A 109,130-nucleotide genomic window follows, 5' to 3' on the forward strand; every position below is an offset into this window, starting at 1 on the left:
AAAAGAAATGTGTGCGTTCAGAAAAAGTACATAGAACTCATACACGAATATGAGGATCTTTAAAAAAGTAGCAGCCAGCTGGCAAGGGCTTATCAAATAGTGGTATCGAGTTAACTACTGGCAGAGTTACAGCGGGGCAGCCTGACTCTCATATGAAATATATGTGCTATTGTCAACTCCCACACTCGCTTCACATTTTTGTCCTGGATGCTATTCTTCCTTCTTTCTGACATATTATCACGATGGAAAAATGAAGAGCAGGGACTCCTGGGTGGCTAGGTCAGTTGAGTGTCCGAATTTGGCTCAGAGCATGATCTCGAGGTTTGTGAGTTCAAGCCCTACATCAGGCTGAATGCAGAGGCCGTTTGGGATCCTCTGTCCCCCTCCCGGACCCTCCCTTGATGGTGCTCTCTCAAAAATAAATAAACTTTTTTTTTAAAAGTGAAAAATGTAGAGGAAAGGGATCTCAGGGTATAGAGATTTGAAGGGACAAAGTTAAGGCTGATGTGATGAAGTACCTGATATAGTGACTCACTTTTTGTCTATCTCCGGAGTTGACTTTAAAACACTATAAGGTCCTGTTTCCAAAAAAGTCCTAGTTCATTTTCTAAGAAATATGGACTAGTTTAGGCAAATCATGTTACATTTCTGACTTTAAAAATTCAGATAATAAGCTTGAATTGTGCAAAACAATAGTGTAGTAAGGAATAAGGCCCATTAGTGTTCATTTTGGAAGGCAGCTATGCTCACCACTATACCATGACTCTTCATACCAGTGTCTGTTTGGGATAAATTAGGGATTTTCTTCTTATCCTTATAAATACTGAAAAAATTTTAAATTAAAAAACACAGTGTTAAAGATCTAATTTTTGAAACTTGATTGGGATGTTTAGAGGTAGTACTAGCCTCCAGAATAGTAAAATCCAGAGTAACTAAATATAACTTCATGCCATGCCTTGTTAAAAATCTTTTCTCTAAGAAACCATCTTTCAGCAGGATTTCAGCAGACAAAACTAGAAGACATGGACACACATACACACACAGAGACACACACACTCAGAAACACACAAACATACACACACACACATTATTTCTGAGGTTATTATCTTAGAAAGTACATGAGGGATGGGATGAAAAAGCAAGAATAAAAGTCCAAAAAAATAAAAGGAGACAGACTCATAGTCTTCATTTTATGTGGAAGCAGAAGTCAGCTGTAGACAATCTGGGCTCTGAACCAAATAGGAAAAGAATGTAATCAGAGAAAAACCTCAAAGATCGATATTTAATTAAAGAGAATAAAAGCATTGCAGTTGGGAAACATTTTTCATGTTAATTCGGTCTGATTGTTCCAGACTTAACTCAAAACAGTAAAAGTTCAAGATGAGTATATTCAATTCAAGTTTATAGGAAACTCAAATTACATTAAGCATTGATTAAGAATGGTTGACACTTACTGATTAGAGTCACTAATTGGTTTCAGGTATTGCCATTTCCTTGAGTGGTCCTCTAGATGGTCTATCTTACTTAAAAGTAATTTGTTAGTGCTTTTATTATAGTGAAAAGCTTTCTAATCTATATGTTAGGTAGTCACACGGAGGAGAAACCCAGCTATTTATTACAAGGCAGCGTAGGCAGCCTCATTCACCTTGGATTTCAACCACCTTTTGGGCCACTAAACCGGAGGCACTCCCGAAACCATTACTGACCTCATAAACACATCTAAGAGGAACACCACAATCAATGTATTCCAAGCCCACAAAGGAGAGGGTGAAAGCTACTTGCAGACCATTGTTGTCCTAATTTCCTAGTGACACTGTAACAAATCACCACAAACGCAGTGGCCTACAACCACACAAATTTATTGTATTACTCTTCTGAAGGTCAGGAGTCTAAAATGGGTAGGCAGAACTGTGTTCCTTGTGTAGGCTCTAGAGAAGAGTTCAGGTCCTTGCCTTTGTCAGCTTCTGGAAGCTGCCTGTCTTCCTTGGCTTGTGGTTCCTTCCACCCTCTTCAAAGCCAGCAGCATAACCTCTGGCTATGTGCATCTCCCTCATAGAGGACTCTTGTGAGTCCATGGTGATTCCATCTCTCCTGGATAACACAAGACAATGTCCCCATCTCAAAATCCTTAGCTTAATCCTATCTGTAGAGATCCCTTGCCCTATAAAGAAACATACTCATAGGTTCTGGAGATTAGGACATGGGCATCCTTGGAGGGGGAGTGGTGGGTAGCATTATATAACCTGCAACAACTGTCAGAATGCCAAGAGGATATAAACAAGCTTGGTCCTAATTCTCATTCACATAACATTATAAGAGGAAAAAGAAATGATTAGCCCAGTATACTTTAATTAGGCTAATGGAAAAAAGCCAATGTAGGTAAAGATTTCTAAAAGGTAACCTGAAAGGAAAAATAAAACAGTATTGAAACAATTAGCTCCAAGAATTCAAAGTCTCAGGTCAGTCATTACTATATGTTTAGAGAGATAAGGAAGAAAGATAAAGAACAAAAAATATTTGCCCTTTATTTGCCATTTAGTCTGTTACCTATCATCCTAACGTGAATATCTTCATCTATTTACTAAAAGAAGGGAAACTTCCCCTGACCTTTCAGTGGTTTGCTTTTTGTATTAGTCTTTAATATTTTTAAATTAAATATTTTCAAAGCGCTGTTGACCTTAGAATTACTTTGACATTAGAACTACTTTTTTAAATTTAAATTATATAGATTTTTTTTACATCCAAGTTAGTTAGCATATAGTGCAACAATGATTTCAGGAGTAGATACCTTAGTGCTCCTTACCAATCTAGCCCATTCTCCCTCCCATAACCCCTCCAGTAACCCTCTGTTTGTTCTCTATATTTAAGAATCTATTATTTTTTGTCCCCTTCCCTATTTTTATATTATTTTCACTTCTCTTCCTTTATGTTCGTCTGTTTTGTATCTTAAAGTCCTCATATTAGTGAAGTCATTTGTCTTTCTCTGACTAATTTCGTTTAGCATAATACCCTTCAATTCCATCCAGGTAGTTGCAAATGGCAAGATTTCTTTCTTTTTGATTGCTGAGTAATACTCCATTGTGTGTGTGTATATATGTATATATACATATATACAACATCTTCTTTATCCATTCAACCATCAATGGACATTTAGGCTCTTTCCATATTTTGGTTATTGTTGATAGCACTGCTGTAAACATTGGGGTTCATGTGCCCCTTCGAAACACCACACCTGTATCCCTTGGATAAATGCTTAGTAATATAATTGCTGTGTCTTGAGTAGGACCTTAGAACTACCTTTTAATGGAGAGCAGTGTTTGTGAAAATATTTGTTTTGGAGAATTGTTTGTTCACTTAAAGTTGTAAACAATGTTTGTCTTAGGAGGTTGAATTTACTCACTAGCCATGATAATTTCTGTCACTTAGTTGATCCTATTAGAAGCAACTCAGCCGATAGAAGAATAAAAGTTTAGGGGCGCCTGGGTGGCTCAGTCAGTTAAGCATCCAACTTTGGCTCAGGTCATGATCTCACAGTTTGTGGGTTCGAGCCCCGTGTCGAGCTCTGTGCTGATAGCTAACTCAGAGCCTGGAGCCTGTTTCAGATCCTGTGTCTCCCTCTCTCTCTGACCCTCCCCTGCTCGCGCTGTCTCTCTCTCTCTCTCTCTCTCAGAAATAAATAAAACATTTTTTAAAAATTTAAACAAAAAAAAGAAAAAGTACGTCATTTAAACAAGGAAAGTGTTCCATAGCCTTGTTATTTGTAAAACTTGATTTTGTAAATAAATACTTTGTTGATTTTAAAAACAGTTGTTTTTAGGGCCACCTGGGTAGCCCAGTTGGTTAAGTGTCAGACTTCAGCTCAGGTCATGATCTCCCGGTTCATGAAATTGAGCCTCTCATAGGGCTGTGTGCTGCAGTGAGGACCCTGCTTGGATTCTCTCCATTCTCTGTTCTCTCTGCCTCCCCCCCCACACCCCAAGCTTGCTCTCTCTCTCTCTCTCTCTATCTCTCAAAATAAATAAATATATATATACTTTTTAAATGTTTGTTTATTTTTGAGAGAGAGACAGAATGCAAGCAGGGGAGGGGCAGAGAGAGGGAGACACAATCCAAAGCAGGCTCCAGGCTCTGAGCTGTCAGCACAGAGCCTGATGCGGGCTCAATATCAGAAACTGTGAGATCATGACCTGAGCCAAAGTCGGACGCTTAACCAACTGAGCCACCCAGTCGGCCCAATAAATGAGTATTTTTTTAAAAAGTAATGTGGGGGCACCTGAGTGGCTTAGTCGGTTAAGGGTCCGACTTCGGCTCAGGTTATGATCTCATGGTTCGTGAGTTCTAGCCCCGCGTTGGGCTCTGTGCTGACAGCCAGCTCAGAGCCTGGAGACTGCTTCAGGTTCTGTGTCTCCCTCTCTCTCTGACTCTCCCCTGCTCACACTGCCTCTCTCTCAGAAACAAATAAAACATTAAAAAAAAATAAAAAGCACTGTTTTTAAGATCAGTAACACTGTATTGTTATGAGTCTTCTGACCCATTAACTCCTTCAATAGTGTGCAGTTGAATCTTAAATGTAGATGTCCAACTGTCCCAGCAGCTCTCTTCCTTTCTTATCCTTTGAAACTTTTTATATTTCAAAGTGGAAAAAAAAATTCTTACAACTATTCTAAAACATACACCTAAACTTTTATTTTATTATTTTTTTGTGTTAGAGAGGAGAAGAGCAGAAGGAGAAAGAGAGAGAATCCTTGAGACCCAATAGGTGGCTCAGTCAGTTAAGTGTCTAAGTCTTGATTTCTGCTCAGGTCATGATCTCACAGTTTGGGAAACTGAGCCCCTCACTAAGAATGCAGAGCCTGCTTGGAATTCTCTCTTCCCCTCTCTCTGCCCTTCCCCTGTTTGTGCACAGATGGGTGCAATCTCTCTCTCTCAAAATAACTAAGTAAACTTTAAAAAGTGGGGGAGGGGAGAGAGAGAGAGAAAATCCTTAGCAGGCTCAGTGTGGAGCCTGACATGGAACTTGATCCCATGACCCCGGGATTGTGACCGGAGCCAACATCAAGAGTCAGATGCCCAACTGACTGAGGAACCCAGGCACCCCCAAACTTGTAGAATTTTGAAGCTGCACCTAATGAGAGCTCACACGGAGCCTCTGGGCTTCAAGCCCCAAGCAGCCACACCTGGGACTATTTGACTTACTTCCACCTGGAGTATAATACCTCCATCTCCTCCTGGGCTGCTTGTCAATGAAGGATAGTGTCACCCTCTGTAGCCAGGTTACAGAACCCCTCTTGGACATCATCAAGGTATCAGAGAGGAGCGGTGAGTACCTATGTCATCCATTGGGCTTAATGTTTTGGAGACCATGACATGCCCTCAAACTCCTCTTACTTGAGGAGCTGCTAAGGTAACTGACTGAGGCTAGAGGCCACCAGACTGGGACCTCCCACAGCCCCAGAGCCTGCCTTGTCACCAAAGAGCTGCAGATGCCTCTGTTGGATTAGATAGCAGAGTCTTCTTTCTATTGGTGTGATTATTACTTAACTCTTAAATATTTTCTTGTTTTTATCGGGACACCTGACTCAGTTGGTAGAGCAAACAGCTCTTGGTCTTGATATTGTGAGTTTGAGCCCCACAATGGGTGTGGAGCCTACTTTAAAAAACATGTTTATAGGGGTGCCTGGGTGGCTTAGTCGGTTGAGCGTCCGACTTTCGCTTAGGTCATGATCTCGCGGTTCGTGGGTTCGTGGGTTCGGGCCCCGCGTCGGGCTCTGTGCTGACTGCCAGCTCAGAGCCTGGAGCCTGTTTCAGTCTGTGACTCCCTCTCTCTCTGACCCTCCCCTGCTCACACACTCTCTCTCTCTCTCTCTCTCTCTTTCCTAGAAATAAATTAAAAAAACATTTTAAAAAAAGTGTTTACATTATCAATATCATTGTCCTCTTGAAAGCTGGTGAAAACTTTTGAGATCCAATTGCTCTAGACTATTGAGTATTCCGAATATTTCCAGCATCTTTTTGGCTTTGATCTTATTAGAGACAGCATTAGCTGGCGGCTTTGTCTAAAGGCAAATAAATAAATTTGTCTAAAGGCAAATAAATACAAATCACACAGAAGGAAAGTCATAATAGTATTTTGAATTTACCATGGGTTATTGTGTGCCATGGGGCCCAAATCTGTAAACTGTGATTTGCTAGTTCCTTCTGAATCATTTGAATACCAACTGGTACATAAATAATTGAATAGTGACTTTTAATTAAGGCTCTGTGGTGAAAACTGCCTATGTAAAATTAAATGCTTTTTAATAGCTAATTTAGAAACCACTTTTAAATACTGGAAGTACCATACCAGGAAACTCAGCAAATTACTAATTTGATTTGGCAAAGTGTTCTCAGATGACACTTAGCATTCAATTTCTTTTTCTAAATGAGTGTTTCCTCTCATTCACAAAGCTCAGAATTTTATTTCAATTACCTATACTTCTCACAGAAGAGAGGATAGCAAGTGAGAAAACATAGACCACATGCTATATTATATAATATTTTATTATAATGCGAAAAAATAATATGGCCTATGAATGTTTGGGAACTAAATAAGGCCCTATCCTTCTCTAAGTTTTATAGATTTATAGGTAACTAGATGTTATGGATTGAATTGTGCCCCCCATTCATATGTTGGTGAATTTATGAATTCACTTTAGAATGTGAATTTATCCAGAAATAGGATCATCGCAGATGTAATTAGTTAAGATGAGGTCATTCTGGAGCAGAGTAGGCTCCCAACCCAATGACTGGTGCCCTCATGGCATGGGGAGAATTGGGCACAGAGCCACGCAGGGAGAACACTGTGTGAAGATGAGGGCAGAGATCAGAGCAAGCCAGCAGAAGCCCAGGAATGCCACAGCTTGCCAGCAAACCACCGGCAGCCAAGAGAGCAGCATGGGACAGGTTCTTCTGCATACCTCTGAGCAGGAACCAGCCCTACTGACATATTGATTTTAGACTACCAGCCTCCCACCTGGAGGACAGTAAATTTCTACTGTGTAAACCACCCAGTTTGTCGTACTTTGTCATGACAGCCCTAGAAATGTTATGGACTACAGGTTTGTGTCCCTCAAAATTCATACCTTGAAGTCTTAACTCCCAATGTGACGGTATTTGAAAGTGAGGCCTTTGGGGTGCCTGGTGGCTCAGTCGGTTGAGTGTCGGACTTTGGCTCAGGTCACAATCTCACGATTAGTGGGTTCGAGCCCCGTGTTGGGCTCTGTGCTCACAGCTAGCTCAGAGCCTGGAAGCTTGCTTCACATTCTGTGTCTCCCTCTCTATCTGACCCTCCCCTGCCTACGCTGTCTCTCTCAGAAATAAATAAAACATTAAAAATTTTTTTTTAAATAATGAAAGTGAGGCCTTTAAGAGATTAAATTACACTTCAACGAGATTGTGCTGGTGGGGTCCCCATAATTGGATTAGCATTCTTATAAAAAGAGACATCAGAGAGCTTGCACTGTGTATCTCTCTGCCCTGTGAAGACACAGTGGAAAGGGGGCCACCTGCAAACGAGGAAGAGGGCTCGCACCAGAATCCAAGCATGCTGGCCTGGCATCCTGATCTTGAACTTCCCAGCCTCAGATCTGTGAGAAATAAACGTATGTCAAGTAATCCACCCAGCGCATGGTAGTTTGTTAGCAGCCTGAGCTGACCAAGACACCAAATAATACACGAGGCGTTCCACACCGAACTCTGAGCACACGGCACCAGTAGGTCTGCTGGCTGTCTGAAGTCAAGTTTACATAAAATTTCTTTTCAAATATTAAATGTAATTACGATCAAGAGTCAAATTTCCAAGCATCCTAAAATCGATCAGAAATTGCGTTTAGAAGCAATAATATAGCCAATATTATTAAATATGCAGTATAATACCCTTTTCTAAAATTCTTCAACATCAGGATTTTTGTCACCCAGAGCTAATTTAAACATTTGCTAAATTAAAACATATGGCAATCTGATAAGGTTTCCTTAAATGTGACTAAGGCAAATAGAGTGTTCATTTCAATAATTATACTTCATTTCCTAAGGCCAAATAATTAAATTATCTTTTAATCTTCAAAGCAAAACTGTAGGGTAGAGCTAGTATTAATCTGACTGTACAGTTGATGAACCAGCCTAACAAAGCTAAGTTAGTCATCCAAATTTTTACAGAAAACAAGTCATGGAAATCTGACTTTACTTTCCTTGATTTAATTTTGCTTTTCCACACAGGTTCCCCCAAGCCTCTCTTTCTTAATGTTATTATAGTCCCCATTAAAAAGTTTATTAACTTCTCACAAGGTCACAGATGAATGAGATGAAAGTTATTTCATAGTACAGTATCTCATACATAAAGAGTATATATATGTCATATATAAAGTTATGCAAGTTATTTAGCCTCTCACAAACTTGTCACAATTAGGTGAAATAATACATATGATATGCTTAGCTCATTATCAGGCACACAGTAAGCACTGGCTATACATCATGTATTTTTTTTTTAATTTTTTTTTTAATGTTTTATTTATTTCTAGGAGAGAGAGAGAGAGACAGCGTGAGCAGGGGAGGGTCAGAGAGAGGGAGTCACAGACTGAAACAGGCTCCAGGCTCTGAGCTGGCAGTCAGCACAGAGCCCGACGCGGGGCTCGAACCCACGAACCGCGAGATCATGACCTAAGCGAAAGTCGGACGCTCAACCGACTAAGCCACCCAGGCGCCCCTATACATCATGTATTAATACCAACAACATTCTTTTAATAATGGATAGGGAGGTTTACGTTAACAATAATGGCTCATTATTACATAATATGTATACATATACACTGATAATAAAAGAATGGTAAAACAAAAAGGGAACTAAATCTTTTGCCTATGCTCAATAAATTTAAAAACTATGTAATTTTTCATTTTCTTTATACCTGTACACCTTTGTACTTTTACCTGTTTATCTGTAGGGATAACCCAGAAAGCTGAACAAAAAGACCCAGATTGCTCCTGGACTGCTGTTGTGCTTAGTGTCCACAGGGGTTTTATGACTTATCTCATTCCCCAGGGCTCCCCTGAGATGAGAAAACAGGCCCTCAAGTCGTGAATGACTTTATTAGTTGACTGCCCTGAGATTGTTTCCCATTGCTTGCTATTGGGAGGTACCCAATATACTGAAATTTTTAGCTCCTCATGCAGAGATGCCTGAGCTCATTATATACCAAATACCTAGAAGGATGAAGTTGATGTGTTACACTTTCTTTTTTTTTTAATTTTTAAAAAATGTTTTATTTCTGAGAGAGAGAGAGAGAAACAGCATGAGCAGGAGAGGGTCAGAGAGACAGGGAGGTTCAGAATCTGAAATAGGCTCCAGGCTCTGAGCTAGTCGTCAGCACGAAGCCCGACGTGGGGCTTGAAACCATGAACCCTGAGATCCTGACCTGAGCTGAAGTCGGACCCTTAACCAACTGAGCCACCCAGGCGCCCCATATTACACTTTCTTCTGCTGGGTAATGCTTTCAGAAGTTCCAATAGTTTCTTGGTCAGTTCCAGAGCCTGGTTAACGGTGTCGTTACCAAGTAGCTGAAGCCAGATGTATAAGTAATTATGACCGCAGTATCATCTTACATAGTTCTAGGTATTACAGTTGTTTTTTTTTTTTTTTGTTTTATCATTTATTATTTCTCCTAAAAAAGTAGATTGTTTGGGGCACCTGGGTGGCTCACGGGGCTAAGTGTCCCACTTCAGCTCAGGTCATGATCTCGCGGTCATTGAGTTTGAGCCCCGCGTCAGGCTCTGTGCTGACAGCTCGGAGCCTGGAGTCCATTTCAGAATCTGTGACTCCCTCTCTCTCTCTCTGCCCCCACCCCACTAATGCTCTTTCTCTGTCTCTCAAAAAATAAATAAACATTAAAAAAATTTTTTTAAAGTAGATTGTTTTTCCATTGGTGATTAGATTGTTAGATGGTTGACAAAAAAGAATACTCTTTAATTGTTTTAATCTCTTTGGGCCAGCACAAAACTGACATAAGCATTTTATATTTCTGTGAGTATCCTCTGAAATAGAAATGATTCAACTACTCTTATTGAATAGCTAGTTACATAGCTGATATCATAGTGGAGGAACTTTAGAATGTCCATGTGGTAAAAGGTAAGGATGATTCTAGACTGTATAGCTCAAGAAAAGATGTATTAATAATGTTGCTGGAGCAGGGGATGGAATCACTGAAGTATGTTAATGATTGGAAATCTCTTGTTCCCCTGGTGTCAGCGGGTGATTCAACTGCTATTCTTAGCTGTCATACCTCCCCCACAGCTCATGTTTTATGAGCTACATCACATCTTGCATGACAGATCTCTGCTTTAAAATAACAGTCAACAGTAATCCACCAGGACCCTTTGGGCAAACAGGCACATGCTTTTATCAAAGAAGATACTCTTTCAAAAAATAGCCTTGCATTAAAGGGCACAGATTACTAGGAAGCCTCAGTGCTACACTTACCCAATTAGGATCGGATTTAAAGTCCGATACAATCTTGATTTCCTCATCTTCAGCTCCTACCTGTGAGAGCCAACCTAGGAATCAGGAGTGCTTCTCAATCTTCCAGTCAAGAGAATCCCATGGATACTAATACCATGAAAAGAGGGGGCTCCAATTTTTAATCACTTGTTTAACAAATATTTAGTGTTTGAGGACTAGGAGACCCATACTGTGATCCTTTGTGGGCACTCAGCACTAATGAGAAAATACTAGTCTACGAGTTTGTGGAACACAAGTTTTCCTGGGAAAGAAAAATATATAAATACAAAAATCAATGCTTAATTGCAATTATTGGAAGTGCTTTGAAGGAAGGATATAAGGTGTTAGTGTATTTATTAAATGGACCTAATTTAGAATGAAGGTAATATTGAGAAGCCCAAGGTGCACAGAATTTGGTCAGGCTAGCATGACAGGGAAGTGGTATATGGAACAGGGATGTGGGACAGGGGAGAAAAGATGTGAGGATGGACGGTTCAGGTAAAATGAACGATGATCCTGTATGAAGGCCACACAGGAGACCAGGATTTGATGTGGCCTAGAAAGAGAAAAGAAAAAAGGTCAGTGAAGACACCGATGCAGGGTGACTTAGGGGAGGGGATAGGAAATAAGCCTCTAAAGGTGGACTGGGTCAAATAGGTCAAAATGAACAATTTGAATTTTATTCTTAGAGCAAAAGAAATCTCTATTTTCCCCAGTTTTATTGAGATATAATTGACATAATGTCGTATAGGTTTACAGTATGTAACATATTGACGTGACACATTTATGTATTGCAAAAGGATTACCGCCATAGCATTAGTCAACACATCCGTCCTATCACATAATTACCATTTCGTTTTTATGGCGAGAACAGTCAAGTTCTACTCTCTTAGCAACTTTTCAGTATATAATACAGTATTATTAGCTATAATCACGATGCTGCATAAAGATCTCCAGAACTTGCTAATGTTACAACTGCAAGTTTGTACCCTTAGACCAATACCTCCCTATTTCCTCCATCTTGACTCTGGTAACCTCAGTCTAACAAAGATCTTGAGTGATCTTCAGCAGGAGTGAGTCATAACCAAATGTATGTGGGGGATGAATCATAGGAAAACAAGAGTAGAAGAGAAGCTGGTTCAAAGACCATCCTAGCAACCCAGGTGCGTTTGAGGGGGGACTGGAACCCTCTAAACACAGGAAAGACGTGGAGAAGTAGGCGGATTTTCCAAAAGTAAAATCAATAGGACTTGATGACTGCATGTGGGGGTGTGAGGTACAGCAATCTGTCAGGTGGTTTTTCCCATCAGTCAGTGGTGATGATGCTTGTTTGAAGTGATGAAGATATCTTGGAAGAGAGGGCAGACACAAGAAGAATGAAGTTGAATTTGGGGGAGCTGTGTATAAAAACCAAGAGTTAAGTTTGGAGTAAAACAATACCTGTCATTACAGGTGTGTAACTGTGGTCATGTAGATCGTACTCATTATAAGAGGAGATGAGCAGATCACCTAGGGCAGACATACTCAATTCTGGATTTTCATTAAAATCTCCCAGAGAGGGGTGTGTGTGTGTGTGTGTGTGTGTGTGTGTGTGTGTGTGTTTAGTATGGATATCCAAGACCTAGTTTGAATCAAAACATGTTGAAGTGAAGCCAAGAAACCACTATGTTTAAAAGGTTCCTCGGGTGATTCTAGTAAGTCACCAAAATGAAGAATTACTGGCCAAGATGAAGGAAAAGCTAAAATTAAATTGTTTTCCACCTTATGTTCAAATTTTCTCATATTCTTGTGAGTCTTAGTGCTACTGTCACCTAACTGATGATAACCTCATTTCCTCACACGCCGTTTCTTTTGTCTCTACTATAACCCTGTACCTGGGTTCTTGCTCTTCCCTGTTGCCTGGATTAAATCTCCTGTGTTGGGGGCGCCTGGGTGGCTTAGTCGGTTGAGCATCCGACTTTCGCTTAGGTCATGATCTCGCGGTTCGTGGGTTCGAGCCCCGCATCAGGCTCTGCGCTGACTGCCAGCTCGGAGCCTGGAGCCTGTTTCAGTCTGTGACTCCCTCTCTCTCTGACCCTCCCCTGCTCATGCTGTCTCTCTCTCTCTCTCCTAGAAATAAATAAAACATTAAAAAAATAAAATAAAATAAATCTCCTGTGTTGGTCTAACAAGAACAACACGAGTTTACAACGGACAAAATCAAAAGCGGAGACATCGTCCATGGAACAATAGGAAGGTTGAAGGATCTTCTGAATAATGAATATTTGGAGGTCTCCTGAGAGAGTGAATGCCTGTGGATGACATTAGCAAACACAAAGAATCATGAGGAAAACAACAATGCTCTTGCCAAGCTGTGTAACATCTCTTTTCAAATGCAAACGTCTCAGATGCTGAGGCATCCTTGACTCATTCTCAAGAAAAGGTGGATACCCTCAGACTTTGGCAGGACTTCACCTCATCACCTCAGCTCTTCAGTCACTGTCAGTGCAGCTAAAAGAATAATTTCCTGCCTGGCAAGCTGCTGTGGCTTAAAAATTTAAGTATAAATAACAAGTGTCAGAAAGTCTTTAATCAGTGAATTAGCATTTCAAAGATCAAAGATAATAGACCTTGGAGTCTCTGTCTGCTCTATAGAGCTGTCCCTAGGCTAATAGTTTAGACACTCCTGTCTCCTTCTTCCTGTTTCTTTATAGCCCTTCTGTGGCCTAGAGTGTGGCACCCCCCTCCGGTTTCAGGAATGTGCTGATTACTCATTTTCCCTTTGTGGTTTTGCTATGAATTTCTTTTTCTATATTCTATGCTTGTCCAGCTGTTCTTCCTCCTATACCTCCTGTACACAAATACTTATTGAGTTTCCACTTGGTTTTAGGCTCTGTGCTAAATTCTGGATATTTAACAAAAAAATAAAACAAATATGATCCTTGCTCACATATGTATATATCATGCTTGCCTTTTCCCTTTCCTTCAGTATGTCTACTTCCTTCCTTTTTTTCTTTCTACTTTGTTAAAAAAGAAAACCAGAGACCCAAAATGGCATCATTTAGGTTAAAGACCCCAAAGCAGTAAACCAAGACTTAATACTTAACCTAACTGCAGTTTCACCCTCCTAGAAACAGAACCTTTAACAGAGGGCATGGGAATTTCCTGGTCAGCACTAGGAAATTAACTGATAGTCCTCTTCTTTTTTCCCTAGGAGGGTGACCTTGCCTAAAACAACGGATTCTTTGCTAATGATTTCCTTTTTTTCACTCCCTCTATCCGCTTAAAAACCTTTCCTTTTCTATAGTCCTTTGAAGCTCCCCTCTACTTATTAAATGGGATGCTGCCTGCCTGATTCACTTAGCAATTAATAAAGCCAGTTGGATATTTAAAATGTACTCAGTTGAACTTTTGTTATTTAACATCTTACGTCTCCATTAACTGGCTAGAATGTGGAATTAAATTTTTTAGAAATGTAATTTATGTGTATTGAATCTAATCTCCTTCTTTCACTGTGCCATGTTTTAATGCTTTTTTCCTTTAAAATGTAAAACAATCATCGAAGCTAACCGAGCAGAGTCTGGGATATTATCTGGTATTGAAGCACATTAGTAATTCTCAGTAAAATATACGTAAATTATTCACATCAAGTAGAATAAATAAAAGACTGTACTTCGTCTCATGTCATTTTAGGCCAAATTTTGCATAAAAAAAAACCGCACCAAACTTATAAAACTTGATAATTTTCACAGCCTTTTACATTTTAGAATAAGGATGAAGATTTTGGACATGTCTGCCCATAGTAGACATCCTTAGATATATGTGTTCAGTTGCATTTCATCCACTTTGTTGTCTTGGACGCTAAAATAAAATAAAAATACATGCATAATGCAAGGATAAATATAAATTAAAAATAAGAGGCTTGATTCTCTCTGTTGAAAATAAAAGATTTTCCTCCCTTTCTTTTTTCAGAAAAGTTGTAATTGGGAAGAAATACTTTCTCCTCTCTTTGAAATGTATATATATATATATATTCTTTTAAGGACTAGACTGGCAATTGGTCAATGGTATGACAGAGAATGTGTTTCTCAAGGACCTGAGAACCAGCCCTTTGAACATCAAGGGAGATAGGACCCTTGTTTACCTGTTTCTGGGGTGAGAGAGGGGGGATGATGGTGGCCTAATTTGGTGGGCACCTTGCTCCAAGCTGCAAAACTACTTTCTGTCATAAAGATATGAGAAGTTTGTTTTTCATCATGCTAAAGCCAATTAGCTAACATAGGTGGTCCCCCAATTACCAGGTAAAGTTAGGATGAACTATGTGTGACAAATGGTGCTGTCACATCTTACTTGAGGAGCAGTTATCATTTATCTTGCAGACATGTATATGATGGGTTGTATCTTCTTAGCTGTAAAGGGGTGTGAGTTCTTTCTGTTCCTGCAGTCACTTAGAGTGTTAACGGTGATGCATATGGCATCCTGGTTTAATGCTTAATTGGTAAAAAAAAAAAAAAAAAAAAGTGTTTCTAGAGGTTCCTGGTGGCTCAATCCTTTAAGTATCCAACCTTGGTTCAGGTCATGATCTCACAGTCTGTGGGTTTGATCCCCACACTGGGCTCTGTGCCTCAGCTCAGAGCCTGGGGCCTGCTTTGAATTCTGTGTCTACGGCTCTCTCTGCCCCTCCCCCACTGACTCTGTCTCTCTCTCTCTGTCTCTCTCTCTCTCTCTCAAAAATAAATAAACATTAAAAAAAATTTCAAGTGTTTCTCAACTACCTTTGCGGAGAGGATTTCTGGGTTGAAAGATTTTATTTTTAATTCTCTTTCCCCAACAATTCATACCATGATATAGTAATGATAATGTTCAGCTAATTTTAACTTCTTCTTACCAAAACTTTTGCTTGATAATGATAAATATCAGTTAATGTTAAATGAACTCCTTGCATAAAGCATGGGCAGTTGGTAAAAGTAGTATGTGTAGCTCTTAAATATTGCTGCATAAGTCCGAGACTGCTGGGACAGAGTCAGTAAGGGATGATATTTGAGTAAAACAAAAGAAAAGATAAGGATTTTTCTAAAGTCTGTAACAAGAGGTAAAGCGAGAAAAGGATCAGGGCTGGGCTAGTCTGAGAGATTATTTTATTTAATGAGTGGTTAATTTTAGGTGTCAGCCTGACTGAGCTATGGGATGCCCAGAGCTGGTAAAACACCATTTCTTGGTGTGTCCCTGAGGGGGTTTTCAGAAGAGATTAGCATTTGAATAGGTAGATGAGGTAAAGAAGATCTACCCTCACCCATGCCGGTGGGTGTCATTCAATTGTTTGAGGGGCTGAATAGAACAGAAAGGCAGAGGAAGGTCAAATTTGCTCCTTTTGCTTGAGGTCAGACATCCAGCTTCTCTGGCCCTTGAACATCAGTACTTCCAATTCTCCAGTTTTCAGACTCAGATCTAGACTGACACCATTGCCTCTCTCTGATGTGGGGGCTTTTGGACTCAGACTTACACCATCGGCTCCCCTGGTTCTCAGGCCTTCAGACTCAAACTGAATTACACAATTGCTTTTCCTGCTTTTCCAGCCTTCAAACAGTAAATCATGGGAATTTTTGGCCACCATTATTGGATAAGCCAATTTCTTTTAAAAAAATTTTTTTTAACGTTTATTTATTTTTGAGAGAGAGAGACAGAGCACGAGTTGGGGAGGGGCAGAGAGAGAGGAAGATACAGAATCCAAAGCAGGCTCCAGGCTCTGAGCTGTCAGCACATAGCCCGATGCAGGGCTATAACTCACAAACTGGGAGATCATGACCTGAGCCGAAGCCGGATGCTTAACTAACCGAGCCACCCAGGTGCCCCAAGGATAAGCCAATTCCTATAAATAAATCTTCTTCTCCCTCCCTGTCTCTCTCCTTTTCATTCTGTTTACTTTCAGACAATTCTGACCAATACAATGAGACTCATTACAGTGTTCCTGGAGAGTTATTAATTTGGACTCAATTAAGATCACAAACACACGCGCTCTCATGTAACTTTAATTTTACTCCAGGCCTTTGAGTGAAGTTTTGTTACTCACCTCACTGCATGTATTTGAACTTATTGTAAATGTTGTAGACCTACAGCTATTTTCAGAAGTTAGGTGTCGAATCTGTTATAATATCTTTGACTGTCCAGAAAATACCCGACTCCGTGGCCTTATGAAGACATGCTCGCTCCTCTGTCTGCGAGTTTAGAGGAAGTACAGGCCTTTGTCATTGACTAAATCCAGTGCCTAAGACTCCATTTCTTTCTTATCCTACTTTTTGTCACTTTGTGTTATCATCCTGTTCCATGCTTTACATCTGCCGATTATGTAAGGAAACTTGTTTTAAAATTTTTTAACGTATTTTATTTCTGAGAGAGAGAGACAGCGTGAGCAGGGGAGGGTCAGAGAGAGAGGGAGTCACAGACTGAAACAGGCTCCAGGCTCCGAGCTGGCAGTCAGCACAGAGCCCGACGCGGGGCTCGAACCCACGAACCGCGAGATCATGACCTAAGCGAAAGTCGGTCGCTTAACCGACTAAGCCACCCAGGCGCCCCTGTGTAAGGAAATTTTTGCCCAACTATTTTAAGCAAGACTACTGAGATTCTCCTTAATCTGACCACTTAATTCACACGTCTACATCTAGATCAGAGCTGGCCAAAGGAAGGCCATTAAACCACATTAGATCCGTCCTTGTAGATAAGTGAGATTATCTTCCTCTGTTACATGTACTGCCTGGGAAATTAGTGTGTACCTTTAGCAAGGGAGAAGGTAGTTGGAGTAAATGGTTACTGGGGAGATACCCAATACATCAGGTATAGTTTAGGCCAACACACGTCTGTTACATCAAATTGTACAATGTACCATCTACCAAGGAACACGTGAGTTTGTTTTATGAGGTTCTGGAGAAGACTCAGGTTATACCTGCTTTATGTATTTTCTCATGCCAATAATATCATACTAGCAATAAGTCATTACCCATGTCTGTGGATAAAATGGACAGTGCTGACTACATTTGGTTTTCTGGACAACACCATAGCCTCTTGCAGTAGTTACTTTAGAAAATGAGCTGTATGGAGTGGCTGAGGCCATTTTAGAACTGGCATAAGTTCCTTAGGCCAGTTTAAGCCTGTCATGCTCCCTCTTCCTGTGCTAGAAGCCTTAGAAGCCTCATATTGAGATATTCCATCACTAGGTGATAGAGCTTCCATTAACCTAAATCGGGTGACAATATTAGAACAAAAGGCTCTGCTCTCTCTGATGGGACAGCATAGGATAGAAATAAACTTTGCTTCTGTTCATCCATGAGATTTCCAGGTCATATTACCACAACATAACCTAGTCTATCATGATCAGGTATTATGTCATTATTATATCATATATGGGATTATCTGAGCATTATTACAACTTTCAAGTGTTTTAATCTCATGTTTATAAGGTAATATTTATATTGGCAGGTGTTTTTTCTTACAGGTTTTTTTTTAATTTATTTTTGAGACAGAGAGAGACAGAGCATGAGCGCGTGAGGGGCAGAGAGAGAGGGAGACACTCTGAAACAGGCTCCAGGCTCTGAGCTGCCAGCACAGAACCCGATGTGGGACTCAAACCCAAGAACCGCGAGATCATGACCTGAGCCAAAGTTGGATGCTTAACTGACTGAGACACCCAGGTGCCCCAATATATTGGCAGGTGTTAACTGTGGACTTATTGAAACATTTTCTTCTTACGGTCCATCTTTGTCTCTTTAGAGCTATAAATTAGTACATAAAACATGCTTTCCTTACTCAGCCTTCCCATTGCAGCTAGAGTTTAACAACAAAAGTATGTTACTTTTAAGAGTAAAATTTTTAAGCTTTTAAGTAGGAATTTCATTATTAAAGGTTCAAGTAACTACTCTACAAGAGTCCACTTAAGAGCACAAATGAGCTACATTGAAAATACTGCTTTGTTGCCACTAAGCTGAGAATATATAATAATGTTTTACGTTATAGTGCTTTCATATTTTCAGACTTTTTTTAGTGTGGTTTATCTCTTTTTCTCTTCACTTTGATTTAATGAGGTATTACAAGACGAGTATAATTGCAGGTGAGAGATGAGTAAACTCAAGGTCAGACTTAACCAAGGTCTAATCCATGGCTAAAACAAAATTTATAGACCTTCAAATCAGTGGTATTTATATTATGCCACATGTCAAAACCGCTTCTCTAAATAAATGTAATAGTCATGTTTTCTTTGATTTTCCAAAAAGATGAGGCAATAATGAGTCCTAGTTTTAGCGGTAGAAACTAATTTACTGTATTTTGCCTTAAGCTAATTGGTTAGAACTGAAAGTTTACTTTATGCTTGCCAACTAACACAAGAATGACTGAAAATTCTCTTATTTGTGCCATTTAGTAAGTAATCTCCAAATGTAAAACTATGTAACTCTGAAAATTAGCATGGGCACGTTTTATTATACAAGACCTAATTATAAAAAGCACTTATTTTCCAACTGGAAATCTAACTTTACAGTGAACATACTTTGGAACCTGGCAAGGCAGTTAGCCTAGTGGATTAGATGCTGTGCCAGGGGGTCCCCAAGTCCACCCTCAGGCTCTGTGAGTCACTAGAAGGACTCAGAAAGGCTGTTATATGCAGTGGAGTTCGTTACAGTATGAGGATACAGATTAAAATCAGCAAAGGAAAAAGGAGCAGAGGGAAAGGCCCAGGAGTCACCAGGTACAAGTTTTCAGGAGTTCCCTCCAAGTGGGGTCTCACAGGGACATGCTTATTTTCCCAGTAATGATGAGTGACGACACGCACAAAGTGTTGCGAACCATGGAGGCTCATTTAAGCCTTGATGTCCGGGGTCTTTATTGGGGGTCAGTCATGTGGATGTGCAGCCCAGTGACTGACCACAACTCAGACTCCTGTCCTTCCCTGTGCCCATCCCCTGCCTGAACAAAACAGACATTCACTATAAAAACAGCCATAGCCCAAGGCCTCAGGCATACAAACACCCTTAGGTAAGCTATTCCAAGGGCTCTGGCCATCTCCCAGGAACTGGTCCAGGGCAGTCCTAAAGACTGGCTTTTCTTTGGAATGGGCAGGATTTGAGCAACTCAGGCCTGCACAAAATAGTGAATGCTTATGTCCCTAGATAGAGAATGGGACCTGAAATTAGATCAAAGCAATTCTACCGTATGACCAATAACAAATCCTTTATGATCCTTAAGCCTCAACTTTGTGATCTTTAAAATGGAGTAAATAACATAAAAAATCATAATGATAGCATTGGAGTATAATAAAAAACAAGTAAAGGAATAGACATAAGTAAGTTTTATACTTATACTTTAGTCAGGTGACTATGGAGAGTAGGGGCTAGAAATCTTGTAAACACGTGATAGTATCAATATTTTGTGCATTTGTCTATTCATTCAGTGAACACGAATCGAATGCCTAGAATTTGCTGAGACTAGGAGAGAACAAAATATTAAACCATACTAACATGTTTCTTCTCTCACAAAATTTATCATATACTAATAAAGGGGAGAGAGAAAAGTGAAAAGACCTGGGAACATTGTGGTAAAGATGGAGACGGGTCTGGTAGGAGCCGTGATGGGGGCAGCTTAGATGAAAAGTGTGACAGTTTAGTGGTATTCACTAATTACTGCAGTAATTTGAATCATTCTAGTCAAGGGACAGTGAGCAGAAAGTGCCTGGATCCCCTTTGACCAGAGGCTTTAATAGCAGGTGTGTGTTCGCCAGGCTCTCGGATCACTGCATGGAGAGCAGCCTTTCTGATTTCGACTTCTGCATGCGTGAGGAATAAATGTATTGTTAGGATTATGAAATTTAATGGTCAGACTTTTATTGCAGCCTAGTCTACCTTACTTGACTAATAGGGTACCTAACCCAGACTTAGGAGTGAAGAAGAACCAGAGTGAAAGAATATCAGGGAATTAAAATCATTCAATGAGGCTAGATTAAAGAGTGCTTTAAGGGCAATGAGAAATATTAGGATGAAAGGTAGTTATGGGCCAAGCTTTGAAAAGCCTTGTAAACCATCTTAAGGAATTGGAAAAATGGCAAAGAGCCACTAAACATTTTATGCTAGGGGCGCCTAGATGGCTTAGTCATTTTGGCGGCCCTGATTTCTTGATTTAGGCTCAGGTCATGATCTCACAGTCATGAGATTGAACCCCCTGTTGGGCTCCATGCTGAGTGTGGAGCCTCTTTGGATTCATTCTGTCTCTCTCTCCCTCTCTCTCTCTCTGCCCCTCTTCCCTCAAAATAAAGAAATAAACATTTAAAAAGAAAAGTTTAAGCTAGCATGACAATCAGGTCACATTTGTGTTTTATTTAAAAACAAGTTTTTTTAATGTTTTTATTTATTTGTTAGAGAGAGAGAAAGAGAGAGCATAAGCAGGGGAGGGTCAGAGAGAGAGGGAGATACAGAATCTGAAGCTGGCTCAGGGCCCTGAGCTAGCTGTCAGCACAGACCTCGATGCAGGGCTTGAACCCACGAACTGTGAGATCATGACCTGAGCCGAAGTCGGACACTTAACTGACTGAGTCACCCAGGCCCCCCACATTTGTATTTTAGAATGATACCCTTGCTGCAGGATAAAGAATAGATTCAAGTAGGCCAAAGTCTGCAGTGAGAAGCCTCATTACAGAGGCTAGTGCAGTAAGCCCCAAGAAAGCTATCCTGAACTGAAGAGGAGACTGGGGGTGAAGTGTGGGGGGGGGGGGAGGAGAAGAATATAAATAAATCTTTCACAGGCTTTGGGGGGGATTCTAGCAATGTATTCGAATAATTCAGTGTTTTTGTAACATTTGCGAACATAAGAGATTTTAGTCCCAATCAGCTGACTCTCTCCACTTACACTTCTCCTCTGTTACTCTTCTCCCTCTTGTTGAATGGCTTTGTAGAAGCTGTGAACATATTAGGATTCAGTTAGGGGAAGTTAAGGTGGGGATACATTTAGTTTGGGTTTAGTGTGATCTAATTATGTAGCCTGCAGCCACTTCCATGTATAGTTAGTTATTCCCTATATATTTCATATATAGTTTAGCTAGTCCCATGTAGGAATGGCTTCCAGGAAAATTCATATTCCTGTGTCAGTTCACCCCGTGAAACACGAAGATGCAGCACCAGAGGTCATAATGTCTTATGGGTTTATCCTATGGAACCCTGTAGAAAAATTCTTTATGTATATAATTAAGGCCACAAAATCTTTGCCATACTTCCATCAAGTTTGGGTCTATTTTCCTTTCCCTTTGAATGTGGCCTGGCCTGTGATGGGTTTGCCCAGTAAGTTCTATGGAGATGATACTGTGCCAGTTCTGAGTCCCATCTTTGAGAAGATTATTAGGGTTTGCCTTGCTTTTATTTTTTTTTTTAATTTTTATGTTTTTTATTTATTTCTGAGAGAGAGAGACAGCATGAGCAGGGGAGGGTCAGAGAGAGAGGCAGACACAGAATCCAAAGCAGGTTCCAGGCTCTGAGCTGGCAGTCAGCACAGAGCCCGACGCGGGGCTCGAACCCTTGAACCGCGAGATCATGACCTGAGCTGAAGTCGGACGCTTAACCGACTGAGCCACCCAGGCGCCCCATGGGTCCGGCGCCCCATGGGTCCGCCTTGCTTTTAGAGACTGAGCCACGTATGTAGTAAATTCATGGATACTGCATGAAGAGGCCTTGAGATGACATGGAGAAGGGACGTCTCAGATGAACCCCAGCATGTGAGCATGGACCCTCCAGACCAGCGTGGCTGCTAACGGAGTATCACTAAACAGCCGTGTCAGTACTGTATGGAACAGAAGAATTGGCGAGCCAGCCTCTGCTCAAATTCTTGATCTATACGATTGTGAGATATAATAAAATGGTTATTGTTTTAGCTATTAAATTTAGGGGTAATATGGTATGTAGAAATAGAAAATGATTAGGGGTTTCCCCCAAATTTATATAGCATTACCAATAATGAACCAATAATGTAAGTTGTAAAGCAGAAGACGTTAATCTAAATTATTTATAATAAAAAATAATTTCATTCAACCATGCTAGACGAAAGACTTATGCTTCTATCCTTTATGTGGAAAATACCACAAAGTGGTTGTCATATAAAAAAGAAATCAAAGAGTGAGAAGACAAAAGAGTAGGAGAAATGTATTATAGAGTTAAGTAAGGAGGTTAATAAAGATAATATGAGTTTTTTGCATTTTGCAAGGTTTGTAGTGTTTATCATTTATTTAAAAATTATAATTTGTTGTGTTTTCTTTTTCCATTTTAGACAATTATTTTTTTGTACATAAGTGTATTATTTTTTTAAATTTTATTTTTGTCCTCCAGTATTCTTTTTCTTTAAAAAAAATTTTTTTTACATTTATTTATTTTTGAGAAACAGAGAGAGACAGAGCAAAAGTGGGGAAGGGGCAGAGAGAGAGAGAGGGAGACACAGAATCCAAAGCAGGCTCCAGGCTCTGAGCTGGCAGTCAGCACAGAGCCCGACGCGGGGCTCGAACCCATGAACTGCGAGATCAAGACCTAAGCGAAAGTCGGACGCTTAACCGACTAAGCCACCCAGGCTCCCCTAGTATTCTTTTTCTTAAAGAGCTCCTCCAAGTTTTCAGAACACTCCGGTCAAAGGGAAGATCTTACAAGCTTCCAAAGAGAGAAAAAAAATACAGATTCCCATAAGCAAAGTATCAGGAATCAGAAAGACTGGATTTTTTAAAAGCACTGCAAGATAAAATTTATTAGAAAAAGACCTTCAAACTTATAAAGAGAAACAAATTCCAACCTAGAATTCAATACACTAGGAGCCATTAATAAGATGAGAAAGAAGAATGAAAATACATGGTCTCAAAAAATTTACCATGCTCCCTATTTCAAGAAAATTTTAAATGTGCCAGTATATTTAAACTTGTGTAAACAGGGTATGACTTAACTCTGTCACACTTTTATTTCCAAAAACTAGGTCTCTTTTCCCTAAATAGTACCTGGTAGACTGTGCCAAAAATATCATGAAGACACAATTTGCACTTTATGGTGGCAACAGCTAATCTACAAAACCCTCTGATGTGAAATGACAAAGGTCACCTTATCAGCTACATTTCCTAAAAAAAAACAGCGTTCAAAAGAAAAATTTGTGCAAGAAACTAAGTTTGAAAATACACTGATGATTTCACTATGTTTTTCTAAAATAACAATAACATTGTTTGTATAATATAAAATCTCAGATTACTCGCACTGCAGGTTCTAAGTTTCTTCCCCTCCTTCACTCTTTCCCAGAGTGATCAGAAAGGGATCCTCTAGGGTCATGACTGACACCCTGAGTGTCCCGCTTCACCCTTTTCCAGGCAGTTTCCACACATATCTCCCCAACACATGACTATCCTGACCTTTATGTTTCTCCACTCCTTTTTTTTACTTATAGTACGACTCTTTAGCATTCATCTCTAAATACTACATTAAAATTGTTGTTCTTGGGGTGCCTGGGTGGTTCAGTTGATTAAGCATCCAACTTCGGCTCAGGTCATGATCTCACAGTTCGTGGGTTCAAGCCGCACATCGCTGTGCTGACAGCTCAGAGCCTGGAGCCTGTTTCAGATTCTGTGTCTCCCTCTCTCTCTGCCCCTTCCCACCTCAAGTTCTGTCGCTTTCTGTCTCAAAAATAAATCAACATTAAAAAAGAAGTTAAAAAAAATTGCTGTTCTTGAGTTCGATATAAATAGAAGCACGCACTATACATTCTTGTATTTCTGGTTTCTTTTAACTCAGCGTTTGTAACTTGCATCCATATTGTGGAGGTAGCTGTAGTTTGGGTTGGTTTCCATTCTGTGAGCATACCAGGATTTCAGTATCTATTTCCAGTACTGATGGATATCGGAGTTGTTTTCAGCTTGAATGATTTTAGTGTGCCAGGACCTGCATTATACTATATCAGTCTTATTTTAGAACTCATAAACTGTTTATAGGTAAGAGTCAGAAAGATACTTCGAACAAAATTTAAGAACATTTGGTCACCCTTATAAATGTCAGGTTTCCTTCCATTTTCTCAAACACAATGACAGCTTATTTAAATAAATTCAGTTGAGCCCTATAATTGCACTGTTTCCTATTCATTTTTTACCTATCGTTCTCTGATATATGTGTATTAACTGAGACAGTATTATTATTAGCTTTCACGTATAAAAATTATGTCTTTACTGAAGTAGCCACTGAACTAAATAAATACAATACATACTGATCTACACTACTCAAAATGGAAACAGATTCAAGCCTTAGAATCAATAGAGTAGATTTCCAGAAGGTTCTTTCGGGTGTGATGGAACCTTAAAAATATCATCAATTTACTTCAAATTGTATTCTCATTGGTACATCATTAATATAGCATATGCAAAAAAAATTGGAAAGGAGGTTGTGGAGAAAACAGAGGCAAGGGTAAGCAGATTATCCCATCCTTAAAGCTGATTGCCCCCTTCCCCCTTATTAAAGGTAGCTGATCAGTAGTCTGCTTGGATTTGTCTGGCCATGAAGTTAGATTTGTCTGTTAGGCCCTGGAATTGTATGCAATGCTGTAATAGCTGAATATGGTACTACAAATAGTCAGAGAAATTCAGACTGAGATTTTAGTGCCATAGCATATGACGAGATAGTCACATATATGCATACATTTTAATCCCATTGACATTACATAGAAGGAAAAAAGAAGTCAATAAAAGCAAGAAAAACTTTAAGTTTAATTTGTGGTTGGAAGAAAAACATTTTCTGAAAATGAATTATCATTTGAAGTCCTTTGGCATTAATATTGAAACATTCTGCATACCAAAAAGGAGACAATATTATTGTAGGATGGAAGAATATAATGCATTCAAGTGCTAAAATCTGGCAAAACAGCCGAAGAGATAGATTTGGGAGGAGAGAAGTAGCAATTGATCAGCTGCTTTGTCTTATTCTTGGCCAAGAAACTCCCTTCTTATGCATCAATGGATCCAAAAGATTGCAAATCATTTCAAAGGGAAGATTATCTACAGTTCTTTCTTTTATTTGTCCATGAGACAGAAGAATGTCAGAGGAATAATGGACCAAAAAAAATGTAATAAAAAATGTATTTGTCTTTAGAAATCATTTAGCTGGATAGATTTTATTTAAAACCATTGACAGACATTTTAAGAACCGGGATTTTTTTTTTTTTTTTTTTTTTTTTACAAATAGTTTATTGTCAAATTAGTTTCCACATAACACCCAGTGCTCTTCCCCACAAGTGTCCTCCTCCATGCCCATCCCCCCCACCCCCCCACATCCATCAGTCCTCAGTTTTTGTCAGCATTCAAGAGTCTCTCATGGTTTGCCTCTCTCCCTTTCCCCCACCATTTCCCCCTTTCTTCTCCCCCTTGTTCCTCAGTTAAGTTCCTCCTAATCCTCCTATACGTGCAAACATATGGTATTTGTCCTTCTCTGCCTGACTTATTTCACTCAGCATAACACCCTCAAGGTCCATCCATGTTGCTACACATGGCCAGATTTCATTGTTTCTCATTGCCATGTAGTATTCCATGGTATAGATAAACCACATCTTTTTGATCCATTCGTCCGATGATGGACACTTAGTCTCTTTCCATGTTTTAGCTATTGTGGAGAGTGCTGCTATGAACATTGGGGTACATGTGCTCCTATGCCTCAGCATTTCTGTATCCCTTGGGTAAATTCCTAGCAGTGCTATTGCTGGGTCATAGGGGAGTTCTAGTGTTAGTTTTCGTAGGAACCTCCACACTGTTTTCCAAAGGGGCTGTACCAGTTTACATTCCCACCAACAGTGCAGGAGGGTGCCCGTTTCTCCACATCCTCACCAGCATCTAGAGAAGAACCGGGATTTAATTTATTTAGTAGTATTTTATTGGATAAGGAAATATACTGGGGTTTAGCCATAGCAAGGTGTACTGTAGTTGAAGTAATTTAAAATCGCTATATCGCTGATATTTTATGTGACTATAAAATGTGCATGAACAATTTCATATTCATGTTTCTAAGAAACCTAAAAAGGTTTTTGGTAGAGTAGCTAACAATCTTGTACAAAAGCTTAGGAGTCATTCTGCTTAAGATTTATTGAAGACAATGAAATCCTTACATTGAATTATTGAAAAAAAAATGTTGAGGGGCGCCCGGGTGGCTCAGTTGGTTAAGCGTCCAACTTCTGCTCAGGTCATGGTCTCACAGTTTATGAATTCCAGCCCCGCATCAGGCTCTGTGCTGTCAGTTCAGAGCCTGGAGCCTGCTTCAGATTCTGTGTCCCCCACTCATTTCTGTCTCTCGCCCACAAACACTGTCTCTCTTTCTCTCTCAAAAGTAAATAAACATTTAAAAAAATTATTAAAAATGTTGACCTTAAGCTTGAATGGCAAAAAATAATACAAAATTAAGGGGCACCTGGGTGGCTCAGTTGCTCGAGCATCTGACTCTTAATTTCAGCTCAGGTCATGATTTTGGGGTCCTGGGATGGAGCCCCATAATCAGCCTCTGTGCCGAGCATGGAGCTTGCTTAAGATTTTCTGTTGATCTCTTCTTCTGCCCCTCTCCCCTGCTTGTGTACTCTCTCACTCAAAAATTTAAAAAAAAATTTTTTTTAGCATTTATTTATTTTTGAGAGACAGAGAGACAAAGTGTGAGCAGGGGAGGGCAGACAGAGAGGGAGACACAGAATCTGAAGCAGGCTCCAGGCTCTGAGCTGTGAGCCCAGAGTCCCAAGTGGGGCTCGAACTCACTAACCATGAGATCATGACCTGAGCCTAAGTCGACTGCTTAACCAACTGAGCCACCCAGGTGCCCCTCCAAAACATATATTAAAATAAACAAGTTAGGATAATATCAAGCTAAATCTAAACTATGAAGAATTTAAATTCATTTATTTTTGAAATATTTTTATTTTAAATTTTTATTTAAAAAAAATTTTAAAGAAATTATTCTCTTTAAATTTTTTAAATCTTTTCTTAAATGTTTATTTTTGAGATAGAGACACAGAGCATGAGCAGGGGAGGGGCACAGAGAGAGGGAGACACAGGATCAGAAGCAGGCTCCAGGCTCTGAGCTGTCAGTACAGAGTCCAATGTGGGGCTCAAACTCATGAACCGTGAGATCATGACCTGAGCCAAAGTCGGACACCTAACCAACTGAGCCACTCAGGTGCCCTCCACACCAATATTTTTCAAACAGACTCTTTTTAATTTTTAAGTGAACTATACACACAATATAGGGCTCAAAAGGACAATCCCAAGATCAAGAGTCACATGCTCTACTGACTGAGCCAGCCAGGAACCCCCACAAAGAGTTTTTAAATGCTTGTTAAAGCTTAAAATGGATTACCCAGGCGAGGTTAGAGAATTTCCTTCCCTGATAAAACTATGAGGACTGAAAAATTCAAAGACTGTTTGAACTATGACTAGGGAAGTATTTTTAGGGGAAAATGTACTTAGAATTATTTTTCAGGAACATGGCCCTCTCAGATCTATTGCGGAGAGCGTGCCTGAAGCCAGTCCCAATGTTGTACTCTCATATCCATCACTGCATTTATGCTGCTGTTTCCAGTCAGGGACTGAGTGTGGTAGGGATACTGAGGCACTTGCATTAAAGGTGAGTGTGCTAGACTCTTTGGACATGTGACTCAAAGACTCTTTGCTGGCCTTACTAAATCTTCTTAAAACTGCCCCAAAGTCTAACGCCTGCCTTTTTGCCTCCTTCTTTCTTCTTGCCTTTTGGCTCCCTCTCTTCCTCCTTCTCTCCCTTCTTTCCTTCCCTCTTTACTTTCACAGAGGCCAGACCTCTGTTATGTTCTTTCAGTGCCCACAGCCTCCTGTAGCTCCTGGGAGACCTACACAGATGTGTCTTCCACTAAATCTCTTGCCCATCTAATGCAGTCTTGGTGTCTGCTTCTCAGAGGATTGGGACTAATGCACAAGAATGCGGTTTCCTTGGCTCCAAAAGAGGAAGAAAAAAAGAGAAAGAAAGAAAGAAAGAAAGGAAGGAAGAAGGAAGGAAAAGGAAGGAAGGAAGGAAGGAAGGAAGGAAGAAAGGAAGGAAGGAAGGAAGGAAGGAAGGAAGGAAGGAAGGAAGAAAGGAAGGAAGGAAGGAAGGAAGAATTAAAACAAAGAAAGAGAGGAGTATAGCAATCTCCTAACTTGTTAAAAATTCATTTCATATTCAAGGGCCAAGAATTATATGTAAAACTGATTAAATTTAGTTCAGCTTTGTCCTTTCCATTTAAAAACTATTATGAGAAAGACAGATATCATATGTTTTTACTCATATGTGGAACTTGAGACCATGGGGGAAGGGAAGAGGAAAAAATAGTTATAAGCAGTGAGGGAGGGAAGCAAACTAGAAGAGACTCAAATACAGAGAACAAACTAAGGGTTCATGGGAAGAGGGTCAGGGGAGAGGGGGAAATGTGTGATGGGCATTGAGGAGGGCACTTATAGGGATGAGCACTTATTGGGTGTTGTATGTAAGTGATGAATCGTGTGAATCTACCCTGAGAACCAGAGCGTACTGTATAAAGTGTATGTTAGCCAACGTGACAATAAATTATATTTAAAAAAAGAAAATAAAATATGTAATAATAAAAAACCCAAACATAACAAAACCAAACAAAATTAAAATCAATTAAATTTGCATAACAAAAAATAACATAAAAACTGTTAAAAACAGTTTGTTTAGGAGACACAATTTAAAAAAATATATTTTTAATGTTTATTTATTTTTGAGAGAGGGTGAGAAAGAGACAGAGCACAAGTGGTGGAGGGGCAGAGAGAGAAATGGAGACACAGAATCCGAAGCTGGCTCCAGGTTCTGAGCTGTCAGTACAGAGTCAGATGCTGGGCTTGAACTAAACGACCGTGAGATCATGACCTGAGCCAAAGTCAAGTGCTTAACCAACTGAGCCACCCAGGCGCCCCAGGAGATTCAGTTTTTAAAAGAAAGTAAGTTTCTGTTATCCATTTTATTGCTTTTATGGCCAAAGACAAATTTATTGTATAAATATAAAACTTCCTCTTCCTCTTAATAAAATACAGTTTCTTAACATAGTCTCCATTGAAACTCTCGGAGAACTATAGTCCAATGTTCTGTTCTATTTCTCACATGAAAAAAGGCAATTTGTCAACAAAGGGGTGATATGGAGGCATAACATGGAAAAATGCATTGCTTTCGGCAGATTTTATTTTCCAAAGACACACTGCCGTGTTTCCCGTGTATGTGCTCCTCTGCAATGTAACCCTGCACCACCATAATAGGAGGAGGTCTATGTCCCCCTCACCTTGAATCCAGGCAGGCTCATGCTCCTTTGCTCAGTAGGGAATGGTAGAAGTGACCATTCTTGGATCTGTGAGTTGATATCTCTCACTAACTTTGGAAAATTCCTGACCATTATTCTCTTTATATATGCCTTTTGTCCCATTTTCTTTGTCTTCTCCTTCTGGAACTGCACACACTATTCTATTTTCTTCCATAGATATCAGACATTCTGATCCATTTTTTCACTCTTTTTATCTTTGTGTTTCAGTTAGAATAATTTCTATTGATCTTTCTTTCAGTTGAATTTTTTCTTCTGTTTTATCCAGTGTTTTTAAATCACATTAAATTTTTTTCTTTTTAACATTTTTTAAATGTTTTATTTAGTTTTGAGACAGAGAGAGAGAGAGCGTGAGTGAGGGAGGGGCAGAGAGATGGAGACACAGAATCTGAAGCAAGCTCCAGTCCTGAGCTGTCAGCACAGAGCCTGACATGGGGCTTGAATTCAATAACTGCTAGATCATGACCTGAGCCAAAGTTGGATGCTTAACCAACTGAGCCACCCAGGTACCCCTAAAATTTTTTTTTCTGATTGTAATTCTCATTGTATTTGCATTTTTCCCCAATAATCTTGATCTCTCTGCTTAAATTCCCCATATGTTCCTATATGTTTTCCACTGAATCCTTTAACATATTTATCACATTGAGTTTTCAGGACCTGTCTGATAATTCGAACATCAGGATCATCTCTGGGTCTGATTCTAGTGATCATTTCTTCTTCTGACCAAAAGCCAAATTTTTTTGATTATCCACACCTTTCATAATTTTTGATTGTGTGTCAAAGAGTATATATAAAAGAACTATTGAGAATGAGTTAAATATTTACCCCCAGAAAATGATGCATGCTTTATTCTATCAGGCTGCTATGCTGGGTGCCTAATTCGGTCTAAATTACAGTTGAACCCGGTCAGGATTTGTTACAGGTTAAGTTAGATTCAATCAGCATTGGCTTCAAATATTTTGAGGGCATGATCAAGACTTTTTTTCTAAAGGAAGGAGGTCTGTATAGAGAGCTCTTTGTACTTTATGATCAGTCACCAGCTTTCCAAGCCTTGGAAGGTCTCTGTGTTTTATTACCTGGCTGTTACCATTTTGTCTGCTGGGGAGTGGTGTTTGTTTTCCAGTCATGTTCTTAGCTTTGGATCATGTCTTTGTGAGATCTCTCCTTAACCTGCTGTCCTATCTTGGATGTGGAGGATTCTAATGGTATATCATAGGGGGAATCTTTCTCTTCTATTCCCTTAGCCTTGAGCAGCCAATGCCTTGGATTAGGTAAAGAGTCAGATTGCTATGTAGGGCTCTTTCCCATCTTTCTCATCCTGATCCTAGCCATTAACCACTTTTTTGTATTTGGGGAAGATCCGTGAATTTTGAGATAGTTGGGGATGGAGCACTCTCCTCTGACCACAGATTTTGAAACTTGTAACCCTTGTACTAAGTGAAGGATCGTGGGTTAAATCTGGCAAGTAATTGTAGACTCACTCCATGGCTGGGGCCCCCGGATTATACACTGTCACACTAGTTCACACGTGGGCATTAAGATATGGTTAAAAGATCACCTAGGTTCTCTTAGTCCCTCTTTATGCAGTCTTCTTTCTACAGCCAATCCATACAAGATAATAGCAACTGTGAACTTTTATTTCTAAGAATGTCTTATTACTTCCTGGATTTTAGTTCTTTTAGATGTCTTTTAGGTCTTCAATTCTCTGACAGGTCTTTTGTTTTTTTTTTTTTTTGTTTTAACTATGAATTTGTAACATATCTGGCTCATTCTTGTTAGGATGGACATAAATGGTCTTTTATAAATTCTAAGGAGAAATTAATTATGATCCTTTCCTCAAACACACACACCCCCATTTGCAGTAGTTACTTGGTTTTCTCTGTTAAACCCCATAAATCCTATGAGGCAAGGCTTCTAGCAATACAGCTGTTGCCTGGCTTCTGTAACTGTTCCTAAATTGCCCTTAAGATTTTAGGAAAATCATAACTACCTGTTCTTGCTAGATCTGAGCTGCTCCACTATTTCTTGGCTTCCTTTGACTTTGTCCACACTTTATTTTTTATTTTTATTTTTTATTTTTTATTTTTTATTTCTACGAGAGAGAGAGAGACAGCATGAGCAGGGGAGGGTCAGAGAGAGAGGGAGTCACAGACTGAAACAGGCTCCAGGCTCCGAGCTGGCAGTCAGCACAGAGCCCGACGCGGGGCTCGAACCCACGAACCGCGAGATCGTGACCTAAGCGAAAGTCGGACGCTTAACCGACTAAGCCACCCAGGCGCCCCTGTCCACACTTTAAAAAATAGACTCTTTATTAAACTCTTTTCAATTATTCTATTTAAATGAACCATATCCTTCCTGCTGAACCCCTAACCAATAGGTGGCATTTCTTTGAGATAAAGAAAGAGATTCAGCCCACAAGGAAATAGTAGAAGATACTATGACGAAGAAGACAAGGAAAGTGTTGCCATGATTGGGAGAGCAATGAGGTGGTAGCAATACTGGTGGCCTCCAGGAATGAGAAGAGGAAGAACAGATCTCCCTGCTAGGACCTCTGTAGAAGCCTCTGGCTTTTAAAATGGAAAGCTGAGCAGCACTGTATTGTTTGGGTTGGACAGTCATTTTCCAGAGTGATTTTTTGAATACTTCTGGGTATACAGAAAAGATTAATGTGGAATACAAAAGCTGAAGAATCAATGGAGCCTTCTTGGTGTGGTGGGATTTGGGGAGGTAAGGAGAGGTTAGAAGGCACAGCAGAAATTTCTGAGAACAGGGGCGCCTGGGTGGCTTAGTCAGTTAAACGTCCGACTTTCGCTTAGCTCATGATCTCGTGGTTCGTGGGTTCGAGCCCCGCGTCGGGCTCTGTGCTGACTGCCAGCTCAGAGCCTGGAGCCTATTTCGGAGTCTGTGTCTCCCTCTCTCTCTGACCGTCCCCTGCTCACGCTGTCTCTCTCTCTCTCTCTCCTAGAAATAAATAAAAATATTAAAAAAAAAATGCGATCTAACTAAATGTGGATAATAGAACTAAAATTTTTACTTAATAGTATTTTATACACAGAAAGATCCTACTCCTATGCCATTATACAGATTTTTAAAAAAATATTTTTATTTATTTCTAGGGGAGAGAGAGAGAGAGAGACAGCGTGAGCANTTAAAGGATTGACTAGTATCAAATATGGCTACAATTCCATCTCTTTCAAATGTTTCCCAACATAGCAAAATAAATATTGCATATATGGGGCGCCTGGGTGGCTTAGTCGGTTAAGCGTCCGACTTCGCTTAGGTCATGATCTCGCGGTCCATGGGTTTGAGCCCCGCATCGGGCTCTGTGCTGACTGCCAGCTCAGAGCCTGGAGCCTATTTCAGAGTCTGTATCTCCCTCTCTCTCTGACCTTCCCCTGCTCACGCTGTCTCTCTCTCTCCTAGAAATAAATAAAAATATTTTTTAAAAAATTAAAAAAAAAAAAGAAAATTCCTAGAACACTATTTCAACCAGCTGCAATGTTCTACTTAACAGATATTTGAGGGGCACCTGGGTGGCTGAGTAGTTTAAGCATGGGACTCTTGATTTTGGCTCAGGTCATGATCCCACCCTTCGGCTTATGAGTGCTGACAGCATGGGGCCTGCTTTTGATTCTCTCTCTCTGTTCTCCTCTAATAAATAAATAAACATTAAAAAATCCATATATTTAGCATTTGCTATCACATAATTTACTCAACATGAACCTTTAGGTTTCATTTAATACCTGAACATTTCTTTATAAAAACCTTTTTTGGTAGAAAGTACTATGAAACAACCAAGCCTTTATAGGCTTAGTTTAGGTGCCTGGAACACGGTAGGTATTAAAAAAAAACTATTAGAACTAGGGCACCTGAGTGGCTCAGTCAGTTAAGCATCCGACTTCAAATCAGGTTATGATCTCACGATTTGTGGGTTTGAGCTCCACATCAGGCTCTGTGCTGGCGGCTCCAGGTCTGTGGTGACAGCTCCAAGCCTGGAGGTTGCTTTGGATTCTGTGTCTCCCGCTTTCTCTGCCCCTCCTCTGCTTATATTTTTCTCTCTCAAAAATAAATATTTAAAAAATTAAAAAAAAACCTTATTAGCTCAATAATACCAGCTGACACTTATCGAGCACTTACTGTGTGCCAGGCACTGTGCAAAAAGTGCTTAACATAATATCCTGTTTTATAGGTGAGAAATCGGAGGCTACAATATGTATTTCCACCCTAGACCCTCCATAAAGTGATAATGGACTGACTTGAGTTGAAGGCTGTATCATTTAAATATTTTTCACAATTCTTAATTGTGAAAAAACAAAAGGTTATTGATATTTGGGATTGAAAGACAAAAAAAATCTCTCCTGATTTTCTCTCACATGCACGTATTCATCGTTTATTAGAATTTTGCAAATTCCTGTTGGATAAATTTTACTTGACAGGAGTCTCATCACACATAACACATAAATGTTTTATGGGCCACGTACTTTACCTATTTTCCAAGAGAAGCCGAGATTTCATGCTCTCCTTTCATTGTTACATTTTCCCCCCTTCCTTTTATTTCCTCTCACTTCATTCTCTCTTTTAAATCATTCACATTCATTAATTTATTTCTCCATTTATTCCTGCCTGCCTGCCTTCAAATAAGGCCAGGTGCTTAATTTTAAAATCTCATTCAAAATGGTGCCACGTCATCCACCAGGGCCAAGAACCGAGAGGTGCTGTCATATTTCTCCCTGCCAGCGTGGATCTCCGTCGAGCCCTGCCCTTTCCTCCTCACCTGCTCCCCAGGAAACGCCAGCGAGGCCGCTGTCACACAGTCTGGCCTCCAGCTAGGTCCCTTACGGCCTCCGCCCCCTCCCCCGCGTCCCCGGGCCGCCTAGCCTCTCCCCGCGGCCGGCAGGCGGAGCGCATTTATTTGCATATTTCTACCTTTGTTCCTTGCCTGCGGCCAATCAGCGCGCGGGGCTCGGCGGGGGGGCTGGGCGGGGCTCGGGCTCCGGCTCCAGCTGCGGCGGCCGCAGGTTCCAGAGCGGGTTCGAGCCGCGGCGGGCGCGCAGCGCACTGCAGCCGCAGCGCAGGGCCCCCCACCCCGGCCTCGGCCAGGCCTCAAAGGCAAGGACAAAGAGGCTGTCCCCGAGGCTCCACCCGAGCCAGCTTTACCTGCGGTTTCGGCAACCACAGGCTCCAACATGGTGTGCGGGGGCTTCGCGTGTTCCAAGAACTGCCTGTGCGCTCTCAACCTGCTGTACACAGTGAGTATCCTGAACCCGTTGCTCCCCGCCTGCGGGCTTCGCACCTGCTCGGTTGCCCCCCGGTTCCCCTACCTGACCAGCGACACTGACTTCAATCCGCACCCCTTCCCGTCTTCCCACGCTCTGCGCGCCCCTGGCCTCGCCATCAGTCCCCGACGGAGACCAGGAGCCGGCTCTTGTCGCAGTCTCTTCCTTTCCTTCATTGTGAAGCCGCCGTCTTTCTGGCTCACTGGCCGCGTCTCTGCCACATTGCTCTACCCCGCCCCCTCACCCACCGCCTTGTTTTTCAGTCGTTTGACCAGACCTTCCTACTTTCTCATCCCTATCCCTTCTGATACTGGCTCCTTGCATCCAAACCCATCTGGGGCGGGTTTGGAGGCGGGAGGGCCGCCTCAGGTTTGAGGACAGTTTTGCAAAAATAGCGTGATCTGAAACTGACAAGGCGGCATATGGATGGTGTGCATCTTGGTTAGCTCTACGTGCTCTCGTGATTTGAATTGAGGTCACCGAGTAGGTTCACAGGATATCCGCAGCTTCCGAAGTTTGTTTCGTGCTTACATAAAGGGATGCTTTTTTTTTTTTTTTGTCAGTTTGTTCATATTGGATGCTTTTTCCATGTGGTCTTCTGATTTATTAATATTCTAACTCCATTTTAAGAGAAATCCTCCAGTAAATAAGCAAGCCTCCACCCAAGTCGTTCCTTTCTCTGCTAATAAGCTTGGGCCTTTTAGTTTTAACGGTGCAGTGTACCTCTGATTTTTGAGGCGCAATTCTGGGTGAACAGGAGAATGGGAGAGCAAGTTGCCGCTTACTGACTGCTTACCACAGCCCATGTTTTGCATTCATGATTTCGTTCTTCATTCTACAGCCATCTGAGGCAAAGAGCATTGTCTAAATCTAAACATTTATGGTAACAGACCAACAAGGGTTTTAATAAGTTTATATGGTTGGTAGTTGGCGAGTCAGGAATAGGACTTAGGTTGTGAGATCCAGATCTTTCCACAGGCTTCTCTCCCAGGTGGAAGAAACTTCCTCTTCTGTCATCATCCCTCCATCATAGTCTATCTCCCTTCTATAAATACACCTGGTGGTTTGCAGCACCCACCCTGAAAACAAACCCAGTTCCCCTGCTTTCGCAGAGAGCTAGGCCATCTGTGCAAGCTTGGGTTACATCCTTGGAACGGAGAGGCTGCCTTGTGGTCACCAACAGGAGAGAGAGGCTGGATCGTTTTACCATTAATGTTCCTTTGTATGTGAACATGCTTGCAAAGCTCTGAAGGCAAGACAGTGGAATAAAGTATGCTTTTCTGGTTAGTTAGTAGGAATCTAATCAACATGGTCACAGTAGACTCAGAAGAAAAATTGTAAAACACCTGGTGATTCAGCTCCTTGTAATTGGAGGACCATGTCAAGTTTCAGATCAGAATTCACCTTTGTCTTGCTTGAAGCATGCTTATCTTATTGACCGTGTATTAAGTAAGTGCTGACCAATTCTCCAGGTATTTTCTTTTATTAGCATGAATGGCCTGCTTAGAACTTCAAATTCACCGTTTTGGGCCCTGACTTTTGCCCCCTCCCCATGATTTAGTCACCTGTTCACCAGACACTTAGCCTTATAATATTTGCTTACACACAGTAGAAAGTCTGTGTGGGGTCTGTATGAATTAATGTGCAATATACATATATATATAGTATAATATATATTAAAAGGCAAGTTATTTTTAAGTCTGCTTGTTTTCAAGATGCGTCATTTCTAGTTGTATTAGTGTGTATCAGGAAACCAAGGAGAAAGGTGATTCTCAAGGAACATTTTAAGATTTTTATATCTGTTCCAACTTATTGACCTTCAAGATGTATTCTAGTGATTTCAGTAGTTATATAGTAAACCTTAATTAGAAATCACAAGGCTATATAATGGTTAGCGCCCTGTTAAATACTAGACTTTTTAGCTAAAAAGGATACTTAAAGATGAATTAATGTGTACTCCTTATACACCGTGATTAAGCTTAAGTAAGTTCAGCAGTTTAAATTGGAGGTGAGTGAAAGATACAAGCTGGACCAGGTCTTAAATAGATGCTATTATTTAGATTCCATATCTTCCTTGGTGTCTCCCTCAACATTTTAAGATCAGAAATATGAAGTAGTTGGCAGGATTGAGGGTGAAGACTTAGGAGACATTTCCTTCTAAGGTGAAATAGGTGGACCTTTCATAGGTTCCAACCCCATCAGGGTAACCACCTCTAAAATAGGTGCAAAGTTGCAGAAGGTCTGAGGTCATTTCTAAAAGTGTTATTAAGGTCAGGATTGCATATAGGAGTGGCAGGCATAAAGGCCATGGCCTGCTTTTGTGTTGAAGCATTTTCTTGAGGAACTTAGGACTCTATAAGCCTAACTGTCCACATGCTCAAGTGGCCTGCTGATGAGTCTAAGTTGAGAGCAGAATTCATGATCAGACCAGAAAGCCTGCCATTAAAATAGCTTGGAAGGAACTTCCCCTGAACCTGTCTTAGACTTCTGGTCACTAGCCAACGGTACAACAGTTGATTCTTGTTACTAATGGTTGGGTCATTTTAAATCAATAGGATCCCTAGCATTGAATAACTTTGAGTTAGCGTAGTGAATATAAACTATTTATAGATATGGTAGGAAGAGGAAAAGCTGAGTTCTCTTCCTTGCGTTTTCATGGTGTTATAAGAAAAAGAAAGGCTTGGTTCAGAACTTTGTACATTTAAAGAAACTGAACAGTTCTTTACTCAGTAAATATTTATTTATTTATAACAGGCACTGTTCTCAGTCTGGTAAGACAGCAGTGAACCAAACTGGGCTTTAACATCCATGTGCTTTATGAAGCCTCTTTTTTAAAAATTTACTTTTCTCCATAAGACCTCAGGAGGTTTATTCAGTCAGTATATTTGCTCTATGTGTATATCCTGCTGAGAACAGTGAGAGGTAATAAACACATACAAAGGCAAATACCAATTCTGTGAAAACAGGATCTCGTTGGGATTCATGAAGTGGGAAAATTAAATGTGATATAAGGGAGGGACTGATGTTAGCTTAGGACTAGGGGACATCTTTATGGATTAGAGAAGTGGGGGAGGGAAGAAGGTGTAATGGCGTCAGGGGAAACATAGAGTGTGAATCTTTTTCATACTGCTTAGGATATAAAAGCAAATGAGAACTACTTTGGGAAAATGGTCTATTCTATTTTTCAGTTTATTAGAAAATAATTTTGATTGGAATTGTTGTGACAAATCATGAAAACCAAACTTTAAAATTATAAGGGGCATCTGGGTGACTCGGTTGGTTGAGTGTCCAAGCAGCTCAAGTCATGATCTTGGGGTTCTTGAGTTTGAACCCCACATGGGGCTGGGCTTGCTGCTGTCAGTGCAGAGCCCACTTCTGATCCTCTTTTCCCCTCTCTACCCCTCTCCCACTTGCTCTCTTTAAAATAAAAAATTAAAAAATATATAAAATTGTACTTCTGATTTATGGGGAATTTTAGGAATATGAAATAAATATTATATGAAAATATGTTACCATATAGAAGATTTATAATTTATCTCTTTGTGCTTCCTAAACAGAGAAGAAGAAACTTGAAGAGTTTAGTTGTACTGCTGATTTTTAATATATATAATATATATAATATACACATTCATATATAGGAATATATATATTCCTTGAGAAGGAATTGAGAAGGTAAAGAACATAAATAACTTTAAACTGAAAGTGTCATTTCAGAGGTTTGTTTCTTTTGCCATATTCAGTCTTTAAATTCTTTCCAAGTTTGTTTTATTGATTTCTTTTACTTTTTACAATTATTTTTTCCTACTCTTTTGGTTACTTTGGGAAAAGTCTCCATATAGCATCAAAAATTGTACTGATTTACATCCTTTCTATGACCCTGAATTACAACGTTTTACATCTTATTCTCTCTGAAATCGGATTGTCTTAAAATAGAATATACTGTATTTATAGATAAAAATATATATGTGTCTGTACAGTCCATAGGGGGAAAAAGAATTGGATTCAGGAAGAAAACAGAAGCCTGAATACCAACCCTACAGCTCCCTTGGAATTTATCCTTGGGCAAACAGCTTACTTTATTTGAGCTTCAGTTTTTCCATTTATAAACTGGTGATGATATTTTTCATTCTTCCCAATGAGTTTTAAGGATAAAATGGAAAAACATAGACAAATGCTTTGGATGTACTACAGGAAGCAAAAAAATTAAGTTGTTACAGCTTCAAAGGGAGAAAGTTTATTTGAAATTTCTGAATTACAAACCTGCGTGTGATGATGAAAATATTTTTAAGCTGTTGGGATTTCTAACCCTTAAGGCTAGTTAGCGTTGACTCAAGCACGACCCGTGGAGGCGGGAGTTCATGGCCTGAAAATAGTAATGTTAATCTTTCAGTTGTAGGGAAAAAATGATGGAAGTGCAGTAAGTATAAATATGGAATGATTAACCTGTGTATTTTTTTTAGTCATTCTGGTCATTAGGGTGCTGGAAAACTATAATTTTGTTCAGTCTTCACTCTAAAATAAATGAAAAACACTAGTACTTCAGCCAAAGGAAAATCTGTGTATTGCTATTAGTTTCAAATGATGCCATTGGTCATTTTTCAAAATTCTGAGCATCATTTTTCAAATGATTCTTGTTTCAGATTTTAATATGTGGTTAGGTTTATGTGATTTCTTTCTGTGTTCTTGTTCAAGCTACTGAATGAATTTAAAATAGTTAAGTGGAGGGGGCGCCTGGGTGGCTTAGTCGGTTAAGCGTCCGACTTTCGCTTAGGTCATGATCTCGCGGTTCGTGGGTTTGAGCCCCGCGTCGGGCTCTGTGCTGACTGCCAGCTCAGAGCCTGGAGCCTGTTTCAGGATCTGTATCTCCCTCTCTCTCTGACCCTCCCCTGCTCACGCTGTCTCTCTCTCTCTCTCCTAGAAATAAAAATATTTAAAAAAAAAATAATAAAATAGTTAAGTGGTTGCTGGATATTTTCTTGCACTTTGAATTTAAAAATGATCCACTGTTTACAAAACCTGAGATTTTCACGTGATGCTGTTGTGCTGAAATTTATAGTCTGCCTTTATGCCAAATGTGTTTGTAAAATTTCCCAACTTTTGATTTAAAAATGGTAACAAAATGTGCTCTTTATGCCATTTCTCACTTGAAGTGAGGTTATTGACTTTCATAAAGTTTAACAATGAGAGTCAAGAGGCATAGAAAAGAAAGAAACAATTCATTTTGGGAAAAATTACTTTTCAGCCCATATTCGAAAAGTGAGGTTTGAATAGATCAGTGGCTTGATTTACACACAGTTTTAAGTGGTTTGGAAATGGGCTGTTACCACTTCAAACACATTTGAATTACATGTGAAGGCAGTTAGGTTTACATCCTCTTCCTTCGTGTCACAGTTCACTTGAATCTGTCCTTATTATTTCACTGCTGTACAATGAATGATCAACCCATTTGTGACAATAGAGGAAAAATCTTAGAGAAATCAACCCAAATTCTTTAACATGCCATTCAAGATCTTTCCCCATCCACCCCTTCCCTCCTCATCCCTTTACATATTTCAGCCACACAGAATTCCCCACACAAAATGCCCTTTGTTGCCTCCCCGTCTTTGCTGACCCTCTGCCCTCAATCTATAATACCTTGCTCTGTCTTTGTTAAGTTACTGCAGTAAAGCCTCTTACTTCTTTTCAAAGGTATTGTTTCCTTAAATTTTTCCCTGGGTGTCTGAATACTTGAGTGCCACTCCAGACTAATTCAGTCAGATCCAGGAGAGACGGAAGGCATGCGATTTTTTTTTAAAAACCTTCCTACCTGATTCTAAATTACACTGAGGGCTGAGAACCAGTGTTCTAAGAGTTTGCTTTACTCTGTCTTTGCCCTTGACTATACCTAGTCTCCCTATTGTAGATTGCTTTGTGTTTGCTTTTTATCCCAGCTAGACCATTAACCATTTGTTGTTGTTATTCGTTGGCAGAAATCATAGCTTTCCCTTTGTGGGATCCTTCAGTGTGTAGCATTTTCTTTTTTTAAAACACAGAGGCTATACTCTTCAAATACTCCTTGAATGGAATTTAGAGAATTGGCTGCTCCCTTTTCGCTAGGAGTAAAAACATACCTAATGAAAGCTTCATAAAAATGATAATTTGATCAAAATTAAATCTAGAAGACAGCCAACTATTTTAAAACATGAAAGTTAGCATTGGGTTAGGAAAATAATAATAAGTAGGCATTACTTTTATATACCCCATGTAGAATCTAATAGGTTTTGGGGCGCCTGGGTGGCTCAGTCGGTTAAGGGTCCGACTTTGGCTTAGGTCATGATCTCACGGTTCATGAGTTTGAGCCCTGCATCAGGCTCTGGGCTGACAGCTAGCTCAGAGCCTGGAGCCTGTTTCAGATTCTGTGACTCCCTCTCTCTGTGACCTTCCCCTGCTCACGCTGTCTCTCTCTCTCTCAGAAGTAAATAAAAAGCATTAAAAAAAAAAAAAAAGAATCTTGGGGCGCCTGGGTGGCTTAGTCGGTTAAGCGTCTGACTTTCGCTTGGGTCATGATCTCGCGGTTCGTGGGTTCGAGCCCCGCGTCGGGCTCTGTGCTGACTGCCAGCTCAGAGCCTGGAGCCTGTTTCAGTCTGTGTCTCCCTCTCTCTCTGACCCTCCCCTGCTCACGCTGTCTCTCTCTCTCTCTCCTAGAAATAAATAAAACATTAAAAAAAAAAAGAATTAAAAAAAAAAGTAAAGTTTAAAAAAAAAAAAGAATCTAATGTTTTTTGAAATACTCTTTTTTCCTCTATTGTTGGCCAACCTTTCATATACTATTCAGGTTTTCCTGTAACGTTTCCCAAGAACAAATCCATTTCCTATAAAATTATACTGTAAATCATAGTTGGCTAGTTTTCACATTACTAGTCTAATATATTACTAGTCTAATATAAATACAAGATGAACCCAACTAAATTTCTTTCTTTTATTCATTCCAATAATAAGTATTAATTGAACATCAAGAGCAATGAACAAAACAATCCAAAATGTGCTGCCTTCATGGGTCTTATATTTATGGGACAAAGGTAGATGATAAATAAGTAAATCTATTATATATCTTGTGAGAAGCTAAGAAAGTGCTATGGAGAAAAATGGAGTAAGAAGAATGAAGAATGGTGAGGCAGAGGGTAGGTAGGGGAAGGTAAGTACGTATTTAACATATGGCCAGGATTAGTCTGGTTGGGAAGATAGCACTGGAGTAAAAATTTGAAAGTGATGGGAGAAATACCTGGGAAAAGTGTTTCAGGTAGATGGAACTTTGCAGAAGACCCACTAAGGGGAGTATTCCTGGTTTATGTAAGGGACAGAGACGGGTCCATTGTGGCTGGGACAGAATGAGCCAGAGGTGGAGTGGTAGAGGATGTGAGTCAGAGAAGATCTGAGATGCAGGTTGTGAAGGGCCTTGAGAGCGCTGTAAGGATGAGAGCCTTTATGCAGAGTGAAATGGGCAGCCATCGGTAGCTTTGAGCCTGATTTTCATTTAAAAGATTGTCTAGGGGCCCCTGGGTGTCTCAGTCAATTAAGCGTCCAACTTTGGCTCAGGTCATGATCTCACGGTTTTTGGTTTCGAGCCCCGCATCTGGCTCTGTGCTGACAGCCAGCTCAGAGCCTGGAGCCTGTTTCAGATTCTGTATCTCCCTCTCTCTCTGACCCTCCCCTGCTCATGCTCGCTGTCTCTCTCTCTCTCTCTCTCTCTCAGAAATAAATAAAAAACATTAAAAAAAGATTGTCTAGCTAATGAGTTGAGAACAGATGAGAGAGGGCAACAGTGGAAGCAGTGAGATCACGTCTAATGTTACTGCAGTAATTCAGTCAAGAGGTGTGGACGTTTGCATCAGTATCATATCAATGGAAGTAAGGGAAATAGTCAGATTTTGGGTGTATTTTGAAGGTGGAACCAACATAATTTTCTGATTGTTTGGAATGGAGTGAGAGAAAGAGAGGAGTCCTGGATTACTCATGATTTATGCTTAAGCCACTGTCAAGATGGATCTTCTATTAATAGGAATGGGGAGACTGTTGGTGGAAAAAGCTTTGGGAGGAAAATAAGGGGTTCAGTATTAGATATGATGCCAATCAGATACCCAATTAGAGATGTCAAGTAGCAGTTAGACTAATAACAGTGCAGTTCAGGGGAGAAAAGTAGCTGGAAGTTTAAATCCTGAGAGCCATCAACATGGAGAACGGCATTTAGAAATTATATTGGTTGAAATCCCCAAGTTAGTGAGGTTAGATGGAGAAAAGCTGTCATCTGTAGATTAATCCAAGGGCGCTCTTAGTAAGAGTTTCAGGAGCCAGGAAAGAAGCCTGAGAAGGTAAGAGGAAAACCTGGTAGAGATTGGCGTCCTAGAATCCAAGTGCAAATCATTTTAAGGAGATGGAATTGAACATCTGTGTCAAATGCTGCTGAGATGAGGACTAAGACTTGATTCTTGAATTGATCAATGGAATCATTGGAAAGAGCATTTACTCTCTTGCTTTACATATGATCAACTCTGCACCCTTAAATAAGATGGACAAGGTCCTAATCACTTTTCCTTTCCTGGGTGCCTAACACAGCCTTGGCCTGTAGTTGACATTTAGGTAATTGAGTGAGGGAGTCAGTGCAGGGCTCATGCTTCCATAACTCCCACGTCTTGTCTCCCAGAGCTGCTCCACAGAAGAAGCGGATAGGATGCAGTTGGAAGTTGGTTGGCAGCTGTGAGCGCCACCTCAAACTGTTATCCTTGGAAGATAGGTCAGGATCCCTTACTTTTGATACCTTTTATATTATTTCTTAGCAGATATTATATAACAAGTATATGTTATTTTGTGCCTGGTAAGTATAAAATCTGCTTGGCACCATGGAGAACGTAAGGAGGAAAAAATATGTGACAAAGGCACTTCAGGCTTCTTTGTGTCATTTGAAGAATGAAAACGAAACAAAGAACTGAGGTCTTGGCTTCCACGCTAAACGTCTGGTTGTTTAGCAGTATCTAGATTATTTATAGAATTTTCAAATTTCTATCCAGATGTTTGGCATCCTAGAAACACATACTTGGTCATCCGTAGCTGAGTTGTTCTTCACTTTTCCACGTTAGGCAGAAGTTCAGAGGGAGAATTGAGCGTTCAAGTAGTTGCTCATTATAAATGTTGAAGCATGTAGAGGGGAGACAGCCTGGGACCTTTGCTTTCTTTATGTGTCTGGATGCCAGGGGTGGGGGGTACATTTTGCTGGTATAGTCCCTTTGAATCTTATTACTGTTTTAAATTTCTTCCCCTCTGCTACCACCGCACCTTCTCTTCTGTTTTAGTGTTGACAAAATATTTTTGAATAATTTCGCTACAAAATTGAAACCAGTTTGTTTCAAATGTTCTATATTCCTCTTTCATCCTCAAAGTAGTTCACTTATGTAGAATTCAGATACTAAAAAAAATGCAGAAGTAACTAGAAATATTTTAGAAATAATTCACATTTGTCTTTGCATCTTGTTTGAAATGTGGTGGATATCTGATGAAAGAATGAAAATCTTTTTAAAGGTTACATAGAGAAAGGATAATCTGGAACATCATTAGGCTAAATTTCTTTCCCCCAAATACTGTATTGGTTAGGGACTAAGTGTTTGCTTGTCCTTAAAGCATCATGAACAATATCATGAGCTCCTTCTCGGTCAGCAGCGTATTTTGAGTACCTCTTCTGTACCAGGCACTCAGTCAGGTGCTAGGAATATCAGAAAACCATGTGCCTTGCTTGTGTGGCCCTTAAAGTATAGGGGGCTCATGAGAAGAATTTGAAGTATGGGTAGAGGTGGGGAATGGTGGCTAATGAATTACCTCCAGCGGTAATCCAGGCTCTGCACATCCTTGGCTTTGATAGCCTCCAATTTGGACTTTCTTCTAAGATTAGAGACAAAAGATAGCTGGCCTGGGAATGGCCTGATCTTACCGCCTTTAAAGAAAGGACCAAAGACCACCATATTAGGAATAGGTAAGAGAAACCCAGCTACTGCTGCTTAAAATAGTAAGCTTTATTATTTCCATGTAGCAAGATGTCCAGAAAAGTAGGTAGTCCAGAGCAGGGACACATTTCAAGGATCTCATCAGAGCATCAATCTTGATTGTTTTCCTGCCTTACCATCCTTGATATGTAACTTTCTTCCTTTTCACCAAGTTACATCAGCAACCCCAGGCATTATGAGTTGTTCCGTTCCAGAAGAAGAAGAATACTGTAAAATGCTTTTCCTTGAAAAGGTATATCCTTTTTTTTTAAACAATTTGATTGAGGTATTATTTGCATATCATGAGCTGGACATATTTACACGTATAGAGTTGGTAAGTTTTGACATATACATAAACCTGTGAACCCATTGCCACATTCGTGACCTTGAACATAGCTATTACCTCTCACAGTTTGCTTATTCTCCTGGGTAATCCCTCTCTCCTGCTGCACAACCCCTGCTCCCCATGTGCAAGTAACCACTGACGTGCTCAGTAGTAAAATTTAGGCTGGAGTTAAATTTGGTAAGTCTAGAGAGCATGTTTGCAGAAAGAAGATGCTGTAGGACATTTTTCTGGATCATTGATTTCCCTTCTTGTTTTGTCCTTAGAGTAAAAAGTTTCTGGGAGGAAGGTGTTTTCAGGTAAAAGGAAGGGCTCATTTTTTTTTAACCTACATTCAAGGTGAATGATTTCGTCTAGGTAGGAAAAGTGGTCTCAGTTGTGAAGGTAGACAAAGTCTGCAAGTCTGAAGGCATGAAAAAATGTATGATAAACACTTGCAAGATGAAGCTTGTATTAGCCAGAATTCTTTATGGGTTAGAGAGGACCTTTATTTTTTTTTTATTTTTTTATTTTTTACAAATAGTTAATTGTCAAATTAGTTTCCACATAACACTCAGTGCTCATCCCCAAAGTGCCCTCCTCCATGCCCCTCCCCCCCCCACATCCATCAGTCCTCAGTTTTTGTCAGCATTCAAGAGTCTCTCATGGTTTGCCTCTCTCCCTTTCCCCCACCATTTCCGCCCTTCTTCTCCCCCTTGTTCCTCCGTCAAGTTCCTCCTAATCCTCCTATACGTGCAAACATATGATATTTGTCCTTCTCTGCCTGACTTATTTCGCTCAGCATAACACCCTCAAGGTCCATCCATGTTGCTACACATGGCCAGATTTCATTGTTTCTCATTGCCATGTAGTATTCCATGGTATAGATAAACCACATGTTCTTGATCCATTCATCTGTTGATGGACACTTAGGCTCTTTCCATGTTTTAGCTATTGTGGAGAGTGCTGCTATGAACTATAGAGGACCTTTAAAGACTATGCTGATGAGAGATCACAAATTCTTGAAAGAATACATAGAACTGGGACATCCAGTGGTTAGATTGTCAAGTATGGCTTGACCAAGGGGCTCGGGAAAGGTCAGAACTCTCTTGCTCCTTTTGTCTACTTCCCAGCTCAGCTTGACGCTGCCTACATTCTTTCTGAAGATAGATCTTACCATGGGCCCAGATGGCCACCGGCAGAATCAGTTTTAATTGTACGTGTAACTTTCCATGCCAGAGAAACTCATTTTTATTATTTCAGTATCCCTCTTGGTTTATGGACCCATCCCACGGACCAGTCACTGCGGATAGGAGGATGAACATCCACGGTTGATAGGCCTATGTTGTGTGTCTCTGCTGCTGGTGGTGGTCAGATGGGGCCAGGGAAACACTGTGATTGAGAGATTTACAAGGGATGGTGCGCCCGGGTGGCTCAGTCGGTTAAGTTGCTGACTTCGGTTCAGGTCATGATCTCACCCGTTTGTGAGTTCTTATCCCACGTCGGGCTCTTTGCTGCCAGCTCAGAGTCTGGAGCCTGCTTCAGATTTGTGTCTCCCTCTCTCTGTCCCTTCCCCGACTCACACTCTGTCTCTTTCAAAAATAAACATTAAAAATAACTTTTAAAAAAAAAGAGGTTTACAGGGAATGAGTGTGCTACGTTATCAAGGCAATATATGTCTGTTACAGAGGTCGTTCCTCTCTGGCAATAATTTGGTTCTTTTATTCTTAATTCTAGAATATTCTAGCAACTCCCTCATTTGAAAAGCTTAGTGTAGTGTTTTAATACTTCAACCCAAACTTAAGCCAGATTATAAAGAACATTATACACAACACATTTTTCCGTGTTCTGTAATGGCACTGCATGTATCCAAAAGTGTACAAGGACATGTTTATTAGTTTTAAACAATTTTATGTGCTCCAGTGATGTTAAAGATAAAGTCTTTTCGCTCTTGCCGCTCTACTCTGGGCAGTGCACTGTGTGATTTTGTGTGAAGGTAGGCCTGTGTGACAAGACTCCTGGGTTGGGCAGAAGGAAAATAAAAAGCACAAAATGAGCAAGCTACCATTTGGTGGTTAACTAATAGAAAAATCCTGGGAGTAGATGACTTCACTGTTCTTTTATACCTGGCTCTGCAGTCAGGTCTCATAAAGAGTAAGCTAAAGAGATGCTGTGCAAACCTGTAACAATCTGGCTACAAAGCAAGAAGTACATCTTACGCATGATAATATTGTCTTTACTGCTATATATCAATGTTTGAAATTATTTAAATATAATGCTAGGCACCATGATATCATTCTCCAGGGAGAAAAAACAGTGCACCAAGCAGAAAGTTTGCCACGTTTCTGCCTCTGTGTCACTGGGCGTGTGATTTAGCCACTCTGACTTATCACCCGTAAGGAAGGGGATATATCACTGGCCAGGTAGCTTTGTGCCTCGGTGTTCTGTGAATTTGTCCCGTCTTGTGAGCCCTGGCTGAGAATTGCTTTCTTCCTTCCACTAGCTCCCTCCTGTTTCTTCCTGCCTTTCAGACCATCCCCGTGTAAACTCTTGGTTCTACTAGCGCCACCTCCTTTTAGGACTTGGTTGGGGAAGTAATGCCAGTTGTAGATACTTTTGTAATTTTGCCTTGGTGTGGCTTTTCCATCATAGCTTGTCTAATCTCTTGTCTAGAAGCTCTTTTTTTTCGCTGCCCTTTTCTTTGCTTTAAAGAGAAAACAGGAAAGGTTGGTGCTTCCTGCTCATAAAAACATTGCTATCACTGAGTTAACAGATCCATCATCTGTTTTTATCAGTACTTTGTCTCCCATGCGAAGGAAACTATTTATCTTAGTTCTAAATTTACTTTCTATTATAATCGGTCTCATAAGGAAACTGTTGTTATTACTAAACAAAGGATTCTTGCAGTTTCTTTGTCTACCAAGTTCTGGTGACAAACTTGGGCTTTTTAATTATACAGTTAGAAGTAATTTTAATGGAATCAATAATTTTTAGGGCACTAGTTTGGAAGACTTCATACAATCCCATTCTCTTTAAAATTACAAACCAACCATAACGTATAATTACCACTACTCAGAAATAAATTGTTGCATTACTATCTTTAAAGTGCTTCTTTTCAGTAAGTCAAAGCAACTCTAATCAAATTTAATTAAAGGCATATCATAAACCTTTGGGTGCTAGTTCTAATTTAAAAAAATTATGAATACTTGAGGGCTTTATGGTACCATGTGTTAGAAACACCAACCACACAGAACAAAACATTTGTTGTTTTCAATTATTTTATTTAAAGAAAACAGCAACAGCATATTTTTGGGGTTTATCAGAAAATTGACTAGCTCAAATAAGTTTATGTTTAGGCAGTTTTACTGTTATAGTCACAACTGCAAAGTTTGTTTTGTATTGGACAGTTACATCTGTGGTCTCTTCCACCTTTCAGATGAGAATGCATATTTGCATGTGTGTCAACAAGTCTGTGCTTGAGAGCTGGATACAGGAAGGAGAGGGTGGTGTCATTTTCACACGAGATCATCCAAGCGTGATAGATCTAGAGCTTTGCTTTCTTTTATTAACAAGGGGAGATTCAACAGATTATTGGCTACTGCTTTCAAGTATATAGCACTTTTGTTTGAAAGCCTTCCTTTTTCCTAAACGGAAGCAAATTGCAAGACAGAATGTGGACAGCACTTGAAGGTGCACAAATGAAAATTAATGTGAAATATTTGAGAGATGAATGAGAATATCTTGATTTATGTGGCTGTTTTTGAGGAATAGTGAGAACAAAGTGTCAATGAGGAAAGTTTGAACGATTTACAGAGGAAAGTAAACCAGGAGAATTGAGAATTGGTGCCCTGGTAAGAAAGGGGCCATTAGATTGTCAAGGCTTGTTTAAATGAGGAAATCTTTCATATGCACCGAAAATATTATGGCAGACTCTTGTGAACCCAAAAGACTGATTTCACAGATGCCAGTGTTTTGCCACATCTCCCTCTTTTTTTTAGAAGTTAAATGTTACAAGGGCACCGGGGTGGCTCAGTCGGTTAAGCATCCGACTTAGGCTCAGGTCATGATCTTACAGTTCGTGGGTTCTCATCGAGCTCTGTGCTGACAGCTCAGAGCCTGGAGCCTGCTTTGGATTCTGTGTCTTCCTCTCTCTCTCTGCCCCTTCCCCACTTGCACTCTGTCTCTCTCTCTCAAAAAATAAATATCAAAAAATTTTTAAAAAGTTTATTGTTATAATACAGCTAAAGGGCCACTCCATCCTCCTTCCCATTTTCCCCCTCTTTAGGATAGAGTCACTATCCTAAATTCAACATCTGTCATTTCCATGTATGTTTATATACTTAGGAAAATTTGATTAACCACAAAGAATATAAGGTATGTCTTATCAGCATTATGTAATATGTTTCTTTTCTTTTATGTTTGAAACATTTGATTTAATAGAAATAGATTAAAATTATTTTATTCTACTGTGTGGTCACATCAGAGTTTAGGAATGTCAATACTTATGGCCTCTGAGATTGTTTTCAGTTTTTCTCTGTGACAGACAAGGGCCTCAGGCAAATCCTGATGGACGATGTCTAGTTGGGGACAGGTATTTCTCTTGGGTATTAATCTAGAAGCAGAATTGCTGGTTTAGGAAGGGAGACCTGTCGTTAATGTTCCTAGTTGCTGCCACATTGTTCTGTAAAGTGGCTACCAAAATTTACGCTTCTACTTAAATGAGTCTAGACTCTCCACATCATTGCTGTCATCAGGGTTGATTTTCGCATGTGAGATGGTATCCCGTTGTTCTGATTTTTGTTTTCCTGACATAAAATGTGATTTAACATCTTCTGGGTGTTAGTTGCCTTTTGGATTCTTCAGTGGATTGCCTCTTATCACCTTTGGCCGCTTCACAGTGTGCTTTTTGTCCTTTAAATGTCCTCTAGTTCTAGGCTTATTCCACATTTGTCTGGTGTTTTTTATAGTGTAGAATTTTTTTAATAGTTTATTTACTTTTGAGACAGAGAGAGACAGACCACGAGTGGGGGAGGGCCAGAGAGAGAGAGAGAGACACAGAATCTGAAGTAGGCTCCAGGCTTTGAGCAGACAACACAGAGCCTGATGTGGGGCTTGAACCCATGAACCACGAAATCATGACCTGAGCCAAAGTCGGACGCTTAACCGACTGAGCCACCCAGGCGCACCTAGTGTAGAATTTAAAATTTTAATGTGGAGTATAGTGTGATAGTTAAGAACACACAATCCACAGCCATACAGCCTGGCTTCATATCCCAGTTCTGTCCCCTCCTTGCTGTGTAATCTTGGGCAAGTTACTTAACATCTCTGTGCATGACTTTCCCCATCTGGAAAATGGAGTCAACAGTACTACTTACCTCTTGGAGTACTAAGTGCCTTATGTAAAGTGCTTAGAATACTTCCTTGCACATAGTAAACACTACATTAGTACAATGCTTGATTTGTGTGGGGTCATGTTTAAGAAGTTTTTCTTTAACCACAAAGTCAAAACAATATTCTCTATTTTTTCCTTTTTTTAAAAGAATTTTTTTATAGTTTATTTTTGAGACAGAGACAGACAGAGCACGAGCAGGGGAAGGGCAGAGACAGAGGGAGAAACAGAATCTGAAACAGGCTCCAGGCTGTGTCTGAGCTGCCAGCACAGAACCTGATGCAGGGCTCGAACCCATGAACCGTGAGATCTTGACTTGAGCTGGAGTGGCCAAAGTCAAACCTGGTTTTCATTTCCAAACCGTTACAATAATTGTGATATTTGTTTGGATTTTTAACTTATTTGGTTTTATTTATATGTTTAATCTTACTAATTAAAAAAAGTAAAACATGTCCAAAAGATGTAGAGTCAGGCCCAGAGTTTGCAGAGCATAGTGAAAGCAACAATAAGGAGTCTGGGATTGGTCATTGTACGCACTGACAGAGGTCGATTTGCCACTAAGAGCATTTCTTGTGCATACTGTGGGTGACAGTGTGGCTGGGCTGAGAAAGAGTACAGCAGCTATAGACCTTCTGCTTAATCTTTTTTTTTTATGTTTTTTTTTTTTTTTTATTTCTAGGAGAGAGAGAGAGACAGTGTGAGCAGGGGAGGGTCAGAGAGAGAGGGAGTCACAGACTGAAACAGTCTCCAGGCTCTGAGCTGGCAGTCAGCACAGAGCCCGATGCGGGGCTCGAACCCACGAACCGCGAGATCATGACCTAAGCGAAAGTCGGACGCTTAACTGACTAAGCCACCCAGGCACCCCGACTTTCTGCTTAATCTTAAAAATGTTCCTAGGCCTTTAGTGACTTTATTCTTCCATGCGAATTAATGGATCATTGTATAAAGTTCCATCCAAAAAGACTTTATTGAGGCTTTGACTAGAAATGCATTGAATTTGTAGGCTAGATTGAATTTGTAGGCTAAATTGGAGCTGAACTGATGCTTTATTATAATCAGTGTTCCCACCCATGGACCTGTTATATTTCTTCTTTTTAGTTTTTGATGTTCTTCAATTAATTTTATAATTTTCCCCATAAAGATCTTTTAATACTTTTGGTAGATTTATTTCTGTGCACCTGATATTTGCAGGGCTATTACAGATCACTTCCTAAAAAATACATTACAAATTTTAGGGGAGGTGCATCAGCATGCTGTTGATGTTTGCATATCGATCCTATTTATAGCAACTTTTCTCATTTACCAATTTTAATGTGTGCAGTCTCTTGGATTTCCCATGTGGATACTCCTATTAATATGAATAAGAAAGCTGGGTTTCATCCACATCTTTGTTCAGTGCTCAGGCTTGCTCAGTTGCCTAAGGTCTCCACTACCATGCTGAATAGAAGGGGTGATAGCATCTTGGTTTTATTCCTGATTTTTGAAGGAAAGTTTCTCAGGTTTTATCATGGAGTATGATTTTTGCTTTGGGTTTTTGATAGCCATTCTTTATCAGTTAAGGAAATTTGGGAGAATTTACTCTTGTTCTTTTTCTAAAAAAAATATGTTTGCTGAATGCCTGTCACCTTTTTTTCTCTTTTGATAAAACGTTATCCTTCTTATAATATGCTTCTCTTCTTTCTACGTTCTTTGGCTTTGCTCTGTTTGGCTCTCTTTCCAATCTCTCTTTTTAAATATGATTTTGCTTTGTCCATATTGTTTCTATTTCTTTTATCTTTTTAGTCAGTTCGAACATAATAATTTTGGCCTCATTTGGTTAGTTCGATTACCTCAACTTCTTAGGAGCTCTAATTATTCTTTTGCTGTGTCTGTTGTATCTTTTTAGTGGTAGATTGTTTTCTTCTTAGGTGTTTTGGGATTTTTGATGGACAGTAAAGTTTTTACTTTTTTCCCTGGGAATGGTGCAAGGGCTACGATTTGGAGATGTTCCTCCTGAATCATTTTGGTTTTGCTTCTGTGAGTTTTCCTCCCCTAAATCCCATCACTGCCTGTGATCACCTTTTATCTGGATTGCTTGGCTTGAAGCTTCCCACATTCCTGCGTAGTGACATTTAGACTCCAGACATTTCGACTGCAGACTCTAGGCTTGGAGTTTCTCTTTTTGACAAAAAACTTTTTAAAGGGACTCACAAACGTTTGCTGTCTTCCTGGGTATGAGGTATCATTTTTCTGTAACTGCTTACACTGAAAATACAGCTCTCTGGAGGACCTCATTATGTCAGTGTCTTTAGTTTCACTTCTCAGGTCTGTCTGGTTTGAAACCCAAGTCCTTCCTCTTCAGGGGCTACTCTGATGTAGAAACTCTTTCCTACCCTTCCTATCCAGGATCTCCTGCCCCACCCCCCACCAGCTGTATGTTTACAGTTCTGAGTTTGCTTTTTCCCGCCTTTTCTGGCCTGTAGGACTTTCCCATAGTTTCTTAGTGCTCAGCTATACATTGAAATAAAATATTACAGTCTTTTCCAGTACTTTAAAGTATTTGTGGCAGTAAAGATTCTATGGTAGCTCAGTTGCCCATGATCCCAGAGCCTTTTAAGGGAGACTGAGTATTATCCCTCTGCCCCCAAATGTGAACATCCCAATCTGTGTGTATGGATTGCTGTGTTACCTTACATAGCAAAAGGAACTTTGAAATGTGATTAAATTAAGCATCTTGAGATGGGGCGATTATTATGGATTATCTGGAAAAGTCCTGTTTTATCACAAAGGTCTTTGTAAGAGGGATGCAAGAGGGCTATCCTCAAAGAAAGACATATGCTTAGGGAAACCAGTTGTAGTCTGAGACATTTGAATATATGCTGCACTGCTCGCTTTGAAGGTGGTGGAAGTAGCTACAGGCAATGGAAGGCAGGTGTCTTCTAGAAGGTGGAAGAGGTGAAGAAATGAATTCACCCCAAGAGCTTCCAGAAGGAGTGCAGCTCTATTGACAATGTGATTTAGCTTAGTAAGACCAGTATTGGGCTTCTGAGCTCCAGAATTGCAGCAGATTCAATTTGTGTTGTTTTAAGCCACTAGACTGGTGGTAATTTGTGAAAGTGACAATAGGGAACTGATACACTTTCTTCAATGTTCTTTTTTTTTTTTTTAAATATAGTTTATTGTCAAGTTGGTTTCCAAATAACACCCAGTGCTCATCCCCACAAGTGCCCTCCTCCATGCCCATCAGCCCCCTCCCCCCCCAACACCCATCAGTCCTCAGTTTGTTCTCAGTATTTAAGAGTCTCTTGTGGTTTGCCTCCCTCCCTCTCCTTAACTATTTTTTCCCCTTCCCTTCCTCTATGGTCCTCTGTTAAGTTTCTCCTAATCCACATGTGAGTGAAAACATATGGTATCTGTCTTTCTCTTACTGAATTATTTCACTTAGCATAATACCCTCCAGTTCCATCCATGATGCTGCACGTGGCCAGATTTCATTCTTTCTCATTGCCATGTATTATTCCATTGTATAGATAAACCACATCTTCTTGATCCATTCATCAGTTGATGGACACTTAGGTTCTTCCCATGTTTTGGCTGTTGTTGAGAGTGCTGCTAGGAACATTGGGGTCCATGTGCCCCTGTTCATCAGCACTCCTGTATCCCTTGGGTAAGTTCCTAGCAGTGCTATTGCTGGGTCATGGGGGAGTTCTAGTGTTAATTGTTTGAGGAACCTCCACATTGTTTTCCAGAGGGGCTGCACCACTTTACATTCCCACCAACAGTGTAAGAGGGTGCTCGTTTCTCCACATCCTCGCCAGCATCTAGAGTCTCCTGATTTGTTCATTTTAGCCACTCTGACCGGCGTGAGGTAGTATCTCAGTGTGGTTTTGATTTATATTTCCCTGATGATGAGTGACATTGAGCATCGTTTCATGTGTCTGTTGGCCAGCTGAGCACATTGGAGAAGTGTCTGTTCATGGACATGTGTCTGTTCTTCTGCCCATTTCTTCACTGGATTATTTGTTTTTCGGGTGTGGAGTTTGACGAGTTCCTCATAGATTTTGGATACTAGCCCTTTATCTGATATGTCATTTGCAACGATCTTTTCCCATTCCATCGGTTGCCTATTCGTTTTGTTGATTGTTTCCTTTGCCGTGCAGAAGCTTTTTATTTTGATGAGGTCCTGTAAATAGTCTGCGAGTGGGCTGCTCACCTGGGTCTCCATCAGAGACACAGAAGGAATCAAGGAAAGACCATGGTCCAAGGCCTAAGGCACAGCTAAGAACCTCATGCCTCTCTTCAATGTTCTTAAAGGAGGAGTGCTTGGTATTGTTATAAGGATAGACGGACAACTATGTTAGAGACACACCAGAGTAAACTTTAGGAGGAATACTCTTGACAGAGAGTTATATAGAAAGGAGTAGCCTGTTTCTTCCTTTCCTTCAGGGGGGGGGGGGAAATCAAAGCAGATATACCTGCTAGAATGATCTAGATGATGTTTTCAATAATAGCATAATGACTAGTCCAAGACCTGGAATTTCTTATAGATGTGATAAAGTATCATTCTCTTTTAGTTGTGGACGTTATTTTCCAGAAGGGAAAAGATTCTAATTATTAACGAACCTATAAGTTGGTAGCTGAGAGAACAGAAGACCATTTTCTCATTTTGCTGCGACGTTGCTGCTGTACATAAAGGATTTGGGTCTGCTAGGAGGGTGCTGACAAGGATACCTGAATACTTCACTCCAGCTGAATTGTAGGGTTCCATTAGTGGTAAAATACTAGGCAGCTTTCTGGAATTGTTAGGTTAGCTGTTCTGACTTGTCCAGTGCCAGGTGTGTGAATTGTTCTGTATTCATTTCCTAGGGCTTCTTTGATGAATTACTTCAAATATGGTGGCTTAAAAATGTTAGACCTTTATTCCCACAGTTCAGGAGACCGGACATCCAAAGTCAAAGTGTCATCTGGGTTGCACTCTCCCTGAGAGCCCTGGGGAAGCATCTCTTCCTTGCCTCTTCCCGCTTCAGGTGGCTCATGGCATTCCTTGGCTTGGAACCACACTGCTCTCTGCCTCTTTCATTACGTGGCCAACTCCTCTCTGTGTGTCTCCCTCTGCCTATCTCTTACAAAGATATTTATGATGACATTTAGGGTCTACCTGATCATTCTGGATAAGCTCCTCCTTTTAAGATTTTTAATTTAGTCACATTTTTTGCCGTCTAAAATAACATTCATTCTTTGGTTCTACAAAGTAATATTCACAGTAAGGTCATTTTTTTTCAGCTTACTAACTGCTCCTTTCCTATTTCTTTGCACTGTTTGGTCTCTTCTATTTATCTGGATTTTTTGGATTATTGTTATGCCCTCTGACCTATCCTGTAAAAATCTCTGATAAAGCAATTACTTGTCCAATTGTAATTTTTTATTGTCTCCTACACTGACTTCTAGAGCAAGGGCCAGCAAACCACGGCCCATGGGCCACATCCATTCCTGTTATTGTATAGACAACTAAGAATGGTTTTATATTCTCAAATGAATAAAAAAATCAAAAGAAGAGTAATATTTTGGCACATACAAAAATTACATGAATTTAAATTTCAGTACCTGTAAACGAAGTGTTATTGGAACACAGCCCTGCTCATTCGTATGCTCCTGATTTTGTGTTACAGTAGCAGAGGTGAGTAGTTGTGGCAGAGAGTGTGTGATCCACACAAGGCCAGTTGGTCACTATCTGGCCCTTTATAGAGAAGATTCACCCACCTTTGTTCTAGTAGGGCTTGTCTCTGGCTTTTAATTTTTATTAATTTTTGTTAATGTTTTATTTATTTCTCAGAGAGAAAGAGAGACAGTGTGAGAAGGGGAGAGTCAGAGAGAGAGGGAGATACAGAATCTGAAACAGGCTCCAGGCCTGAGCTGGCTGTCAGCACAGAGCCCGACCCGGGGCTCCAACCCATGAACCACAAGATCATGACCTGAGCTGAAGTCGGACGCTTAAGTGACTGAGCCACCCAGGAACCCCGGTCCCTGGCTTTTAGTGTATAGTGAGCAGTAGTCATTTGTTGCTGAATATTTGACTTGTAAGAATTTCATCAATATAGTAAGGATTTGGTATGATTCCCTAAAGGATTATTTTAAAACTATGGGGTTAGGAGAAGTGTAACTATTCTATTATTCATGCTCCCAATCTTTTTGGCTCTAAGACTCAAATAAACAGAGAGTGATAATCCTGCTTTCAAATTTAATTGAATTAGGAAATAGGCGTCAAGCCTAGGAATTGAAGTTGACAAGTGTGATGGTTATTTTATGTGTCACGTTGTCCAGACTGAGGCCCCCAGATGTATGATTGAATGCTAGTGTAGCTCTTGATTTGAAGGCACTTTTTAGATTTAACATTTACACTCAATTGACTCTAAGTAAAGCCGATTACTCCCATTGTGGTATGCCTCATCCAATCAGTTAAAAGCTTTAAGAATAAAAACTTAGGTTTGTTTGTTTCTTCCTCCCTCCTTCCCTCCCTCCTTCTCTTCCTCCCTCTCTCTCTCTCTTTCTTTCTTTCTTTCACGTGTATTTATTTGAGAGAGAGAGATAGCATGAATGGGGTAGGGGGAGAGAGAGAATCCCAAGCAAGCTTTGTACTACCAACACGAGTCTGACTCAGGGCTCGAACTTAGAAACTCCGTGAGATCATAACCTGAGCCGAAACCAAGAGTTGGACACTTAACCTACTGGGCTACCCAAGTGCCCCAAGACTGCGGTTTCTTACGGAAGACAGATTTCTGCCTCAGGACTGTATCATAGGAAGCCTGCTTGGATTATCACCCTGCTATCCTTGTCCTACATATTTTGGGCATGCTGTCCCCACAACTACATGAGCCAATTCCTGAAAATAAATCCTATTTCTAAATATATATCCTTTCGGCTGTCTTGCTCGGGAGAACCTGACTGACACAGCAGGCTACTGTGATGGGCTGCGGATGCGAAGCGTTTGAAGTGTTTGGTCCCATGATGCGGTGAGGATGCGGAGTGTAGCCGAGGCAGGGGCCTGGCCCCGCATCAACTCACCCTCTTACACACCTCGTGGGAGGAAGGATGTTATATTTGCATACCACAGAGTCAAAAATAAGCTCCCTGGTGATGGAGCGGAAGGCTTTTTCCCAGTCCAAGATAGCCTGAGGTCGTGAGAAGATGGTAAGTGAGGTGGTAAAAACAAGACAGAAGCAGACGGACTTGCTCACAGGGGCACCTGAGAAAACGAGAGGGGGACCAAGCAACTTGTGCGTGGCAGAGTTTCTGAGAACGTCTTCCCTCTTCTTCAGCCTCTGAAAACAAAAGCTTTCTGTGTATACTGACTGCAGTAGAGAGCGCCAAGTCCATGTATCTCCCTAGCTTGGTTCTATCGCACTGCACACGGTTCCTTTCCTTCTCTAGTTCTGCTTTGTAAGAAGAGGATAAAAATACCAATAGGGGTCCTATTTGTCAATATTTGGCGATTTTGCTTGTATCTCTACACATGTAAGAAATTTTAGATACCGAGGTCTTTAAAAAAATTTTTTAATGTTTTTATTTATTCCTAAGAGAGTGAGAGAGACAGCGTGAGCAGGGGAGGGTCAGAGAGAGAGGGAGACACAGAATCTGAAACAGGCTCCAGGCTCTGAGCTGGCTGTCAGCACAGAGCCCGATGTGGGGCTCGAACCCATGAACCATGAGATCATGACCTGAGCCGAAGTCAGACGCTTAACCGACGGAGCCATCCAGGCACCCCCAGATACTGAGATATTTAAAGTTTGTGTTAATAAATTGTAATTACACATATGAAAAGTTAAATATTTAAAGAAAACTCCCTTTGAGTGACTGTTGATGTATATTTCAAAACAAATTTTATTGAATCTCCAAATGGTGCTGGAAAGTATATTTTATGATTTTATGTATTTTGATTTCCTCTCAACCTTGCTCCAAGAAATGGTTGACTCTCAATTGAAGATACTACTGTGTCTCCTTCCTGTCCCACAACAGCGACGCCATCCCTCCCACATACCTGTTTCAGCTTTATTGACTATCAGTTCATCATAATCTTTATAATGTATGCTCTTTATTTGCTCTTCTAAAGAAGCAATTGTAACTTTGAGTTTTACAGGTACAGACTGATTTGGGGCATGTGTTCTACCTCTTCACTTGGTTTTGTTTTATGAGTAAATAAATGATTAGAATGCAAAATAGTTTCTTCTTGCTCAGAATGCCATTTTATTCAAAATAGTACAAGTCTCCTACACTGTTTTTACCCTCAGAGTTTTAACAACCTTTCACTGCCTGAATTCTAATAGCATATATAATGTAATCGAAAGCAGTTATTTTCAACAGTTCCTTGAGAAATTTTCGACTGTTCATAAGGCCTGGGTTCTGAGGTAGGTTTTGGGGATATAGACAGGTAATAAGATGCCCTACTCTCAAGGCGTTGCCAGTCTCCCAGGAGAGACAGCCTTGGTGACAGTATGTGAGCGTGTTCAAAGAAACCGTGGAGCCATATTTGAAGAACCGAGTTTATTGGGGATGGGTAAGGCATCACAGAGAAGGTTACAGTGCAGCTGGGCTTTGAAGGAAATGTACGTGATTTCCATCCGAAGAAATCCACATGTTCGACTGAGATGTATTGGCATCTAGAAGTTCTTCATATGCCATTATTTCAAAAGGTGAGGGAGAAATCACGTAGAGCTTAGTAAAACAGATGACCTGTGAGTTTCCGTAATAATTTCATAGATTATTCTTAGCGTTTTTTAAAGCATGACAGATGATTGATTTCTTGAAACAACACTATCGACTAAGATCTTGTGTGTATTCTAAAATTGAGTATGAGCAGTCATTTGTGAGGTACTGAAAAATGTGTTGTTATTATATAAATTGATGTTTTTCTCCCCTCCTTTTCTCCCCCCTTTCCCCTACCCCTTTTGGTTGTTTTTGCAGTTGGTTAGTCTGTTGCTCATTGGAATCGCCGCATGGGGAATTGGTTTCGGGCTGATTTCCAGCCTCCGGGTGGTCGGCGTGGTCATCGCAGTGGGCATTTTCCTCTTTCTGATTGCGTTGGTAGGGTTGATTGGAGCCGTAAAACACCATCAGGTGTTGCTTTTTTTTGTATCCTTTTTGAAAAGCAGAATTTTTACCCCAACTGAATTTGTTCTTACTTTTATTGATTATTCCTTTGATAACTTACAGCTGATTTGGAATTATCATTAGGAAATTAATTGCCAGCCAGCAACTCCTAGCACGCCCTGTGTGTCTTTGTTCAATCAACATTAGGAATGTTTCTTAACAGTGAAATTACTGTAAGTTCATATATTCCCACTGTCTCTTTTTCACATTGTGAAGAGTGTCTTCTGCAACTTCAGTATAGTCCTTTTTATGTATTGCAAATTCAGAGTTACATTGAACTGACTCAGTGACCTGTTGACTCGAGAAGGTTAATATTTGGTTGAGAATTTCAGTGATTGTTTTTTAGATTTAATATCGAGAAATCTTAATATGTTTATCTATACTTATTTCTTGTTTTATACATGTAAAAATATTTATTATAATCTAAATGGATTTCTAGTTGATCAGCTTTTAAATATAAGTATTATTTATTATGAACTTATACCTGCAGTGTATTAATGAAAATAATAATTGTGTGTCTTCTTTTTGACCTTTCTGTAGGTGCCCTTTGTTCTGTTTTCTGATTGAATTCCTTCTAGTACATTCTGATGTCAGTACCTCTATTCTATATTATTTCAAGAGTATCGAGAAATGCCTTAACTTTAATTCTCAGTACATGATTATTCTCTTACTCGTGTTTGTTGTTCAGTTTTCTGTGTCATGTGCTTGCTTAGCCCTGAACCAGGAGCAACAGGTAAGCAAAGGCTTTTTTCTCCAACTTTGTTACACCACATAGTATGTGTAAGAAAAAAGGGGAGAATAGATTGGAATATAAAATAACTTCTTTTTGCTCAGAATGGCATTTCACTCTATACACCTAAAATCTTTGGTTCCCAGTTGCATTAGTGGAGCTGATTGGCACCCTGAGACACCATCAGGTGTTGCTGTTTTCTGCATCCTGGAAGTAGAATTTTGCCTTCCCAGGGTAAAAAGTGCTACTACTAAATGATGTTCACCCAGGCTTTTCCCACCATTATGTGATGAAACATTTGTGATTCCATTCTAACAACTACACTTTCCAAACTCTAATTTGTACAAGAACAAGGGTCTCTGACTGAGGCAATGGAAAATTTGTCTTGTTGCAGTCTGAGAATGTTTTGAACTAACTGCTTTCTTAAAAAAAAATCCATGTAAAAATTGAGACTTTTCATGCTCGAGATAGACACAGTGCTTTAATTTTGTTGCAGATTCAGTTCTTGCCCTTTGAAAACCTCTAATGGTCTTAAAAGAGTATTTATTTTAGGTACAATCCATATTAAAAGTTGCACTCTCTAGCTTTACATGTTTTGTGCATGGATAATACATTTTAATGTATATCTTTTTTTTTTAACTTTTTTTATGTTTTATTTATTTCTAGGAGAGAGAGAGAGAGAGAGAGAGAGAGCAGGGGAGGGTCAGAGAGAGAGGGAGTCACAGACTGAAACAGGCTCCAGGCTCTGAGCAAGCAGTCAGCACAGAGCCCGACGCGGGGCTCGAACCCAAGAACCGCGAGATCATGACCTAAGCGAAAGTCGGACGCTTAACCGACTAAGCCACTCAGGTGCCCCTTTAATGTATATCTTAATGCATTTTCTAGGGTCAGCTTCTTGAAGTTGGTTGGAACAATACAGCAAGTGCTCGAAATGACATCCAGAGAAATTTAAACTGCTGTGGGTTTCGAACTTTTAACCCAAATGACACCTGTCTGGCTGTAAGTAAAAAGTATTAAGCATTTTTTGGAGATGTATTGCGTACAGATGAATAATGATTACCATGAAAGAAGTGGACTTTCCGATGGTGAATTATATTAAGTGCTCTCCATATACCTATTTTATTTCCATGGACATTATTGTATCATTTGTTCTCAAGCCTCTCCTCCTGAGAGTACTAACTATCCCAGGGCCCTGCCAGAGACAGATGCTTTTGGTTCTTTGCCCCTAATTCCTTCCCATTCAACTCATCCTAGAAGAAGTTGTGAAAAGAAAGTAAGAGCAGACCAGCCTTTGACGTACAGAGGAGCTGTATAAATCTCTTGGTTTTGAAGCATATCAGGGTAGTGGGAGGAAAGTGGTCTCTCCTCAATTGAGCTTTTTAGCCATTTAAACATGTCCAGGGGGAAGGATGTGTGGAACCACTCTCTTTCCTCCCTCCCTCCTTCCCCATTACAACTTCGTGCTCTTTCTGTGTGGGAGCTGAGCTAGGAGTGGACAAATTAGAGCTGTACTGTTGTCCCAGACCAGACCCCTACATGAGGCTGAACTTGGAGCTTAGCTCTTCTAGGAAGTTTACATGTGTCAAAATTTGGGGGAAACTCCTATAACCATCTCTCTGAGCCCTGAGCTGGCTTCCTCTCAATGAGGCTTCTTTTATGGGAATATTAATTTTCTGTTGCTTCGGAACGCACGCACAACACCCACGTGTTGTCTCACTTTCCGTGGATCAGGAGTGTGAGTGTGGCTTAGTTGGGTCTTCCACTAAGTGTTGGCGAAGGGTAAAGTCAAGGTGTTGGCAAGGCTGCAATCTCACCAGAGGCCCAATGGATTGTTGGCAGAATTCAGCATCTGGTGGTTGTGGGACTTAAGTCTCATTTTCTTGCTCTTATAATATGGCAGCATCAAAGTCAGCTTGATAATTTCCATTCTGTTAAGATGATGTCCTTTTTTAAAATAATTTTGCTTAATGTTTGTTCATTTTTGAGAGACAGAAAAAGACAGAGCATGAGTGGGGGTGGGGCAGAGAGAGAGAGAGAGAGAGAGAGAGAGAGAATCTGAAGCAGGCTCCAGGCTCTGAGCTGTCAGCACAGAGCCCAACGTGTGGCTCAAACCTGTGAACCATGAGATCATGACCTGAGCTGAAGTCAGTTGCTTAACCAACTGAACCACCCAGGAACCCCTGTTAAGATGATGTCTTATTTAACACACTGTAAACATAGGAATGACTGTCTATCATATTCACAAGTCCCATCCACAGTCAAGGGGGGGTAATTACTCAAGGTGTGTACACTGGGAGTGGGGATCGTTTGAGCCATCTAAGAATTTAGGACAGTACTAAATACTGAAGACCCAGATTGGATATAATACTACAGCCACTCATTTTTATGTGCGTTCAGTTTTTATCTGCTTTTTATGACTACTTTGAAATAAAAATACTTTTTTTTATAAATCGATACAGAGCTGTGTCAAAAGCAGCCACCCATGTTCACCGTGTGCTCCAATAATAGGAAAATATGCTGGAGAGGTTTTGAGATTTGTTGGTGGCATTGGCCTTTTCTTCAGTTTCACAGAGGTATGTGCAAATAACTCAGTCTTTCCACTTTTGACATAGGGATCTGTTTTATATGGCAAGAGGGCATTGAATTTTACCTTAGCATGGCCCTTAACTTTTGGAATGTATTGATGAATATTCTCACTGAGGTTTCGTATTACAATTGGAGGAAATCTGGCTTGAATTCAGAAGACCTCACAGACCTAGCATTAACTTTATACAGGGTGAGAGGCTGCATCATTGAATCGTTTAAAATTTAATGAACAAATAAAATGAGTTTAGACTGGGTTATTTCCAGAGTCTCTTCTATTTATAGACTTGTATGATAAATTATAATTTTAAATTTTGGAATAGGTAGGACATTTGTACTGTTTAACGTATATAGTATATAACACACACACACACACACACGTTTAATATATATAGTATCTAACACACACATATATACATACAGAGATAGGCTTTGAAAAACTGCCTTCCAAGCCCAGCCTCCATTGTTCCTAGCCTTCCAAAACCTATAGGTAAACACTATTATTAATTTCTTAGTTATATAATTTATATTAATATATTTTTCATATGAATACAGCTAGAGATAATATATGTGTCTATAACTAAAACCACACATATTTTTTTTTTATAATTTTAGAGGAATGCTAATTCCTTTTGCGTTGTCTTTATTAAATTCTCAATCTCTGGACATTTCTTGATAAAGCCAAGTTGACAATATGCATCCAAATTTTTTAATACATTATTAAAATGTAATAATTATTTTGAGAGAGGGAGAGAGAGAGAGAGAGAGAGAGAGAATCCCCAACAGGCTCTGCACCATCAATGCAGAGCCTGATGTGTAGTTCAAACTCATGAACCATGAGATATGACCTGAGCCAAAATCAAGAGTCAAGCACTTACCTGACTGAACCACCCAGGCACCCCTATAGCACATCATATATCTACTGTATATTATATATATATTTATATATATTATATATTTATATGTTATGTGTGTGTATCTATGTTATATATTTTATTGTATTCAGCTTCCTTTTCTGGTGAGAAGAAAAAATTCACACATGGCTGTTATTTACAAAGTGGAGATAAAGAAAAACGTTAATATTCATTTTATAATTATAAAAGAAGTCTCCCCTGACATCTCTTCTTATTCTGAGCATTTTTTTATTTAACTTTTTCTTAAGAAAGAGCTGTCTTGTGGGTTGGTGGTGACATCGATTCAAGAAAATTGATGTGATGTTCAAAAACAATCCTGTACATTATTTTTTCTTTTCCTTTAAACAGTATGATTTTTCCTCATGAAGCAACTTAAAAATACAGGTAGAAAAAAATTGGGATGAGCAATCTCCATCTCTGTTAGCCAGATTCAACAATTATCAGGATTTTGCCACTTGGTTTTCTTTTTATTTTGGAATTTATTTTGAGAATTTCATTCTTTATTTATTTTTTTATTTTTTAAAATGTTTACTTAAAAACAAACCATAAGATCATGACCTGAGCTGAAATCAAGAGTTGGATGCTTAACTGAGCCACACAGGTGCCCCGAATTTAATTCTTTTGAGCAGCTCTATTTTCTTCTCATCAGGTTACACTACTTTGTTATGCCTGTTTTCTTAAGCAGACTTTATTATTATTATTTCTTAAACATTTATTTATTATTGAGAAACAGAGACAGAGCATGAGCATGGGAGGGATAGAGAGAGTGGGAGACACAGAATCTGAAGCAGGCTCCAGGCTCTGAGCTGTCCCCACAGAGCCTGATGTGGGGCTTGAACCCATGAGCTATGAGATCATGACCTGAGCTGAAGTTGGACATTCAACCGACTGAGCCACCCAGGCGCCCCTATTTACTTTTTTAGCTAAGTTTTTGGTTGATAGCAAAACTGAGAGAAAGGTACAGAGATTTCCCATATATCCCTGCCCTTAGGCAGGCATATATAGTCTCCCCCATTGTCACCATTACTCACCACAGTGGGACATTTGTTACAATTGATGAACCCGCATTGACACATCATAATCACTCAACATTCATAGTTTACATTAAGGTTTACTTTTGTACATTTTGTGGTTTGGACAAATATATAATGACATGTATTATAATGACATCATTATTAAATCATATAGAGTATTTTTGCTTCCCTGTAAGTCTTTTCTGTTCTGCCCATTCATCCCTCCCGCTACTGTTTTGTTTTTTTTTAATATCAATTCTGTTAAGAATACAAACTCTTGAGTCTTAGCTATCTAAGAGCTAAGACTTTGTGTTCTTTCATGGCCTTCTGCTCTATATTTTATATACCATGTCCTTTGAAATCTGGTTAGAGATTTTAATAATAGTTTATCCAACCTGATATTTTCTGGATAGTGAATATTTTATAGGTACTGTCACTTTTCACTTTTTTGTTTTATTCAGTATTTCATCGAATCATAGGGATGAGGCTAACTAACCAATGATTTTCTCATAGGTGAAACAGAATGATTTGACTTGAATTATATATCATACCAGAAAATAAACCTAAACCATCAAAAAGCTTTGACTTAGAATTTCAAAAAAAGGTTAGAGTCAGCACATGCTTTTTGTAGAAACTTTAGAAAGTACAGAAAATTATGGAGATGAAAAATTACTTGTATTTACTAACTAAAATTACAAACTAAGTAAATTCTTTTTCTCCCCGCCATATATATTTCAACCCAAACTTTCCACTTCCTCAAATTAGACTTATTTTTCCTTGATTCATCTCACAAAACATAGTTCCATCAACTCTTACATGTTGTGACTATAATCAGTGCTAGTCATGAATTTTATAACAACACTGGGGTCATTATTGTGATAATGGAGAAAATTGTGGCGTGATCATCATTCTCTAGAAGTAGTTTAGAGGGCTAATGAGTAGATATGAAGTCAAATAAACAGAATTTAGATGAAAAGTTTGTACAGATCTAAAGTGGAAAATCTAATTTGAAATTCATTTTATTCCATTAAAATTTTATATCTTTTTCAGTCTAAGAATTTTTTATTATTTTAAGTAAATCAACTTTGAGAGGGCAGAAACAGAATGAACACATTTCTTTTTTTTTTTTTTTTTAACATTTATTTATTATTGAGAGAGAGAGACAGAGTGTGAGCAGGGGAGGGGCAGAAAGAAGGGGAGACACAGAATCCGAAGCGGGCTCCGGGCTTTGAGCTGTCAGCCCAGAGCCACACACGGGGCTTGAACTCACAAAGCACGAGACCATGACCTGAGCCAAAGTCGACACTTAAGTGACCGAGCCACCCAGGTGCCCCCACATTTCTTAATTAAAAAAATAAATTATCTTGATTAACATTTTGGTGAACTTGGTGTGAGAAATGGCACAATAACAACTTAGTACTTCCCTAAAACTATAGATCCCTGTGCCCTTGGGAAGTAGGAATTGTAACATTTTTTTTTAATGATCTTTGTTAGCAAAATGTGTTATTGTGGGGTTTTTGTTACTGTTGAATTTTCCCTCAACCCAGCTTATTTCTGAATTATGGAAATATGTTACATTTTAGCTATCCAGACAATTCAGTGTTTGTAATAGGTTCCTATTGCTGCTCTAACAAATAATCACAACTAGAATTGATTCATGTAAAATGGATTTATGATTTTATGTTGCTAGAGGTCAGAAGTGTCAAATGCAGGCTCTTTCTGGAGGCTCTGTGGGAGAGCCTGTTTCCTTGCCTTTGGCAGCCTCTCGAGCTTCCTGTACTGTGTAGCTCGAGGCCTTGGCCTCCATCCTTACAGGTGGCACGTGGCCTTGGCCTCCACCTCCAAAGGCAGCAGTACAGCATCCGTCCTCTGACTCTGTCTCCCTCTGCATCTGTCATCGCATCACCCTTTCTCTGTGACTCTGATTTAGTTTGTCCGGCTTCCCTTTTTTGAGGACCCTTGTAAGAGGACCCTTGTGATTACATCCGTCAGCCCACCCATGTAATCTCCCTGTCTCAAGATCTTTAACTCAATCACGTCTGCATAGTCCCTGTTACCATGTAAGGTAACTTATTCTAGCAGGTTCTGGGGATTATGATGCAAACATCTCTGGAAGGCCATTATTTAGCTTACCACAGTAGTCATAGTAATTGTTCTTAGGGCCCCTGATTTGGGCTAGTCAGTACACTTTAAAAGGAAAAAGAAATCTCTTCCTCTTTGAACAAATAATGCAAGGCACTTCTGAGGGTCCAGAATTATGTATTGATACACTGAAGAAATATATACATATAACTGTTACTTTCTCTTTCTTTTTTTTTTGTTTTTTTATTCCATTCTAGATCCTGGGTGTTTGGCTGACCTACAGATACAGGAACCAGAAAGATCCTCGGGCTAATCCTAGTGCATTCCTTTGATGCAAAAACAAGGAACGTCTTTCATATTCTGATCTTCTTCACTTTCTCTAACTTAAAGTTCAGCTAATTTGCCTGTTTAAAGAAGCAGTATCTGAAAAGTTACATTATTGACAGTGGAATTATATATTTTTACTCTTAGGTTTCTCTAAATGTTTTCCTGTTTCCATTGCTGAAAACAATTAGATACTTGTGGCCTCCTCTGAACCTCAGTGGTACCTGTCATCTACCACATCCACGGTGTCTGGCAGTGTCCGCTATGGCCTTTCTTAGCATTTTTACCTACAGAGAACCTTTGTATGGCGCTGCTGTGTGGATCGTATTGTAAATCTAAATATGCATCTCATGGAAATAATTAACTGTACATAGCACAGTGCTGTGTAGATAGTTCCTTCTGGAAAGAAGAGTTGAAGTTTATTAAGGCCAGAAAGTATGAGATTCTATCACGTTGAATTCAGTAAGGGAAATCCAAATTCCCCAACTTGTTTTTGTCTTTTTAGGAACACTGTATTGTGAAAATTGTTAACATAAAAGTGATAATTTAGTTGCAGTAGTCTGTTATGATTACGCTAATGTAGCCTAGAAATAGCTGTGTCTTTAGGAAAGTGTGGTTTCATTTTTGATTTTTATAGGTAAGTACAAAGGAGAAACAGTCTCATTCATGAATGTTCTGATGTGTAACGTTTGCCCTCAGGTTTCGAGATGGAATGAGTTTGAGAAATTTGGAAAGCAGAGCTATGTCCTCTTCATATTCTTTGCTAATAATTTGAAGTCCAAAAGACTGCATTTTTAAACAAGTTCCTATTAATGCATTGGCCCATGGAGCAAAAAGATATTTGATTATTTTACAAATTGTTAAATACCTTTTTCATGAATTTTCTCAGTATCATGACAGCAATTCGTCAAATCCAGGCATATTTGAATGTGAGCTCCCATATTGAATTTGAAAAGGTATTGTGGTTCTGTAGATTATGTTAAAAATATTAAAGAATGGAAACCTTTCTTTGTGAATGAATGTTTTTTTTTTTTTTTTTTTTTTTTATTTATTTCTAGGAGAGGGAGAGAGAGAGACAGCGTGAGCAGGGGAGGGTCAGAGAGAGAGGGAGTGACAGACTCTGAAACAGGCTCCAGGCTCTGAGCTGGCAGTCAGCACAGAGCCCGACGCGGGCTCGAACCCATGAACCGTGAGATCATGACCCAAGCGAAAGTCGGACGCTTAACCGACTAAGCCACCCAGGCGCCCCTGTGAATGAATGTTTTAATTGAAAGAAAGTAATGGAAGAATTGCTAAATGAATTAAGTGAAATGGAATTCTTTTCTTTATTGCTTTGTTCGCTCTGACTATTGGAGTGTATAATCTAGCCATGGAAATGAACTCCCAGAACTGAGGTCTGCTGGTAGAGTCCTCCCCACATTCTCTCTTGAAATGTTTCAGTGTTTAATATTTTCCCCATAGTGAGAATTCTCCGTAGTGTTTTAAAAGAGAAGTCATTCGTATTTATTTGCAGAAAATATGTAAGTTCCTTTATGTTATCGACAGTTAATAAGCTCTTGTCTTGCATTCTATGTGCTCTATAGTATTTTAATGGTAATTGTCATGGCGATGGTTTTAGGCGCATGGTCGATCTATAGAATTTTAGAACATTTGGCAGTGGTGTCCCCTTCATGACGCTGGAAGACTGGCTGATCTTAAAAGAAAAGTGACTTGTGCAGTTCCCATGATACTGTAAGGAAGGAAAAATAATTTTCCCTTTATTCTGAGTTCCTGTCTTAGACCCTGTGTAATGAAGGTCAGATTAACAAGGGAAACACGGGCTTATTAACATGAATATCTTCTGTATACCTAGGAAATACCCTCCAAAACTGAGTAACTCCCCATGATAGCCCATGATATCATCTTAAACACTGTCTTTAGCTAAAGACTAAAGAAAGGTGTGTGTGTTGAGAGGTGGGAATTGGAGAGAAGGGCAGTGACAAAGGTTAACAGGAAAAGCACTGTAAACAAAGGCAAGTCTTGTAAAACAGATTTTGGTCAGTGACTTCTACATTGCTAAGTTTCTTCTGATTTAGAGTCATCTTTCTCTTCCTGGTGCAGAGAAGGAGACACCCTTACATATAGAAATTTCCTTTATAAATGTAAATTTTCCTTAAAGAAGGGTTAACTCCTACTTTCTTTGCAGAACTGCTCTGTGTCCTCTTTTTTTTTTTTTTCCCAAGAATAATCAGGTCAAAGGGCACCTGGGTGGCTCAGTTGGTTGAGTGTCCAACTTCATCTCAGGTCATGATCTCATGGTTTGTGGGTTTGAACCCCCATCGGGCTATCTGCTGTTAGCACAGAGCCTGCTTTGGATCCTCTCTTTCCCTTTCTCTCTCTCTCTCTCTCTCTGCCCCTCCTCTGCTCATATTCTCTCTCAAAAATAAACATTAAAAAAATAATCAGCTCAAAATACTCTTTATGTCAAGGAGTATATCCTTCATTGTGATATTGAGCCCTGGGCAATGCTCACATTGTTCCTACTTACCCCGTAAGATGAGGTTGGAAGTGACACATGAAGCAAGTGAGACTTTTGAACACTGTCTTTACTTTGAGGCAATTTGTGTTTTCCTTGTTTGCTTTAAGTTTTGAAGTTCCCTTGAGATTCTGGTGTCTCTTAATGTAATACTTTTCTTGGTACAAAATGATTATATGTGGAAAGGGCTCTTCCATAGCCCTGTTTGCGCTCTAATTACAGTGGCTTTATTTGGGTCAACCCAATTATGAACCAGGGCCTGGGAAGCATGAATATCTTAAGGGCTACTAAACTATAGCATTCTAAGAGTAGTTGGTAGTTAATGATTAACCACCCAAGAAATACTTCATTTTCAAGTACCAAGAGCAGGCTTGTTAGATTAATCTGGGCTTTCTGTTCCCTTAGGCAGATCTGGAGGTGATAGATTGTCCAGCCTGTTCTGGGAGGTCACCTGTGATCTTTGTGTTCTGCAGGCAGAGATAAAGCTCCCGTTGCACGCTTTGTTATAAACCCCCCCTCCCCCCTGAAAGGCCTCTGAGTGGGACTATCCTGAATCCCAGATGCCTGCTAATGAGGCTAAAGAAGTCAGTCTGATCCCAGGATTACAGGGGGCCCACTTCCTAGGTGCATAGAAATGTGGCCACAAACACAAGACATCAGAGGAGGGTGAATTTCAGATTGGGGTTAGTCCTTGAGTCAGACTAACTGTAATGCACACTCAAAACTCTCGAACTCCTCTCTTCTAAACCTCACATTTATTTATAAAAAAACAAAGCTACACTTGTTTTTTAAATTTCTCTTATTTTTGATTTGCATATTCCATCAAGAGGAGTGTTTCTTAGAACATTTGCCCAGTCAACCTTTATATGAAGGGTGACCTTTTAGTTAATATAATGTGAATACAAAGGAAATATGTTAGGCTACAGTTCCTAAAATCAGAGTTCATGCGGCATACATTCATCTCAGAAACTCTGTGATCCAAACGAGTTTGCTATGAAAACCAGCTCTGCTTGTTCAACTGACGTAATATGCTACTGAGGACAATCTTGCAACGAGAAGAAAAGAATCCAGAAGAGTGGCTTTAAGTTCCTAGTTCGCTTAAGCCAAAAACCTCCTCCTGCCTTTTTTTCCAAATATTTGTTTAGCCTTGTTTCAGTTCATTCATCCTTTTGAAAATGCACTGAGTCAATGTATGAAACGATTTCACTTCATAGCTGGTACTGCGCAAATTAGAATCACATTTTTACACAGTATTTTGTAAGAGAAAAACACTTTCAGGCATTGTGATTGTACAAATAGGATCATTCACATGCCAGTTGTATTATTAGAGTTGACAATAAAGTTAAGTACCGAGTTTTTCAGGTTTCTGGAAATGAGGGAATTTGTATCGAGTTGCTATGTACTTCCTATGCTTGTGGCTAGCAGTTAGTTTTCCACCTGACTATGCCAAATGTAATTATAAGATGTGTTGTTGGTCAATGTTTTCTAAACAATTTTAAGAGAGCAACCCGGTAATGACCTTTTCCCCACGCCTCCACTCAGCCCCAGGGAGAGAGAAAGAGAAGAGAACAGAGGTCTTCTTGTTTGTCATGATCACAACCGGGAAATTGTAGTCACCGAAATACCTCTGGAGATAGTGGGCAAGGGGGCAAATCAGACTCTTCTACCCTGTGCCGGGCTACTTCTCATCCATCTCAGGAAACTCAGCTTCTGGAATTCAGTTTCTACTGAGGGCCAGAGGGCGTTGCCCGGAGTCAGAATATATGGCAAACAGTGGACTGTGATATCACTCGGAGAGTGAAACCACCTTGCTTACTTTCAGGTTCCTGTGTTTTACAGTTTGGGAGGTCACAACTTGACAAGTGGCTTTTTAGAAGGTTAGACTCATTTTACTTGGACTTTGAAGTCCGACTCTGTGGTGAGTGACTGAAGAAAGTTATGTTCCTGACCTAGAACTCTTTAAAATTCTCCCCCAGCTCCTGTGCTCACCAGTGATTGCTAAATATAAAGACCTTAGAAGCTACTGAGGATTACTGAATGCATGAAACACACAAACAAAACAAAACAAAGCTAAGCAGTCATGGATGATCATTTGAAGACTGCAGTTCTCAAGCAGGTGAAAATAGTTTAACCAGGCATGTTGAACATCCGTGTAAATGACTCACAGATGATTTATGATACCCAATTTTTTTTCTAAATTACTTTTTCTTTTACCATGTAAGCTCTGGGGCCTCCGATAAAACTGATTAAACATTTTTTTCAGTGTGGTAAAATACACACAGCATAAAATGTATCATTTTAACCATTTTTAAGTGTATAATTCAGTGTCAGTACGTATGTTCACATTGTTATACAACCGTCACCACCATGAGCTTTTTCTTCCTTTTTTTATTTTTAAAATTTTTATTTTTTTATTAATGTTTTTTATTTATTTCTGAGAGAGAGACAGCGTGAGCCGGGGAGGGTCAGAGAGAGAGGGAGATACAGAATCTGAAAGAGGCCCCAGGCTTTGATCTAACAGCCAGCTCAGAGCCCACACGGGGCTCAAACCCACGAACCATGAGATCACAACCTGAGCTGAAGTTAGATCCTTAACCGGCTGAGCCACCCAGGTGCCCCTTTTTCTTCCTTTAAAAAAAAAAAAAATTTAAAATCTAATTAGTTAACATACAGTGCAGTATTAGTTTCAGAAGAATTCAGTGATTCATCCCTTACATTCAATAGCCACTGCTCATCACAAGTGCCCTCCTTATTACCCATCACCCAACTAGCCCATCCCCTATCTGTCTGCCTCCATCAACCCTCAGTTTGTTCTTCATTGCTTAAGAGTTCATTCTTTTGAATGAACTTCATTGCTTTTGATTGTGGTTTGCTTCCCTCTCTTTCCCCCACTTCCAATATGTTCATCTGCTTTGTTTCTTAAATTGCATGTCTGAGTGAAATCATATGGTATTTGTCTTTCTCTGGTTGACTTATTTCATTTAACAACATATTCTAGCTCCATCCACATCATTGCAAATGGAAGACTTCATTCTTTTTTGATGGCTGAGTAATATTCCATTGTGTGTGTGTACGTACACCTCATCTTCTTTATACATTTATCAGTTATGGGCATTTGGGTTCTGTAGTTTGGCTGTTGATAATGCTGCTATAAACATTGGGGTGCATGTACCCCTTCAAATCTGTATTTTTGTATCCTTTGGGTAAATACCTAATAGTGCAATTATTGTATGATAGGGTAGTCTACTTTTAGTTTTTTGAGGAACCTCATATCGTTCTCCAGAGTGGCTGCACCAGTTTGCATTCCCACCAACAGTGCAAGAGGGTTCCTTTTTCTCTGCATCCTTGTCAACACCTATTGTTTCTTGTGTTGTTAATTTTAGCCATTCTGACAGGTGTGAGGTTGAGTCTCATCATGGTTTTGATTTGTGTTTCCCCGAGGATGAGCCATGTTGAGCGTCTTTTCGTGTGTCTCTTAGCCATCTAGATGTCTTCTTTGGAAAAAGTCTGTATTCACCATGAGCTTTTTCATCTTCCCAAGCTGACAATGCACACCTGGTAAACAGTAACACCTGCCTTGCCCCATTCCCCTCAGCCTTCAGTCCCTGGCAACTACCATGCTCCTTGTTCAGTTGGTGAATCTGACTATTCCAGACACCTCATGTAAGTGGAAACAAAGAATTTGTCCTTATGTGCCTGGATTATTCACTTAGCATAATGTTTTCAAGATTCATCCATGTTGTAGCATGTGTCAGAATTTCCTTCCTTTCTATGGCTGCATAGCATTCCATTGTGTATACTGCCTTTGTTTATCCATCCATCCACAGATGGACATTTGGGTGGCTTCCACTCCTGACTATTGTGAATAATGCTGCTATGAACATCAGTGCACAAATAGCTTTTCCCTGCTTTCAGGTGTTTGGGGAACACACTCAGAAGTGGACTTACTGGATTGTATGGTAACTCTGGGTTTAATTTTTTAAAGAGCAACCATATTTTTTTTTACAGTGGCTACACTGTTTTATATTGCCACTGTGTTGCCAACCTTTTGATTCAGCAGATTGAAATAACACTCTCTAGAACTACAGCATTCTTCCAATTCTCAGTAGTTAGAGAGGTAGTCAACATACGCTTTCACTTAAATTTATTGGAATACAGGGAAAGATGCAGAGATGGCAAGAAAGGGTTTGTTAGGAAGAACAGCCTTTGCTGATGTTTCATGTGTAAAGCAACAGTGTGTGTGTTTGCATCTTCTCTTTCTAACCTGTGTGCCCACACGCTTCCTGTAATTGCCAGTACAGCTCAGAGATTCTTAAATTCTTTTCACTTATCGTCATATTTTTATAGATGACAACATAGTGCCCTTTGAGTTCATAAACTATGTAACCATTATATTTTGAGGTTGCCTTTTTTTAAAAAGTATGTTAAAATAATGTTGCCATTGGCATCTTCACAGAACTCTGTTTCTCTTGAATGATTTTGAGAGACCAGATGTATCCTAAGGCTAGTTCTTAGGATTTCTTCGGGGTATGTTCACAGGTGCAGATGATCTTTGAATGACCTTTTCACTAAATTAGTGCTCTGATCGAGAAAGCTGTCTGCCAGAGGCTTTCTCTAAGAGGGTTAAATTGTGCAGTCTCTAACTAAAATTGAATTCTTAAAGTGTATATAAGGAGTTCCCCACCAGGGTGGGGTGGGGTTGTCTTCAGTTAGGTACCCGATCTTCTTGGGATGCCTTTCTACATATTCTTTTACACTAACACATATTCTGTTTTGATGCTTCTGCTGACTATGCTTATAATACTTTGAGGCACCCAGTGAGAAACTACATAGTGAGGTGAGGTGGTAACTGATATCTTTGGTCTTTATTGCTCCAGTGAAGTTTGTCTTACCTCCTCTTTGAACATTTTGTGTGTACGAAAGTCCTGTGTGGTGAATGAATTAAATAGCTTTTCTCTGAAGGACTAAATTGGGGGAAGAAATAAGAGTTTTAACACCCCCAAAAGGATTTATTTTTTTTAAAAATCATGGCTTACTATGGTAGTAGGCAAGATTGTTTTCATACATATATACTTGAAACCAAATTTAAAAAAAAATAGCTGTTGTAACAATAACCATGATCTAATCAGCATGTCCATCCGTCTTTCTGCATTCTCCAAGGTCTTCTAATATCTTCTTAAGTCTGAAGGCCTGACACAGAAGGAAAACCTTGCAGATGTTGTATTTTTCTCTACAATTCAGTCTTCAGCAACTTGAGCGCTTTCTTCATGTTGTCGATCACTAATGGCGGAAAAGGTTGCCACAGTCAAGATGCCACCAGAAATTATATTGATAGATCTAGTAAACTCCTAAGCTTGGGTATTTTATTCATTGTTTAAATGGGATACTATTTCATGAGAGGGTGAAGACTTGGTGATTTTATTACAAAATTTTTCCCAAAGCTATGTGAAGGCTTTTATTTACAATCCAGTTCTCTTCCAATATCTATTACATGCCTTTTCTACAAAGCAGTGTGATATTACCTGTGCAGGATATGCGCCTTTAAGGAGTCCAAAGTCTTACTAAGATATATGCTATTCTCTCGGGAATGTCCAGTACTTGGAATGTCCTTCCCTGGTCCTCCTGGGACCCACCAGAGGCATCAGTTATAATAGACCGTGATAATCTCTGCTGCTGCCCAGATGCAGCCTCGCTGTCTTTCCTGGTGTAATGTTCTAGGTCAGTGCCACTCAACAGACATTTCTGTGATGATGAAAAATATCCAGTGGCGGTGCACTGAGTACTTAAACTGTGGCTAGTGTGCCGGAGGAATTGAATTTTGAATTTTAATTAATTGAATGTTGAAGAACTACATGTAGCTAATGGCTCACATAATGGATGCTATAGTTCTATGCAGCCACTAGTCATTGAGCAGAATTGGTTCTTAGGATGAAACCCAATTTTCTTCCCAGAAGCACTGATTAGATGTGACAACTAGGTACAGTCTCCCATTGAGGTGCTTCATCTGTGCTAAGTGTCTTAACTTTTTTTTCTTTCCATTTTATGCCAAATCCATGGAAAGTGAGGATCTTTCCAAGTACTGGGAACCATCTTTCCTTCTGATCTTTAAAATTGAGTGTAAACTCAATGTCAACAAACTAGACTACATTATTTCATTTTCTGTATTTGGAAAAAAATATATATATATATATAAGGCATGCAGACTACCACTATTACTCTTGTAATAGTTCAATTACCGCTGCCCTGATCCTTTGGTAGAAGAAGTTATATGATAGACTGCCTAAGGGAAAGTTGAAAAGCAGGTAATGTGGTCACAGAATCCTCCTTGGGAAAAAGATACCTGATCTAAATAATCTTTCATTGAGATTTAAAATAAATGAGGTCAAGTGAATATGATTTGCACAGGCTAGTTAGGGTCAAACTGATTCTCCTCGCCAGGGCTCGACTCCTAGAGCAACAGCTATAGCTATGTTCACAGGAAGTAATACTTACATAGAGGTATATCTGAAGGTTCATAAGCATAGAGACGATTCGAGTATCTTCCAGTGATGTCAGCTCTAACTGTCAGGGATGGGTCTACAAAGAAAAACCAAACAGGAATGAAGTCTGTGTTTCCAAGTAAGCTCTGTTGCATGAGGAAGCCCATGTATTTATTCACAGTCAATGAAAGGAGCACAGTGTGTGATCGGTTTCATGGAATTCTGTTCCATCCACTCTGCATCCCAGCCAGTGGCTGCAGGTACCCCAACCAGGGCCCAGAATATTTGACAGCTGCAGAGTGCTATTTGTGGGAAAGGTTATGAACCCTGCTGTCCTATCTATAGCAACTCGAAAAGAGAATAATACACACTGTCGAGGTAGTGTTTGGTGCTTTGGGGAAAACATTGGCATTCTCTACTAAAGAATTATTTTAAACTTTTGAAATGCTTATGTGGTAATTGCAGTGTGTTACCAAGAGCAACCTAGATAATTAGAACCCCACGTCCAATGCTAGTTTTCAAAACCCAAAGTTGTTTTTAATGAAGAATGCAAGCCTGGAAGAGAAGGAAAGTTCAAGTAAGTATGTAGTGCCCCTCTTTGTTTTTTTGTTTGTTTACTTTATTGTCATCTTGATGCATTTAAAAAATAAGGATTTAAGAGCCTTCCCTCATGCATACATATGTCCCTATAGGTGTAAATCCATTTTTTTCATGTTTTGTATTTAACTTGACGCTATAAGTTCATGAGAAAAAAAGATATTTTCATAATGAGGTGTATCCAAAAGCAAGATACTAGGATCTACACAGGTCTAGACACCTTGCCTGTGTGAGAAGACTGAAGGAGCTTATATCCTGAAAATCAGATGAGGAGGGCCTGTGAGAACCAGAGGCTCATATGCAGTCTGCTGCTGGCACTTAAGCGGGTCATCTCTGTCATTTCAGAATGTTGGAATGGAGCCAGCTGACATTAATTACAGACAGCAGACATTTATTTGTTCAACAAAGGCTTAAAACCTATTCTACTTCTGCTACGTGCAGAGGATACAAACACACAGTCTACACTTTGCAATAAATTAACATAAGAAAAGCTTTTTAACCACCATTGGCTCACAAGCCAAGGCCTGAACCTCTGGAGCCATGTAGAGAGCTTTAAGAACTACCTCCTGCTTCCCACCCCCCATGATTCTGATTTAATTGGCTTGAGATGCAGCTGGGCAGCTTGCTTTTTAAAATCTTCTAGGTAATTCTAATTTGCAGCCAGTGTGGAAACTGCTGAGCAGGAAGAGCAAGCTGCCTGAGTTCGGTTTGTTGGAAGGCATTGAATGTGGGTTAAAGTGCCCTCAGACAGGGATACCATGAAAACACCCTTGCACAGAATGTAACTGAATGGCCTATAAAGTCCCAGTTTAAGGGCTCCCAATTTTCTAAATCTTAACACAACGGAATCTGTACAATTAGCTCTAGTTCAGCTTTCTTCCTTTATATCCTTTGCTTGTTCTTCTCCCCTGGGTTGCATCTTTAGTGAGTTAGATAGAGCTCAGTGAGTGTGAGCTCTTGCTGTGGGGTGGATTTATTTATGCTGTGTCCTTAAATCAGTGTGACGTAGCTCAGAGACACTCCCAATTCATTCGTTTAATCATTTAACAAATGTTTATTGCCAGCCTACCACAGGGTCATGCTGAAAAGAGGAAGGTGAGAAGAAAGAGACAGAGTCCCTGCCCCCAAGAGCTGTGGTCCTATGGGGGAAAATACATGCTAAACAATCACCCACTAATGCAAACCACCAATGAGCAAAGTGGGACTCTTGAGAAGAACAGGATGTCACAAGAGCACATAATGGGGATTGCACCAGGTCAGTGAATGACAGGGATGCCTGGGGAGTTAACTAGGTGATGAGGAGGTGCATGGGGGAAGCAGGAAGAACTTTCCAGCAGAGGGAACAGCACCTGAAAAGTACCGGTGGCTGGAAGGAGCATGACTTCTCTGATTTCTTTTTTTCCAGTGCCTCTTCCTAAGTTTCCCCAAAATAATTATCAAAAATGTCAGAATGAAAAATCCATCATACAAATTGGAAGTTTGCCAGATGAAAAATATTTATAGGCCTGATGTATTCAGGAAAATGGCCGATGCATTTAAACAGTTAATGGGATGCTTCCTTTTCAGATGTATTTGTGACAGGACATGATAAATTAATGTTAGCAGATGAAAAACGTGGAAATAGATAGAAGCTTGACTTTTCTAGTGAAAATATGTTGAGAAATGTAAAAGGATGTTATACGCCTTGTTAGGGCATGGCAATGGCACTGGCCGTGACTGAATGGCAGATGAGGGAGGAGGCTTCAGAGGAAGAGATACAGCAGCACTTGGGAAATGATCAGTGTGCTTAATCTCATTGTCACTTTTACTTACCAACAAACATGATCCTGGGGACATACTGGCCGTCCGGAGAAAGGTGTTTATCAGTCGTTTCATACTAAGATTAGAAGGAAAGACAGTTTTCAGTTTGTCTGTTCTTTAGTTGTTTTCATACTTGTTAATCCAGAAATGTGTCCGTTACTGAGTGATGCATCTTGAGCTACTGTAAGGCACATCTCTTCCACAGAGGGTTTATAATACAGATGGGGAGGCAGGTTATACACGTGAAATAATAAATAAGATAGAAAAGACTGTAATTCAGAACCTGAGGTTGAAGGCTGAATGAATATGATAAAGAAGAAGAACATTCAAGAAGGGAGAATAATATGGAGGGAGTTAGAATGTTTGGGAACACATCTTAGATGAGATAGGAGGATAGAGAATTAGGAAAGAAACTGAAGCCACTTGGAGAGAAATTACAGAAACAAACGGGCTTATCGTATAGCACTTCTCTGTAAGGAATGCACTGTCCATTGAGAGATACAGGTAGGAAAATGAATATTGAGGGTCCAGTTGGTGAAGTGTTAAGATGGAGAGTGTTCAGGTGCAGTGGTGACCAGAGCATGACATTTAGCCCTGTGTGCAAGTTTTCCTAAGACTTTCTGAAGCGAGTAGGGAGGAATCTTAAAAAATGAATAGAAGTCAGTTACATGGAAAATGAGGTCACTCCAGACAGGGGAATGACTGCACAAAAATAGAAAAAAGGCACAGCACTTTCTGGTCTGACTATGTGTTTTAGGAGCATCGAAATATAGGGGATGCGTGAGACATTGGCAAGAGAAGATGTGCTAGAGAGCTGCTCCCGGGGCTGGCTCCTGAGCCATCTTGCACACCATGCCAGTGTTTGCGTGTGTTCATGAGGAGACAAGGACGACTGGAGGGATTTAGAAGACGTACCATGATCCCCGTTTGGTTTTTGGAGTCATTACCCTGACGGCCATGGCTGGGATATATTTTGTGGGCACAGAGCCAGTTGGTAATGCTGTAGTAAACTAGGCAGAGAAAAATTCTTACACTAGATAGTGGCCCTCACTCTGCAGGGAAATGACCAGTAGCAAGAACACGTAGCATTTAGACCACAGGGTTTCTTGACTGCTGGAGGTGCATAGGAGAGTGCCATCTAGAATCGCACTTTCAGTGAAACAGGGAGTAATGAAAGAAGAGCTGTGTGAAAATCTTGAACCAAGCTGATAAATTCGGCATTGGACATGTTGAATTTAAGCTTAACTAATGCAATATCTATATCACGATTGCACATACAAGTTGTGTGAGATGGAATTAACAACTTGAATTTAAGCTTAACTAATGCAATATCTGTATCACGACTGCACATACCAAATGTTTGGGTGAGATGTGGGAATTAACAGTGTGTGGCCATTGATTAAAGATGTAAATGAAGTTGTCCATAGAGAATATAAAATATGCAAAAGAGAAGAACATAGAGATTCACCACGTCACTAATAGAGAAAGTGAGAAAGAGGAAGGCTAGCCTGTGGAAGGGAGGTGAGGAACTACTGATGTGAATGCTCTGTGGAGAAGTCAGCCTATGTCAACTTGGAAATCGGGGAGGAAGAGAGAGAGAGAGAACTTGGCAGTAGAAAGAACTTGCAGACAGAACGGTTGACCAGCCGGAGAGTTGTTGATGGTGAAGAAAAGTGGGGAATGAGGGGAGGCTATGATGCATACGCAGTGATTCAACTTAGACCACGAGGAAACTTTCTCCCAGGGAGAGAGGAGACCAAGACTAAGGAGGATGCAGGTGAAGGGTCACGGGAAGAGACTTGGAAAGACAAAAGCCTTCCAAGTATTATAGCCACAGAGAAAATCCTGACCACAAGAGTGCATTTTTCAGACAACCTAAAATTATTTATTAATCACCAAATAAAAGCATAGGCATGCAAGATAGATTATTAATGAACTATATATATTTTTCTCTCTCTAATCTGTGAGGAGATATTTGGAACAGACCCCAGTGCCCTGTGACTAGAATGCATAGGAAAAGACGGATTGTCAGTTTCAAATAATGAGTCATGGAGGAATGTCGGCAACGATAAAGAGTGAACTTACAACTAGATTGAGGAGGACGAACTGCTCTGCCAGTTTCTGGATTTCTCTATTTTCAGCAAACACTTTCTTTAAAGCTAGAAAGGAAAAAAGAATCATCAAGTATCCATCTCACCACTGGTTGAAATCATTGCTCTCTATTATATTTTAAGCTGAAATGTATTTTAATTTTTTTTAATTTAAAGTGTTTATTTATTTGAGAGACAGAGAGAGACAGAGAGAAGGGGTATTTATTTGAGAGAGACGGGGGGGAGAGAGAGAGAGAGAGAGAGAGAGAGAGAATCCCAAGTAAGCTTTGTTCTGTCAGTGCAGAGCCTGATGGAAAGCTCAGACTCACAAACTGTGAGATTGTGACCTGAACTGAAATCAAGAATCAGATGCTAAACTGACTGAGCCACCCAGGCACCCCTGAAGTTACATTAAAATAGGTTCTTACTACGTAAAATACTCTGTTATATTCAATTATGCTAGGTGCCAAGGATATAAAGATGAAAGACCTGAACCTTGGCCCTAAAGCTAAAAGCCTATAAGAGGAAATTATATTTAGAAGAATATATTACCTTGACTGTGTGGGCATTCATCCAAGTGATGAATAATCATTAAGGGTTTGTTGCTGTAAGAGACAAAGAGCGATTGGGTCATTTTTAATGAAGAAGATCTCATGTACAGTTACATATCACTAGATGGCGCCCTTGCGAGCTTTATGAGACCTCTGTAACCCTCCTCTTTACCTTGTCTTGGATTTGTATAAAGCTTCTTCATATGTCTGAGTCCAGATGAGTTGATCACCCCAACCTAGAACAAAATGAACCAGTAGATTTAAGGCTATTATAATTTAGGACTAAAAATGTTGAAAAGCAATGGCAAATACTGGGATGAATATACACTGGATACCAAACAAGTACAAAACCCTCTAGAGAAAGTAGAAATGATGATAAACGTTGATGAATTTAGAAGACACACATGCAAAAATATGCTCGGCACGCAAGTCTCAGCTTCTCAATTAAGTGGCATTGGAGGCCGCCCGGAAGCTCACTCCTACCTCTGGAAAGGGTCTGGGGCAGTTTGGGTGCAGAGTCCTTTGTGTCCTTCTTCGCTCCCGGTTTGACTGTGATATCTTTGGCCAGAGTGTAAGAAAGTGCGACAATGAGCAAGAACGCTGACACTGAGATCTTCTCCATGGTAAATCTGATACGAAAAAAAGCATAATGTCAGTTAAACAAAAGGGGCTGAGCAGTCTTTAACACCTTCAGACTGCATCACAGCCATGGGATACAAAAGAATTGAGGCTTAGCTGAGACTGAAAACATGCAGCTGGTATGAAAAACTACCTTCCACAGAATTCTCCTAAGAACATATAGTGTGAATATCTGTCGACTTTTCTATCAACAGGTATAGAGCCATATAGACATAAATGTCCTGATGTAGATCTCCATAGAAACCTACAGTATAGAAAGAGGTGTATAGATATTTTTAAAGAAAACAGATAGATGTATATACTCTTATAGATAAGGGAATTTACATTTAAACTTTATATCTCGAAATTTTGAGTACTAGAAGGCACTTTAGGGGGGTCACTCCTCCATTCCCACGCTCATGCTTCATGTTATAGAGGAAGAGTCTGAAATTCAGAGAGATGAAAGCTTAGGAGGTGGGTACAGAACTGGGTCTCCTGGATCTTGCCATTCTGCAGGGCTGGCTCCCATTTTCCCATCCTGAAGCGATTGGCCTAAACATACACACTCCAGCTTTCTGATAAAATGGGGACAGGGGCATTAAAGAATAAAAACAAATCTTCGTTTAAATTAAAACCGCCAACTTTGTCACTTAACTGAAAACTTGTACCCACATGACTCTCTCCCTAGTGAAACATTTACTCAAATTCCACTTATTAGTTCTGAATTGACTAAAATGTGTCCATGCAAGTTCATTCTCCTGAGACAATTCTTTGACTCTCTCTGTGGGCCTCTATCGCCAGGTGATTGTGAGCATGTCCACTGTGCAAAAGATTCTATGGGACTCATAATACAGAGAAACCAACCCCATGGGTGTCTTTTTGTTATTTTTTTCCCTTCTTGTATTTCACAGTTAATTTTTTGGGAAAGCTACACTGCTACAAAGCAGATGCCTCTAAGTAGGAAAGTGAACATTAAGATGGGATCCACGAGTAAGGGAGGGAGAGAGCTGGCTAGTAAAGAGAGTTGCACTAACAAATTGCTCTGGTTATCCATCACATGTGGGATTGGAGATGGGATTCCAGGAAAGACAAAGACTGAAACCACTTAACAAATATCTCACTAATATTGTTGTAGGTCTTGATAAATCCTGCAAAGGAAACAGGGTGACCTATCAATGGTTAGTATTTTTAAGAGGGAGAAAGTTTCTCATGTTCTGTTAGCTTGAGTGGAAATCTATGTTGAGCATTAGCTGTATTCCAAAAAGAAAAGCATTGCTAAGTTACCAAACTCAGATGATGCCTTAAAGTGACTGGTTACGATCCAAACCGTAATAGGTAGCCACAATGTCTGACTCAAAAAAGAAGCAAAAAGCAAGGATACATGTTCTTCGTTTTCTAGACACATAAAGCTGTATACTACAAGCCAACAATTCCCAGGATTCTTAGTACAAAGACATCTTTTTAACACTAGAAAAAAAAAACACCCTCGGAACTTTGATATGAGAATAATTGTACTTTCAAAATATTAGTAGGTTCAAAAACATACCATGGCAAATAACTACTTTGAATTTATCAACACACATTTGATTTTGTACTTGGCTTACAGCAACAGAACCTCTTTATATTGGAAAAAATAATCATGAACTGGTGGTGAGATATTTTATATATTTCGTTCATTGACTGTTCTTGCTGCCTGACTGTCAGGACCCCTTGTAATAACTCCCCAGCTTACTGGCTGGAATTATTTACATAATACATGTATTTAATGGCAGGATGACTCACTGAAGCCTAATGTCACTACTCCTGCTGTATAAATATACTGCTGTGGGCTCACTCCTGAGATTCATTCTACTGAGTTTTTATACAAGGAGTGGACTCCATCTGCAAATTTCCTGCACAAACCACCACAAAACAGAATGCTAGGGCACCTGGGTGGATCAGTTGGTTAAGCCCCTGACTCTTGATTTCGGCTCAGGTCATTATCTTAGCACTGTGATATTGACCCTCATTGCCCAGCACAGACTTCTTAACATTCTCTCTCTCTCTATTTCTCTACCACCGTTCATGTTCCCTCCTCTCTCCCTCCCTCTCTCTCTCTCTCTCTCTCTCTCTCTCTCAAACAAAAGAAGCCAAAACAAAAAAATGGAATGCTATCCATAGGAGATGGTGAGAATTTGAGTATAAACACACACTCTCTGAATCCAGCACTTTTTACTATTCGCTGTATGTCTGTCTTCTCACCTTTAGCAGGGAATGAACTTGTAGGACGTTTCAGTGTCCCTGTTCATAAATGCTTCAGGAAAGCCCCCCCCCCCCATCTCTTTCCTTATAGCCTATCCCATGCATTTCAAGCTTGAAGATGCAACAAGAATATCTTTACAACAGACAGAGAAAAAGAACTATTTTTCTGATTTGCAGTGATATTCTCAAGCGCCGTTCCTAGCGGGCAGTCTGAGCTGAGATTTCAGTCCTGGGGGCCTGTGCTCTTGCCAGTGGGAGAGAAGCACAGCATTAGCTGATGAGCAGTGCATAGTGACAGAAGACCCTCAGCCCTGTCCCAGGCTTGAAAACTCTTAGAGCTTCCCCGCTCTTAAACCCCTTGTTTCTAAAGGCAGAAAGCATTACCTTGAAATAGCTCAGGAATGCAGCCCTCCACCAGCTCTGGCCACAGTAAGGCCCTGATAAGCCTTGGATGGAAATTCCCTCTCCACAACCCATTCCATTGCCCTGGGAACTACTTTGCACTTCCCTCCCTATTGATTCCTGTAACTTTACACTGTAATCAGAGCCCCACACTCTAGCGAGTGCCCTGCCAATGCTATTGTCAGGAGCCTTACCTGGATTTCCCCACCCACCTGTGTGTGTGAGCCAGCTGGCCTCAGTGCGGTCCAAACCTCCTAGTGAGCCAGCTCAGCCTGAGCCTCTATTTATGCTCAGAGCACACCTCAATCCCACCCACTAATCCCGTATGGACAGGTTGCAAACTCAGAAAGGAACTTTCCTTTTCCCTAGCAATTAGCGTCCCTGGGCTCAAGAGTCCCTTGGTTTTAAAAACAACATCACAAGGGGGTATGCTTTTCAGTGTGCCTGGTTTTAACTGTTTGTGACAGTATATTGTAAAGAGATTTGGAAAGTGGGCACCGTGCCAAATCCAAGTAAGCTTTGAAAGAAGACATTTGATTTGCTTGAAGGCTGATTTGTCTTTACATGATTGGATGGAGTGTGTGGTGTGTAGAATTTTTTTCTCCCCCTTGGGCAGATTGCCTTTATTGAGATGAGAACACAGGGATGATTCACAATTCGAACTCCTCCAGCCATTGGACCTGTTACTCTCTGTGGTAAGACCCATTATTTTCCACCATACACTTCCTCTTCCTGGCAAATAAAATGTACATTCACCATGGCTACGACAGATTTGCGAATCAAGCATTCACAAAGTATTTCAAAGCTGAGGAAGTCACTGAAAAAAGACACCTAACACTATGAGCTTTTATTAATTGCATTGTAGTTGAACAGATGCAGCAATTCTTTCCTCCAAAAAAGTTCAGCAGTGATCCACAGATACGCTGTCACTTAATGGCAGACTTTCCTGCGAGGCATGTGGAAAGCCATTTACCTCAATTTTCAAACTTAGAGCCTAAGGTCTGCAACTTCTTTTTTTCCACTGAAGATAATGTAAGTATTCATGAAAGATTTTCAGACTGAACTCAGATTTTATATAAAAAATTTCCATCCTGTGTTTTGTTCATGAAGCTATATGCAATCTTTAAAAGCTCAGAATGGTTAAATCTTTAGCAACAGAAAATTAACTAATGGGATATAAGCCCTAGAAAAATAACTTTTTAAGGTGAGTTAAGCTCATAATGTTTCCAAACATTTTCATGTATATATATCTTTTTGATAAAACCAAAATTCCCATGGGAAAAATAGTAATTCCCAAAATGCTGAATTTTCTTTCACTTCTAAATGAGTTCACAGAGATAACTTCTTTAGAAGCTTGACTGAAGACAGTGATTTGAGCTAGACTTTAAAACTGGAAAGGCTTTTCCATAAACCCTTAGTCTATTCAGCTCTTAGAGGATTCAACTCAGCCCCCTCACTTTGCAGATCAGAAAGGAAAGATGATAAAAAGTGAATGACTCTGAAGGTCCCACAACTAGTTTAGGGCATTGCCCAGACTGAAGCTCAGGTGTTGTCTCATGCATCACCTGCTCAGAGTGGAAAGTGGACAGGATTTGGGGCCGCAAGATTTCCGTCAACGTCCTGCATCCCGGTGTGTGCTCACTGGACATCCAGAGATGCCATTTAACTCCTCTGAAACTTCAGTTCCCTCTTTTATACAATGAGGCTACTGTTTTGATATATGACTGTTTTGAGTATTAGATGGGATTTTAATGAATGAAGAAAGGAGAAAGTACCTGGTATATTAGTTTGCTAGATCTGCTGTAACGAAGTACCCCAGGCTGGGTGACTGAGAAAACAGAAATTCATTTTCTCACAGTTTTGGAAATTGGAAGCCTGAGATCAAGGTATCAGCAGATTTGATTTCTTCTGATGCCTCTCCTTGGCTTCTTGATGCCATCTGCTCCCATCTTCACACAGCTTTCCCTCTGTACCTGTGTCCTAATTTCATCTTAAGAGGACACCAGTCATCTTTAACTTAATTACCTTTTTAAGGACCCTATCTCCAAATATGGTCATACTCTGAGGTACTGATGGTTATGATTTCAACATGTGAATCTTGAGTGCATAATTCAACCCATACACTTGGTAATTAAAAGTGTCTCTGGTTTGTTATAATTAATTGTAATGATATCATAATTATTTTACTATACTCCTGTGCCTGCTATTTTGTCAATAAATACTCAGTATTTGTCATAGTGACTAAGGTGTAGCAGGAAGGAAGTAATTATTAGAACATAACCTACACACATCATGATGACTGTGGTATCTTTGGCACACATCTGTCTTAGTGTAAGGCAATGAGGGTTTTGTAGATGGTACCAGTTTTTCTTAAATATTATTAAATCTCATAGTGATGTCCTATAATCAGTCTTTCAGATTTGCCTGGTACTGTAAAAATCTGTTGTGTATAACATTTTATTAAGTTTTTATTTATTTTGAAAGTGCGTGCACACATGTGAGCGGGGGAGGGGCAGAGAGAGAGGGAGAAAGAGAGAATCCCAAGCAGGCTCCACCACTGTCAGTGCAGAGTCTGATGTGGAACTCCAACTCACGACTGTGAGGTAATGACCTGAGCCGAAAGTCAGATGCTTAACTGACCGAGCCACCATGTGCCCCCATAAATAGACATTTTTAAAAGTTTATTTATTTATTTATTTTTAGAGAGAGCATGAGTGGGTAGGGGCAGAGAGAGAGGGGGACAGAGAATTCCAAAGAGACTCCCCACTGTCAGCACAGAGCCCGATGTGGGGCTCAAACTCACAAACCCTGAGATCATGACTTGCGTAGAGATCAAGAGTCAGGCATTTAACCTACTGAGTGACCCAGGCACCCCTAAGTAAACATTTGTGATTCACTTTTTCCCCAAATAGGATTTGATAATGTGATGATATATAAGATAATGTTTGGTAAGTGAAACTAAATGTAATTCCCATGACCCTATCAATACATTATTTAAGTGCATGCTATACCTTTGTGTTTTGTACCTTTGCATAATCATAATTTTAGAAGCTTTCATTTAAGCAGATTTTAAAGTAGATTCTTTCCTATTTTTCAGCAGAATTGGGGAACTTATAATAATAACTATGAATTATTGAATATCCAGCAGGCACTGGGTACTTGACTATATTATTTCATCTGCTCATTCATTCTTTTGTTTCTTACTGGAGTAGTCATTGCTATTATGTACCAAATACTATGCCAGGCATTAAATATATAAAGGTGAAAAAGAAGTGTTCAGTTCTATAGGCAGCCTGTATATAGACAATTGCCATTGAGGGCATTAAGCCATGCCAAGGGAAAACCCAAAGAAGTTGAAGACATTGTCCCTATCCTAAGCTTACTTATGATCTGATTGCAAAATTGTGATCTGACTGAAAAAAAATATGACCTGATTGAGAAAAGATAGAAATTCACTAAAAATTAACATTCACGTGAGAATATCATGTAATAAAGGGACAAGTAGTTGATATAGACATCAGCTGTCATTATTTTTCAGAGAGGTAGAGATTGTATCCACTAGAATGTTTAAATTGATAGTAGAAAGCAGGATTTCAAGATGGAGAAAAGGATAAAGAATTTGCAAAGTATGTTTGTTGGAAATTTTTGTTTACTTATTTGTTGGATATTCAGTGGGGCTAGTCTGCTAGAGAGTGATCTAGATAAGTCATAGACAATAGGTTTGGAAAGGTATTTGTAGGCTACGTGCCAGTATCCTTGAATGTTGTTGTAAGGAGTTTAAAATTCACCGTTGTTTTTTCTTTTTTTTTTACTGCTTTATTTATTTCTGAGAGAGTGAGAGAGACAGCATGAGCAGGGGAGGGTCAGAGAAAGAGGCAGGTACAGAATCTGAAGCAGGCTCCAGGCTCTGAGCTAGCTGTCAGCACAGAGCTCAATGAGGGGCTTGAACCCACAAACCGTGAGATCATGACCTGAGCCGAAGTCGGATGCTTAACCGACTGAGCCACCCAGGTGCCCCTGTTTTGTTTTGTTTTGTTTTTTAAAGAAAGAGAGAGAGCACGAGCTGGGAGCTGGGGAGAGGCAGAGAGATTGAGGGAGAGAGAGAATCCCAAGCAGGCTCCATGTGGTAAGTGCAGAGCCCAATGCAGGGCTCATTGTTAAGAACCACAAGATCATCACTGGAACTGAAATCAAGAGTCGGTGGCTTAACAAACTTAGCCACCCAGGTTGCCCTAGAATTTATCCTTAAGAGGAACTGTCCTATAGTGGTTAAGAGGGCCAGTTGTAGATTCAGATTAGTTTGAGTTCCAATCTACCTTTATGATTATTATATTTGCTACTAACCCCTTCAAATTACTTCAACTTTCTGTACCTCATTCATCTCATTTATAAAGTGGGGATAGACAGCAAGTCCTGCTTCTAATCTGTAGAAGATTATATAAAGTAATTGAAGCAAACTGCTTAGAATGGTAAGTAGCACATAAGAAGTGTTCCAAAATATTAGTTATTGTACAGAACGTATCACTTGCTTCTCTGTATTATAATCATTTAGGTCTTAGTCCATTAACTTCATTACATAATATTAAGTCTGTGAACTGCGTGACAGCAGAATCTTTGATTGCTCTTTGATTAAATTTCATAACGTAGTAGTACTTAAATTTCAAAACATATTGTTGGAAAAATGAATTTGTCATCATAACAACCTCACCAGATGTGATTCCTTTAAAAATAAAAAAAATAAATTCATATGTGTAGGGGTAACTGACCCAATGGCACAAAACTGATCAGTAGAGAGATGACTCAAAGCCCTCATCATTGCTGCTAATTAATCGAGCATTCCTTTCAGTCTACCAAGCTGCCTTCTCATGTTAGGAAGTGAAGAGAGGAAACTGTAATCAAATGCTTACCTCCCCAAATGGAATGATGATGAGCTTTATGTAGAGGAAGATGAAAATACCTTCATGTCCTCAAAGACTCTGCCTCTGATGGAGGCTATTCAAAAATATTCATCTAACTGCAAACCAGGTTGCTAAATAAATAAGCTTTCTCTGAACTCAAGCTTAGTGAAATAGACGCATAGTATTAGTGTTTTGACATACAGGATGAGTTTATCACCAGTGTAGTTTAATCTTGATGGGGGCTTTTGTGTATAGAATTAATTGCTTCCTACTTCTTGGGGTTTAATTGCTATTCAGTTTATTAAAGGTGAAAATTTAAAGCCCAGCTTTTCCTAAATGTGTAGGTTTAAGAATCAATTTCAGTAGATTAAATGTAACCTATGGACTTCAGTAGATTAAATTAAAAGATCACAAATTGGGGCCCCTGGGTGATGCAGTCAGTTAAGCATCTAACTTCAGGTCAGGTCATGATCTCAAGGTTCCTGAGTTCAAACCCTGCATCCAGCTCTGTGCTGACAGCTCAGAACCTGGATCCTGCTTTGGATTCTGTGTCTCCCTCTCTCTCTCTGCCCCTCTCCTGCTCTTGCTCTGTCTCTCTCTGTCTTAAAAATAAATAAACATTAAAAGAAGTTAAAAAAATCACAAATTGATATTTTTGTTCCAATAGATTAAATTCAATTGATTAATAATTTATTTTACAAACTTTAAATGAAATTCTCTCAAATGCTTTTAACTACAATTCATAAGTTTAATACCTGTACAACTACTTCTCTTAAACTTTACTTGTTTTTGTTTATTTGTTTATTTTGAAAGAGAGAGACAGAGACAGAAAGAGAAAGAGAGAATCCCATGCAGATTCTGCACTCTCAGTGCAGAGCCAGATATAGGGCTTGATCCCATGAACCTGTGAGATTACAACCTGAGCCAAAATCAAGAATCAAATGCTCCACTGACTAAGCTACCCAGGCACCCCAGTTCTCTTAGACTTTTAAAATGCCCTACAGGGCAGATTTGCAGATGTAATTAGCAACTTTCTAAGCACTTTAGCAATTCTTGTAAATATTGTAAATAGAAATTACTGGATAGTAATTTGAGTACTATAAATCATTTAAATATTGCTCACGAACAGTCAAATATTGTTTTCAAATTGATATTCTAATTTTAGTTTATTTTAATCAGCCACAGACTAATATTCAGACTCTTTAAAATATTAGCTTTTCTTCCATCTTAGAAACACTTAAATAACAAACACAGAAAGATATTCCAATACTTTCAAAACTTATTCTTCAACTATACATAGAAGTCTTGACAGTATGAATATGAGTGAGGAACTTCATCAGTTTTATTCTTATTTCCATTCCTTCTAGGGGTTAGCAAAGAAAGAGATTTACCTCTCACGTGGACAAACGTTTCTGAGACTAAAGTTTGGGTCTATGGTAGGCATCAAAGGCTGCAGCACAGTCATTAACATGTTATATTGAGATTTGTACAATTAGGTGTGTTTCTCAAGGGCAAGTGTAGAGCAGAAGCCTCAGCACTGAGCCTTGGTTGTACTCTTCCATTTAGGAAGGTGAGAAAGAAGTGCTTGTAAAGTGCACAAAGAAGCAGACAGAAAAGTACGGGGACATCCGAGACAGGGCCACGCCCCAAATCCAAGTGTAGCAGGACCCCCGACCCGAGTCAACGGCCAACGTCAAACGCAGGTGACACTGTCCAGGGCTGGAGCAGGGTGTCCATGGGCTTATAAGCATTCAAGTGGTTTCCAGGGCTGTCTCTGGAAAAATGCTCACACACAGTTATTTGAGAAGGCTCATTTGTGCACTGAAACTAATTTTCAGGATCCCTTTGCAGGATCCATTCACCTCAGGTTAAAAATTCTTGCTCAAGTGTTCGTGTGTCTATTAGTCATCTCAAGGAGCCCAAAGCTTTAGGATTTTGCATTTGTACTTGTTTTATAGTTCAGTCTAACATTTCTTCCTGGCTATCAGAAGTGTTATACCTGGTACTAAACTGGAAGAAATCCTAATCTCATAGGCATTAAAGTCTTCTGTTTTCCCTGAATGAAGGTCCACATTTGGAAATTCATTTAGATCATGGTAGAGGTGTACCTTATTATAGGGAAGAAGAAATAAAAAGCAATTTAAAAAGTATCCAGTGTGGGTAAGTGCTTTCCCTATGAACTCTAAAATCTTTTTGAAGATGGCTATTTATAAAGGAAACATTACCATCATCTTGTTACATAGAATTGAAAAGCAGCGGAATTTGAAGTGAATAATCTCATAAATACTTAGAACCTTCTGTTGAAGTGATGCGCTACTGCTGAGTTTGGATGGCCTCGCATCAGGGGTAATGAAAAAGATATATTAGATGTAGTAACTACTTTAGCCATATATGAATGAAGGTTTCCTAATATATTAAGGAGACGTGTCCTTAGCAGTTGGAGTCTGACCCGAGAGTCAATATTGTTACATGACAAATACACTTCTGAAGGTGGGGCCCTGAACAAGCAGAGATGCTGTTTGAAGTTATCATTCCTCCTTATGCAAGTGACTTTCTAAAAAGCCTAATCCTACCTTCTGAGCTAGTTTTACTATATAGTTTTAGTTCCATGAAATTTCTTCTGGTAATTTTTTTTACCTTTATTCCTTTAATAGCTACTATATCATTATTTTCCTATGCCAAGTGAACACACTGCCAAACAGTCATGAGTCGAGTTTTCTATCTTATTATCTGGCCCTCTGTGCACTGAGCTGGCAGGTACACCATGGTAAATGTGTAAGGGACCATGGTAAACAAATACCAACGTAACATGGAAACACAAAAACATTACATGTCCATATCAGCTTGATATGTAAGGCACACGGTATACTTTATCACATAGTACAACACTTCAAAGTTAGTGAGGTCTTCTTTAACAAGCAAAAAACTTGTATTTTTAATATTTTAACCTGCAGCAGAAAACACCCTTACTATTAAAACAAATGGGCTCCAAAACAAAGTATATATGTATATATGTCCAAAACAAAATTATATGTTTATAATTTTCTCATCTGTCAAATAGTCGTAAGTAACTTTCTCCTTGAAAGATCAAAATAATCCTGTGATTCCAAATATCCCTTGAGTGTGCTTCTGTGTGTGTTTTATATACCATTTAATTCCGTTATACTGTTTTCTCCAAATGGAATAATTGGTTTCAAAATCAGAGTTTGGATAATTTTGAGGTGTTTAAAAATAATGGTTCTATAATGTTGACTTAAAAAAATACAATCACTTATGGCTTTCACAAGTTGATCTTTTTGGGAGACTTCGCATTACCCAAGTTTTATGTTCTATCCTTAAAGCTAAGGACCGATGAAATAGTAACACGTACTCATGTTCTCAGTATTCTGTTTGCCTGTGTTTGCCCTGTGACTCATTCTGTTATAACTTTATTCTCAAAGTCCTCAGCAGTAAGTCAGCCCTGAAAACAAACAGAGAAGAAACCCGTCACACTGACTTTCTTCCTGACTTCTTTAAGACCTCGTCATCATTTCAAGACTGAGTTTTATAGTGTTTACCACATTGCATTTTTCTCATCTTTTTTCTAATGAAACTATCACAACTGTTCGTTATTTATAGACTTTTAGACTTTCCACAATAGGACAAAGTGGGTTCTAATTCAGTCAATATTTAGGATGTAATCTTAAAATTGTGTCTTAATTAAAGTTAAGCCAGTTTTCTATATTATTCCTATTTTATATTGGGTTGCCAAATAAAAATCTCTTAGGATAAGAAATTCTACCAACTAATTACTATACATGTTAAACAGTTTGATGAATTTGGTCCATTTCCCAAGGCTATAAAGACAGTTTAAGGGATTTTATTTTTTTAATGTTTTTAATTTATTTCTGAGAGAGAAAGAGACGCATGAGCAGGGGAGGGTCAGAGAGAGAGGGAGACACAGAATTGGAAACAGGCTCCAGGCTCTGAGCTAGCTGTCAGCACAGAGCCCGACACTGGACTCGAACCCACAAGCCATGAGATCATGACCTGAGCTGAAGTTGGACGCTTAACTGACTGAGCCACCCAGGTGCCCCAGTTTAAGGGATTTTAAGTGTCTCCAGGGCATAAGATGCAGATACTCTTTTCTTTTTTCTTAAAGAGAGAGAGCAAGTACAAACTAGGGGGAGAGGCAGAAGGAGAGAGAGGGAGACTCTTAAGCAGACTCCATGCTTAGCACAGAGCCCAATGCAGGGCTCAATCCCAAGAACCTGGGATGATAACTTGAGCTGATATCAAGAGTCAGATGTTCCACCAACTGAGCCCCCCAGGTGCCCTGAAATGCACATGTTTCATAAGGAGGTTTTCACTTGGAATCATTCAGGTCATTTTGTTTAAAATACTAGAATTAGTACAAGGATGGCTTTTGGTTTTTAAGCACCAAACTTTGCAGAGGAAATTTTTTAAAATTTCAGATGAATACATGGACATATTATTTACAACTTAAAGATTAGTCTTCTCTGATTCATTTTACTGGCCCTACTCAGACTCACTTTATACTGCTCTTTTATACTGTAAAAGACTTTTATGTGACATGTCCACATTTGTATCATGTACAGCTCAGATTAGTTTAGAAAACAGGGATGAATGGCTTTCTGAAGGAAATAATACAAAAAATTAGTGAAAATAATTAAAATTTCTGAAATCATGCATTTTAGTGTATGTCTTAAATTATTAATAGCTATAGTTATGATTTGTGAAGTTTTAATAAGGTGCTAACATAAACACAATTTTCTCAAGATGTAATTGGCCACTCATCCTATGTTGAATATTCTTTTGATTACTTTTTTTTAACAGAGAGGGCATGCATGCGCAAGAGCAAGGTGGGAGGGCAGAGAGAGGGAGGGGGGAGAGAGAGAGAATACTAAGCAGGCTCTGTGTTGTCAGTGCACAAGGCTCAGACGTGGCACTCAATCTCACGAACCGTGAGAGCATGACATGACCTGAGCCGAAATCCAGAGCCGGATGTGTAAGCCACTGAGCCACCCATGTGCCTCTCTTGATTCTTAGTGGTGAATTGGGTGCTGTGGTTAGAACATTTCCCCTTGCAGCCCCATTTGTCAATGTTTATCACAAGCTTTTTCTGCATAGCTTTGCCCATTAGAGTCATTTAAATAGTTCAGGATCACCGCACTATGGAAAAGTGGATAAAAGGACTTAAAATGATAGTTTTGGGATTACTAAACTAACTCATGAGTTTTAAAGAAGAATTTTTTCTGCAGAATTACTCTCATAAATAAAAATAAAATTTTTATTTCTATTGGTTTTGGGTGTTGCTTTTGTAAGCATTCCAAACAGTATACATTACTGAATTTTGGCAAAACTGCCTCCCTTTGTTGACTACATGTTCCGAGCTAGATTAAATCAGAGATCTAGTATGAAGTAATAGAATATTTATTGTGGCATGTGATCCAAGAAAGGCAAAACTTAAAAAATGAATTCCCAAAGCATATCATACTGGAAACGGTAATGCATCCTTTGACATCTTGCCACTAGGCAACACTTCAGGTTTCAGTAGACTATAGATTGAACTAGCTCATAATGTTTTTAAAATTTTTTTTTAATGTTTTATTTATTTCTAGGAGAGAGAAAGAGAGAGAGCGTGAGCAGGGGAGGGTCAGAGAGAGAGGGAGTCACAGACTGAAACAGGCTCCAGGCTCTGAGCTGGCAGTCGGCACAGAGCCGGACGCGGGGCTCGAACCCACGAACCGCGAGATCACGACCTAAGCGAAAGTCGGACGCTTAACCGACTAAGCCACCCAGGCGCCCCAGAACTAGCTCATAATGTTTTTAAAATGACAGCTTTCACAGGTAGCTCTGCATACCGTTTTGAATTTCTTATTTTGTGGCCATTTTCCCTTTTGCACGGCACTCTGGAGGAGTGTTTCAGGCTAGGTAATAATGCAACATTGAAATACGATGCTCAGAAGGACGTTACCCATGCAAAAGTGGTGTCCAGGGTGCCACTTTCTGCTAGCTTATTGCCAGGTGCTGGGTAAGTATAAAGAGTTTAATGTTTTATTTCCAATGACAGGTCAGCATCAAAGATATGGATATGAAAATGTATTGTTTAGTCTGTCTTGTTATCTATTGTCCAAGAAAAAGTAATTCCAGAGTCGTATCTGAATGTTTAATGCAAGAGAAGAAGAAATAAAACACTGCTTCTTCCACCTAACAGCAAGAGCCAGAGGACCCTGGGCCCTCATTACATTCTTAGCATCTGTCTCAGCAGCTAGGCGTGCAGCTCTCACAGCTCCTCTTCCAAGGATGCCTGTATATTCACTAGACAGAGCACTATGTTATAGGAAGTTGTGCAAACCAGAAAGGAGTCAGGATCCTCCTATGTCGTTCCTCTGTTAGTATAATGCCACTGGGGCTCTGAAGAGAGTTATTGTGCTTTCTCGTTGCTAGAATTGGGGCAGAGTGCTGTCCTTCGACATTTTGGAAAAGTTCCCTTTTATAGAATGCAAATGAACACACTTCAAGTTTTCCTGGAGAGTACCAGGATGATGTTCCACTTACACCACCCAAGTTCATGGATATGGTATGCTCTGATTATTTTTAAATGATGTTTTTTGTCATTTCTAAAAGTTTAATTGGGTTCTTTATCAATCCAACTGAGTGGGTTTTTCTAAACGTTTATTTATTCTTGAGAGAGAGAGAGAGACAGAGTGCAAGCAGGGAAGGGGCAGAGAGAGAAGGAGATACAGAATTCAAGGCTCCAGGCTCCTCTCTGTCAGCACAGAGCCCGACGTGGGGCTCGAATCCACAAACCCTGAGATCATGACCTGAGCCGAAGTCAGACACTCAACCGACTCACCCACCCGGGTGTCCCCCACCCGAATGTTTTTATAGCTTTATACCATTATTGTTTCTTTCCTTTGAACATTTCTTTAGTAATTTTAAATCTTTTTATTTGAATTGGCAGCACTAAACAAACCTCTTATTTGTTTTGCTTGTTAACCCTTCCTTGGGGACCCAATTTTTGCAGAGGTCTGTACTCTTTGCTTTTGAACTCATTCTTCCAATGGGGTTATTTTTCTGTGGGAGACTAGTTGCTGGATTGTAGATACATTTCTAAAGAGGAGTTTAGAATTTGTGTGTGACAGGTGCCTGAATGGTATCTTTGGTGAGCGCAATTTTTGTATTGTCCTCTAGAAGATTCCAACACAATGGGGGATAGTGTAAACTTCATTTCCATAGGACAGGCATAAAACTTTGCTTTTTCAGAATCTTTTTCAGATCTTAGTTTTAGCTCTCTATCCTGAATCAAAATCATTTTTCCTGAATGATTTGGCACTGTCTGGAATGGTCAGTTGGAGATGGGTTGGGTATAAAAACAACCCAGTCTCCTATAGTATAAAGGTCTGAATCGATTTGTGTTCATGCAGGTGGTTACTTTTTACTTGGTATTGGCTGTATGGAAAAGAGGATCCAGCGACAGCACAGAGAATGTTGCCTAAGGAGTGATTATTGCCATGGTGATGAGGGAGTGTCTTTATTTAAGATCCTGGTGGAGCCAGCCCTAGGCTTTACTTATTGATTGATGAGAAGGAGACTGAGGAAGGGAAGTAGGTGAGGAGGGAAGCTGGCCACAAGCCTGGGATGAGCCAGGTGGTAACTGCACAGCAGATGGGTACCCATTTTGAGGCCTGATTCAGGCTGGGTAGAATGACAATACTATCTACTTTCTGAAAGGGTAGAAGATGGCCTCTATTTCCTGCTTGTATATATTTATTCTCAAAATGAGAAATGATAACATTCAAGATACGTGTGCTCCAGTGTAAACATCTAAGAAAGTAAGCTAATGGGATAGAGGATGAGTTAGAGTATTTCCTAGGATGTGTGTCTTTATTCCAAGAACACACAGTGCTTAATATTAAGCGTGTTCTTAATATATCTAATATTCTATCCAATGGTGCATATGTGTGCATATGTGTATGCATATATGAATACATATAAATACATATTTATGTGTGTATATATCTCTGTATCTACACCTATATATCTATCTCTATCTACATCTACATCTATCTATTGTTATATCCATATCATCTATCTATATCTATCTACACTTATATCTACATCTACATCTATATCTATATCTGTATCTGTCTATATCTATATCATCTATATCTATGTCTATCCACATTTACATTTCTATCTCTGGCTATGTCTACATCTATTTCTACATCTACATCTATATCTATATCTAAATCTATATATCTATATCTATCTATATCTGTATATCTATATCTAAATCTATCTGTGTCTACATCTTCATCTATATCTACCTATATACCAAGTGCATAAGTATTTTTGGTGGTAATGAATCATTAATAAAATTGAAGGAAACTTAATTCAGTTGAAAAATAATTGTGACATGCTACCTGTTCCAGATACTTTTATAAGCATAGGCGATTCAGTAGTGCTTAAAACAGCAAAATTCTTGCTCTCATTAAATTTATGTTCTAGTGAAGAAAGGCAGATGATAAATAAAATAGCCAAACATAAAGTGTGTTAGATGGAGGTAAGTCGGGTGGAAGAAAATAAATCAACTGAAGGGACACAGAAAGCTGGTGGTTGGCGTCTGTAATTTTAGATCAGGTGTTTACGGAAGGCCTCACAGAGTAAAAGGTAAGGGTGCCAGTCAGGCAGAGGCCAGAGCAGGGCAATATTCTGAGGAAGGGGTGTCTGTGGAGGTGGTGCTGAGTGCTTGAGGAGGGAAGACTAGGAGACAAAGCCAGAGTGACACTGAAGGACTCTGGAAATTTTCTGGTGCAACAGAAGGCACCGTATCTCATCTCCATGAAAATGAAAACACTGGGCCAAAGTGCTAGAATTTTTGTGTGAACTAATTCTTTGGATTAAAGGGTGGAGCAGAATTCTAGGTGGAGTTAGAGCGGGCACACCTTGTTGCCAGGGTTAGCCTTGGCAGTGGCAGGGCCCATGAAACTTGCTGCTGAAAGCCACCTCCGTCCCTATTTCAGCAGTTCCGGCCTGCATTGCATCCCTAAAGCATGGCTTCAGGATCCTTGCTCTGCAGTGATCAGTCATCTGATAAGCCCGTGCGTGCCTAGGTCCTGGCTGATACGGGTTTTAGGCTTGTCATCCACTTTGCTCCCGGAGGATGCTTGAGGATAAACTTCCTTTAAGACTCAAAGAGAGTTTGGGGCGCCTGGGTGGCTTAGTCGGTTAAGCATCCGACTTTCGCTTAGGTCATGATCTCGCGGTTCGTGGGTTCGAGCCCCGCGTCGGGCTCTGTGCTGACTGCCAGCTCGGAGCCTGGAGCCTGTTTCAGTCTGTGACTCCCTCTCTCTCTGACCCTCCCCTGCTCACGCTCTCTCTCTCTCCTAGAAATAAATAAAAACATTAAAAAAAAAAAAAGAAGACTCAAAGAGAGTTTAATTTGATTCCTTGCACATAGAAATTTACTTTTGTATTTAATTGCACGTATGCCATTGTGCTAGGTCCCTCAGGGAGGTACACAGAGGAGGGAGACATGAAACCTGCTCCCAGGGAATTTACTGTATAAGACAAGGATGGGGAGGAAAGGGACTTGCACAAACAACAACAGATTCTAATGACAGAATTTCAGGGCTGGTTACTGACAGTATGGGAGATATATTTTGGGAGGGGAAAGTTACTAGTAATTTTTATTTTTATTCTTTATTTTTTAAAATTTATTTATTTAGGGATGCCTGGGTGGCTCAGTTGGTTAAACGTCCGACTTTGGCTCAGGTCATGGTATCACAGTTTGTGGGTTCAAGCCTCATGTCGGGCTCAGTGCTGACAGCTCAGAGCCTGGATCCTGCTTCAGATTCTGTGTCTCCCTCTCTCCCTGCCCCTCCCCTGCTCACACTCTGTCTCTCTCTGTCTCAAAAATAAATAAACATTTAAAACAATATATTTTTTAAAAGTTTATTTATTTATTTTGAGAATGAGATACCACAAGATGGAGGGCAGGGAGGAACAGAGATAGAGGAAGAGAGAGAGAATCCCAGGCAAGCTCTGCAGTGCCAGTGCAGAGCCTGATGTGGGGCTCCAACATATGAACCATGAGATCATGACCCAAGCTGAAATCAAATCAAGAGTTGGATGCTCAGCCGACTGAGCCACGTAGGTGCCCCTTACTGGAAATCTTTAAAATATAAAACATAAGCCACCATAAAAATGGGTTCATGTTGAGCTGTGATCATCAGTGCCCTGCATTAGCCTGGACCATGGTGCAGTCCTGTGGGAGGGACAGTGTGATGCTGTGTTAAGAGCATGGGACATAGAGACAGCACATGGGTTTGGATCCTGGTTACTAACTGAGGGACCTTAGGTAAGTTACTAATCTTGTTGTAGTTCACTTTCCTAGTGGTAAACTAGAGATAAGATAGTAGCTACTGGACAAAGTGTTTTAGAAGAAAAATGGGATTAATGTAATGTACCACGAATAGCTCCTGGAACTCACCAAGACCTCTGCAAATGTTGCATATGATACCAGTACAATATTATCCTCAGTCCCCTTTTCTAGCCATTACTTTTGTCTAGTTACCCTACCTTTATCAACAACACTTATTGCATAAACAACACAGGTTCTTGTTCCATTAAGAATAATCTGGAGGCTTTCAAGAGAAAAATATATGGAGAGATCCTATAAGCCTCCAGAAAAGAGTTCTTAATTCCCCCAAATGTTAAGCATGACAGAAATTTCTAGATAACTTAGTTTTTAGAATTTAACTTTTATGGATGTTATACATATTCTGCCTGAGGGGTGGTGTAAAATAAAGACTGAAAAAGCCTTAGGGAAACAGTGGAGGAACTTTGGTGGAAGTGTTTTCCTTGACTAGAAGGTGGAGTATCTTTTTTTTTTTTTTTTTAAGGCTCATTTTCTTTTATTTTTCATTTCCCTTCTGTCATTTCTCCTTTCTTCTCTCTTTCCCTCCTTTCCTTTCTTTATTCCTTCCATCTTTCTTTCCTTTGCACAATTCTTTTTTCTAATCCCTTCACTTATCTATCATTTATTTATTTATTTATTTATTTATTTACAAATAGTTTATTGTCAAATTAGTTTCCACATAACACTCAGTGTGGAGTATCTTTTCTTGAGCAGCAGGAAGAAATGTAGGAAAGAGGCAGAGGGTAGTTGATGAAACTTGATGTGATTTGCTTTAGTCTCCTTTGCAAATAAGAGATGAATGAAGCTGGAAATTGGAGAAGGAAAAGACTCTTTCATTCATCATAAATGGTAAAAATCTAATTACCAAAACTGAGGTAACTTGCACAACCTATGTGCTGGAGATGAAGCATGATTTGTGAATGGGATGAGACACAATAAGAATGTATAAAACAGGTGTCAGTCAGTAAGGGCCCAGCTGAGGTCGGAGCATGGCTTTGAAGTGTCCTTGGACAGCTGATGTTTATAACCTTTCTTCAGAAGAACAAATCGCATTTGAACTAGAGAAATCACACAGCAGTGGCTGTGCAGTTCCAATTCACTCTTAGTGGCTTTGTCTGTTTTTAGCCTAAAGTTTGTGATAGCTTGTTTTTTTCCTCTTCCTGTGCCCTGCCCCATGTCAAATTAGTATGAGATAAGCTAATAGCATGTTTCATGAATAGTTTAGCAGATAATTGGGATAAGGGGAAAAAGATACTGAAAATAGGAAGGGAAAGAAGAATTTCTTTTATATTAAATAACTCAGTAATAATTTTAATTGTATGGCACTAGATTTATATTCTATCTAAGCCTTTTTCCCCCCTGTTAGGATTAAATCTTTTTTGCATCATCAATTGTACTTTGGGGATAAAATTTTTGAAAAGCTAAAAATGTTCAACTTGATGACTTCCTTCTCACTTGACTAATAGAGGAAGGATAAGGATGACATTGATGGTTACACTTGATCAATTTTGTATGCCTTGGGTCCTCAGCTTCTTCATTTCTAAGAAGAATATGATAGTAATGAACTAATTTGGGTTGCCAAGAGGAAAATAAATAGTAAGATTGTAAAGGGTTGGCTAAATATTAAATGCTATACAAATACCTTTGGTGCTGCTATTCAGGAAGAACTCATGACCTTTAGATAAAGTTTATTAAATTTCTGAGGGAAGAAATTGAATGAACAACAAAGCAGTCATTGCAGTTGGAAATCAGTTCCCTGGTACTTTACTGATAAGTAGACGGGTTTTCAGTTATACTTTCCTTTTGAGGAAGTACAAACACTTTAGTAACATGATCTTATGAATAGTCCTAGTCTCATGAAACAGGGAGCCAGTTTTACAAAGAAGGAGGCTTGAGCAAAGAATATAACTGACTTGATCAGGAACAGCAATATGGTGGGTAACAGGGAAAGTTTACATTAACATCTGGTTCTGTAGGTAATGAGTCACTTACTCCACAATTCAACCACTGTTGCACCAAGAACAGCTCCTGGTACCTAGTAGGTGTTCAATAAAGTGTTCATGGCTTGAGTGAATATTTTTTCCAAAATGTCCTGTTGTACCACCAGCAGTCTGTTCAATACTGTGAAATATGCTATGAACAGATTTGTTCATGACGGTGAGTTTCACATATGTTTTAGCACCATAATCCTGATGTTATATCCCACGAAAAGAATAAGCAGTGGCCTAAGTGGAGTAGAAAGCAGTCCCTTTTCTAAATGTTAAACGTTAACCACTTGCAGAACCTTTCTACATTGACTGTCTCTGAAATTCCATGAGGTAGGAAGGGTAGGGATTTGTCCCACTTTAATGAAGAGGAAACTGAAATCCAGGTCACATTCCAGCCTAATCTATTATGACTACTACTTTGCTAGAAATTAATGCGACTAGAAAGGAAGTCTCCTGATTCATATCCCCATGTTCTTTTTCCTTCCTAAGAAAGATCCTCTGGTAAAAGTAAACAAATGAAGATATAAATTTGAGTCTCAGTCCTTTAATGAAAAGATTAAAGTACCAAGAGCCTCTGTTAAGTAAAAGTAAATTGCCTAGAAGAGGTCTATCATTTTTTTTTAATGTTTTATTTATTTGTAGGAGAGAGAGAGAGACAGCGTGAGCAGAGGAGGGTCAGAGAGAGAGGGAGTCACAGACTGAAACAGGCTCCAGGCTCTGAGCTGGCAGTCAGCACAGAGCCCGACGCGGGGCTCAAACCCACAAACCGCGAGATCATGACCTAAGCGAAAGTCAGACGCTTAACCAACTAAGCCACCCAGGCGCCCCATCGCTCTAATTAAAAAATAAATAAAAATAAAAATTAAATCTTCTTTGATTTCTTTTATCAACACTTCATAGAGATACTGTACATATCCTGTTAAACATATATGTAAGCATTTCATTTTCTTTAGAGTGATTGTATAAGGTACTGTGTTTTTTAATTTTNGACGCGGGGCCCGAACCCACGAACCGCAAGATCATGACCTAAGCGAAAGTCGGACGCTTAACCGACTAAGCCACCCAGGTGCCCCAGAAGAGGTCTATCATTAATACTCATGGAATTTTTATGTCATGTTAGTTGGAAGAATAGAAATAGGAAGTGGTCACTATGTGCCAGTCTTGTTACAGATACTAACTAATTTAATCATCACAATGGCTCTATCAAGTAGGTACCACCCATATTCCTTGCTATTAAATTTATTTAGTGTTTGGGTAGCAAAGTTGGATAACAAGGGCTATCATACCATCCAAATCAATTTGGTTCCTGATTTTCAGGCAGCAAGTAGTGGGAATTTGGATAGGAAGGGATTTATTCAGATTTATTCAGTTCCTAAATGTAAATACTAAGGATATCTATTTTATTCTATTAACTCTGTAGGAAACTGAGGCCAAGGAAGGTGAAACAATTTGCCACCCAGCCAGTACATTGTGGGTGTTGAACCTAGGACTTGAATCCGGAGTCATGGGGGAGTCTTATTTACTGTGATATGCCATCTTTCACTAGGGTATTCGGTTGAAACCCAGAAAATTTAGGATCTTAAGTGCTGAATACAAAAGCAAAAGAAATAGTTAGAACACGAGATAATAGAATATGGGCTCGCGGTGGGGGGGTGGGTGGGAAGGGAGAACAGCTTTGTGATGTGGGTGGGTAAATTCTGACCAAATGACATCAGCTTACTTATGCTTTCCCTTTAAATCCTGGCAAGCAAAACAAAAACAAAAAAACAAAAACAAAAGGCCTTATCTCTAAAATATCTGCTGCCCAGAAGCCCTAGTTAGCAATTTAGCTTAATGTTATTAGGAAAGTAATTAGCCCAGCTGGAATCAGTGTTGGCTACGCTGGCTTCTTCCTGTGTGTGTGTCTGGAATTCCAGATCTGAGGGCATGCTGAATAGGTTCTGCTTCATTCAGCAAGTTGCACCAAAAGCAAACATTTTTATTAGTGCTCTGTTTTCTAATGATACTCGGTGGACATTATTGCTAAGAGATGTTGCCTAGGAAAATGGTTTCACAGTCACATAAGCTTAGAAATCAGTGCATTATCCAGTGCCCTTGGTGTATTGCACATTAGCATATTAAAGGCATTACAAAGTTCCATGGGAAAGAGGTCTGCTTAACTTTGCTTAACCAAGCACTTTTGCAAACTATTTGATCAAATAAAATTTGTATGTGGTTATATTGTTGTTATTTGCATAATATCTGCTAGCATTCAATGGAACAAACTTTAGGTAATCTTGCACTAGTGTAAAAACATGTTTTATCAAAGTAGGTATTTTACAGGGGGAGTCTGGGTGGCTCAGCTAAGTGTCTGACTTCAGCTTGGGTAATCATCTCATGGTCTGAGTTCAAGCCCGACGTCTGGCTCTGTGCTGACAGCTGGAGCCTGCTTTAGATTCTGTGTGTGTGTGTCTCTCTCTGACACTCCCCCACTCGTGCTTTGTCTCTGTGTCTCAAAACAAATAATCATTAAAAAAATCGATATTTTATAGAATCAGACTACTGCTTAGTTGATATGATAATGTGCAACCTATTCCTAGAAGGATGGAGCTACATTTGCATGTACAGTATGCATAGAAGGACATGTACATTTGCATGTCAGTATGCATCCTCATGCACAAAGTTATTTTGTGTGCATGATACCATTTGGCTTTTAAAACCATTGTTTGAGAAACTAGGGCCACTTCTCCCACTTGACATAAGAAAGACTATGGCTTGAAAGGGTGGTGTCACTCTAACTCCTCGGACATTCAGAACTATGCTGATGGCTGTCACTTCATTTCAAAATGTGTTGAATTACTGTTGGGGGTACTTGTTACCTGAGCTGTGTTTTTCATCATCGTGACTGATCTACATTGATCCATCAACACTGCAGTTGTCTCCATCAATAGTCAGTGGGAGACATCTTATATAATATCTGGCTGATGTGAAAAGAGAAGTTTATGGCTATGAAACTTAAAATAGAAAAATGTTCTATGAGAAAACAATAGTATTGATGTGTGTTCTATGCAGTTGAAATAACTAAACACCACTAAAGCACTGGAGATTTTTATAAAGATTGGTTGTTGTGAAGTTAATTTTCAGAAAAAAATATTAAACATTGGGTAATTACCCAGAAGCTAATCAGAATTATAAGTATTATATTCTTCAAACAATCAGGGCTAGAGATTTATCCCTAAAATATTTTCAAGATGATCATGGAATTTGACATTTGGAAATGGCTTTAGAGATCAGTTATTTCAGATTCTTTAGTTTTTGCAAATGGGGAAATAGGCCTAGAGGAGTTAAGGGGCCTGCCAAACACTTAAGTGCTTTGGCACAAGACTGGACAAGATCTCAGTTGTCTCACTCTTCAAGAAAAGGCTGCCTGCTACAGTGAAAAACAGTGGGGGGGAATTTTCAGGGCCAGATCTAGATTGCTTTTGAAATGCAAATATGTTAAAATCCCTCAAGAAACCCAGACTGAAGAGACACCCACCCAGTCACTGTGTCAGAATCTGTGTATAGAAGACTCTTCCCTTCAAAGGTTTCCTTATGACTAGTAACACTTGAATACCCGCTATCCTATAATTTCTAGAATTGTCATACGTGATTGATTCCTCCCTAAACAGTACTTAGGAAACTCCTCCTTGTGTGAGGACCTATCTAGGTAATTTAACTACTCCCTCTCTTACTTCCTGGTGGACATAGAGATTTTTTGTTGTTGTTGTTCTCTCTTCATTGGGTATCCATGTATTCAGTCTCCTCTTCTCACTATGTATCTTGTGGGTTGCCTTTTAGCATTGTGATTATAATTCCCATCAGCAATTTTTCTCTCTTCTAAACTGAGAATTTCTCCTGGTATGTTCTCCTAATGCAAATGCTGTGAAGTCGTGAAAAAACATTTTTCCAATAAAATTCTTATATAGTCACAGTCTGACTGAGTGGAGACAGACTGGTATAAGTTGAGCTTTTGGCTCCGACACTTGTAAATGAGATAATATACTTCCAGGACTTGTTTTAAAGATTAGTAATAATTTGTACAAGATATCTGGTATGTAGCTAGTTAAGAGGTGCTCAATAAATGGAAGGTACCAGTATTATTACTAATATTGGATACAGGGCTGCCTCTTTGAAAAGCTTTCACATCAATGTAGCGGATAGTTTATGCCAAAATGCAATATAGTAAAAGCTGTTCTGTATGTGTATGAGGGAGGGAGGGGAGTACAATTCAGTGCAGTCTCAGTGCTCTTATCTCATGATCTTGCTTGATCCCAGGCTATATTAAGTCTCTGGAAAAATAGGCCTCTTATTCTTCAGATAATCAGCCCTATGTATTATTTTTCTTAACAGAAATTAAATATTAACATTGAGTCCAAGACTGTAGTAGCTATTGGGGGGGGGGGTCCACTGAGTATAGACCCACATGTTAATTTTTTTTAATGTTTATTTATTTTTGAGAGAGGGACAGAGACAGAGCGTGAGTTGGGGAGGAGAAGAAAGGGAGAGGGAGATACAGAACCTGAAGAAGGCTCCAGGCTCTGAGCTGTCAGCATAGTCCAACGTGGGGCTCAAACTCTAATTGTGAGATCATGACCTGAGCAGAGGCGGGATGCTTAACTATCTGAGCCATCCAGGCGCCTCTAGACCTACATGTTATAATCAATATTCACAGTAGAGGGAGGTTGAAGCTGGGGATAATTTCAATTTAATTTCCATTTAAAAATTGAAGAACATGACTAGGCCACCAGCATTTTTATTTTAAGTTTCTTTATTTTGAGAGAAACAGAGTGTGAGTAGGGAAGGGGCAAAGAGAGAGGGAGAGAGAGAATCCCCAGCTGGCTCTACACTGCCAGCGCAGAGCTGTTTGCAGGGCTCAACCCTATGTAATCTTACAAGATCATAACCTGAGCTAAAACCAAGAATCTGACACTTAATGGACTGAGCCACCCAAGTGCCCCAGCCACCAGCAATATTTACCCAGATCTCAACAGAATAAGATTTTCCCTCCCTGTCTTCATGTAGCTTACTTAAACATTTTTAGAATTCTATTTTGAGTTTTAGTATTTCTGAGTGCATCTGCTTTTTTTTTTAGTTGTAATTCTAGGTAATTCAGTTATATATACCTAACAGTTTATTGCCATCAACATTTTACCCATTTGAGTGAATAATAGAAATTTTACTTTGAGTCCCTTTATCTTCCTCTTTTAATGTAAGAGTCTTGCATATTTTTCCTCTACATATCTTAAGCACCAAATAATATCTAATAGTTTTTGCTTCAGGTGTCAAACATATTTTGGAAAAGTCAAGAGAAGAAAACACATCCATTGCATTTATCCATATTCTTACTCTTTGTTATTCTTCCTCCCTTCTTGAAGTTTCAAGATTCTCTGTTTTAACATTTGCATTGTATCAAATGTTTTCCTTTTTTTTTTTTAAACTTTGTTTATTTTTGAGAGAGAGAGTGAGCATGAGTGAGGGAAGGGCAGAGGAGAGCGGTACAGTGGATCTGAAGCAGGCTCTGCACTGACAGCAGTGAGCCTGATGCGGCATTTGAACTCAAACCAACTGTGATATCATGACCTGAGCCGAAGGTGGACACTCAACCAACTGAACCATCCAGTTCAGTTGCCTCTCAAGTGTTTTCTTTAGCCATTCTTTTAGAGCAGGTGCTGGCAAAAATTTTCAAGTTTTCTTTACTGAAGAATATCTGGATTTCCATTTAATTCCTGAAGAATATTTCAGGGGACAGAGTATTCTGGGTTTACAGTTTGTTTCTTTCTTTCAATATTTGAAAAATATTCCCTTTCTCTGGTCCTCCACTGTTTCTGAGGAGAAATCTGCTGTCGTTTCAATTGTTATATCCCTATAAATAATGTGTTGTTTCTCTGTTTTTAAGGTTTTGTCTTTTCTCATTCAAGTTGAAATTTTCTTTGCTCTTGGTATGATGAGTGTTTTAATTTTTATAATGGATCTTGGATGTTTTCGATATTATGCTATGAGATTCTGGGTCTTATTTCAATCTGTTTAATTAGTGACACATCTGGTACCATACTGATAATGGGAGTGGGGAGCTATCTCCTTACTACTCAGTGGCAATGGAAATCCAGGGTTTTCATTCAATCTCTGTTGACACAACTTCTGGGGCAGAGTACCTTGTCACTGCTATTAGGGGTGGGACTAATGACTTCCCACTGGGCCTCCAGGGACAACATCCTGCCAGGGAAAGGAAGAGGTGCCTCGTTAGTCTTCCCTGCATAGCCTTTACTGACAACCCAAGAATGAAGAGATGGCCTAGTTAATGCTGGGAATCCTGCTTTGTCTTCTCGGCACCATCACACCTGGAAGGGGTGCCATATTATCACCAAATGGTGATGGAACTCTTGGCTTTCTGCTTAGCCTTTGCTGACAAGAGTGATAGGGAAGCCACAAGTTTCCCCGTAGTGTTTGTCTAGGGGGAGTAGAATGGTTATCATCTAAAAGCTTTCTGTCTTGCTGGGTTGTGTCTTTCCTGGTCTTTTGACTAGAAGTGCAGGTTTTTCTTGGAGTTTACTTTGCATGCATTCATTACTTGTTTCAGGTTGCCAACTTCTTCAGTCCCAAGTTTAGGATGTTTGAGGCAAGAAGAAAACCCAGGGAACCCACACAGTGCCATTCCTTGGGTCCTGAGGTCTCTATCTGCTTTGCTTTCTTTGTGTTTTTGGGAGTCTCTCTATTTCTTTCTCTTTTGGTCTTTGCCTGTCTCTCTCTGCCTCTTTCTCCTTTTGAAACATAACATCCATGAGCAAGAGGTATAAGGGAAGTACATATACCTTTTCCTGTCCCAAACTAGAAGTTCAGAGCGAGATCTTTATCTTTACAAAGACTGAAATGGCTCAGCTTAAGACTAA

General features: G+C 39.7%; 2 protein-coding genes across 2 annotated transcripts; one reads left to right on the plus strand and one right to left on the minus strand.

The window, feature by feature from the left end:
* The first annotated feature begins 34,862 nt into the window (after positions 1-34,862).
* TSPAN13 (tetraspanin 13) lies at positions 34,863-68,624 on the plus strand. Its single transcript, XM_039219681.1, has 6 exons — positions 34,863-35,100; positions 59,786-59,953; positions 60,624-60,704; positions 61,587-61,700; positions 63,161-63,274; positions 67,551-68,624. Exons 1-6 carry the CDS (start codon positions 35,038-35,040, stop codon positions 67,623-67,625), a joined length of 615 nt encoding a protein of 204 aa, XP_039075612.1. The 5' UTR covers positions 34,863-35,037; the 3' UTR covers positions 67,626-68,624.
* Positions 68,625-75,362: 6,738 nt separating this feature from the next.
* Positions 75,363-82,271, minus strand: AGR2 (anterior gradient 2, protein disulphide isomerase family member). The gene is made up of 7 exons (XM_039219682.1): positions 82,133-82,271; positions 81,822-81,885; positions 81,651-81,703; positions 81,094-81,167; positions 79,021-79,084; positions 76,625-76,708; positions 75,363-75,412 (listed from the first exon to the last, which is right to left on the minus strand). The coding sequence occupies exons 1-7, from the start codon at positions 82,269-82,271 to the stop codon at positions 75,363-75,365; spliced, it is 528 nt and encodes a 175-aa protein (XP_039075613.1).
* Positions 82,272-109,130: the final 26,859 nt, after the last annotated feature.

The sequence above is a fragment of the Hyaena hyaena genome, unplaced genomic scaffold, assembly GCF_003009895.1.
Source record: "Hyaena hyaena isolate Hyena2069 unplaced genomic scaffold, ASM300989v1 scaffold_827, whole genome shotgun sequence".
Taxonomy (NCBI): Eukaryota; Metazoa; Chordata; class Mammalia; order Carnivora; family Hyaenidae; genus Hyaena; species Hyaena hyaena.

Coding starts and splice junctions, on each gene's coding strand:
- AGR2 (XM_039219682.1), bottom strand. CDS start 82,271: ATGGAGAAGATCTCAGTGTCAGCGTTCTTGCTCATTGTCGCACTTTCT. Junction 81,704..81,821: donor TTATACAAATCCAAGACAAG/GTAAAGAGGAGG, acceptor TGTCTCTTACAG/CAACAAACCCTTAATGATTA. Junction 79,085..81,093: donor TCGTCCTCCTCAATCTAGTT/GTAAGTTCACTC, acceptor TTCTAATCTTAG/TATGAAACGACTGATAAACA.
- TSPAN13 (XM_039219681.1), top strand. CDS start 35,038: ATGGTGTGCGGGGGCTTCGCGTGTTCCAAGAACTGCCTGTGCGCTCTC. Junction 35,101..59,785: donor CTCTCAACCTGCTGTACACA/GTGAGTATCCTG, acceptor TTGTTTTTGCAG/TTGGTTAGTCTGTTGCTCAT. Junction 59,954..60,623: donor ATCAGGTGTTGCTTTTTTTT/GTATCCTTTTTG, acceptor TTTAATTCTCAG/TACATGATTATTCTCTTACT.